The sequence below is a fragment of the Apostichopus japonicus genome, chromosome 20 (assembly GCF_037975245.1).
Source record: "Apostichopus japonicus isolate 1M-3 chromosome 20, ASM3797524v1, whole genome shotgun sequence".
NCBI lineage: Eukaryota > Metazoa > Echinodermata > Holothuroidea > Aspidochirotida > Stichopodidae > Apostichopus > Apostichopus japonicus.
The window spans coordinates 24493218-24637396 of NC_092580.1; the positions used below are offsets into that span (position 1 = coordinate 24493218).

At 41.3% G+C, this 144179-nt stretch overlaps 1 protein-coding gene and 1 long non-coding RNA gene across 58 annotated transcripts; one reads left to right on the plus strand and one right to left on the minus strand.

Moving 5' to 3' along the window:
• The first annotated feature begins 32142 nt into the window (after positions 1–32142).
• Positions 32143–72006, plus strand: LOC139961418 (uncharacterized). 38 transcript variants are annotated; one of them, XR_011790844.1, is made up of 23 exons: positions 32143–32330; positions 34928–35727; positions 36274–36471; positions 36586–36789; positions 38496–38572; positions 38827–38875; positions 39452–39478; positions 40106–40344; positions 40982–41174; positions 41861–42161; positions 42910–43027; positions 43164–44795; positions 46260–46410; positions 46712–46859; positions 52009–52089; positions 53247–53452; positions 53818–58505; positions 62017–62120; positions 62361–62529; positions 63604–63754; positions 64554–64768; positions 69389–69467; positions 71210–72006. It is a non-coding gene; the product is annotated as an uncharacterized lncRNA (long non-coding RNA). The 38 variants fall into 38 exon arrangements; XR_011790860.1 differs by lacking the exon at positions 38496–38572 and adding an exon at positions 60472–60532; XR_011790878.1 differs by lacking the exon at positions 38496–38572 and adding an exon at positions 69089–69180.
• A 10978-nt stretch (positions 72007–82984) lies between these two features.
• LOC139960844 (BRISC complex subunit Abraxas 2-like) lies at positions 82985–112774 on the minus strand. 20 transcript variants are annotated; one of them, XR_011790610.1, is made up of 15 exons: positions 112160–112774; positions 111063–111376; positions 107418–108752; positions 106729–106940; positions 105194–105275; positions 104414–104647; positions 98038–98132; positions 97509–97661; positions 96242–96297; positions 95538–95688; positions 90225–90356; positions 88558–88676; positions 87743–87863; positions 86178–86236; positions 83503–83634 (listed from the first exon to the last, which is right to left on the minus strand). XR_011790610.1 is itself a non-coding variant. In XM_071959456.1 (12 exons), exons 8-12 carry the CDS (start codon positions 95606–95608, stop codon positions 83441–83443), a joined length of 579 nt encoding a protein of 192 aa, XP_071815557.1. In that variant the 5' UTR covers positions 95609–95688; positions 97509–97661; positions 98038–98132; positions 104414–104647; positions 105194–105275; positions 106885–106940; positions 111063–111376; positions 112160–112535; the 3' UTR covers positions 82985–83440. The 20 variants fall into 20 exon arrangements, 18 of the variants coding, with proteins under 18 accessions (XP_071815557.1, XP_071815552.1, XP_071815546.1 ...); XR_011790611.1 differs by lacking the exon at positions 88558–88676; XM_071959456.1 differs by lacking the exons at positions 86178–86236; positions 88558–88676; positions 96242–96297; positions 107418–108752 and adding an exon at positions 88897–88981 and having other exon boundaries at positions 82985–83634; positions 95562–95688; positions 106885–106940; positions 112160–112535.
• Positions 112775–144179: the final 31405 nt, after the last annotated feature.

Below are 144179 nucleotides of genomic sequence, written 5' to 3' on the forward strand. Positions count from 1 at the left end.
ACGTCATCACCCGGGGTTCGAACCACGGATGCAAAAGAGAGTCTCGATCATCAGCTCGCACAGTGCGCCAAGCCATCGCGCCACTGTATGGACTGAAATATTAGGTGGATTAACTAATACTTACAGCTCCCCGTGTAGGCACTTGCTGTAAAAGATCGGCAAAAGACGTCATCACCCGGGGTTCGAACCACGGATGCAAAAGAGAGTCTCGATCATCAGCTCGCACAGTGCGCCAAGCCATCGCGCCACTGTACGGACTGAAATATTAGGTGGATTAACTAATACTTACAGCTCCCCGTGTAGGCACTTGCTGTAAAAGATCGGCAAAAGACGTCATCACCCGGGGTTCGAACCACGGATGCAAAAGAGAGTCTCGATCATCAGCTTGCACAGTGCGCCAAGCTATCGCGCCACTGTATGGACTGAAATATTATGTGGATTAACTAATACTTACAGCTCCCCGTGTAGGCACTTGCTGTAAAAGATCGGCAAAAGACGTCATCATCCGGGGTTCGAACCACGGATGCAAAAGAGAGTCTCGATCATCAGCTCGCACAGTGCGCCAAGCTATCGCGCCACTGTATGGACTGAAATATTAGCTGGATTAACTAATACTTACAGCTCCCCGTGTAGGCACTTGCTGTAAAAGATCGGCAAAAGACGTCATCACCCGGGGTTCGAACCACGGATGCAAAAGAGAGTCTCGATCATCAGCTCGCACAGTGCGCCAAGCCATCGCGCCCCTGTATGGACTGAAATATTAGGTGGATTAACTAATACTTACAGCTCCCCGTGTAGGCACTTGCTGTAAAAGATCGGCAAAAGACGTCATCACCCGGGGTTCGAACCACGGATGCAAAAGAGAGTCTCGATCATCAGCTCGCACAGTGCGCCAAGCCATCGCGCCACTGTACGGACTGAAATATTAGGTGGATTAACTAATACTTACAGCTCCCCGTGTAGGCACTTGCTGTAAAAGATCGGCAAAAGACGTCATCACCCGGGGTTCGAACCACGGATGCAAAAGAGAGTCTCGATCATCAGCTCGCACAGTGCGCCAAGCCATCGCGCCACTGTACGGACTGAAATATTAGGTGGATTAACTAATACTTACAGCTCCCCGTGTAGGCACTTGCTGTAAAAGATCGGCAAAAGACGTCATCATCCGGGGTTCGAACCACGGATGCAAAAGAGAGTCTCGATCATCAGCTCGCACAGTGCGCCAAGCTATCGCGCCACTGTACGGACTGAAATATTAGGTGGATTAACTAATTCTTACAGCTCCCCGTGTAGGCACTTGCTGTAAAAGATCGGCAAAAGACGTCATCACCCGGGGTTCGAACCACGGATGCAAAAGAGAGTCTCGATCATCAGCTTGCACAGTGCGCCAAGCTATCGCGCCACTGTATGGACTGAAATATTAGGTGGATTAACTAATACTTACAGCTCCCCGTGTAGGCACTTGCTGTAAAAGATCGGCAAAAGACGTCATCACCCGGGGTTCGAACCACGGATGCAAAAGAGAGTCTCGATCATCAGCTCGCACAGTGCGCCAAGCCATCGCGCCACTGTATGGACTGAGATATTAGGTGGATTAACTAATACTTACAGCTCCCCGTGTAGGCACTTGCTGTAAAAGATCGGCAAAAGACGTCATCACCCGGGGTTCGAACCACGGATGCAAAAGAGAGTCTCGATCATCAGCTCGCACAATGCGCCAAGCCATCGCGCCACTGTATGGACTGAGATATTAGGTGGATTAACTAATACTTACAGCTCCCCGTGTAGGCACTTGCTGTAAAAGATCGGCAAAAGACGTCATCACCCGGGGTTCGAACCACGGATGCAAAAGAGAGTCTCGATCATCAGCTTGCACAGTGCGCCAAGCTATCGCGCCACTGTATGGACTGAAATATTATGTGGATTAACTAATACTTACAGCTCCCCGTGTAGGCACTTGCTGTAAAAGATCGGCAAAAGACGTCATCACCCGGGGTTCGAACCACGGATGCAAAAGAGAGTCTCGATCATCAGCTCGCACAGTGCGCCAAGCCATCGCGCCACTGTATGGACTGAAATATTAGGTGGATTAACTAATACTTACAGCTCCCCGTGTAGGCACTTGCTGTAAAAGATCGGCAAAAGACGTCATCACCCGGGGTTCGAACCACGGATGCAAAAGAGAGTCTCGATCATCAGCTCGCACAGTGCGCCAAGCCATCGCGCCACTGTACGGACTGAAATATTAGGTGGATTAACTAATACTTACAGCTCCCCGTGTAGGCACTTGCTGTAAAAGATCGGCAAAAGACGTCATCACCCGGGGTTCGAACCACGGATGCAAAAGAGAGTCTCGATCATCAGCTCGCACAGTGCGCCAAGCCATCGCGCCACTGTACGGACTGAAATATTAGGTGGATTAACTAATACTTACAGCTCCCCGTGTAGGCACTTGCTGTAAAAGATCGGCAAAAGACGTCATCACCCGGGGTTCGAACCACGGATGCAAAAGAGAGTCTCGATCATCAGCTCGCACAGTGCGCCAAGCCATCGCGCCACTGTACGGACTGAAATATTAGGTGGATTAACTAATTCTTACAGCTCCCCGTGTAGGCACTTGCTGTAAAAGATCGGCAAAAGACGTCATCACCCGGGGTTCGAACCACGGATGCAAAAGAGAGTCTCGATCATCAGCTTGCACAGTGCGCCAAGCTATCGCGCCACTGTATGGACTGAAATATTAGGTGGATTAACTAATACTTACAGCTCCCCGTGTAGGCACTTGCTGTAAAAGATCGGCAAAAGACGTCATCACTCGGGGTTCGAACCACGGATGCAAAAGAGAGTCTCGATCATCAGCTCGCACAGTGCGCCAAGCCATCGCGCCACTGTATGGACTGAGATATTAGGTGGATTAACTAATACTTACAGCTCCCCGTGTAGGCACTTGCTGTAAAAGATCGGCAAAAGACGTCATCACCCGGGGTTCGAACCACGGATGCAAAAGAGAGTCTCGATCATCAGCTCGCACAGTGCGCCAAGCCATCGCGCCACTGTACGGACTGAAATATTAGGTGGATTAACTAATTCTTACAGCTCCCCGTGTAGGCACTTGCTGTAAAAGATCGGCAAAAGACGTCATCACCCGGGGTTCGAACCACGGATGCAAAAGAGAGTCTCGATCATCAGCTCGCACAGTGCGCCAAGCCATCGCGCCACTGTACGGACTGAAATATTAGGTGGATTAACTAATTCTTACAGCTCCCCGTGTAGGCACTTGCTGTAAAAGATCGGCAAAAGACGTCATCACCCGGGGTTCGAACCACGGATGCAAAAGAGAGTCTCGATCATCAGCTTGCACAGTGCGCCAAGCTATCGCGCCACTGTATGGACTGAAATATTAGCTGGATTAACTAATACTTACAGCTCCCCGTGTAGGCACTTGCTGTAAAAGATCGGCAAAAGACGTCATCACTCGGGGTTCGAACCACGGATGCAAAAGAGAGTCTCGATCATCAGCTCGCACAGTGCGCCAAGCCATCGCGCCACTGTATGGACTGAGATATTAGGTGGATTAACTAATACTTACAGCTCCCCGTGTAGGCACTTGCTGTAAAAGATCGGCAAAAGACGTCATCACCCGGGGTTCGAACCACGGATGCAAAAGAGAGTCTCGATCATCAGCTCGCACAGTGCGCCAAGCCATCGCGCCACTGTATGGACTGAGATATTAGCTGGATTAACTAATACTTACAGCTCCCCGTGTAGGCACTTGCTGTAAAAGATCGGCAAAAGACGTCATCACCCGGGGTTCGAACCACGGATGCAAAAGAGAGTCTCGATCATCAGCTCGCACAGTGCGCCAAGCCATCGCGCCACTGTATGGACTGAGATATTAGCTGGATTAACTAATACTTACAGCTCCCCGTGTAGGCACTTGCTGTAAAAGATCGGCAAAAGACGTCATCACCCGGGGTTCGAACCACGGATGCAAAAGAGAGTCTCGATCATCAGCTCGCACAATGCGCCAAGCCATCGCGCCACTGTATGGACTGAGATATTAGGTGGATTAACTAATACTTACAGCTCCCCGTGTAGGCACTTGCTGTAAAAGATCGGCAAAAGACGTCATCACCCGGGGTTCGAACCACGGATGCAAAAGAGAGTCTCGATCATCAGCTCGCACAGTGCGCCAAGCCATCGCGCCACTGTATGGACTGAGATATTAGGTGGATTAACTAATACTTACAGCTCCCCGTGTAGGCACTTGCTGTAAAAGATCGGCAAAAGACGTCATCACCCGGGGTTCGAACCACGGATGCAAAAGAGAGTCTCGATCATCAGCTCGCACAGTGCGCCAAGCTATCGCGCCACTGTATGGATTGAAATATTAGCTGGATTAACTAATACTTACAGCTCCCCGTGTAGGCACTTGCTGTAAAAGATCGGCAAAAGACGTCATCACCCGGGGTTCGAACCACGGATGCAAAAGAGAGTCTCGATCATCAGCTCGCACAGTGCGCCAAGCCATCGCGCCACTGTATGGACTGAGATATTAGCTGGATTAACTAATACTTACAGCTCCCCGTGTAGGCACTTGCTGTAAAAGATCGGCAAAAGACGTCATCACCCGGGGTTCGAACCACGGATGCAAAAGAAAGTCTCGATCATCAGCTCGCACAGTGCGCCAAGCTATCGCGCCACTGTATGGATTGAAATATTAGGTGGATTAACTAATACTTACAGCTCCCCGTGTAGGCACTTGCTGTAAAAGATCGGCAAAAGACGTCATAACTCGGGGTTCGAACCACGGATGCAAAAGAGAGTCTCGATCATCAGCTCGCACAGTGCGCCAAGCCATCGCGCCACTGTATGGACTGAGATATTAGGTGGATTAACTAATACTTACAGCTCCCCGTGTAGGCACTTGCTGTAAAAGATCGGCAAAAGACGTCATCACCCGGGGTTCGAACCACGGATGCAAAAGAGAGTCTCGATCATCAGCTCGCACAGTGCGCCAAGCCATCGCGCCACTGTATGGACTGAGATATTAGGTGGATTAACTAATACTTACAGCTCCCCGTGTAGGCACTTGCTGTAAAAGATCGGCAAAAGACGTCATCACCCGGGGTTCGAACCACGGATGCAAAAGAGAGTCTCGATCATCAGCTCGCACAGTGCGCCAAGCTATCGCGCCACTGTATGGATTGAAATATTAGGTGGATTAACTAATACTTACAGCTCCCCGTGTAGGCACTTGCTGTAAAAGATCGGCAAAAGACGTCATAACTCGGGGTTCGAACCACGGATGCAAAAGAGAGTCTCGATCATCAGCTCGCACAGTGCGCCAAGCCATCGCGCCACTGTATGGACTGAGATATTAGGTGGATTAACTAATACTTACAGCTCCCCGTGTAGGCACTTGCTGTAAAAGATCGGCAAAAGACGTCATCACCCGGGGTTCGAACCACGGATGCAAAAGAGAGTCTCGATCATCAGCTCGCACAGTGCGCCAAGCCATCGCGCCACTCTATGGACTGAGATATTAGGTGGATTAACTAATACTTACAGCTCCCCGTGTAGGCACTTGCTGTAAAAGATCGGCAAAAGACGTCATCACCCGGGTTCGAACCACGGATGCAAAAGAGAGTCTCGATCATCAGCTCGCACAGTGCGCCAAGCCATCGCGCCACTCTATGGACTGAGATATTAGGTGGATTAACTAATACTTACAGCTCCCCGTGTAGGCACTTGCTGTAAAAGATCGGCAAAAGACGTCATCACCCGGGGTTCGAACCACGGATGCAAAAGAGAGTCTCGATCATCAGCTTGCACAGTGCGCCAAGCTATCGCGCCACTGTATGGAATGAAATATTAGGTGGATTAACTAATACTTACAGCTCCCCGTGTAGGCACTTGCTGTAAAAGATCGGCAAAAGACGTCATCACTCGGGGTTCGAACCACGGATGCAAAAGAGAGTCTCGATCATCAGCTCGCACAGTGCGCCAAGCTATCGCGCCACTGTATGGACTGAAATATTAGGTGGATTAACTAATACTTACAGCTCCCCGTGTAGGCACTTGCTGTAAAAGATCGGCAAAAGACGTCATCACTCGGGGTTCGAACCACGGATGCAAAAGAGAGTCTCGATCATCAGCTCGCACAGTGCGCCAAGCCATCGCGCCACTGTATGGACTGAGATATTAGGTGGATTAACTAATACTTACAGCTCCCCGTGTAGGCACTTGCTGTAAAAGATCGGCAAAAGACGTCATCACCCGGGGTTCGAACCACGGATGCAAAAGAGAGTCTCGATCATCAGCTCGCACAGTGCGCCAAGCCATCGCGCCACTGTATGGACTGAGATATTAGGTGGATTAACTAATACTTACAGCTCCCCGTGTAGGCACTTGCTGTAAAAGATCGGCAAAAGACGTCATCACCCGGGGTTCGAACCACGGATTCAAAAGAGAGTCTCGATCATCAGCTCGCACAGTGCGCCAAGCCATCGCGCCACTGTATGGACTGAGATATTAGGTGGATTAACTAATACTTACAGCTCCCCATGTAGGCACTTGCTGTAAAAGATCGGCAAAAGACGTCATCACCCGGGGTTCGAACCACGGATGCAAAAGAGAGTCTCGATCATCAGCTCGCACAATGCGCCAAGCCATCGCGCCACTGTATGGACTGAGATATTAGGTGGATTAACTAATACTTACAGCTCCCCGTGTAGGCACTTGCTGTAAAAGATCGGAAAAAGACGTCATCACCCGGGGTTCGAACCACGGATGCAAAAGAGAGTCTCGATCATCAGCTCGCACAGTGCGCCAAGCTATCGCGCCACTGTATGGACTGAAATATTAGGTGGATTAACTAATACTTACAGCTCCCCGTGTAGGCACGTGCTGTAAAAGATCGGCAAAAGACGTCATCACCCGGGGTTCGAACCACGGATGCAAAAGAGAGTCTCGATCATCAGCTCGCACAGTGCGCCAAGCCATCGCGCCACTGTATGGACTGAGATATTAGGTGGATTAACTAATACTTACAGCTCCCCGTGTAGGCACTTGCTGTAAAAGATCGGCAAAAGACGTCATCACCCGGGGTTCGAACCACGGATGCAAAAGAGAGTCTCGATCATCAGCTTGCACAGTGCGCCAAGCTATCGCGCCACTGTATGGAATGAAATATTAGGTGGATTAACTAATACTTACAGCTCCCCGTGTAGGCACTTGCTGTAAAAGATCGGCAAAAGACGTCATCACTCGGGGTTCGAACCACGGATGCAAAAGAGAGTCTCGATCATCAGCTCGCACAGTGCGCCAAGCTATCGCGCCACTGTATGGACTGAAATATTAGGTGGATTAACTAATACTTACAGCTCCCCGTGTAGGCACTTGCTGTAAAAGATCGGCAAAAGACGTCATCACTCGGGGTTCGAACCACGGATGCAAAAGAGAGTCTCGATCATCAGCTCGCACAGTGCGCCAAGCCATCGCGCCACTGTATGGACTGAGATATTAGGTGGATTAACTAATACTTACAGCTCCCCGTGTAGGCACTTGCTGTAAAAGATCGGCAAAAGACGTCATCACCCGGGGTTCGAACCACGGATGCAAAAGAGAGTCTCGATCATCAGCTCGCACAGTGCGCCAAGCCATCGCGCCACTGTATGGACTGAGATATTAGGTGGATTAACTAATACTTACAGCTCCCCGTGTAGGCACTTGCTGTAAAAGATCGGCAAAAGACGTCATCACCCGGGGTTCGAACCACGGATGCAAAAGAGAGTCTCGATCATCAGCTCGCACAGTGCGCCAAGCCATCGCGCCACTGTATGGACTGAGATATTAGGTGGATTAACTAATACTTACAGCTCCCCGTGTAGGCACTTGCTGTAAAAGATCGGCAAAAGACGTCATCACCCGGGGTTCGAACCACGGATGCAAAAGAGAGTCTCGATCATCAGCTCGCACAGTGCGCCAAGCCATCGCGCCACTGTATGGACTGAGATATTAGGTGGATTAACTAATACTTACAGCTCCCCATGTAGGCACTTGCTGTAAAAGATCGGCAAAAGACGTCATCACCCGGGGTTCGAACCACGGATGCAAAAGAGAGTCTCGATCATCAGCTCGCACAATGCGCCAAGCCATCGTGCCACTGTATGGACTGAGATATTAGGTGGATTAACTAATACTTACAGCTCCCCGTGTAGGCACTTGCTGTAAAAGATCGGAAAAAGACGTCATCACCCGGGGTTCGAACCACGGATGCAAAAGAGAGTCTCGATCATCAGCTCGCACAGTGCGCCAAGCTATCGCGCCACTGTATGGACTGAAATATTAGGTGGATTAACTAATACTTACAGCTCCCCGTGTAGGCACGTGCTGTAAAAGATCGGCAAAAGACGTCATCACCCGGGGTTCGAACCACGGATGCAAAAGAGAGTCTCGATCATCAGCTCGCACAGTGCGCCAAGCCATCGCGCCACTGTATGGACTGAGATATTAGGTGGATTAACTAATACTTACAGCTCCCCGTGTAGGCACTTGCTGTAAAAGATCGGCAAAAGACGTCATCACCCGGGGTTCGAACCACGGATGCAAAAGAGAGTCTCGATCATTAGCTCGCACAATGCGCCAAGCCATCGCGCCACTGTATGGACTGAGATATTAGGTGGATTAACTAATACTTACAGCTCCCCGTGTAGGCACTTGCTGTAAAAGATCGGCAAAAGACGTCATCACCCGGGGTTCGAACCACGGATGCAAAAGAGAGTCTCGATCATCAGCTCGCACAGTGCGCCAAGCCATCGCGCCACTGTATGGACTGAGATATTAGGTGGATTAACTAATACTTACAGCTCCCCGTGTAGGCACTTGCTGTAAAAGATCGGCAAAAGACGTCATCACCCGGGGTTCGAACCACGGATGCAAAAGAGAGTCTCGATCATCAGCTCGCACAGTGCGCCAAGCTATCGCGCCACTGTATGGACTGAAATATTAGGTGGATTAACTAATACTTACAGCTCCCCGTGTAGGCACGTGCTGTAAAAGATCGGCAAAAGACGTCATCACCCGGGGTTCGAACCACGGATGCAAAAGAGAGTCTCGATCATCAGCTCGCACAGTGCGCCAAGCCATCGCGCCACTGTATGGACTGAGATATTAGGTGGATTAACTAATACTTACAGCTCCCCGTGTAGGCACTTGCTGTAAAAGATCGGCAAAAGACGTCATCACCCGGGGTTCGAACCACGGATGCAAAAGAGAGTCTCGATCATCAGCTCGCACAGTGCGCCAAGCCATCGCGCCACTGTATGGACTGAGATATTATGTGGATTAACTAATACTTACAGCTCCCCGTGTAGGGACTTGCTGTAAAAGATCGGCAAAAGACGTCATCACCCGGGGTTCGAACCACGGATGCAAAAGAGAGTCTCGATCATCAGCTCGCACAGTGCGCCAAGCCATCGCGCCACTGTATGGACTGAGATATTAGGTGGATTAACTAATACTTACCGCTCCCCGTGTAGGGACTTGCTGTAAAAGATCGGCAAAAGACGTCATCACCCGGGGTTCGAACCACGGATGCAAAAGAGAGTCTCGATCATCAGCTCGCACAGTGCGCCAAGCCATCGCGCCACTGTATGGACTGAGATATTAGGTGGATTAACTAATACTTACAGCTCCCCGTGTAGGCAGTTGCTGTAAAAGATCGGCAAAAGACGTCATCACCCGGGGTTCGAACCACGGATGCAAAAGAGAGTCTCGATCATCAGCTCGCACAGTGCGCCAAGCTATCGCGCCACTGTATGGATTGAAATATTAGGTGGATTAACTAATACTTACAGCTCCCCGTGTAGGCACTTGCTGTAAAAGATCGGCAAAAGACGTCATCACCCGGGGTTCGAACCACGGATGCAAAAGAGAGTCTCGATCATCAGCTCGCACAGTGCGCCAAGCCATCGCGCCACTGTATGGACTGAGATATTAGGTGGATTAACTAATACTTACAGCTCCCCGTGTAGGCACTTGCTGTAAAAGATCGGCAAAAGACGTCATCACCCGGGGTTCGAACCACGGATGCAAAAGATAGTCTCGATCATCAGCTCGCACAGTGCGCCAAGCTATCGCGCCACTGTATGGACTGAAATATTAGGTGGATTAACTAATACTTACAGCTCCCCGTGTAGGCACGTGCTGTAAAAGATCGGCAAAAGACGTCATCACCCGGGGTTCGAACCACGGATGCAAAAGAGAGTCTCGATCATCAGCTCGCACAGTGCGCCAAGCCATCGCGCCACTGTATGGACTGAGATATTAGGTGGATTAACTAATACTTACAGCTCCCCGTGTAGGGACTTGCTGTAAAAGATCGGCAAAAGACGTCATCACCCGGGGTTCGAACCACGGATGCAAAAGAGAGTCTCGATCATCAGCTCGCACAGTGCGCCAAGCTATCGCGCCACTGTATGGACTGAAATATTAGGTGGATTAACTAATACTTACAGCTCCCCGTGTAGGCACTTGCTGTAAAAGATCGGCAAAAGACGTCATCACCCGGGGTTCGAACCACGGATGCAAAAGAGAGTCTCGATCATCAGCTCGCACAGTGCGCCAAGCCATCGCGCCACTGTATGGACTGAGATATTAGGTGGATTAACTAATACTTACAGCTCCCCGTGTAGGCACTTGCTGTAAAAGATCGGCAAAAGACGTCATCACCCGGGGTTCGAACCACGGATGCAAAAGAGAGTCTCGATCATCAGCTCGCACAGTGCGCCAAGCTATCGCGCCACTGTATGGACTGAGATATTAGGTGGATTAACTAATACTTACAGCTCCCCGTGTAGGCACTTGCTGTAAAAGATCGGCAAAAGACGTCATCACCCGGGGTTCGAACCACGGATGCAAAAGAGAGTCTCGATTATCAGCTCGCACAGTGCGCCAAGCCATCGCGCCACTGTATGGACTGAAATATTAGGTGGATTAACTAATACTTACAGCTCCCCGTGTAGGCACTTGCTGTAAAAGATCGGCAAAAGACGTCATCACCCGGGGTTCGAACCACGGATGCAAAAGAGAGTCTCGATCATCAGCTCGCACAGTGCGCCAAGTTATCGCGCCACTGTATGGACTGAGATATTAGGTGGATTAACTAATACTTACAGCTCCCCGTGTAGGCACTTGCTGTAAAAGATCGGCAAAAGACGTCATCACCCGGGGTTCGAACCACGGATGCAAAAGAGAGTCTCGATCATCAGCTCGCACAGTGCGCCAAGCTATCGCGCCACTGTATGGACTGAAATATTAGGTGGATTAACTAATACTTACAGCTCCCCGTGTAGGCACGTGCTGTAAAAGATCGGCAAAAGACGTCATCACCCGGGGTTCGAACCACGGATGCAAAAGAGAGTCTCGATCATCAGCTCGCACAGTGCGCCAAGCCATCGCGCCACTGTATGGACTGAGATATTAGGTGGATTAACTAATACTTACAGCTCCCCGTGTAGGCACTTGCTGTAAAAGATCGGCAAAAGACGTCATCACCCGGGGTTCGAACCACGGATGCAAAAGAGAGTCTCGATCATCAGCTCGCACAGTGCGCCAAGCCATCGCGCCACTGTATGGACTGAGATATTAGGTGGATTAACTAATACTTACAGCTCCCCGTGTAGGGACTTGCTGTAAAAGATCGGCAAAAGACGTCATCACCCGGGGTTCGAACCACGGATGCAAAAGAGAGTCTCGATCATCAGCTCGCACAGTGCGCCAAGCCATCGCGCCACTGTATGGACTGAGATATTAGGTGGATTAACTAATACTTACCGCTCCCCGTGTAGGGACTTGCTGTAAAAGATCGGCAAAAGACGTCATCACCCGGGGTTCGAACCACGGATGCAAAAGAGAGTCTCGATCATCAGCTCGCACAGTGCGCCAAGCCATCGCGCCACTGTATGGACTGAGATATTAGGTGGATTAACTAATACTTACAGCTCCCCGTGTAGGCACTTGCTGTAAAAGATCGGCAAAAGACGTCATCACCCGGGGTTCGAACCACGGATGCAAAAGAGAGTCTCGATCATCAGCTCGCACAGTGCGCCAAGCTATCGCGCCACTGTATGGATTGAAATATTAGCTGGATTAACTAATACTTACAGCTCCCCGTGTAGGCACTTGCTGTAAAAGATCGGCAAAAGACGTCATCATCCGGGGTTCGAACCACGGATGCAAAAGAGAGTCTCGATCATCAGCTCGCACAGTGCGCCAAGCCATCGCGCCACTGTATGGACTGAGATATTAGGTGGATTAACTAATACTTACAGCTCCCCGTGTAGGCACTTGCTGTAAAAGATCGGCAAAAGACGTCATCACCCGGGGTTCGAACCACGGATGCAAAAGAGAGTCTCGATCATCAGCTCGCACAGTGCGCCAAGCTATCGCGCCACTGTATGGACTGAAATATTAGGTGGATTAACTAATACTTACAGCTCCCCGTGTAGGCACGTGCTGTAAAAGATCGGCAAAAGACGTCATCACCCGGGGTTCGAACCACGGATGCAAAAGAGAGTCTCGATCATCAGCTCGCACAGTGCGCCAAGCCATCGCGCCACTGTATGGACTGAGATATTAGGTGGATTAACTAATACTTACAGCTCCCCGTGTAGGCACTTGCTGTAAAAGATCGGCAAAAGACGTCATCACCCGGGGTTCGAACCACGGATGCAAAAGAGAGTCTCGATCATCAGCTCGCACAGTGCGCCAAGCTATCGCGCCACTGTATGGACTGAAATATTAGGTGGATTAACTAATACTTACAGCTCCCCGTGTAGGCACGTGCTGTAAAAGATCGGCAAAAGACGTCATCACCCGGGGTTCGAACCACGGATGCAAAAGAGAGTCTCGATCATCAGCTCGCACAATGCGCCAAGCCATCGCGCCACTGTATGGACTGAGATATTAGGTGGATTAACTAATACTTACAGCTCCCCGTGTAGGGACTTGCTGTAAAAGATCGGCAAGAGACGTCATCACCCGGGGTTCGAACCACGGATGCAAAAGAGAGTCTCGATCATCAGCTCGCACAGTGCGCCAAGCCATCGCGCCACTGTATGGACTGAGATATTAGCTGGATTAACTAATACTTACCGCTCCCCGTGTAGGGACTTGCTGTAAAAGATCGGCAAAAGACGTCATCACCCGGGGTTCGAACCACGGATGCAAAAGAGAGTCTCGATCATCAGCTCGCACAGTGCGCCAAGCCATCGCGCCACTGTATGGACTGAGATATTAGCTGGATTAACTAATACTTACAGCTCCCCGTGTAGGCACTTGCTGTAAAAGATCGGCAAAAGACGTCATCACCCGGGGTTCGAACCACGGATGCAAAAGAGAGTCTCGATCATCAGCTCGCACAGTGCGCCAAGCTATCGCGCCACTGTATGGATTGAAATATTAGCTGGATTAACTAATACTTACAGCTCCCCGTGTAGGCACTTGCTGTAAAAGATCGGCAAAAGACGTCATCATCCGGGGTTCGAACCACGGATGCAAAAGAGAGTCTCGATCATCAGCTCGCACAGTGCGCCAAGCCATCGCGCCACTGTATGGACTGAGATATTAGGTGGATTAACTAATACTTACAGCTCCCCGTGTAGGCACTTGCTATAAAAGATCGGCAAAAGACGTCATCACCCGGGGTTCGAACCACGGATGCAAAAGAGAGTCTCGATCATCAGCTCGCACAGTGCGCCAAGCTATCGCGCCACTGTATGGACTGAAATATTAGGTGGATTAACTAATACTTACAGCTCCCCGTGTAGGCACGTGCTGTAAAAGATCGGCAAAAGACGTCATCACCCGGGGTTCGAACCACGGATGCAAAAGAGAGTCTCGATCATCAGCTCGCACAGTGCGCCAAGCCATCGCGCCACTGTATGGACTGAGATATTAGGTGGATTAACTAATACTTACAGCTCCCCGTGTAGGCACTTGCTGTAAAAGATCGGCAAAAGACGTCATCACCCGGGGTTCGAACCACGGATGCAAAAGAGAGTCTCGATCATCAGCTCGCACAGTGCGCCAAGCTATCGCGCCACTGTATGGACTGAAATATTAGGTGGATTAACTAATACTTACAGCTCCCCGTGTAGGCACGTGCTGTAAAAGATCGGCAAAAGACGTCATCACCCGGGGTTTGAACCACGGATGCAAAAGAGAGTCTCGATCATCAGCTCGCACAGTGCGCCAAGCCATCGCGCCACTGTATGGACTGAGATATTAGGTGGATTAACTAATACTTACAGCTCCCCGTGTAGGCACTTGCTGTAAAAGATCGGCAAAAGACGTCATCATCCGGGGTTCGAACCACGGATGCAAAAGAGAGTTTTGATCATCAGCTCGCACAGTGCGCCAAGCTATCGCGCCACTGTATGGACTGAGATATTAGGTGGATTAACTAATACTTACAGCTCCCCGTGTAGGGACTTGCTGTAAAAGATCGGCAAAAGACGTCATCACCCGGGGTTCGAACCACGGATGCAAAAGAGAGTCTCGATCATCAGCTCGCACAGTGCGCCAAGTTATCGCGCCACTGTATGGACTGAGATATTAGGTGGATTAACTAATACTTACAGCTCCCCGTGTAGGCACTTGCTGTAAAAGATCGGCAAAAGACGTCATCACCCGGGGTTCGAACCACGGATGCAAAAGAGAGTCTCGATCATCAGCTCGCACAGTGCGCCAAGCCAACGCGCCACTGTATGGACTGAGACATTAAGTGGATTAACTAATGCTTACAGCTCCCCGTGTAGGCACTTGCTGTAAAAGATCGGCAAAAGACGTCATCACCCGGGGTTCGAACCACGGATGCAAAAGAGAGTCTCGATGATCAGCTCGCACAGTGCGCCAAGTCATCGCGCCACTGTATGGACTGAAATATTAGGTGGATTAACTAATACTTACAGCTCCCCGTGTAGGCACTTGCTGTAAAAGATCGGCAAAAGACGTCATCACCCGGGGTTCGAACCACGGATGCAAAAGAGAGTCTCGATCATCAGCTCGCACAGTGCGCAAAGCCATCGCGCCACTGTATGGACTGAGATATTAAGTGGATTAACTAATACTTACAGCTCCCCGTGTAGGCACTTGATTTGATTTGATTTGATTGTATGTATGAAGATATGTATATGTATGAAGATATGAGCCTTGGGCGTGTTATCTTTCAAATTACTCCTAACCGCAAGTCTGTTCATAAGCTAAGCCCGTATTACACATGTGAACTCATGTTAGCATGGGATCGGCTAATTCAATGCCGTTTCTGGCTACCAGAGACCAGAGAAGACATCTTCAATCAACCTATCTTTAGTAATACCCTGATTGTTGACAATGATAGTCAAACACTTTTTAATCGTCACTTCATTAAAGGTGGTATCGTTTCTGTAAGTGTTCTGATGTATGAGATGATACCCACTTCTCTGCCAGCCAAGGCCGTGCATGAGTGCATTGAGCTTGCTAATCCTGATAATCCCCTTACAGTAACCGATGTTCAGAATTATTTTGATTTGATTTGATTTATTTGTTTTTCACGTGTAAATTTACAGTGTGAAGGAAGTCTTCCAAAAAGCGTACAACAGCTTAACGAAATTATATCGATGTAATTCTCCACGCCTTCCCCTCTGACTGGTTAGGTGATATATTTTCTTCTGATGCAATTGTATCTACGCAAATTGACTATAATCCTACTGTGAAATTTCAAAATGGCAAAAACATTATAGATGCCTCCTCAGTTTCGTGCAGAATAGCTTCACGCCTTTTGCGTGACAATCTTAACACATCGCCCAAGGGCGAAGAATACTGGAAGCAGCATTTTCCCAGTCTTGATTTTTCTAATAGATGGAGTAACATATATCGTTCTCCAAAGTGTTTCTTTGACGCCGATATCGACTTCAAAGTATTACATAATATTCTTTACACTAACGACAAATTGTACAAGTTTGGATTAACCACGCACGAAAGTACTATTCATCTTTTTATTGAGTGTTCTGAAGTCGAAAATGTATGGCACTTTTTGGTTAATAAGTTGCATACTTTACAACCGGTAGTTAATTTTGATGAATGGAAGGGGTTGTCCCTTCTGGGTCTTGGCCGTAAAAACAACTGTATTGTAGGAATTTTGTGTGACTTCATCTTCAATATATATAAGTGTACAATTTGGAATTGCAGAATATCTCGCCTCAATAATAACTATCTTTGTAATATTGAAAAAGTTTTTCACAATGTACTCAAGAAGAAAATTCGGTTACTTTTTGATGTGTACTATCACAAAAACAATACCTCACGTTTTTTTCATATATTTACACAGAAGGATATTGTGCTCTCTAAGAAAGAATCGAACAGCTATACTTACTATCTGGATAAAGGTTAATTTGTATACAATACGTGTTGACGTAATCAGGGTCTGGTCTTTTGACTTTGCTTTAGACATTGTTGTCTTTTGTACATAATTTCTTATGTCTGTGGTGTTTAGTATTTTAGTTTTCTCTTAACCTAAACATGAGTAAATGTTAAGGTAATTATTAATTAATGTTCTAGTTGAAACAAATCATACTTAAGTTTTAATTCTGTAAAAAATACCCTTGAAAAAAATATTGTCAATGGGTGAGCCAGTGGGCTCATCTCCGAATAAAAGAGGCAAAAAATGGCGTGGCTCACTGTACGAGCTGATGATCGGGACTCTCTTTTGCATCCGTGGTTCGAACCCCGGGTGATGACGTCTTTTGCCGATCTTTTACAGCAAGTGCCTACACGGGGAGCTGTAAGTATTAGTTAATCCACCAAATATCTTAGTCCATACAGTGGCGCGATGGCTTGGCGCACTGTGCGAGCTGATGATCGAGACTCTCTTTTGCATCCGTGGTTCGAACCCCGGGTGATGACGTCTTTTGCCGATCTTTTACAGCAAGTGCCTACACGGGGAGCTGTAAGTATTAGTTAATCCACTTAATATCTCAGTCCATACAGTGGGGCGATGGCTTGGCGCACTGTGCGAGCTGATGATCGAGACTCTCTTTTGCATCCGTGGTTCGAACCCCGGGTGATGACGTCTTTTGCCGATCTTTTACAGCAAGTGCCTACACGGGGAGCTGTAAGCATTAGTTAATCCACCTAATATCTCAGTCCATACAGTGGCGCGATGGCTTGGCGCACTGTGCGAGCTGATTGATGATCGAGACTCTCTTTTGCATCCGTGGTTCGAACCCCGGGTGATGACGTCTTTTGCCGATCTTTTACAGCAAGTGCCTACACGGGGAGCTGTAAGTATTAGTTAATCCACCAAATATCTCAGTCCATACAGTGGCGCGATGGCTTGGCGCACTGTGCGAGCTGATGATCGAGACTCTCTTTTGCATCCGTGGTTCGAACCCCGGGTGATGACGTCTTTTGCCGATCTTTTACAGCAAGTGCCTACACGGGGAGCTGTAAGTATTAGTTAATCCACTTAATATCTCAGTCCATACAGTGGGGCGATGGCTTGGCGCACTGTGCGAGCTGATGATCGAGACTCTCTTTTGCATCCGTGGTTCGAACCCCGGGTGATGACGTCTTTTGCCGATCTTTTACAGCAAGTGCCTACACGGGGAGCTGTAAGCATTAGTTAATCCACCTAATATCTCAGTCCATACAGTGGCGCGATGGCTTGGCGCACTGTGCGAGCTGATGATCGAGACTCTCTTTTGCATCCGTGGTTCGAACCCCGGGTGATGACGTCTTTTGCCGATCTTTTACAGCAAGTGCCTACACGGGGAGCTGTAAGTATTAGTTAGTCCAGCTAATATCTCAGTCCATACAGTGGCGCGATGGCTTGGCGCACTGTGCGAGCTGATGATCGAGACTCTCTTTTGCATCCGTGGTTCGAACCCCGGGTGATGACGTCTTTTGCCGATCTTTTACAGCAAGTGCCTACACGGGGAGCTGTAAGTATTAGTTAATCCACCTAATGTCTCAGTCCATACAGTGGCGCGATAGCTTGGCGCACTGTGCGAGCTGATGATCGAGACTCTCTTTTGCATCCGTGGTTCGAACCCCGGGTGATGACGTCTTTTGCCGATCTTTTACAGCAAGTGCCTACACGGGGAGCTGCAAGTATTAGTTAATCCACCTAATATCTCAGTCCATACAGTGGCGCGATGGCTTGGCGCACTGTGCGAGCTGATGATCGAGACTCTCTTTTGCATCCGTGGTTCGAACCCCGGGTGATGACGTCTTTTGCCGATCTTTTACAGCAAGTGCCTACACGGGGAGCTGTAAGTATTAGTTAATCCACCTAATATTTCAGTCCATACAGTGGCGCGATAGCTTGGCGCACTGTGCGAGCTGATGATCGAGACTCTCTTTTGCATCCGTGGTTCGAACCCCGGGTGATGACGTCTTTTGCCGATCTTTTACAGCAAGTGCCTACACGGGGAGCTGTAAGTATTAGTTAATCCAGCTAATATCTCAGTCCATACAGTGGCGCGATGGCTTGGCGCACTGTGCGAGCTGATGATCGAGACTCTCTTTTGCATCCGTGGTTCGAACCCCGGGTGATGACGTCTTTTGCCGATCTTTTACAGCAAGTGCCTACACGGGGAGCTGCAAGTATTAGTTAATCCACCTAATATCTCAGTCCATACAGTGGCGCGATGGCTTGGCACACTGTGCGAGCTGATGATCGAGACTCTCTTTTGCATCCGTGGTTCGAACCCCAGGTGATGACGTCTTTTGCCGATCTTTTACAGCAAGTGCCTACACGTGGAGCTGTAAGTATTAGTTAATCCACCTAATATTTCAGTCCATACAGTGGCGCGATAGCTTGGCGCACTGTGCGAGCTGATGATCGAGACTCTCTTTTGCATCCGTGGTTCGAACCCCGGGTGATGACGTCTTTTGCCGATCTTTTACAGCAAGTGCCTACACGAGGAGCTGTAAGTATTAGTTAATCCACCTAATATCTCAGTCCATACAGTGGCGCGATGGCTTGGCGCACTGTGCGAGCTGATGATCGAGACTCTCTTTTGCATCCGTGGTTCGAACCCCGGGTGATGACGTCTTTTGCCGATCTTTTACAGCAAGTGCCTACACGGGGAGCTGTAAGTATTAGTTAATCCACCTAATATCTCAGTCCATACAGTGGCGCGATGGCTTGGCGCACTGTGCGAGCTGATGATCGAGACTCTCTTTTGCATCCGTGGTTCGAACCCCGGGTGATGACGTCTTTTGCCGATCTTTTACAGCAAGTGCCTACACGGGGAGCTGTAAGTATTAGTTAATCCAGCTAATATTTCAGTCCATACAGTGGCGCGATGGCTTGGCGCACTGTGCGAGCTGATGATCGAGACTCTCTTTTGCATCCGTGGTTCGAACCCCGGGTGATGACGTCTTTTGCCGATCTTTTACAGCAAGTGCCTACACGAGGAGCTGTAAGTATTAGTTAATCCACCTAATATTTCAGTCCATACAGTGGCGCGATAGCTTGGCGCACTGTGCGAGCTGATGATCGAGACTCTCTTTTGCATCCGTGGTTCGAACCCCGGGTGATGACGTCTTTTGCCGATCTTTTACAGCAAGTGCCTACACGGGGAGCTGTAAGTATTAGTTAATCCACCTAATATCTCAGTCCATACAGTGGCGCGATGGCTTGGCGCACTGTGCGAGCTGATGATCGAGACTCTCTTTTGCATCCGTGGTTCGAACCCCAGGTGATGACGTCTTTTGCCGATCTTTTACAGCAAGTGCCTACACGGGGAGCTGTAAGTATTAGTTAATCCACCTAATATTTCAGTCCATACAGTGGCGCGATAGCTTGGCGCACTGTGCGAGCTGATGATCGAGACTCTCTTTTGCATCCGTGGTTCGAACCCCGGGTGATGACGTCTTTTGCCGATCTTTTACAGCAAGTGCCTACACGGGGAGCTGTAAGTATTAGTTAATCCAGCTAATATCTCAGTCCATACAGTGGCGCGATGGCTTGGCGCACTGTGCGAGCTGATGATCGAGACTCTCTTTTGCATCCGTGGTTCGAACCCCGGGTGATGACGTCTTTTGCCGATCTTTTACAGCAAGTGCCTACACGAGGAGCTGTAAGTATTAGTTAATCCACCTAATATTTCAGTCCATACAGTGGCGCGATAGCTTGGCGCACTGTGCGAGCTGATGATCGAGACTCTCTTTTGCATCCGTGGTTCGAACCCCGGGTGATGACGACTTTTGCCGATCTTTTACAGCAAGTGCCTACACGAGGAGCTGTAAGTATTAGTTAATCCACCTAATATTTCAGTCCATACAGTGGCGCGATGGCTTGGCGCACTGTGCGAGCTGATGATCGAGACTCTCTTTTGCATCCGTGGTTCGAACCCCGGGTGATGACGACTTTTGCCGATCTTTTACAGCAAGTGCCTACACGGGGAGCTGTAAGTATTAGTTAATCCACCTAATATTTCAGTCCATACAGTGGCGCGATAGCTTGGCGCACTGTGCGAGCTGATGATCGAGACTCTCTTTTGCATCCGTGGTTCGAACCCCGGGTGATGACGTCTTTTGCCGATCTTTTACAGCAAGTGCCTACACGGGGAGCTGTAAGTATTAGTTAATCCACCTAATATCTCAGTCCATACAGTGGCGCGATGGCTTGGCGCACTGTGCGAGCTGATGATCGAGACTCTCTTTTGCATCCGTGGTTCGAACCCCAGGTGATGACGTCTTTTGCCGATCTTTTACAGCAAGTGCCTACACGGGGAGCTGTAAGTATTAGTTAATCCACCTAATATTTCAGTCCATACAGTGGCGCGATAGCTTGGCGCACTGTGCGAGCTGATGATCGAGACTCTCTTTTGCATCCGTGGTTCGAACCCCGGGTGATGACGTCTTTTGCCGATCTTTTACAGCAAGTGCCTACACGGGGAGCTGTAAGTATTAGTTAATCCAGCTAATATCTCAGTCATTACAGTGGCGCGATGGCTTGGCGCACTGTGCGAGCTGATGATCGAGACTCTCTTTTGCATCCGTGGTTCGAACCCCGGGTGATGACGTCTTTTGCCGATCTTTTACAGCAAGTGCCTACACGAGGAGCTGTAAGTATTAGTTAATCCACCTAATATTTCAGTCCATACAGTGGCGCGATAGCTTGGCGCACTGTGCGAGCTGATGATCGAGACTCTCTTTTGCATCCGTGGTTCGAACCCCGGGTGATGACGACTTTTGCCGATCTTTTACAGCAAGTGCCTACACGAGGAGCTGTAAGTATTAGTTAATCCACCTAATATTTCAGTCCATACAGTGGCGCGATGGCTTGGCGCACTGTGCGAGCTGATGATCGAGACTCTCTTTTGCATCCGTGGTTCGAACCCCGGGTGATGACGACTTTTGCCGATCTTTTACAGCAAGTGCCTACACGGGGAGCTGTAAGTATTAGTTAATCCAGCTAATATTTCAGTCCATACAGTGGCGCGATAGCTTGGCGCACTGTGCGAGCTGATGATCGAGACTCTCTTTTGCATCCGTGGTTCGAACCCCGGGTGATGACGTCTTTTGCCGATCTTTTACAGCAAGTGCCTACACGGGGAGCTGTAAGTATTAGTTAATCCAGCTAATATCTCAGTCCATACAGTGGCGCGATGGCTTGGCGCACTGTGCGAGCTGATGATCGAGACTCTCTTTTGCATCCGTGGTTCGAACCCCGGGTGATGACGTCTTTTGCCGATCTTTTACAGCAAGTGCCTACACGGGGAGCTGTAAGTATTAGTTAATCCAGCTAATATCTCAGTCCATACAGTGGCGCGATGGCTTGGCGCACTGTGCGAGCTGATGATCGAGACTCTCTTTTGCATCCGTGGTTCGAACCCCGGGTGATGACGTCTTTTGCCGATCTTTTACAGCAAGTGCCTACACGAGGAGCTGTAAGTATTAGTTAATCCAGCTAATATTTCAGTCCATACAGTGGCGCGATAGCTTGGCGCACTGTGCGAGCTGATGATCGAGACTCTCTTTTGCATCCGTGGTTCGAACCCCGGGTGATGACGACTTTTGCCGATCTTTTACAGCAAGTGCCTACACGAGGAGCTGTAAGTATTAGTTAATCCACCTAATATTTCAGTCCATACAGTGGCGCGATGGCTTGGCGCACTGTGCGAGCTGATGATCGAGACTCTCTTTTGCATCCGTGGTTCGAACCCCGGGTGATGACGACTTTTGCCGATCTTTTACAGCAAGTGCCTACACGAGGAGCTGTAAGTATTAGTTAATCCACCTAATATTTCAGTCCATACAGTGGCGCGATAGCTTGGCGCACTGTGCGAGCTGATGATCGAGACTCTCTTTTGCATCCGTGGTTCGAACCCCGGGTGATGACGTCTTTTGCCGATCTTTTACAGCAAGTGCCTACACGGGGAGCTGTAAGTATTAGTTAATCCAGCTAATATCTCAGTCCATACAGTGGCGCGATAGCTTGGCGCACTGTGCGAGCTGATGATCGAGACTCTCTTTTGCATCCGTGGTTCGAACCCCGGGTGATGACGTCTTTTGCCGATCTTTTACAGCAAGTGCCTACACGGGGAGCTGTAAGTATTAGTTATATATTTTATATTTTATAGAATAAGAATTTTTTAATTTTTTTCAGAATAATTTTTTTAGAATTTTTTTAGAATAATTTTAGAATTTTTTTAGAATTTTTTTTAGAATTTTTTTTAGAATTTTTTTAGAATAATTTTTTAGAATAAGAATAATAATTTTTTAAAATATTTTATAGAATAATAAGAATATATTTTAATAACAAGTTTTATGATGCCAGAAATAATTCGAAGAATACCTGGAATATCATTATTGAAATTCTTCATAATGACCGTAAAAAATCAACTTATCCTGCTTCTTTCAAAAATGGCGATCAAGAGATTACCCTTGAGATTACCCGATATTGCAAACGACTTCAATAACTTCTTTATCAATCTTGGTCCTTCATTGGCAGACAAGATTACGAGCAAAGGGACGCATAATGAGTTTATGCATAAAACTAGTCACAACAATTCGATTTTTACATTTCCTGTATGTGAGGAGGAACTCCTTAACGTTGCGACTGCTTGTCTAAAACCTAATAAAGCAGCAGGATATGATGATTTTAAGCCAGGTATCATTAAACACATTATTCCTTTAATTACTAAGCCTTTGACTCATATTTGTAACTTATCTTTTAATACTGGAACATTTCCAGATTCGTTGAAAATTGCAAAGGTTATTCCGATTTTTAAAAAGGGCGACGCAGATTTATACGAAAACTATAGACCCATTTCATTGCTTTCATGTTTCTCGAAAATCATTGAAAGACTTATGTTTAATCGAATTTTTAATTTTCTTAACAAATATGACATTCTATGCAACCAACAATATGGCTTTCGACCACATCATTCTACTGAACTTGCACTGGCAGATGCCGTTGACAAATTGTACAGCAGTCTTGATAATAATAGATCTTGCTTGGGAGTGTTCCTAGATCTTTCCAAAGCGTTCGACACTATTGATCACACCATTCTACTTAGTAAATTACAACATTATGGCATCAGAGGAACGACGCTGAACTGGATCGATAGTTATATATCTAATCGGCATCAATATATCTCTTACAAAAACACTCATTCTCATCTTGCAGAAATTCAATGTGGTGTTCCACAAGGCTCAATTCTAGGCCCTTTACTGTTTATTATATATGTCAATGACATCTGCCACGTATCAGAAATCGCAAACATTACGTTATTTGCCGACGACACAAATATTTTTTTCGAATCAAATGAAAATGAAAATTTATTTCATATTAAAGTGTCTTCTGAATTAAATAAATTTAACGTCTGGTTTGCCTCTAATAAGCTATCGCTTAACATTGGCAAAACGAATTATATTGTTTTTAATACATCCCGAAATTTCAGCTGGGATAAAGATATTTTTATGGGAGGTAAAATTCTCAAAGAAGTATTTTCTAATAAATTCTTAGGTGTACATATTGATCATAAACTTTCATGGGGTGATCATATTTCCATAGTGTGCAAGAAAGTTGCAAAGAATATAGGAATATTATCTAAATTGAAACACTACCTGCCACAACACATATTAAAGACCCTTTATCAAACTTTAGTGGTCCCACATTTTTCTTATTGCTCGATAATTTGGTCTGATACACGTGATACTAATCTTAAGCCACTTATTATATTACAAAAGAAAGCTGTCCGCCACATATCACATGCTGCACCACGTGATCACACCAACCTTCTATTCAAGGATCTGAATGTATTGAAAATTAATGACATAATACGTGTAAATCTTGCCACCTTCACTTATAAGGCTTGGAATGGACTCCTACCAAATGCATTTCATAATTATTTAATCAGTAATTCGGATATACATCACCACAACACAAGACACGCAAATCATGCGCATTATCACAACACGAATACCTCAACAGGAATGTTAAGCCTCAGAAATCGAGCAATAAAAGCCTGGAATTCTATTACTGACATTATTAAAAATAAATTATCGTGTAGAACATTTAGAAAATGTTATATTAAAGAGATAATTGCATCATATTAATTAAAATATCATATAATTGATTTATTGTCGAAACGTTTAATTTAATCTTTAATTTTTCTTCTCTTTTCTTTCTTCAGGGAGTCTTCTACATTGTTAAGCTATTGTATGCTTTATAGAAGACTTCTTTTCACCTTGTATATTTGCACGTGAAAAAACAAAATCAAATCAAATCAAATATTAAAAAAATACAACATTAATTTTTGTAATTTAACATTAATGTTATTGCTTAATATCTGACTACAAAATTTAATTCTAAGAGCATCGCTTGTTAATTCAATGTCGCTCAAACTGAATCCACCTCTGTCGATTGGTAAAAGCAAGTTAAGAAGGTTTTTTACCTCTCCAGATAAAATCGACTACACTCTGACGTAATGTGGTGATAAACCAATCAGGGACTGGTAAAACAGTAGTCAAATATACTAAGGGAGTTACGATGAGCGAATTTATTATGAGAGATTTACCCTTAAAAGATAATTTAAAAGGTATTTAAAAGGTAAAAAGGTATTTAGTAATTTACGGCAGGAGGTAACTTTTTTTCTCCCAATTTTTTTTCGATTGATTTTTTATCGTTACCAATAGCAACACCTAATACTGTAATGAAATCTTTCCTCACAGGGAAGTCGAAATTGCTGGGATTAACATGGCTGCACCCAATGCTAAGTAATTCAGTTTTATCAATATTACAACTAGAGCCAGAAGCACGTTCATACAATTTAATGATGTTAAAAATAGAATAAATACTTGTGATACTAGACACGAAAAAGGTAGTGTCGTCCGCGTGCTGAAAAATTTTGGCTTCGACTTCACAAAATTTAATACCATGAATATATGGACAATTAATTATAGTTCCAAGAAACGGTTCGGCACAGAGAACATAGAGCATGGCTGAGAGTGGGCAGCCCTGCCGAACTCCCCTTTTGACAGGGAAGGGATCAGATATATAACCATTGTGCTTGATTCGGCCCTCGATATTGGTAAAAAACAGTTTGATCCATTTTAGGAGCTTAGGGCCAAAACCCAATTTTTCAGCGACTTCGAAGAGGTAGTTATGGTCAACTCTGTCAAAGGCTTTATATTGGTCTATTTTAAGAATAAAACCTGGTTTATTATATGAATTTACATACTCAATTACATTTTGCATACTAAGCACGTTTTCAGAAATATCTCTTGATTGAATACAACACGTTTGATCTTCTGAAATAATATTCTTACTGATACTTGTGATTCGTTTGGCAGGCTTTTGCAATCATTTTGTAATCGACATTTGAGAGGCTTATTGGCCTCCAATTATTTAAACTACAAAGATCTCCTTTCTTGGGTATAAGGGTAAGTATACTTATTTTCATGGATTCACAGAGTTCGTTGTCATGGAATGATGTCTCAATGAGTCTAGTAAAAATGTCGATAAAATCCCGCCAAAACACTTTGTAAAATTCAGCAGTTAGTCCATCTAGTCCTGGACTTTTGTTCGGTTCCATTGCTAACAGAGCGGCTTTCAACTCATCTAATGAAATATTTGCTTCACATGCTTCATCGTCCATTGGCGAGAGAAATCTTCTGAGTTCACAAAGTATCTGATTCCGCGATTCGTTGTCGGTTTCTCCGGCTTGGTAGAGGTTTGTATAAAACTTTACTTGTTCTTTCATAATTTCGTGTTGATCGTGATGATTAAGCTCTGGTCAGTTAGTAGTTGTTTCATTACCTTCATTTTTTTCGTTGATTTTTCAAGATTAAAGAAAAACTTTGTTGATTTTTCACCCTCCTCGTGCCACTGAATTTTAGACCTGAGGAAGGTTCCTTGTAATTCTCTTAATGAAAGTTGGTTCGACTCATCTTCTAGGTTTTTAAAATGGGTACAGTCGTAATCGGAGAATTTTTGAGCTTTGTGTTTCTCGTAGTCAATTTGTTTTGTTGTATAATTGTATTGATTGTATAATTGAGGATTAGCTTTAGTTTTAAAGTTACCTTATGCGATTAAACACCACGAACTTCTGGGAGGGAAAATTATGTGATAATAATCCTGCATGAGAATGCATTACATGGGAGGGCAAGTGTTACAGGCCCCTAAGTAATCTCAATAATTTGTATGATTTTTGCAACAATTAGTTGTATTATAAATCAATATCATAGAATATTATATATTAATCTAAGAATCATAGTATAGAACTGCCTGGTGTGTGTGCATATCTGGTGTGTGCAGAATATTTGGAAAAGTTGAGAAGCTTCTAGAAGAGTTAGAACATTTGAGAACAATGTAGAACATCTCAACAGTACACATTGGAACAAGCTAGAACATTGGAGTGCCGCCAAGGGGACATCCCCTGTGCTATTTTCAGAACACTAGGTGAGGATTTCCTGGAAAGGTGAAGTGACCTTTTGGGTTGGTTGAACTGAGCTGGAGCTACTGTAAGATGCTTCTAGAATGGATGGACATTTCAAGATCTTTCTGGACTTGTGAAGAGGCTATAAAAGCACCTGATAATTTGAGATCAAGAGTTTTAACCATCTTGGCTCCAGGAGTTTAATAACCTCTCGCTCAAGTGAAACCTACAATTCCAGTGTGAGTAAATACTCACTTAGTTTGACAGTAAAGTTATAGCTGTCTTTTTATTTGTGGATTTGCTACAAGTTTACCGGCTTCGAAGTCGCCCATCGTTGTGTAGCCGTCTTCGGTTCTGTGCCAGTCAGCACTAATTATTGTGGCCTCTGAGTTACCCAAGGACAGGAATCCAAGGATAAACAAGCTGCAAGCACAACTTGGACATTCATTAGTAGTCGACCTCCGAAGTGGAAGTCATCAAGTTGGGAGCTGGATTTCTTCAATATTGGACATTCGTCCGTCTACAAGTTTCGCTGGAATATTCGTCAGGACCTTTTGTCACTGCGCTCGCGTCGCGGCACACACCAGGTCGTGAGTAAATTATAGTATAACTTATTAAATCTGTTTTAGTGTAAACTGCTTAGATATTGATAAATGATCTTTGTTTGATTTTAACTACCTTGAACACACAATTAAATAAATACTTATTGTTATATTTAAAGTTAAATTTTACAGTGTGCTGTTTAGTCATTTGAGTTGTGAACCCAAGGGGAGGTGTATTCTGGCCTTGATCGAGTTGATCGTAACAGCAAGTAATCCCTTCGTTCGTGTAATGTCTCAGTAGAATCTCAATCAAACTTCAACCTATGGTCTCGTTTAATTTAACGATTCTACTTCCCCATTACACTTCACTACGGAACTACTTGAGATTTCAAAGCAGTGTTCAAGCGCATACGAACAGAAAGATTACAAACGAACACAAATTCAAAGTTTGTATCTTTTTTAAATTGCTTGCTGAGCAACAGAAACATTTCTTTTCTTTTTAAACAAGAACTGAGGTAATTTCATAACCACTTGGTACAAAGGATAACATAACATTCTTACTTTCCATACTTTGAAAATAAAAAAAGCCTGGATATAAATATCATCAATGTAGCTCAGGTTAGAAATACCCAATTTCCTGAGCTCAGCCAGAATAGGTTTGAGTAGTTTAGTAAAAATGCGAGGTGCTGAGGCCATCCCATTTTGTAGGCAAGTATACTGATAAAGTTTGTCTTTGCACGCAAGTCTCAAAAATTTTCGACTTAAAGAACTAATAGGTACTGAATAATAGGCGTATGCACTGCAGAAACACATGCACTTTTGGTATTAGCCTGGATATAAATATCATCAATGTAGCTCAGGCAAGAAATACCCAATTTCCTGAGCTCAGCCAGAATAGGTTTGAGTAGTTTTCTGAAGCTAATCCTCAATTATACAATCTCTCTTTTTAAAGTTACCAATAATTCAAAATTTGGAATTCACTGTCAATAACTTTAAAAACTAAGAAAACAAGCTCCACATTTAGTAAATGGCTTAATCATATTAACTAAAATATCATATAATGGATTTATTGTCGAAATGTTTAATTCGATTTTTAATTTTTTCTTCGCTTTTCTTTCTTCAGGGAGTCTTCTATATTGTTAAGCTATTGTATGCTTTATAGAAGACTTCCTTTCACCTTGTATATTTGCACGTGAAAAAAAACAAAATCAACCAAATCAAATCAAACCAAATTCCTACCAAGAATAACAGACCAATGAACTTCATATACAGGCGAAATTATAAACCAGATAAAATCAGGCTTTTTAACTATGAAATCGAAAACAAAAACTGGAACGATGTTTTAAGCCAAACTGATGTTAATGCTGCTTAAAACACCTTTCTTTGAATCCTTTAATTATACCTATAATAATTGTTTTCCAATATGTTATGTAAGCAAAAGGAAACGACGTAAAAAGAAACATCCATGGATTACAACTGGAATGTTGACATCTATCAAAAGAAAGAACAAGCTCTTTAAAAGTTATTTAACAGCACCTACTGATGTTAACAAGGCTACGTATAAGCATTATCGCAATGAGCTTAACCATATTATTAGATTTTCTAACAGATTGTATTTCTATGATAAATTCAAAAATAATAGAAATAATATAAGTGTAATTTGGAATACAATTAACGAAGTTCTAAACACCAACCGAAAAAAGGTGGATATCCTGCTGCTTTTAAAACTGGTGATCAAGAAATAAGCAACGAGAATGACATTGCCAGCTACTTTAACAAATATTTTGTAAACATTGGACCCTCACTTGCAAGAAATATTACAAATAAAGGTAGAACAGAATATATTATTCATAATAATAACAGAAACAGTCAATCTATGTTCATTAATCCTGTCAGTGAGGAAGAACTTTCAATAGTTGCTATTTACAGCCTGAAACCCAAAAAAGCAGCGGGATATGACGATTTTAAACCAGATATAATAAGAAATGTTATTCACTTTATCGCCAAACCATTGACTTATATTTGTAATTTATCTTTTACTTCTGGTACATTTCCAGATAAACTCAAGATTGCTAAGGTTATACCAATTTTTAAAAAAGGTGACCAAGATGTATATAAAAATTACCGTCCTATTTCTTTTTATCATGTTTTTCAAACATTATCGAAAGGCTTATGTACAATCGTATCTTTAAGTTTCTAACCAAGTTTAATATCCTGTGCAATGATCAATATGGCCTCCGCCCAAAGCATTCTACAGAACTTGCTTTGGCAAATGCTATTGAAAGAAATATGTACTAGTCTTGATAATACCAAAATATGTATTGGAGTGTTCCTTGATCTCTCCAAGGCATTTGATACTATTGACCATACCATTTTGCTAAGTAAATTATCTTTGTATGGTGTAAGGGGAACAACCCTTGACCGGTTGAGCAGCTATTTATCCAATAGACATCAGTATACTTCATATAAAAACTCTAAATCCGAACACGCTTTAACCCGTTGTGGTGTTCCACAGGGCTCAATATTAGGACCACTGTTGTTCATAATATATGTCAATGACATTTGCCAGGTGTCAACAATTGCCAAGACTATTTTGTTTGCTGATGATACCAATATTTTCTTCGAGTTCGAAAACGTACATAGAATACATGATACTGTCTCTACTGAATTAACTAAATTCACTTACTGGTTTGCTGCTAATAAGTTATCACTTAATGCAGACAAAACTAACTATATAGTATTTAATGGAAGAAGAACGCTTAACTGGAATAATTACATAATAATGGACGGTAAAGTAATGAAACAAGTATCAACTACTAAATTCTAGGGGTTAATATTGATAGTAAACTTCCATGGAGTGACCATATTACAAAAGTTTGCAACAGCGTTGCAAGAGGTGCAGGAATTCTATTTTTTATTTATTTTTTTATTTTTTTGCCACAAAAGCCACAAAAGTTTTAGCAATGCTAAAACATTTCCTTCCCCAGAATATACTCATAATGCTTTATCAAACTTTAATAGCACCACTGACATCTGTAGTACTGCTTGATTATCTGGTCTGGTACAAGTGTTTCTCATTTAAGTCACCTTAAATTACTTCAAAAGAGTGCAATACGTCATATATCTCACGCAGCAACCCGTGAACATACAAGCCCCCTCTTTAAGAAACTCAATTTATTGAAATTAGATGACATTATAAAAGTTAATATTGCAACATTTACATACAAGGCTTGGAATGGATCATTGCCAATCAGTTTTCGAAATTTATTAAATAGCAACACAGATTTCCATAATCATAATACCAGAACGGCTAGCAACGCACATTATAAATCATATAAAACACGTACTGGTATGTTAAGCCTCAGAAACCGTGCAACCAAAATTTGGAATTCTCTGTCAATAACTTTAAAAACTAAGAAAACAAACTCCACATTTAGTAAATGTCTTACTAAAGAAATTATCATGTCTTATTAATTATGATTTAGCTGCATAGTCGCATAGCAGCATATTCACATATTGAAGCGTATACGTATTGTTATTAACATTATTTTCACTATTTTCTATCTTTTCTTCATGGGAGTCTTCTGTTTTGTTAAGCCAGCATAGGCTTTTCATAAGACTTCCATTCACATTGTAATATTTATGTGAAAAAAAAACAAATAAATGAATGAATGAATATATATATATATATATATATATAAACATTAGTGAGAGAGGAAAAATGTCCATATCTTATGGATGAAATAAATCTCTGTCTATCTAATATCCTCATCAATAAAAATACTGTTAAAAAGAGTTTCATCGTTCTCTTCGCGTAAGAGAGGGTTTTGTTAAATTGGTTGGATAAGCATCTCCTCTCTTGGCATAAAGGGGACTTATATAGGGCGCGAACACTCGCGCAAAAAGAAACGTATAATGCCGGTAATCTAACCTAGTTTCGAATGAGATGTAACAAAAGTGTTGGACACCACCGTCGATCCCAGAAAATACACACACACAGCTTGCTACCATCGGTAATTAGACACTAGTGTACAGTCAGTGCATACAGCTGCGGTCAATACCTACAACACAGTGTACAGACAATACAGCGATGGACATCTTAGGTCCAGCTAAAATATAACAAGGTATCACGTTTCATTGCCGTACTGTACTGTCTGCACTTTGTAGCGACACGAACAAATCGTCACTTGCAAGCCACGGAAAGTTAACTTTTTCAGCTCGCCGAACGTGGTTTTGGGCGACTCTCCAATGCCTTTAAATTGAACCAATTTTGGTTCAACTACAAAACTCCCCAGCCCCCTAGCTGCCATCCATGCACTTAAAAGCTTCTTGAAGGATCTTATTACTTAATTTCTGTTTTCATACGTTTTTAAAATAAACAATTAAGATGACAAGCAAGAAACATAACATATGTAAAGACATTCTAGTCATTCATGCTCTTCAACATGCAAGCCACAAAAAAAAAAAAAAAAAAAAAAAAAATCAAGATTGATAACGGGTCAAAAAAAGATGTTCTCCTGATGCTTTTTGGAACATTTCCCGAGATAGAATAACAATCGGGCGGATCGATATCGACTCTAATAGTAGTATGCCACCCTAAATCAAAAAACTTTATTGAAATGTGCAGACGACACTGCCATACAATTTTACAAACACATATTTTGTATAAAACGTGCGTAGGCCTAGGCTAACAATGGTTTTGTATTGTTTTAAAGAAAACATCTTGCCTTGCTGTGCGGCCTGATGTAGCCACCGAAATGGAGATGGAGTTCGTTTCTACAAAGACGAAAGATTTAGGAGACAAAATTTCAACTGCATGACGGTCTAGAGGCCTACCAAGCTGTTTGAGGTGGGGATAGGCATAGGGCCACAGGCACTACTACTAATCGGTACTAGGCTAGGCCTAGGCTTCAACAACTAGTATTACGGCAGTAAGAGTAGATCGGCATATTTTGGTCATAAAGTCCAGGATTTCCTGTTTAGTTCCATTTTAGGCTTGGCTTACTACTTATTTGAGATCAAAGCAAACAAGCATAGGCCTATGGCTTCCCATGTCTAGGCCTACGACTGAGTTATACGACTGAGTTATAACAAGCCTAGCCTAGACCTACAGTAGTTATACCAGTGCAACCAATGTAACCAAGATTCTAAAGTCTGACTGTAGCTGGGCTGAGTTAGGCCTAATGGATCTATATGCAGACAATTAGCTGTGTATCTCAGTCATAGGAATTGAAGTTGAATATGGCCATAAGAAGTAGCCTCCTACTAGTACTACTATGGGCATAGCAATACATATTCAAAGTGGCTATTCTTACGACTAGTCGTAAGAATAATTTCCGACTACGCATGCGCAGTTGCTATTTTCACGACCAGAAGTACTATTTTTACGACGAGGAGTAACAATAATTTCTGGTTAGGGTTAGAGTAAGCATTAGGATTGAGGTTTAGGGTTATGTTTAGGGTTAGGGTTACTGTACCCCTACTATATGCGCAGTTGCTTTATTTACTTTACTGCGCTTGAATTTGCCTTTGTCGTAAGAATAGTTTATAAATAATTGTTACGACTAGTCGTAAGAATAGCCACGGCCATACATATTACTAGGTCTAATGCTATGCATGAAGGCCGAGACTGTCTATAGATGAACAGTCCTTCTCAAATTCACTCGAGCATTAAGAATTTGTTACTTGATAAACTACCCCAAATACTGCCACTAGGATTCATCCTTGAGCGCACCTAATTAATTCACCAGTCAACATGTATGATTGTAAACATAAGTGCTCTAAATCTAATGGCCAGCACTACTTTCCTGTGCTTGAAGACATGTTTGGCTTGACCACTGAAATAATACTGTGTGTGTTTAATCATGAATTTGTGCAGAGGAGCATTAAGTCTGCCTAGCATTACCAAATGGGGTAGATATTCAATATCCCCTTTTCTGGCCAACAACAGGTCGAGTCAGTTGGTATTGCAATAAGTATATGGAAGATGGTAATGGCTTAGCCTAAGATACTCCTAGGGTAAGCACCTAGCATGTTATGCAACAACGCTTTGATTGAAGATTTGTTAACAGACTTATCAGCCATAAGGCTAGTTCTAAATTAGCTAGGCCTTACACAGTTACAGTTTCAGCCAAAAACTCCATTAGGCCTGTACAATTTGGCCTACTGCCACTGGCTGAAGTTTAAAACGATAGGGTTAAGACTTACTAGACTCAGTACATCAGCAGAAATCGTTTAAGTCAAAGACTATATTGCTAGTGTTTTGCAGGCCTGCCAACTCTCGCGGTTTACTGTACAACTCTCTCTGCAAGTCTTCAAAATTTTACGAAAGTTTGTTATACCTTTGAGTTTGACATCAGCGTCCTCGAAATTGGGTCTGTTCACGTTTCACGGTTGCCAAAGGTAGCAAATTTTCAAATTACAGTACAGAACTTCTATTCTAAATGAAAGAAATATAATTAATATCTGCAATTCATGAATTAGAATTGACCAGACCTTAAAACTATTCTGGAAATTATATTCAAGATGGTAGAAAAGTGTGACAATCTATAAATTTTCTAAAAGTTGTTCTTTTCTTAATGGTGGTGCCACTCCACCATTAATCAAACATATGTTGTTCATTTAAAGGCAATAATAATGAGTAGACAAACATGTTATTAATTCATAACCTTACTGAAAAAGATATATATAAACTCTTAATAGGTTCCAAGTTCGAAACAAAGAAAAGTGATCAACAAGACATAAATTTATTAAACACAAGCCATGCTTGTTATTATACTAAGCAATACATTTCAATTTGTAACGCGCAGGCACACAAAATTCTTAGTAGTTGCATATTTGCACGCACTGTTCTGGCCTTTGGTTAAGTATTAGGAGTTGAGACCGTTAACTTACTTACAGTAGCCCGATCTGATATTACAAGATGACTTCTCCTGAGCTGCATACCGATGAAGAGTACAGTATCATTGGAAAATATCGTTCGTCAGGACTGTGCCCTGAAAATTCAACATTAAATCTAAGAAGATCGATACGGAAAGATCAAAGAGTTTAGACTAACGGGAGCAATAAACAGCCACCGCGCTTTGTGCTGAAAAGTGTGAGCAGTAATACTTTTAAATCAAGAAAAGCCAAAATCATGCAATTTAAGTCATTGAAATTAAAAAAGCTTCACTGTCCAGTATCAAAAGTATTTGCAAACTTTGATTCAGCATTCTGTTCTGTACAAGAATTGTTGATTGTACGCACCTTATTAGCAGTGTAAGAATACCTGCTTTTAGCACATTCAGTCATCGAGTAATCTTTTGTTAACTTTCAATAAGTATTTTTCAGCATGATTGGAAATCCTTAATAGCAGTATATTGTCTACAAAACTCAGACATAAATCACTTGAACATCAGTTGGTATGATTGTGTATGGTTCTGAATGCTATTTTCCTCTTTTTTTTAGGTGGGTGTGGATATGATTGGACCCCTTGCAGAGACCATCAATGGAAATAAGTACATCATAACCCTATGTGACTATTTTTCAAAATGGCCAGAGGCTGTTGCTGTAAGAGACAAAACAGCATAAACTGTTGCAAACTTTCTGTTTGAAACCATGGCCAGGTATATATCCATCTACTTTGTTTTTACTTTACATAACATATTTTTGAAGTTAGTTATGCAGACCTGCATTTGTTCTCAGTTTTACCTGTGACCCAGAAAGTGGCCAAATGGTTACAGGAATTTCTTGAAGTTGTTTTATAAGTTAATGTTAATAAAATGTTAGTGGGATAACGGTCAGTGCATCCAAGACCATGTGTTATCTCAGTGCTTAACTTACTTGTTTTGAAAGAAGTGCTAAAAGAATCTCCTGATTAAACCACACGGCCACTCTGAAGATGCCAATAGTTTACTGCATTACTCATAACCAGTTCTTTAACAACTTGTTTAATTTTTCATTTATTTAAATTTGGGTGCATGAAAGTTGTCATCTCAGACCAAAGAGGAGAATTTGTTAATTCTCTGAACAAGTCCCTGTTTGACATGACAGGGGTGGGCCACAGAGTATCCTTCAGCTACCACCCACAGACCAATGGGCTGGATGAAAGATTCAACCAAACTCTGCAAAATGCAAATGTCACTCATCAAAGTTGTCAATCAAAACCAAGATGACTGGGATGAAACACTATCTTCCATTCTCATGGGGTACCGTACAGCAAAACATGGTTCTACAGGTCTTTCTCCTTTCGTTGTGATGTTTGGAAGGTTTGTAAAAATTCAAACCTACCATGCTGAATAGAGGTTTACATTTGTAAAGGTCATATATGGAGAAAAGCAATATAAAGGGACAAGAGAGTTTGGAAAAATCCTGCATAGCTACAGTACACTGATCATCTATAGGATAAAATCTCATTTGACACATCCCAGGTCCTGGGAAAAACTGCTAAATAGAGGACCACCAATAACCCTATTTAAGTTACAAATCCTAAGTAAGTACAGCAAGTACAAAAGATGAACATTCATTAAACTATAAAAGCTTGCCAATTAATTTAGATACATGCAATTAATGCCACTGATATTGGTTTTGTTTTTCAGTTATATATCATATTTTGGGCTGGTATGCAATTTGGACCTATAACAGCACAGAATATACTTTTGTTTTATATTTCTGCTGGTTTGAGTATGTGATGTGACTCAGATTTATGGTTCCAGGGTCTTAATAGTGAAAATAAAATATATAAAAAATTATTTATTCTTCAGTCAACAAAAGTGTTGTGAATAATTGATTGTTAATTATCTTCATATATCCAGAGAGCCATTGTTACCAGTCGACATTGAAGACTCCATTGTCCAACCAGAATCTCCTGCTGCAGCGATGCACAGTGGGAGAGGGTTTTTCAACTCATGTCACAGTCGCAGGACATAATCAAAGGTTTTGTAAAAGAAAATATTGGCAAAGCCCAAGAATGGCAAAAAAAGAATTTTGATTAAAGGCAGCAATCAAAACAGGTAATTACATAATGCTATGTTGTGCATTGAAAACTGCACTGTAGTTAAATGAATGGCAACATATACATTGTATTATGATGTTTACGTATATATGCTGGATTTTGTTTTATTCAGAGCTTCAGAGTTGGTTCTATAAGTGTTCTCGTCCGGAATGCTAGAAAGGATGCCCGAAGAGGAGGGAAGCTGGAAAACTCTTGGCTTGGGCCGTATGAAGTCAAGGCTGTGAATGAGAAAGGGCTGTACACACATATTAACAGTTCCACAGGCCTTCCTTTGAAGAAGAAATTCAATCCATTTTACTTAAAGAATTTTGCACAAGTAAGATTCCTTTACAGTCTTTTTGTTTGGGAGGGGGGGGGGGGGGTCGGGAGAGGGGGTTGATTGGCATGATTCCTCCATAATTTTCTTAACAATAATCAGTAACTTGATGAGTTCTGTGCTGGCTTATGTGAGGGTAAGGGCTGTAGCTGTCTTCACACAATAAATCAATTTTGACTCAATGGCTTTAAAAAATGAAACATAATTGCCAACAATAAAAGAGAGAAGAATAAGTTAATTAGAAAACTCCAGTTTCCAGACAAATGTTTTCAAATATTTGATTTTATTTGCTTAGTTTCGAGAGGAGAATTTTATGTGATGTCAGTTTGAAACTCAGCAATTAAATGTTCAACTTCTAATTAGCTTCTTGCCAGATCAACTTGGTAAAACCACATATAGTAACTATTTTCTTTGGTGTAGGTATCATGCATGGTAATGAGTGGGCAGGGTTAACATGAAACTAGTATCAACATGTTGCTTGACCATTACAACATTTTAATCTCTGGTTTATTCTGCTGATTGGATGTTTGTAACGGGCGGGACCAAAATAGATTTTAGCTGACGTTCTCTTGTTAGCTCCAATCTGAAGAATGGTAGGTTGGTTTGAGGTGATCCTTGCAGCAATGATGAGCTAAGGAGGGTCGTTATTGCTTTTGGTGCAGATATTGTGCAACAAAATGAGTGGGCAGGGCTTAACATTAATAACTGTTAGCTTCAATCTGAAGAATGGTAGGTTGGTTTGAGGTGATCCTTGCAGCAATGACGAGCTAAGGAGGGTCGTTATTGCTTTTGGTGCAGATATCGTGCAACGAAATGAGTGGGCAGGGCTTAACATTAAAACCTGATCTGCAATTGCTCACCAACCATATGTGGTATGACTAAATTTTATTGTGCTGAGCAGGTTGGTTACACAATGCAATGTTTTCAGTGCTATTATTTTGCTGCATATTGATGAGATGTGAGACAAAATAAGGTTCAGCTGAAATTTCCTTATAAACACAGAATTGGAAGAATTTTATTCCATTTGAGTTGATACTTAACATAATGATACCTCATAGCCTGCAGGAATGGTCCGCCTCGTTTTCTTGGCAGATATTTTCCACTTTCGCCCATGTTTGTTGCATCTCAATCATCATTTCCAGCTTTTTCTAATATTTGTAGAGCCTTAATTACTATTAAGTGTGTGCAAACCCCCTTCCCTCCCCCACACACAAACAAACGCATACATAAATTACTCATGTTACATCATGGAAACCATAATGCATTTTACCTTGGTTGATTTTTCATATATTGAACAAACTAAATATTAAGAAAATGTCCCTTAACATATTACTTAATTCAAAAGGGAATTGCGATATAGCATCATTACGGTAATGTTGCTTTACCATTCCAATGTTGTTGTTATAGGAGAAATGATATACTGCTTAAATCTTCATGGTGGTGGCAGCAACCCAATGAGATTCCTGGCTTGCAGCCGACAATATCAGGAACTTGACCAAAGTTGGTTGAGTTGATAATCTAACACACTGTCTAGACTGAGTTTGCAGCAAGAACAGCCATCAAATTACCATTTCCCCAAAGAGTGGTGTAGCTGGGAACCACATTGCACTTTGCATGTGTGGTTGGAGTATTAATTTTATACAGGTTGTAAAACACTGCATGAAGTCACATTTATTCTTTCATCAACATTGATTCTATCATCACAGAAATCCTCATAGAGGCATACATTTCCAGAATAAGGACTGATATTGACCGACTTAAATTTCATCTGATCTTGAATTTGGTATGACCTCTATGTATTAACATATTCCTTAATTAACAAAGAAAAAAAATGCAAATTTGTATTCAATATCCAATAAATGTCTCGGAGCGTTAGAATTTTTTATTGCAAGAAAGAATTTTTTAACAAAAGGAATCGATATACATATGAACTTATCCACAGTGTACTAACACAAATAATTGCTGACCTGTGCTGTGATAGGTTTTTGAATATAGCTGTTGCATGTAATCCATAAATTTAATTATTCTATATTTCAGGAACTTGCAGCCAGTATCATCAGTACGAACACACCAGATGAGTTAGCAGGTTAGCAGCCCAAGTTTGAATATGATTCAAATATCCAATAAAAGAAATTTGAATTAAAGGTAGTCTGTATAGGCAACAAATTATAGCATACTTTTCTGAAGATTTCAAAAATTACATTCCTTGAGATTCTTATTTCCAGATTGGTCTCAGACATTCGAATGAACACACAAGATGACTGAATGTCTCAGTGAGGTAAATTTCCTCCAGGGTGGTAATGACAACAGTTTAAAATGTTGACCAAATGTGACCGTATTGGAACTTATGGCATATTTGGGGCCAAACAAACCTCTGCCCCCCTGCACAATTTCCCACCCCAACCTATGTTCTATATTTCTCTTTCACAATATATGTTACCTTCTTACAGGGAGAAACATGATCAAGGTCAATACAGCCCCACATTTATTGCATATATATCCAACTCTTGCAAAGAATACTGGTTTTTCTATTTCAAATTGAGTTTTCCGTTTCATTATTTTATGGATATAGATCCATGTTATTGTGAATTTCTTGATCGTGGAAAATCACTGGCCATGCTCGAAAAGTCACATTAAATATTGTTAAATGTTTTTATTTCAGGAACAAAGCAATCCTGTTACTGTAAAGGTAAGTAACCTAAGACAACCCATGCAGCTTTAGAAATAAATTCATTAAGGCAGGGATTGCAAGCTACGGAGGTGCAAGACTTCATGTGACTTGATCCTCCCCACCTGGAAATGTTGAAAAATGGAAGACTTTTAGTGGTGCCAGGACCATATCCTTGACAAACTCCTATGCCTGGAGAAGGGAAAATCCCAACCTATATGGGCACAATTGCAAGGGGCATTTTGTGATGTTCCAACCCCATCCCAAGGATTGGCACTTATTGCAGAATATCATAATTTTCACTTCAACAATGAAGGTTTTAAGTTTTATTATCCCCCAAATATACTAGATTTGCAACATGGGCACTCTCTTTGTCAAGTTCATGATACCTCTACTCCTTTCTCCCAGTAGCATATTCCAACAAATGGTTATTAAGATATGATGTGTTTATCATTTTACTTGATGAGAGTAACTTTTCAGCTACAGAAGCTAGTAACAGACTTCCAAGAAAGTGCTTTGAAACATCAAGCAATCATAAAAAAATAGATACAAATGAATGCTGCAACCCTAAACTTTTCCACTAATATTGATGAGCCACCCATGTCAGATGTAGATTTCCTACAAATCTAAATTTTCCTTCTTTTATAGCTTCTTTGCAGCATCATTCAACTCTATGATGGACATAGCTCTGAATTAATGGAAGTAATCAAAGCTCTCTTCCACGCAATTTCAACCTGAACTTCATGGGCCTCCTGTCTCACAAGGTTGAAACAGATTCTTCCAGAGTTTGATTCAACTGCACAGGAGGATGCATTAGAATTCCTTGGTGCAGTTTACACATCATCATGCACTTCCTGTAACCAAAGCCAGTGCAAACTTTTAGATGAGTAAGAGATATAGATCGTTCTGTGAAAAGCATCAAAGCAACCCCCCCCAAAAATAAGTGAACTTTTCAATGTATTATTTAAATTTATGCCATGTTGGCCCAAATATTCAAATTTGGTCGCCTTTGGTCAAAATTCTATAAACTGTTTTTATTACAACTTTTGAGGAAATTTACATCACGGAGACATTCAGTCATCTTGGGTGTTCATTAAGAATGTCTGAGAACAATTTGGATTAAGGGCCTACATGAAAGTAACTTGTTAAAAACTTCTAGCAATTATAGCATCCTGTAATTTGGGGCATATACAGACTACCTTTAACATTGAAACTGATTGGGAATTTGCTCAGGTTTGCAGGGAATTAGTCATATTTAAAAGAGGTATCATGGCACAAGTTAGATCTGACTGATAAACTTGCATCAATACAATGAGGATGCACATTTTGTGAGGCTGGGTTTAGATGATAGTCTGTATCTGATTTATAAGTTTGTTGCTCTTAATAGTAATTCTGATAATTTTAAGTAAAAGCTGAATGAAAGTTTTCATTTATACCTGATAATCCAGAGGGTAAAGGAACAAATGGAAATTGCAATAGATATGCAACATTGTTGTAATGAGTAACCTATTTTTTCCTTTCCAGGTACTTCTTACATACAACAAATGAGATGAAGTGGACTTCCTGCAATGAGACTTGGCACTGTCTGACAAACTCATATCCAGTAATTCCAATATATCCTAGTAACAAGGGCTATATGTCATGCTTGAGTATGCAGGGGCACCTTGACTGAGGTGTCTCTAGATTGCAAAGATCTTGAAGGCTTTTGTGAGTCCTGGTGAGTTCCTGCAAACTCCCTGTTTTTGTCATATTGTTTTCATTCCATGCTGTTTTGTGTTATGTAAACTTGTTTCAATATGTAACACAATGCATTTTTGTGAAGTAGCAGTATGTGTGTTTATGAGTGTAATGCTAAGAGCCTGTCATTACGATAACTCAATAAACTGACAAATGAACAGTAGTCAAATTCTGAAACTATTAGTGATGTAAGTTAATGGCCAGAATTCATACGTTGGAAATTTTCAGGTTTAGAATCCAGCTTGAGTTGAAATGATCCCATTGAGCAGTTCTAAATACTGTATACAGGCATCTTTTCATATTGACTGTAGATCTCTGGTGTTATGTCTTTCACAATTTATTAATTTATTAAGTGTTGTGGAAAGAGTTAATTTCACATAGGGTGACATGTATATGTGAAATTAATTAACTAGTTAATTGTATTTAATCGTCCAGTGTGACAAAATTACACCAAATCACCATTGTCGCCCTAAGTGGTGAGTTTATGCTATGTCGTCCTAAGTGTTGTGAAAAGAGTTAAATTTACCTAGAGCAAAGATGTCGCCTTAGGAGCTTTATGTGCAATTCACTATTTTTTAATTAAATACTTTGATAATTGTATTAGGCAGAGGGATTATTATAAAAAGCACACCATGAGTCCGGTTCTCCTTCACTACTTCTCTCCAGAAAGGACACAATTTTCTGGCCAATGGTTCAAGAACGGGATTGATAAAGTGTACCTTTTGTATTAGAAACCATTACTTCATCTAGCCAAGGATGTGAAGAATTATTAGTCTCCAGTAGTTCTTGATTCAGTGGTTCATATTCAATTCATGTTGAGTTTTCAGGAACTATTACCAGTTATGCAACGAGTCAGGGCTAGAGTCACTAAATTTCAGAGAAATAAAGTAACTCAAACACAAGTTCATGGACAGTCTTCCCATAGATCTAGATTATGCAGTGACCAAGACCAAGATTCAACTCAAACGTAGGTTTCATAAAAGTGATATCTTTATTAAGTATCTTGATAGTCACTAACTTTTTCATGTTTGCTGATAGTGGTTGTACCAGATGTCATTGTCTTAAACTCCACAAGTCACAAAGTAGCATTAATATTCGGCATAATTTTTTTTCTACTAGGGTCGTGAATGAGTGGAATGGTTTGCCTGAGAAAATTGTACTTGCAAGTACTGTAGTGTGAATGGGTTTAAGAATGCTTTGCACAAGCACTTTAAGCATTGTAATCGGGTCTGATCGTTTGTGTCATCAGTTTTCTTCCATCTCCTAAAGGGTCTTTGATGGGGACTTGAGTGTCCCTCCTGATCCTTTTTCTTTACTATTTAACTAATCTAAACTAATAAGGTCAAGCATAAAGTATGTGTGCTGTAGGCCTACGCAATTGCAGAAGCCAACCTTCTTAACCTTTTTGAACTAGCACTTTTAAGGTTAACCTAACCTTTTAGAAGGTTAGCTTAACTTTTTCTTTGCAAATGTAACACAAACACTGTTGAGCAAGAGTCGTGCCAGCAATGCCACTGCATGAGGGAAATTCACAGTGACAGAGTAAATAATTGCTTTCCCACCCACGGATGAAAACATGTTAGGTATATTACTATCACTAATCTGGGGAAATTGCATTTAAAATATAAATATGTTTATCAGCTGGTCAACAGTTATTTAAGGTATCATTTAATTGTTTTCATTTACTCCATTAGTGGTCTTCCCTTTTCCAACAGCTTTACTGGAAAGACTCTTGCTCAGCCGCATTACACAAACACTTTACGAACAGAATACTGCAGATAGCTGATCGTTAACTATGTTAGGAATCCACATGCAGTTCTGGTTATAAAAATAGTAAGAGACAAGATCTGTATTTCAATCTATGTTTATGGTTAACTACGATTAAGAATAATGAATTGTAATTTTAATAAATGAGCTCTTCAGTACTGATAACCAGGATTTTAGTTATCTATTTTTTCTTTCTTTACAGTACAGAAATGCAGGGTTGCACTACACCATTTCCCACAGAGGAAGTATGGCAGAAAACAGGTGGAATTTTACATATAAATGCCAAAATGTGCTGGACAGAAAGGTTCAATAAACTTTTGGAACATTGACACCTCATTCACTTACATGAGGAAACCTTTTCTCATAGATGTTGAATAAACAGTTGTAAGAAGATTAACATGTAGAATTGGTTCTGAAACCAAATCAGTATTTATGAACTTCTCACATCTATGATCTCACCATAAAAGAAAAGAAGCAAGTTGTTGAGTTTGAAGAGTTAGCAACTTAAAATTAGGAAGAAGTTTCATATTCAAGAAGAAATCAAATTTCAACTTTATGATAAAGAATGGGATGATTGCATGGGTAGGTGTGAAAAACCTCTCAGCTACCTCAAAGGGGAAAAGTGAAAGTAATACCCATCACCTCAGAGCTTATACCATCACAGACATACACTCACTAAGTAGTACATGTAGCTTATTTGATAGGGAAGTTATAGATCTGGTGAGTAGCCTACTTCTGTGCAGTGTAGCAGAGCAAAAGTGACAGAAGTTTAAAAGCATATATTACTACTCAATGTGGTGTAAGAATCAGCTGAACTGAGCCCAAGCTGCATTTAGAACAAGCTTAGGCCTATATACATTTAGAAATATGTAACTGGAAAGCTCACACCTTGCAATTTCAGACCAAGATTGGATGGCATGGGCTGATGACATAAATGAAAAGTTGGCAAAACATACATCAGCCCCAGCAAGTTACACAGAGGGATGCAGAATGTGGACAGGTGCCTACACCATCAGTAAGCCAGGGGCACCAGCATATGGCATTATTTTCACAATGCTAACCCTGGCAGCTAAGAGAAGAGGCAGCAGAGTCCACATTCTGACATATATGCTCTTCAAAGTATTGTGCAAAGTAAAGAAATCTTAAGGACCAAACCATTTGACATCTCCTACATATGCCACCACAGCCTACATGTGGAGAGAGGTGTCACATCTCTCAACAGTATCTTGCAGTGCAACACAGCAGAAAGCCTTGAAAGTTTGATGGCACTTGCCAAGTTTATGGTCATCAGCTTGATTGCCTACTTCCCTGACTGAGTGATACTGTTTTAACTCATAACAGTGAGTGTGGATAGACTCAGTTTACAAATTACTGGCATCACTGATAAATATTGTCATCTTCATCATCAGTGCAGTTTTTCATCCTAGAGTAACTGGTCATGAATCAGTTGATCTTTCTTATAGATACTGGACTGGTTTATGTTTTTAGTTCTACCATGTAGCTTGTACTTTCTCTCTCTGAGTTGTGCTCTCCTCCATCTGTATGCTCTGCCTCTCTTACGTAATTTATCACATTGCTGTTTTCTTTGCATCTATTTCAGAGTCTGGATAAATGGACTATTTGAGCTCACCTTTAATACTGCAGCTTCCATCTTCCTGGCTATGGACTCTTCAGGCACATTATATGTTATGTGTATGGAACTGTAGTCCCTGTACTGACCAATGCACGAAAGTGTGGTACTATGTTTTGGATTGGTCACAGTGAAAGCCTTATTGATGACATCTGCTTTTGAGTGGAAGTCTCAAAACGAGTGGACCATAATCATTTGCTGCAGGTGGGTGTCTCAGATATTTTGTTTAGCTTCCTGCTGTCAGTGTGGGATATTAGCAGAGAACCCTTTGCAGCATTTGGCATACATGGAAATGTGTACTTCCTGCCCCTCTTGCATACAAATGAATGCTTTTGGCAATATAAATGATTTCCACTGTAGTACTTTGCAAGGCATTCTAAACATGTTGATAAAGTGCTTTTGATATTTCGGATATAAGAAATTTATTGACCATAAAAATTGGCATTCAGTCCATCACAGTAAAACAGACAATAAAACAATCATAAATACATCGAAAATACATAAAAATCTGATTCCTAAAACGAAAAATTAAGACTACTATGTCCATGTTCTGACACATATATTTGGCCTATTTCCTACATAATTCATTGGCAAGATTGAGAATAGCACTTTCCAAGAAAGAACGCCTGTATCTCTCGGTTCAGCATCTCATAACAATTAGTCTGCCTGTTTGATTGCTGTAATCTACCCGATGCCCCAGAGGATGTTGGGATGACATGATTGACTTCATAGTACTCTGTGATACTCTGACAAGCAACTCATCTACTGAACTGAGGTCATGTGACCGACAAACTTTCCTTGCTTTAGAAACTAGTCTACTTAACTTGGTCATGTCTCTAGCAGTAGTATTTTCACCCCACGCGGCTAAACAGAATGTAATGGTGGTCTTGATTGCCGATTTTAATATAGAACAGAGAAATAAGAGTTGGTCTAGTCCGAATAAATTAAGCTTCTGTAATAGGAACATACGCTGATTAGTTTTTGCTAGAATACATTTTAAATGTTCATCCCACTCCAATTTATCAGTGATGGTTTCTCCCAGGTATTTATGAGATTGTCAAGCGCTTCTTAGTCACAGTTTTTGCAGGAACATATCAGAGGAGAATACTGCTTTAATATAGTCAGTGCTCTGCGGAGTGACTTGAGTAGGTGAACTTGATCTAACAGGTTAAGTTCACTTTCAGAATGAGTAGTTACAGCCATTGTACTACTGAACCTTTTACATGCCTTGCCATCAGCATCAGTTGTGAGACACTTGACCATTAGTGGATTCTTACCTGTAAGTAATTTGGATTCACAAATCTTTCCACCATTTTGTTCATCTGAGAAATAGGGCATCTTTGCTGAACAGCCCTCATTGCCTGGACTTTGTACCTTGTGATCCCTTCTTCTTTTCATTTCACCCATTAAGCACAACTTGTTACTGTGATGGTAACCAATAACAAATGTATCCATGGTGACATTCGCAACTATTACATATCTGCATTGGCTTGCAGGAGCAAATGGAGTCTTACTTCTTGCATTATACTTAGAGGGTTGTGATATTGATGATCATATTCTGCCTGAATTGGAAAGTCTTTGGAGAGGCCATGCAGTTGCAGTGTCTTCTTAATAAGAACCCTCTTTTGTGCCATATTCTTTTTGATTAATTTCTTTCATTACATGTAGGTACAAACTGGTTGTAGTGTACTGACCACAGGACTGGGAAGAGACATGCTGTTGAGCAATCTACGAGATGCACTTGAACTGCCCACTACTCAGAGGCAGCGGGGACTACCCTTTCCTGGGAAAGGCATCCATACCTGGCGCTCATCCTGTAGTAAGTAATGTTTATATGTACATGCTATTGTGTCTGGGCTGGGTAAAATATAATTCCTTATCCTAGGTTGCCAGGGTCAGCTCTGTGCATCGTTGTCTTTGTAGAGAGTTTCAGAGTATGTTTGGTAGACCAAACCAACTGTGAATATGAAATAACGGCTTTCAAACAGCATGTGTGTGTATTTGATTAGATGTGTGTGTGCGTGAAGCTATGGGGTTGGAATGGGATTTATTGTGATTGGTGATTACCCAGTATGTGAACATAGAGCATTCGATATTATTTATAATTCCTTTTGAAACAGGATTACTGGAGCATGAAGTTGATGGACAAATTTAGGAATGAGAGGAACACATGCAAGCAGTAAAGAGGAGAAGAAACAGTTAAGTGACACCTGTTCCACTGAAAAATAACCAAGTAGATGACCCAGCTAGCAAACAAAGGCATAAAATGTAAGTACAGGTATAACTTTTGAGAATGAAGCTCATCTTGAGGAAAATAGACATCATTAAATAATTAACATACTAGACTAAAATTGCATTATGCAGTCCTATTCACAAATTTGATTTGATTTGTTTATCACGTGAATATATTCAGTGTGATAGGAAGTCCTCTAAAAAACCTTCAGATGGCTTAACAAAGTAGAGGACTCCCTGTAAAGAAAAGGAAAAAGAAAACAAAATATATAAGAAAAAATGAACATGTTCAATTAATAAGATGCAATAATTTTTTGAATAAAGTTTCTTCTGAATGATTTTGCAGAAGGTTTATTTGTAATATTGTCTGATAGAGAATTCCATGTTTTGATTGTACGTGCCCTTAGTGATAACATCCCCATTGTAGAATTATACCTGTTATAATGTGCATTGCCTGAAGATCTGGTATTGTAATGATGAATATCACTGTTACATATTAAGTAGTCATTAAAAGCATTTGGTAACAGTCCATTCCATGCCTTATAAGCAAATGTAGCAAGGTTAACCCTAATGTCATCAGCTTTTAACAACTTAGAACGCTTAAAAAGAGGATTTGTGTGGTCCCGTGGTTTGGCATGTGTGAGATGGCGGACTGCTCTCTTCTGTGTAATACAAATGGGATTCAGATTGGTATATCTAGTACCAGACCATATGTTACAACAATACGTAATATGTGGCTGGACTAATGTCTGATCGAGAATCTTTAATATGTGTTGTGGCAGATAATGCTTAGGCTTAGCTAAAACACCGGTGTTTTTTGCAACTTTTTTACAGACAGTTGTAATGTGGTCATACCATTTAAGTTAATGATCTATATATACGCCTAAAAATCTAGTACTATTGACTTGTTGTAGTCGATACTTCAATATGAAATAAAGTTCTCGATTGTGATACGAAGAAAATATTTGTGTCGTCAGCAAACAAAACAACTTTAACTTTATCAGAAACATTGGTAATGTCATTAACATATAGGATAAAAAGCAATGGACCAAGTATAGAGCCTTGTGGCACACCACATTGAATTCTCTCCAGTTGGGAATGAGCATTTTTGTAGGATGTATCGTGGTTTGCTAAGTAACTGTCGATCCAATTAAGAGAGGTTCCTCTTATGCCGTAACGGTGTAATTTATTAAGCAGAATTGTGTGGTCTATTGTGTCAAAGGCCTTTGAGAGGTCCAGGAAAACCCCGACACAGGTACTATTCTTGTCAAGATTACTATACAAATTGTCAATGGCATCAGCTAATGCTAGCTCAGTGGAGTGTTCAGGACAGAATCCATACTGTTCCTGGCATAAAATGTTATATTTTGAAATAAAGTTAAAAATACGATTATACATAAGCCTTTCAACTATTTTGGAAAACATGATAATAGTGATATAGGTGGATAATTTTCAAAGTTTTCTGAATCCCCTTTCTTAAAGACAGGGATGACCTTGGCAATTTTTAGCATATCAGGAAAAATACTGGTATTGAACGACAAATTACAAATGTGGGTTAATGGTTTGGTAATAAATAGGATAACTTGTCTTACAATACCAGGCTTAAAATCATCGTATCCAGCTGCTTTATCGGGTTTCATGCAAGAGGCTGCTGTTTTTAACAACTCCTCCTCACTGACAGGATGAGAAAACATGGAATGAGTGTTAACATCAATGTTCACAGATTCCTGTGATTTACGTTTGTGGTTGATTTTACTTGCGAGTGATGGCCCCAGATTGACAAAAAAGTCATTAAATTTATTAGCAATGTCATGGTCGGTGTTAATCTCTTTGTCACCATCCTTGAAAAAGAGGGATACGATGATTGTTTACGACCTTTATGGAGTAGTTGGTTAATGGTATCCCATGTGCCTTTTGGGTTACTCCTTGCATTATCAAATTTATTGTTGAAATATAATTTTCTAGAAAATTTGATAACATGATTGAGCTTATTGCGATATTGAGAATAAATAGTTTTATTTACACCAGACGGGTTCTTAATATGTCTTTTAAATAGCTTATCTTTTCTTTTGATAGAAACTAGAATACCTGCAGTAATCCACAGGTGTCTCTTTCGACGTCTCTTAGATTTGGTGACGCATTGCTCAGGAAAGCATTGATTATATATGGCATTGAAATTGTTATAAAACATAGAATAGGCAATGTTTGCATCAGTTTGGGATGAAACATTTTCCCACGAAGCATCTCGGATTGTTGAGAAGAAATTCTGTACATTTGTTTTGCAGTAGTTCCTCACATACATACTGTAGGGCCCCTTTGCCTACTTTTGTGTATGGCAGTTTGGAGAAATAATGGATAATGATCACTGAGATCGGTTACAAAGATACCAGTTATTAGTTTGCAGTCATCATTGGTTATAACATTATCTAAAAGAGTTGCAGAAGTGCAACCCACACGGGTAGGTTTGGTAATAGTAGGAAAAAATCCACTGGCATATAGTAAGTTTAAAAAGTCAGCAGATTTAATATTGTCAGCAAGATTAATATTATAATCACCCATAATGTACACACTATGTCGTTCATTCGGGAGTTGGGTTAAAATTTTGTTTACGTGTGTCAGAAAAATATGCAGTGAACTTTTTGGAGGCCTATAAATTATGCCTATGGTATAATTTTTCATTGCTGATGTTATGTCAACCTCTATGAACATTGACAGAATCATTGAAAATGCTTATATCGTTTCTGAGTTTGACATTTAAATCGTTGTTATCAAATAAACAAACACCGCCACCTCTCCTTTCGGGACGATGCCTTTCAACAAGCGTATAGTTATTGATATGGATTAGGGGGGATATATCTGCAGTAAGCCAGGTTTCGGTAAATCCAATGACAGAGAAATCCTCCTTCAATAGAGACGTAAATGTAGTTATGTCGTCTAAGTTTTTGTTAAGGCTTCGGTGGAATTTTCAAACTGTTTCCAAGCAATATAATCAATTTGGAATAAAGACAATATGTGTTCGCTAGACATCTTGTTGTATGAGACAGTATCGTAGTAATTGCATGCGATAGCTTCCTCCCCTGTTTCAAGGTATTTTGCAGCTTGCATCGCTATAAATAAATAAATGTATAACATGAACGCCATCATCTTTGCATAGGTTCTGCTGAAGAATCCTTTGTTCTGACATTTCTCGCTCTGCTGAGATTAGGAATAAATGTTTTCTTCTTTAGTCTGATAGTTTGAAAGCCGTCTTCGTCTAGGGATATTTGCCTTTTGTGGGGTTGGATGTTTCCCCTTTTTGTGCTTGCCCCCTCCATACGCTGAGATCCAGTCTCCGGTTGTGTTCTCCGTTGTTCTACTACTTTTTGTGTTGGCAATGTCTTCTTTTGTTCAGTTCGCTGTTGTTGGTGGGTTTTCTTTGACTCCTGGTTAGGATTCCTCGGGTGTCTGGAGTTCGCGTTATTGTTCTTCTTTGCTGTTGAATCTGTGTTTTACGTGTTTTGTGACCTCGTTAGCTTCTTGAAAAGCGTGAACGTCCTGTTCAACTGACCCAGTGACTAATCCCTCAGACTGATATTGTGTTTCGTTTTCATGTGTATCTAGGGTCGAGCCAGCGTCTGTGTTGTCATGGCGATACTCTTCAAACGTCTCAGGACAATTAAAGCTTTTATGTCCAAGTTCTTGGCATTTAAAGCATCTGACCTTGGGGCAATTAGCTCCCCGGTGCCCTTGGACATCGCAAACTTTACATTTGTAGTTAGGACAGTTTCTCCTGATGTGATCGCTTTCCAAACACAGATTGCATACTTTAGTTTGACCATTGTGCTTTAAGTTCATATTAATCCCGTTAATTCTAATTGCGTAAGGCAAGCTCTTGTGTTCTTCAGGTAGTTCTAACTGTACATATCGTATTCCGTTCTCGATATTTGGGAATCTGGGTAAGGTCTTTCGTTTCCTTTCGCCTCTTATTTTACACCCATACTCACAAAGTTTTCCTGTTAGATCTTTGTCCTGTATGAATGAAGGTACTCCGAAAACACTAACAGTTAGGAACGTTCTGTTGACAACAGTAGAAACTGATTCCCATTCACAAGGAGTCCACTGTCCAAAATAAGATCAGCTTGTTCCTTTGCTTTTAATGTGATAATCCAGCATCCCAAAGATTTCACACAACTTGCAATTCCATCTCTACCAACATCATTCATGATAGCATACAAAATTTCAGTATCTTTATATGAACTGTCGGCAACTCTGATGCTACACTCCTTTAATTTCTCCACTGTCGCAGAATCCGTACTAACAATCTTGTAGGCTAACGAACGTCGCAAGACGTCATTGCCGAGATCTCCAGCGGAAAAAGTATTCCAAACTTGGAATAAAATAAAATTTTCTGCTAAATATTGTCTCAATTAGTGTCTCAAATAATACAATTTGCAATGATGTAGTGAAAACCACACTCTATTTAACCTGGGAGATCATTAGAAAGTAGAAAATATAAGAGCTCCTCAAGGAACAGTGTTAACAGGTTGACGGTTGGTTATCCAATAACGGTTGGTTATCCAATTTTTTGACTTGATGAAGTCAGACCAACTTAAAATTGATCTCAAGGATTGGGCTTTTTGATAGGTCTATTTATATGTAGAGATATGCACTAGTTAATTGCAATTTCAGCCCTCCAAACTAGTGTAGGGATATGCACTAGTTAATTGCAATTTCAGCCCTCCAAACTAGTGTAGGGATATGCACTAGTTAATTGCAATTTCAGCCCTCCAAACTAGTGTAGGGATATGCAATAGTTTATTTGCAATTTCAGCCCTCCAAACTAGTGTAGGGATATGCACTAGTTTATTTGCAATTTCAGCCCTCCAAACTAGTGTAAGGATATGCATTAATTTATTTGCAATGTGACCCTTCAAACTGGTGTAGGGATATGCACTAGTTTATTTGCAATTTCAGCCTTCAAAACTCCAGGAAGTTGCGGGTAAGGAACCTGAAAAAGTTTGTGGTCAGGACCATTGACAACATGGTTTATACACGAAATCTAAGATTTATGTATATATCCAAAAATATCAGTTATTTTTAATTAACTTTCCCTGCGTCAGTTTATCATCAAAAGCTCTATGAGGTAATAACATGTTTCATTTGTAACTTTTCTAAGATTTTGACTGATATGATGCTTTTTTTGTAGTTTGACGTGAAGTTAGCTGTTGCAGAAAATGTACGTTTGCAGTGTATGCTGAGGGCAGCTATGGAGACCAGGTACAATCAGGTAAGTTCGTTCCTTACTTTTTAAACATCTTAGGTCCAAGCATGTGTTATATTATGTGATATGCCTGCTACTACTGTACTAGATGGAATAATTATTTCAGTAAGTGAACGAAGACATTACAAGTATTCATATTTGCTTGCATTTCATTTTTATATTGTAGGTGATTTCTGTTGGTAGACAGCATAGGGCTAGATAGGTTGTACATATTCTGCGGTATTTGTCAGTAGCACCCTCAGTTTTATCACAAGTTTTTGTAGTATAAGATGGCCGTGTCCATGTGTTCGATAAAGGTAACTGTTGTGTACATATTGTTGTTGGCGTTGGTACATAATAGTATTCCATGGCATTGGGATTAGTTGGTCATATGTACACTTAGAGTTGTAATAAATAAGCTGTATTGATTCCCTTCAGCTATCATCTATTGACAAAGCAAATATTTTTTTAGATGGTTATGGATTTTGGACAAATTTAAGATTTTATATCTTATTTTTTTTTTTATCATATGTCGGTTATAGCCATGATTTTTAGAATAGAAGGTTAATTTTTGACATGAGATGCATTGTGGGTTGCATGGCATAAGCATTTAAAAGAGCCTTCTACTCCCTACTATTAAAGGAGCCATTCACTCTTTAATATTTTCTGAGCATTAAAGGAGTGTTCCAACATTTAAAAGCTAGTTTATGATTTTATCAAGCATTGTTTATTACACATTTGTTTTCCTTTTCCTCCTATTTTTTGATGTAGAGCTTGCTAGTGGGGAACAAAATACCAGCGCTTAAAGAGAAAAACTGAGTTCTGCCTTCCCTTGCCATACTATATCTCCCCCCCCCACCCCCCCCCCCCCCCCCCCTTTGGATGTCGCAACCAGACTTCTAACCACCCAATCCTTTACATATAAACAATGTCCAATCAATTGCCAGGTAGTGTTTATAGAGTTATAGAACAACAGTGTTTGTTTCAATTATCAAGGAGACTTCTCTGCATATGCTGGTATTCTCTACTGCTTTCAAATGCTAGCTAATGGCTAACTTCATCAATTGTCTTGCATTCTTTTCTTGATATAGTTTTGCCTTCTTTTGTGTAATCTAAATAATTAAGTCACTCACTGTTTTATTTAAAGGCAACAATGAATTAAGGCATTTTTTTTGGATCAACAGATAACTTCTGGAGATGAGTGGAATAACCCCAATGTTGGATGCTTCTCGGCCAAAAGATGTTTTTCTCATCAACTTCAAAGCAGTTGCTACATATTGATAGATAGTGTTCAAAGTTAAAAGTCTGCCAAAGCAATAGTAATAAGAATACTAAATCCAGACCAGGTACTAAATGCATTTAACATGTGCACACTTCGGCAGCCGCTGCTGTGAGTATCCACCTTTATAATTACTTTCATGATTCTTAGAGCAGGTTCCTTTTTTCTTTACTTGGATTTTGATCACTTTTTTTTAAGATCTTTAGCTTGACTTGTCACATTTCGATTTGTTTTGACTAATACCTGGTTGACTTTATAAATTTGCTGACCACATAAAAGAAAAGAAAAAGAAGAAAAAAAACTACCTTAAAAGCAATGGTGTCATAGATTATGGAGGATTTTAAATGTTCTTTGAATATTCAATATGCTTGCCTAGCATTACCCTTCCTGCAAGTTGTTGACCAAAGCAAATCGTTAAAAGCAAAGATGTCATAGAATATGGAGGATTTTGAATTTTTTGCTTTGAATCTTGACAGGTCTCAACTATGAAGTGTGGCCTATTGCCGATCAGTCAAGATGCCTTGATTTGTGGTGAGATCTCTATACTATGACTACACGGAGATCGTGGTCAAGGAGGAACAGAAGGATCAAATCATCAGGGCCCCTGGACCCAAAAACAAGATCAAAATTCTTGCATAACCATGTATCGTCTGCTGTGGTGGGTCCATAGAGGAGGCGTACTTCCTAGCCCTCAACTGTGTAGCAGCATGTGAGATACAGGTAAAGAATTAGCTGGACTTGGTCCAACTTGGTCGGATTGCTTGTAAAACTTAGCAGTGTGAGGCCAAATGTTTTCTGGTTATGTTACAGTTTGTTCATTCTCCTCTATTTCAGAATATTTTGGAGACCTGTGAAAGTTACAGAGTTTTCCTTTTTTAAGCTGTTTTTTAAAGAGCCGGGAATGGGTAAGGGGGGGGGGGAGGGGGTTAGGGTTGAAAATGGACAAGATTAGTCAACTCGAAACACAAAGTAAATGGTATGGATTGAGTTAATCTTTGTTATGACCCTCTCCTCTGAGAAAAGTTATCTGAAATTTTCAAACTGTTTCCAAGCAATATAATCAATTTGGAATTTTTATTGTCTTGGGAATGATTGTATCTCCTAGCCTACACGGAACTTGATTTTGCCATTAGCATAGTCTACTTCTGTATCAATATGTAGTCATTACACTCTCCTCAACTCTCTCCACCCCCCAAGATTCCGCTTCTGTACAAACTTTTGTTTGCTATTTCCTGAGTCAAACTAGGCTCTGAGTAACAGCAGAAAGCCACCTGCAATAGCAAAGCCTGCTCCATGAAATGAAAAGAAAATAACAGCGGTTGAAAAAGTATGTTTGACTGGAATAATTGCTAGTCTTGATGCGACTTGCAGACTCCAAATTGGATTTATGGATTTGGATTAAGGCATAGTAGGGGATGTTTGCTTTCTAACATGTATGTGCACTAATAATGTTGACATTCAGCGATAAAGTTCCCATAATATTCTTTTTGATGTCTGACCTCAAGGGCAAGGTTACCCACCTGGGAGATGTGTATATCCTGAAGGTTCAGCAACACACTTTACTAGTGGGTTAGGATTTCAAGTGGTGGGGGAAGTGGGGGGTGTTGATGGGCAGGAATGGGAGTACTTGGTTCTCTCTTCTCCATGTAGCATCAAGAGTTGGTTGTCTGGGTTTTATCAACCTACAATTTTCTCAATCGGTGTGTGTGTGTGGTTTTTTTTGTCGAGTCTTGGTAACAAACAATGGTCGTTACAAAGCGGATTATCTGCTTTCTAATAAAGTTACCCTTACCTAACACGAATATAGTCGATAAGTATTCAAAAAGTATTCAAAGATTTCCTTAGTATTCAGAAAATTTACCATATAATACACAGTACAAAATAAGTATTCCAAAACTAATACGAATAACTATAAGCCTTCGTCAGAGCCAAAATATGTAAATGAGTGAAGTATTCGAATACCTGTTAGGTATTCAAATAGGTATTCGAATAGGTATTCGAGTAGATTTGGAATAGCTATTTGAATACTTAGCTCATTTACATATGGGTGTGGGGAAGTAGGGGGGGTTAAATGCCACCCTGAATATTTAAAATATGCAAAATTCTTAAAACCACAGAAAGATCAAATGTAAGAGAGGATTAAGATGTCTTACTTTACTTTTCATATAGCAGAAGGGACAGAGGTGATCAGGCTAATTAGCCATGTGAAGTTGCACCTCTTTGGGCATGGGTTGGAGGGGGAGAAATACACCAAGGGTTTCGTACAGAAATATTGCATAATATTGCCTTCACCTGGTGGTAATTAGAATTGAATGAAAAGTGTAGTACGTTAAATGCTACTTCACAAAATTGATTGATCTTTTAGCTTTTAGTTCAGGCTTCGTCTCTGAAATGCTCTCTCAACCGATTCTCCATTCAGTGATAAAAGGACATCTGGATTCAACTTTAAGTCTCTGCTTGTTTGTTTGTTTCTGTCCTCTCTAAATATGAAAGTCTCAATATCTGTCCCATCGATGTTTTGCCATGCCAAGCATCATATATTTAAGGACTAATTGCACCCATTTTGACGGTGCTGAAGTAAAACTCATTAAAGTGTTTTTAGGGAACTATCCAGTAGCTACTTGACCCGACTGTCAACTTATTTTCTATGGTTTCAATTTTTTCTTTAAATCCATTGGGATATGGGTATTTTGAGTTTTTCATATGACGTAAACACAAACAAAAATGTTGGTCATGAATAGCACACAGCCTCTGTTTTTACTTACATTTCAAAACTGAGTAAATTGGTTGGTTTTATAACTTGCCTCGTAGTTGTGTTCTGATGAATATCCTTCATTGTTTGTACTTTCTTTCATGTGATATTTAGGTATAAAGCCCCATTATGCCTTCCATTATAAACACGAACAAACTGTTCCCTAACCCTATTTTGGTACCATTGTGTAGTTAATAAGCAGACAATCTTGTAGGTGCATTGTTTGCCAAATATTTTTGGCCGAATCTCAGAGAACGAGCGAGAATAGAAACCTCCAAAACATTATTATTCAGACCGTCCAGATGGAATGCATAGTGGGACTTAAACATCAAAGGACAAGATGTACAGTGACCTTTGAGTTAATGTTATATATTCTTTGATGGTATGATATTCCTTTTATTACCCTTATATTTCTTACATCATGGTGAAGCATGTAAAACCTACCTTTATAATCCCCCACCGATTTCATACACAGTGTATCAAAGACTGGAACAGTATGATCTATCTCTTTTAACTGTTTCCATTCATTTAGAAGATAGTACAGTATTCAAATGGTGGCCTTTACTGTAGAGTTGTTTACTCTGTTGTTCACTCTGATAGTTGAGTATAATTAAGTGACATAATATATGCTGCAAGACACTTGGGGCGATATTTTATGAAGGAAGTACGTTCCTTTGTAGCTACTTGTTCTGTTTGCTATATGATCTAACTGTTAACAATGAATTATTTGACAACCTGTAGGCTTTATTTTCACACTCAAATGAGTACTTATTAATGATTACCCACATTGTTGATTATTATAGATGTGATTGAACACACAATATCACAACCTAATTAAAAGGCTTGTATTAGTATACATCTCTCTCCAGAGGCTCCAGTTCACTGTACTTTCATCAAGGGATGTCATTTTCTTATCATGTTTTCAGTTTTAGTACTCTTATCTTTTATGTTACTGTTTAATTATCATTCAATTATGGTGTGTATGTATGCTGTTGATAAATAAAAAGGATTCCAGCTTCCACGGAGTGGTAAAATAAATGGCTGTCCTTTGAGTTTCTTATAAAGCTAAGATTTATATCAAAGCTGTAACATTATGTAAATGTGGTTTTCTGTTTCTTAATCTTGGCGTCCAATTGCACTACACATCCAACAAGTGCAGATACCCCCCCCCCCCACTCCAAAGATAAGAATGGGGTTACACGGCCCTTGTAATAATAATAATGAGCAGTTATTTTTACAAAGCTTAACCAAACACAAATGTGGGAGACGCCCGCACAGGCGTATGGATCACAACTTACACTACGAGTGGCTTCCAATTCAATATTTTATATAAAATTTAGAAACTCATTTCAGATGGGAAAACTGTAGACTGCTCTTGGATGATAAACCCACCTTACATAGAACCTCCTGATTGCCAAACCTCATTGCTTCAAATGTCATTGCCTTTATCCACTCGATCACAGCAGAGGGAGGAGGGGGGGCACCTAAGATACAGTTACAGCAACTTAAGTAGATATAACTATTGATTCTATTAAAATTTAGCAAACCTCTACTTTACCCAACCTCTACTTCAAAACATGCATAAGGAACAGATGCTCTAGAACTCTGCACAAAAAGGTAAGACTGTACTTTAAGAACAAAACCTCTACATGGATCACAGAAACAGTGAATTTCATTTAATACCTTCATTTATATTGGAGAATGTGTTAAAAATTCAGACAATTTATCTAAAAAATCTCAAATGTGACATTTTATCACAAAATTCAAGCAGTTTTTGCCAAAATTTGTATATGAAAATGTTAATGCAGCTAGCTAAACAATTTTAGGCTGACATTTTTATGTCTAGATTCGCCCCAAGAATCCCCCTCAAAAAGTGTAAATTATTATCTTTAGAATGTCTGTCCCATGGATACGCCAGACCTACACCCTCGCGCCCCCCCCCCCCCCGGGTGATCATGACAGTAGGCCTACTGTCCCGCCTAGGTCTAATGCCAGACCAACTCAATCTTGACCAACATGTTTAATGACCTTAGGCCTATGTTATGAGACCATTTGAATTGTTTCGTTGTAAATGTAATGATTTCAAATGGATATGCATCTAGCATGTCATTGCTAGTTTTTTTTTTTTTTTTCAATTAATACGTTGATATATTATGCGGTGTTTGTCCCACATGGCTTGCCATAGACGCACACGGTCGTGGTCAAAGGGCAACGGAGCGCGAATTATGATCTGTATATAAAGCTCACGAAAGGTTACACGAGCAGTGCAGTTCGCTTCCTGGCAGCCGTTGGCTAACAATTCATACGTAATTGTAATTTGTAGCCTATTCTGTATGGGGGGTAACTGCCAAAGAATGTGAATGGCAGATATATTCGCCAGCTCGAAGGTTGTGTATTAGTTTTGTGGAGCAAGTTAGTACTTGACATTGTTTGAGTCAGCGAGCGTGAGAAATTACGCTAGCCTATCATATAATAGTATCGCTTAGGCCTAACGATAGGCTAGCTCACGTAGGCACTGGCGTCTATACTAGTTGGAATGCTAATCTAGGCCTAATATGATATTCACTAGACAATTAACGTAAGTAAAGTAGGTCACTTTATATCTTCCGACAAAATACTAGACCTAGCTGGTTGGGCCTAATTACTTTTCTGGTTAAGGCTAGTAGTTAGGCTAGGCCTAACTTAATTAGCCTAGGCCTAGATGTCTTTAAATTCCTACCAGAGTAGCCTACCATAGCCTAGGCTATGCCATCTAGCACTTAACACTAACAGTAACACATCCTCAAGAAACTAACTCGCAGCCGGACAAATAAGCTTAGGATGAAAGCTCTCTCTCTTTCCTTTTTTTTCCATCATGACAGGCAAGGCCGTTGGTTTCTTCTCCAACTTTCAAGAATGAAAACAATAGTTTCCTCCCTGAAATTATTTTTAGGGGTTGAAACCAACGTTTTTCAGGCAGGCATGGGGTAATCAGTAATCATAATCGATTACAATCGATTACCATTTTTGAAGTAATCGTAATCGATTACTTTTGTGAAAATTACAAAGTAATCTTAATCGTAATCAATTACAAGGGCAAAGTATATAATCGTATTACATTTAAAATTACAGTGAAATTTGAATGAGAAGGGCAAAATTAGTAGAAATGATTAAAACTAATTCTTACGATTGGCTTTTAATGTGACCAAAGAAGTGTTCCTGCATCTAGAATTCTCTAGCACAATAAACATAAATTACTGGGGATTTGATCGCCATATTCAAGGATTTTTATCACCTGAATTATTCTGTTCAATAAGAAATCACTGCAAATTAGGTATTTTGGTGGATCAGAATTTGCTTTACCAGAGTTGACCACTTTTTGATGGAAATAATTTACTTTTACTTTGGCCTTCCATGTCCCATGTACTGTGGAATGCCCCATTTCAAAGCTGTTTAGTTTTATTTTGGTGTTATAATGTAAAAGAGTTTTTAGTTTTGCTGCTATGCAGAAATTATTAGTTTACAAAATATAGTGTTGCATGAAAATCTTCATTTGTTTTACTTTAGTATTTGTCTGTTTACTCTTTGTCTGTTTAAATTGTATTTTTTACTGGACTTATGGGTTACACATCTGAAACGTGTTAAGGCATAAATGTGTAATGCCTGGTAGGAATTGTAGATATATTTCCACAATTTTGTCCGTATGTACTGTAAATGCCCTTCCTTTCCCCTATTTCATTGCCCTATTTCATTGCCCTATTTCCCGGCAGAGAGTTATATTAAACAGATATGCAGAGGATTGTGCAAGTAACCACAATGTAATCAGTATTGTAATCACGAATACATTACAATGTAATCATATCGATTACTTCAACTTTAGGCTGTAATCGTAATCATAATCATACATTCTCAAGTAATCGTAATCGTAATCGATTCAGATGTAATCGCCCCAAGCCTGTTTTCAGGGGAGGAAAGAAAGACGGCTTGGCTGTGGAAAGAATTAATTTAGGTAGTGAAGCAACTGTACGTAGTAAATGTGTCTTGTGATTTAGGACAGTTTGGTGAAAGAAAGGAACATATTTCAAAGAGACACTTGTACTTGTAGTAATTGAAGAAACTGGTAAATAGGAGAACAAGGAGAGGAACCAAGGAGGGCATACCTACTGTATAGGCTAAATTGTCTATGTTATTTCATTCTCACAATGAATGCCATACAAGCAAACAACCCATTACCACTATGAATTCCACGCATGTAAATTACCCCATGTTGGCATACAATCCTATGCAAACAATCCGGCCTATTCACAAACATTTTTTATCTTCCAATCACTGAACAGTTACACAAGGAAGATATACCTGGTCACATTTTCTATTTTCATACTATCACAACTTTCTTTAGCTTACTCTACAAGAATATGCAGTCAGAGCCTACAGAACAACAGTCTCCTCCCTTGAAAATCGTATGTTAGTTTCCTTAAACATGTTATTTTTCACCCTTAACTTTACCTTTCTCCCTTTAAATCTTTTCTTACAGTTATTCCACTTACAACATCTATTCTTTCCATATAGCCTAGCCAATATGCCTCCCATGTAAAACCTTAGTTAACTCCCCTGGAAATGTTAGTTTCCAGTGAAATCTCCCCTATGATGTAGGGGAGGTAAGTTACTCAACTTTTAAGTGGGAGGAAAATAACGTTGTTAGGGAAGGGAACAAATGGCCCCAGGCTAGGCCTATCACCAAATGAAAATGGGAAACCTAGGCTAGCCTACCAAAGCGAAGGCTAGATAGAAATGAGGACGAACTAGCCTACTGTATCCTAGGCTTCTTATACAAGCAACGGTACTTTGTAAAATGAAATTCTCAAGCAATTAGGCCTAGCTCTGTGGTCTAATTGATGTTAGTGATGGTTCAAGTATGGAGAAAACTCCATGAAAGCTGATGTTACCTAGCATAGGCAACTAAATTGATATACAGTACATGTATTAATTTGATCAACTAGCATAATTTTGACCTGAAGCTAGGCTTAACAGTATTGGTCCAACTCTCGGCATATCAGATCATAGCCTTCTTTTGATGCCTAAGGCATGATTTTATGGTCTGCAGAACTGTTTCACTGAAACTTTGATTATTATTAAACCGAATTCAAACTTTGCTAAGTCAACCTCTCATTGTTGAGTAATTGTCTTTAATTTGGTTTTTAATTTGAAAACATTGATTGAAAGTTGTGAGGAACACAACTCATGGTAAACACATATTAAGAGTATTGAGAGATAAGTACAAGATATAGTATCTCTGTCCTTGTTGATATAGAATATTATTACACAGGTGCTGGAAGTCATGGAAGCACATGAGGGTTTACCATGAACATACTAATATGTTGTTGGTACTTGTGTATTGGCTTAAAAGCCAGTTTTCATCTTTGCTAAGTGTACATGTTGTAGCTTAAGTGTCGGTCCTTATTTCACTTGTCAAGTTTCTCGTTTCAAGAATGATGCTTATTTCAGACATTTTTCAATTTTCCAGTTCCTCATGAATGTGCTTGCTAGGTTTGTTTAAACTAGTACATGCTCTCCAAATTGTTTGGCTGATGAAATGTTCTCAAATTGTGTTGAATTCATTCCTTTCAATCAGCTTGACCATTATAGTGAACAATATACATCAAAGGAAGTTTTGGCATTTTACGAAGTACTCCATAGGTTTGATAGCAATGTCTAGTAAGGTTCATTAAAGAGTCATATTGCAAGTATTAAAAATAAACAGGCACTTAGTAACAAAAAGAGGTACAGTTTATTCATGTTTGTAAACATTCATCAAAAAGGTATCTGCATACGCAAACTGGAAGATATCTTATGTAAAACTACTTTAAAAAAAAAAAACTAAAATTTATTTCACACCAAAGGTATATATATACTGTACATATTGCTTTGATATTTGTCTTTACAGCATTGCATTGGCCACACTGATTCACAAGGAGACTCCATGAACTGTGACTGTAACATCCTGCTGGAGGTCTGAGACATTGAAGATTCTGTAATGCTTCCGTTTGGGTATGCAGTTTATATAAATATTTAAGCTCTGGTATTTGTTACGTTTATTTCTGCCATTAAACCACAATCATATACATTTGTTTATACATAGTTATATCAATGAGGCAGCAGTCAGGGTTGTTTAGGTAGTCAGGGGGAGGGAGGGGAGGAAGGGAGGAGTGTATAAAAATGAGTCTAGTTGCAATGTCTATCTGCTTTCCAATATATTAAATCTTCTTATCTTTTACAATACTGTCTCAGGTGAAAGAAGAAGATGAAGAAAATTGAAGGAAAATTGTGAGTCTTGGATGTCTGTAATGAAGCTGGATCAGGTTTAGAACAAGTGGTTGAAAGATCATAAACTCCACCAAATACAAGAAGATCCTTCAAGCCTGTCCTCTACAGAGAGATCTGGAAGTATTATCTGGAGGTGATTTAACAGAAATTGGAGAAAAATTAAGATTCAAGGAAAACATCAGTGTGAGCCAGTATCATGAACATCAGTCTTGTCCTCTCAACAGTTGATTGTTGTCAAGATCATTTCTAAATGTATGAGACACAGTGCCTTAGCCTGCTGGAACCAGTCGGTATTTGGTGTGGTCTGTTTTTGTGCTAACTGTACGAGACACAGTGCCTTAGCCTATTGAAAAAGGTAATTGTTGTGGTGTGTTTTTGTGCTAATTGTATGAGACACGGTGCCTTAGCCTGTTGGAACCAGTTGGTATTTGGTGTTGTCTGTTTTTGTGCTAAGTGTACAAGACACAGTGCCTTCGCCTGTTGGAACCAGTCGGTATTTGATGTTGTTTTTTTGTGCTATTCTTACAGAAAGGCTGAACATGTTCCATGATATAGTTTGTACAGAGTGACACATTCCACTCATTCCAAGCAACCATGACAACATCAAAATGAAGCTAATTGGTTTCTTAGTTTATTGGCATGAGATGCTAATTAATGTAGTCTGTTTTTGTGCTAAATTATTGAGACAAGGTGCCTTAGTTGATTGGTATTAGTTTTTAATTAGAAATGTAGGAGACATTTTTGTGCTAAATGTATAAGACCTCAGCCTTAGCCTATTGGAACCAGTCGGTAATTGGTGTGGTGTGTTTGTATTAAATTGATAAGTTCTGCCTTAGTTTATTGATATGAGTTGCTAATTAGTGTGGTCTGTTTTGTGCTAAATTAATGAAACCTGTTGCCTTAGTTTGTTGGAATGAATTTGTAATAAGTATTTTGGTTGTCTAAAATTAATAAGACATTGTACCTTGTTTGATGGAACGAGTTGGTATTTAGTGAGGTCTTTTTTGAGAGTTGTTCAAACCAGTGTCCAATAACTTTGATCTGACCATAAAATTTCATTTCTTTCACAAATTGCCCCTCTAGAAGAGTATACATGTTTTGTCTCACGGCTGACAGTTTGGTTTTTAACAGGGTTTGACTTCTTTACTTTTGCTGTTACTTTGAAGAAAAGTGACTAATTTGTTTTGTATTCCTCTCCTTTCATCAGAGATCTGTGGCCTATATTGCTCAACAAGCTTGGATCCAAAATGATACTGTGAGAGAAAACGTTCTGTTTGGTAAAGATCTCAACTCCACCAAATACGAGAAGATCCTTCAAGCTTGTCCTCTACAGAGATATCTGGAAGTGTTATCTGGAGGTGATTTAACAGAAATTGGAGAAAAATTAAGTTTCAAGGGAAACATCAGTGTAAGCCAGTATCATGAACATCAGTCTTGTCCTCTCAACAGTTGCTTGTCAAGATCAGTGCTAAATGTACGAGACACGGTGCCTTAGCCTGTTGGAACCAGTCGGTACTTTGGTGTGGTCTGTTTCGTGATAAATTAAAGAGACATTGTGCCTTAGTTTGGTGGAATGAGTAGCTAATTAGTGTGGTCTGTTTGTGCTAAATTGAAGAGGAGTACTGTGATAATTTGTTGGTAGTTAGTGTGGTGTGTTTGTATTAAATTTATAAGTTTTGCCTTAGTTTATTGAAATGATTTGCTAACTAGTGTGGTCTGTTTTGTGCTAAATTAATGAGACCTGGTGCCTTAGTTTGTTGGAATCATTTTGTAATTAGTAATTTGGTTGTCTTAAATTGATGGTTGTTGCCATAGATTGTTGGAAAGAGTTGCCAATTAGTGTGGTTTGGGTTGTGGTAAATTAAAAAGACAGTTGATTGTTGTCAAGATCAGAGAACTCAAAGATGAGCTGATTTGATGGAAAAACACCAGCTAAGCTGGAAAGCTGCAATATACAGTCAAGGTTAGTCATAAGAAAGAAAGGTTCATAAATATGTAATATATACTTAATTATGTTTCCACCAGTAAAGTTTCAATCACAGCCTAATATTTGTTGAAATTAGTTGCTAATTAGTGTTTAATGTTTTGTGCTAAATGTACGAGACTTACTTTGAAGAAACCTGGCTAATTTCTTTTGCATTCCTCTCCTTTCCTTAGGGTTCTGTGGATTATGTTGGTCAACAGTTAGCTTTTTGACATAGCGCCACCCCATCATCCTTCACTCTATGACTTACTCGCCATTTACAAAACGTATGCGTCCTTGGATACCAACACAACGCTGCCGAGTACACTTTCGATTCATAGTGTGTCTCTTCAAAAGGAGTTCCTATTCTTTCCGTCCGCCGTCTTAGGCTGGAGACTATTTCTTTCTGGTAAGTGAAGTTTATGATCAATTTCATTGTATAGAAGCCATTTAAAACCCATAAGGAGGGGCTGTTTTGCCAATATGACAACCCCTTACCCACCTATAACCGCCCCCCTAGTCAAAAACCTAAACCTCTCTGATTTTGACATAGACATTAATGACTGGATCCCTGTACAAAAATAGCAGAAAAAGACAACGTCCAATCTACGTTGAAATAAACCCATCTCCTAACTCCAAACCAACCACCAAAAAGTCCGCTCAAACAATCATTGTATCAGGAATCTTACCAGAACTATCAAAAAACCCAATAAACACTTGCTAAACTAATCAATGAAGAAAAACCAAATGCCATGATCTCAAATATAAACCGTCTTCGTAGTAATGACATCCTAATCACCCCCATGACCCTAAATCTGCAAATATCCTCCTGAAACCATGGACTCAAAAGACTAAAGTAGGCAACCCCAAACCAAGAATCCCCAAAAAAGTATGACAAAGAAACTTCTCCGTAGTAGCCTTTGGCATAAACCCTGAAATTCAAATCAAAGATATTGAACAAGAACTCAAAGACCAAGAATACACCCCAATACAAACCTAAAAGACTCATTAGTCATGCCACAAACAATACAACTTGGAAAGTAAAAATGACGTTTGAAGAACAAGAGCCTCAATAATCCCTAATCAAACAAGGTTTCTACTTAGGATACTCTAAACACAAAACAGAAGAATACCACGAACCCCCCCCAAATCACTCAATGTTTCAAATGTCAACTTTTTGGACACACCCACCATTCTTGCAAAAATCAAGCCAGATGTCTCAGATGTGGCAAAAACCACAGAGTTAAAGACTGTCCCAAACCAAAAGAAAACCCAAAATGTGCCAATTGCTCAGGGACTCATGTCGCCCTTTACAAAGGATGCCCAAAATTTAAAGAAGCTAAAACTGAAAATAATAACAAACAACAAGAACAAAGAACCTATGCGAATGTAACCAATTTTACCCCTAAAATTGAAATAACAAATAAAATCGTCACTGAAAAAAAACTTAATATCGCAACCTTTGTAATTGAATTAGTACAATACACCTTCCAAAAAGCCAACATTAATATTAAATCTGACGACCTTGCCAGTTACGCCACCGTGTTAGCACTAAAACACCTTAACTTAACTAAACTTAAATATCCCAGAAACTGTAATTATGGAACGTCTCCACCATCCTTCAATATTTAGCCCTCCTCAATCACCTACATGACAAGCACACTCCCTCCTTCGGTCAAGTTCCTCCACCTAAACATCAACAGTATCCTTCCAAAATTAAGCCTCCTACTTACTATATTCGCCAACCACTCCCAGATATCATTTCGTTAAACGAAACTAAACTAAATAAAAATTCCCACCTTAGCATCCCTGGTTACCAAACTTTCAGACATGATATCTCTCCCTCTATGGGAGGAGTACTTATTGCTGACAAAAACAACCTCAAAGCCACCCTCCTCCCAAACAAACCCAAGCAATTGAAATTGTTCTCGAAAGAGACAAACCTCTCCACATTATTAGCTATTATAGTCCCCAAATGAGCCCATATCCACAATCAAAAAAAGTTCTAATAAAAATACAATACTACTAGGAGATTTAAATGCCCACCACATCATTTTTGGTAGCACCAAAATATCTGAAAAAGGCATATCCCTCTTAGAAATATGTGATAAACACAACTTAACAATAATTAACCAAAATACCAAAACTAGGATAAACCCAATAAACAATAATACTGAACTACTTGACTACGCCATAACCTCAAACCACCTTGCAACTAAAACTCATTCGATTCAAATCCTAGAAGATGACCTAATCAGTGACCATTTTCCACTCCTTCTTGAGCTAGACATAAACCTCAGTCGCATCCAAAATAACGAATTAACGTATAATTACAATAAAACAGACTGGACATCATTTAAAAAGGGATCATAACAAACAACACTATTGCCAATTACCACAACAACAAGCTAAATTACATCGGCATATATTGTGACAGCATTGCCCAACATATCTTTAATACCTTCAAACAACACTGCCCATTAAAAACAGAACAGAAATCCCAAACTAAATAGGAATATTCTAACACTAAATAACTCAGACGTTGCCTACATAGAACCTATGTGATCTCCCCAGATCCAACTCTAAAAACCTAAATTAACCAACCTAAAAAACAAATAAATAGACAAATATCGGCGGTCGACCAAAACCGAATCCAAAACAAATGCGATTCAATCATTAATGACAAAAACCCAAAACACTTTTGGAAAAATTAAAAAAATATCATAAACCCATTACAACCCAAACACAGGTAATACAGACCAATGCCTTAGAGATAAAGTAGGTAACCTCATCACAAAATTTTAAGACCAAATAAAGCTTAGTGAATCATACTTGAAAACTATATTCAATATCTTAGATGGCCCTCCATACGATAACAGATTCCAACACAAAATAGACCGTACAATTATCTGTAATGCAACCAGCTTTATCCCCAACTTCTAAGGATGTCTCAACAAAAACATCCATCTACTCAAAGAAATAGATATAAATGATTGGTATAGTGCCACTGAATATGCAAAAATTCCTCCTCCTCTGGTCTTGACAACATAAATGACCTAATGCTAAAAGATTCCCCTCAGTCGGCCTCCGATATTCATTAACTCTCATATTTTCCCATTATTTAACAAACTCCTTAGACTGGGTCATTTCCCAACCCTGTGGAAATCCGCCAACATGATTTTAATACCGAAACTAAGTAAAGACACAACAAAATTCAAAACTATCAACCAATTAGTCTCCTACCAGCCTTAGGTAAGATTTTCGAAAGAATTATAGATAACAGCACCAGAAACCACCTTGAGCAAATTAATCACTTTTCCCGTATCAATCAGGCTAATTCCGCGCACACAAATCTACAATAAACCAACTTTCCACCTTTCCAAAGAAATTCGCATCGGCTTCATAAAAAAACATGATACCACTGCCCTCTTCCTTGATGCCGAAAAGGCGTTCGACAAAACTTGGCACAACGGCATAAGAATTTAACTACTTAACTTTAATCTCCCCTCCAATTACACCAGACTTCTTTCCTCTTTCTTTAGTGAGCGCAATGCCAAAATATGCTACAAAAACCAACAATCAAAACCAATTCCACTTGGTGCAGGTACTCCACAGGGCGCTGTTCTCAGCCCCCTCCCCTGCACCCTATTTGTTAATGATTTGAACATCCCCCGTCTATCTGAATGCAACTATAGTCAGTACACTGACGACATAGCCATTTGGAGCACCAGTAAAAATATCTATATGACGGAACTAAATATTAAAAGAGCAATTTCACATCTCAAAAATTGGTGCTCGATGTGGAGAACAAAAATATATCCCTCAAAATCTAACCTAGCCAATTTCTCCATAATAAACTCAAAATACCATAACCATATTTCCAAAATTAATCTTTTCAACACCTCAATCACTGCTACTCCTAATGCAACCATCCTTGGTACCACTTTCGATAGCAAATTATGGTTTAATCTACTTTGTAACAGAACTGCAGGACGCTGCTGGTTCCAACTTAAATCCATTCAAATCCTCTCACACAAATATAACTTCCCTCCGAAAACAATTATCCAAATCTATAAATCCAAAGTAAAACCGATTCTCAGTTACGGGAGAATCTCCCTGCTTACCATCTCTAATCCCAATAAACAAATTTTAAACAGAATCCACACCACAGCTTATCGACTCGCACTCAAAATCCCTACCTATATTGCTACTTTGTACGTTCTCCGTGCAGGAAACACAAAATCTACTTTTACCCGACTTGAAGAATTCAACACCAAGTTATACAAAAACAACCTCGAGAACGACCCTTTGATTGAAGACCTCCCCCTGAAATACAAAGTCGCAACAACTCACTACCCAAAAACCAAACCCTTTCTGTATTCACAATTGTTACTACTTAAAGTCTCATTCCATTAAAAAAATCCTTTCCTAAATGGGTCTAGGCCCAAGTATACTTATAAATACAGATTATATTGTTACCAAACAATAGAAACCACACAATAGAAACCACTCCGTCTCCACAATTCTCAGTACTTAAAAAATTCCTCTCCTTTAGAAATCCCTCCCTAATTGACTCTTCGACTCTGACCTCGGGTATGATTATGGCTATCCTGTCCTATGTGAATATATAAGACTTTATTTACCAGCAATTCCCTGACTGAACATAGACAACCTCTCCAAGAAAAAAAAAATGTCTATTCTATAAAAACAAACTTATTATCCTCCGTAGGACCTCTCGCCAGGTCGACCAGGGGTTAAACTCCTTTTGTTTTGATATCAACAACAACAAAAACAAAACTTTTACTCGAATTAAAAAAAAAGGTAACTAATTTCATTTATTTCATTTCATTTATTGGTTTTTGTTCTATTTTAACATAAGTATGACATATGACATAGAAAGAGATAAGAAACAAAACTTGTGAAAGGAAGTGTACTAGAAAACCCTATAGGGCTTGTCGGGTAGTGACACTCCCTAAAAACTTAATGTGGATGACATCATGATTAGATTTTGGTTTCATTTAATCAATAGGTGGAGGTAGAGGAATTGGAGACTCTTGCACAAGATATCAACGGCTTGAAGTACTCTGCTCAGGTGGCCTCCATTCTAGGTATGTACTTAATATAATAATAATCATAATAATATTCAATTTACTGTGTTTGGAAAGAAACTTTTTGCTGCTTTGGATGAAGATTAAGGATTCTTGTTTTTCAACAGGCAAAATGCAAGATGGACTATATATGAAAGGATGAATACCAAAAATTAAGAAAAGAAATTGGGTGGGGGGAGGGGAATCAGGCAGAGACCATCATGTTACTACCCTGTTAATTTTGTGTAGGACCCTGGCTAATTTAAAAGGAAGAAATCCCTTTAGTACCCTTGAGTTTCTGAAAGGGTTCTTCTTTGGGATAACGGTGGAGAGACATATCGATGTTCTCTTTTGGGTCTGATCGTCAGGAAAATGCAGATTAAACTGCCGTGTCCATTTGGAACCTGGGAATTGAACCCTGCTACTGGAACAAATGTATTCCATCAGAGCATAGACAATGATTCAGAGAAATATGGCCTTTATATTAATAATCTGTTGTTTTCTTTCCCAAATTTTTCTCTTTGGTTAAACAATGAGTGAAAAGATTCATTCGGTTGGAAGCAGCACCGTCCCTTTTCACACCTTTTTTTTTTGGGGGGGGGGAGGAAGAGACCTATTAGCCCTTAGGGCCGTGGTTTTCAACCTTGGGCTCGCGGGCCCAAATGGGCCCGCGAAGCCGATTTTGTGGGCTCGCGAGCATTGCCCCAGTAATGATTAAAAATTGTGGCATTTTTGGGGGCTGGTGGCGAAGGCACATGATGATGTTTCTTAGGAAGCCTCTTCGATGAAACCTTGTACAACGGGTAAAATTTACTCAACCCTAACCCTATAAGACTAGTATAAGAGAATTCGGTGACTCCCACCAACCACTGCACACTACGTATTTACCAAGGTTATGATGTGTGGAAGCCTTGCTTTGTACCATTGCCTTGTACCATTGAGGGTTGCAAGAAATCTTTGAGATAGGCTCTAATTGGGAAGTACCTGTCATCTGATCACGGAGGAACATACATAGCTCTGATTGAGTCCCCGGGTCACTTGTGTCAAGAATACACTAATAAACGCTGTGAAATTGATTTTATGAAGTTGATAACTTTGCAGGGTAGGGTATGGGCTCGCGAGGACGGCTCGGAAGACGAATTGGGCTCGTGATCGAAAAAAGGTTGAAAACCAAGGCCTTAGGGTCTGAAAATATTACAATAGGATTATTGTGGTGGACAGGACAGACAACAGTTATTTTTGCTTGTAGCTGAATGTATGATGTCCAGGGATCACAAGGAAGTATCAAAAGCCCGATCAAAACTGCCGTTTTTTGTACTATCGAAATTTGTCAGAATAAAGAAATTGAAAGCCAAAATATAAAGAGTTTATATGGCCTTGTAGACTGCGATTGAACCAGTCTCTGTCATCTACAAATAATAAAAAGTGGGTATCCATTTCTGTTTGTGACAGCAATAACAAAAAAATAACTGCACATTAACAAGTTTTTGTAAACTTTCTCTATTCAGGGATTCGAATCCCAAATTCCACTCGAATATACCCCCCCTACTTATGAACTGTCACGTAGCTCAAGGTGACAAACTTACTACAAAGATGAGAATAGGCCTTAGGTGGTTCCTAATTCAATGACGTTTCTCACAGTTAATTGAACTGACTTCCCCCACCCTCCAGATTATCCTCACCCATAGAAAATACCCTCCACCCAAGAATACTTTAAAAAAAAACCATGGCTTACCAAGAACCTCTCTGCGTTTATTGTTCAGATTCCAATGAACCTTCCATCAGCAAAGGAATGGCGCAACTCGGTCTGAAGGACAATCGACCGCTGACGCAATGGCATGACTGGTACGACGCCAACTAGCCGGACCTGGCCGCCAAGCCCAACTTCACCACATTTCCACTGGACTTTAAGCCGTCACCGTGCAAACCGCTCTTCTTTGACATAGCTCTGAACCATATAGAGTTACCCTCCTTGGACAAGAAACTGGAACAGAATAAATCGTCCCCGCAGTGGGGTCTGGGTGGGTTCCTGCGTGGATGGTGGAGCGGGGGTGAAAAGTAACTCTCGATTTGCCACGGTGTCGGAAAAAGGATTTCGGAAAAAAGGTCTTTTGTATACATAAGCCGGTAGTATTTGGGAGGGCTCTCACTCTTCTCCTGTATGATGTAATCATCTTTTATTTAAGTTTTTATTTGCACCTTGTTGCGATGCAAACACAAAGATGGGGGAAGGCCAAAAAGAATAACACTCACTTTTCTAACGTGGCTTGGCAAACAAAATTTGAAGAATATTCAAAATGGGAATTGGAAGTTTATATATTTTGGATTTGGTGTTTGTGTGTTTATCTTGTTTATAGAAAAAGAAGAAAAAAACAGCATCTTTATTTGATGGGGCTATAAAGTTTTAAAAATGGGTTTCAGGTGTTGATTTCTTGGTCTACAAACATTGTGGTGCTTGACTGACTGACACTTTATGGGGGGATGTTAAGGTGACTGAATTTGATATTGGCAGGAGTTATGGATGATAGTTGGAAGGACCAGGGGTGGGGGGGGGGGGGTGGTGAGGCGAAGGATAGAGAAGGAGAAATGAAAGTATTGAAAGTGAAGAGGGAGAATCTTTGAATTGAATTTTCAGTTTGCAGCAGCACAGGTTTACTGCATGAAAAGGCTATATTTAAAGAAACTTTCAATAATGCACTCTTCGTGTATATAATTTGGGGTGTGGTAGTCGGAGCGGGGGGGGGGGGGTGTGATTGAGACAGCAATGAAAGGGAGCAACCTTTCCACATATATGTTCTTTGTGCTATGGTAGTATCGTTTCCTTTTTCAAACTGGAGGGCAAAAAATGTAAAAATTAAGTTATCTAAAATTAATTCAAAATCAGGTTTAGTTAATAAATGAAAGTTAAAGAAAATTTTATTGATGGTAGCGGGGGTGCCATGGTATTGTAAACTGAATAATCAATCAGCCATGGAAGGCCAACTCCTTTTTGTTGGGAACTTGTCGTCAAGCAAACCTATGGATTCAAGCCCTGTCTGGCTAAAGTAAGATGGGGATATTATTTTTAGCTAGGAGAAATCAATTCTTTTTCCCCTCATGTTGAAATGGTCTACCAAATGTTTAAAAAAAAAGTGTCCAAAAAGAATGTACTGGTGTGAATTGGATAGCCACCTGGTGTGAAGTAAAAAGGCCATAGGCTTATCCCATATGTACATGTGACTGCTTAGTATCATTAAATAACTGCCCTCCAGGCTGATATTATAAATAATAGAAACATTATAGAAAATAACTGTCTGTTGTCACCCAACCATCTCAATAGTAGATGCAGGTATCACTAAGAATGTTTATGAAATATGTATTGCATGTTTTGATTAGTATTTGCATAATAATTTGATGAGGGATAACCTGTTTCTGGAGAGGTAGTTGAAGGGTATTTACTGTGGTGGGAGGGATGAAGGTATATCCTGTCCATGAACTGATTTTATCATTAAAAAAAAGAAGTTATTTCAAAGTAGCACTCTCTTTTTTTTTTCTTTTCTTTTCTTTTCTTTTCTTTGACATGAGTATTGTAAAAGGAAAAGCAGAGGTTGAGTTTGAGCCAGGGACCTTGAGATGCAAAAGCAAAAGCCTTTACCAGTAGACCATTAGGTGGGTCTCTGGTTTCTAAAGCTTTACAAATATTTAAAGATCCTGCTGTTTGGACTTTTTTGACGTTTTAATAAAACATTTTACAAAACAGTTTCTCCACTACTCCTCCCCTCGACTACCGATTAGCTAGTCAGGGGGGAGGGGTGGCGGCTGACTCCACTTGTCTGCGCGTGAACCTTGTCAGGGTGGGGGGGGGCGGCGAGCTCCACTTGTCCGCGCCTTTACCTTGTCAGGGAGGGGGGTGGCGACATCAACTTGTCCACACCTTCACCCCCTCTCACCTTCTCACCTCGGTACTCACCTTACCCACCTGTCAGGGGGAGGGGGCCGCCCACCTTCGGGATTCACCTTACCCACCTGTCAGAACTCCTTTTGCAAATTCTCACCTGGGACTTGAACCGATGCAATCCAAACCAATCGCTTACTGAAAGATGGAATAACCAATTACACCATTTCGGTTCCCGATGGAGAAACTTCGTTTCTTATATTTATACTTCCACTCCCTCCAGAGGGTAGAAAAGTAAAAGGCTCTGTCTGGACATGAACCGCAGACATGATGCTCTGTCTGGGAATCGAACCGGAGACATGGAGTTTGTCTGTCTCTCCGGTCCAGAGCACTACCAACTGCGCCACTAGAACTGTTGAGAATTAAGGCTCGTTTCTAATATTTAAACTTCAGAGTCCAGAATGGAATCAGTAAAAGAGCAAAAATATAAAATGCTCTGTCTGGGGTTCGAACCAGAGACATGGAGTTTGTCTGTCTCTCCAGTCCAGAGCACTACCAACTGCGCCACTAGAACTGTTGAGAATTAAGGCTCGTTTCTAATATTTAAACTTCAAAGTCCAGAATGGAATCGGTAAAAGAGCAAAAATATAAAATGCTCTGTCTGGGGTTCGAACCAGAGACATGGAGTTAGTCTGTCTCTCCAGTCCAGAGCACTACCAACTGCGCCACTAGAACTGTTGAGAATTAATACTCGTTTCTAATATTTAGACTTCAAAGTCCAGAATGGAATCAGTAAAAGAGCAAAACTATATAATGCTCTGTCTGGGCTTCGAACCGGAGACATGGAGTTAGTCTGTCTCTCCAGTCCAGAGCACTACCAACTGCGCCACTAGAACTGTTGAGAATTAATGCTCGTTTCTAATATTTAAACTTCATAGTCCAGAATGAAATCAGTAAAAGAGCAAAATATAAAATGCTCTGTCTTGGGTTCGAACCAGAGACATGGAGTTTGTCTGTCTCTCCAGTCCAGAGCACTACCAACTGCGCCACGCGAACTGTTGAGAATTAATGATCGTTTCTAATATTTAAACTTCAAAGTCCAGAATGGAATCAGTAAAAGAGCAAAAAATATAAAATGCTCTGTCTGGGATTCGAACCGGAGACATGGAGTTTGTCTGTCTCTCCAGTCCAGAGCACTACCAACTGCGCCACTAGAACTGTTGAGAATTAATGCTCGTTTCTAATATTTAAACTTCAAAGTCCAGAATGGAATCAGTAAAAGAGCAAAAATATAAAATGCTCTGTCTGGGATTCGAACCGGAGACATGGAGTTTGTCTGTCTCTCCAGTCCAGAGCACTACCAACTGCGCCACGAGAACTGTTGAGAATTAATACTCGTTTCTAATATTTAATCTTCACAACATTAGAAGGCAAATAAATAGAAAATCAAATGCATCCTCTGGTGTTTGAATTCAAGACAAGGAGTATGTCTCATTTTTTTCAGTTTATTGACAATTTCATTGTACAAAACAATAATAAATATGCAAATTTATACAACATAACAACTTCGCCACAGTAACTGTTAATTGAGAAATGATAGACTTTTCTAATATTTTAACTTCAAAATGAGGAAAAGAAATACCAAAACAATACATCCTCTGGGAGTTGAATTCTAGACAGAGAGTTTGTCTTACTTTCTAAGTACATAACACTAACCACAGTAACTGTTTAGAAATAATTATTAGTTATTTGATTTGATTTATTTTGTTTTTTTTTCACGTGCAAATATACAATGTGAAAGGAAATCTTCTATAAAGCATACAATAGCTTAACAATGTAGAAGACTGGTCAGAAAAGCATTATTTGGACAATTGCTTCCCATCTAGCAAAAACATATCCCTAACAAACAGTAAACCGGCGTCGTAAAAGCTTTTTGTCATAAACAATGGTATTATCAATTCTAATAAAATTATTAGGGATTTGTACACCCAATTTCCGATGGTTTCTTAAAGGTAGCTAAGCTTACTCAAAACCAAACAAATTTGTCCAATGAAGGTATTTTTAAATTCAGGAAATATCCTGGTCATGAAAATTATAATTAAAAATCAACTCTTTACCGGACGGCGACAGAGAGGAATGAAATAAAAGAGCTTCCAATACCCCTTGTTGGCATTATTACAATAACGCTTGACCCAAGAGGTTTTGAGAGCACCAACAAAGCTGTGAACATATATTTTTTTAAACCCCCCTTTTCAATGGGGTTATACATAGTAATTTTCCTTACTTTATCAGTTTTCCCGTTCGAAATAAATCAAAAATAGTACTTTGGATCTTATCACTAAAATCTTTTGGAGGGCTATGCAGATTCCTTTGAGACCACGTATCTCCCGCACGGAAGCAGATATGGACCTGGGAGTTGCAAATTTGGGCTCCTGAGCATCGGTTACCCCCTGCTACGTCATTTGGGCGAAATCGATTTTGGATCGATTTTTGGTCAGTTTTGGCAAAACTGCAAATCAGGTTTTTTTGCCCCACGCCCCAATGCAGCACCTAATTCCAAAATAAACTTCAGATTCGTAATCAGCGTGTCACGAACTACCAGAAAAGATACACATTTATCGCTTTTGCGACAATTTTTTTTTTTTCACCTCAAGGAAAAGACCGAAAAACTTTTACGACGAACAAAGGTTATAAAACCTTTTGTTGTCCCTAAAAGTTTTTCGGTTTTCTATTGTTCCTCTGAAGTTGCAAACTGAGCGAAATAAGTGTCATAAGAGGGTGTTCGACGCAAGTTGCCAGTGATACGTGATTTCAAAGCAGTCAAATCAAACCTTTGTTTGTCATCTTGAGTTTCATCTTGACATTTATGAATAAATGGGTCAATTTTGGCAAAAAACTGCAAGAGGTACGTACCCCTTACGGTTTTTTAGGTGAAAAAAAAACTTTTTGTCGCAAAGGCGATAAATGTGTATCTTTTCTGGTAGTTCGCGACACGCTGATTACGAATCTGAAGTTTATTTTGGAATTGGGTGTTGTGTGGGGGCGTGCGGGAGGGGGGGCAAAAAAACCTGATATATGATTTATGAAAAACTGTAGAAATCATAGGCCTATAAACAACAAGACTTTCCCGGTCAGATAATTACACGAAATTTGTGTATAACAAAGACAAGGGTGTCTTCTACTCCACGTCTTATTTCAATGTTGATGGGTGTTTCAGAGAGGACAAGAGAGGGGGCTGAAAAGAGGGGTTTTTCAAAATTGTGCACTTATAAAGAATACGTATTTCTATCGGGTCTTTTGCAGTGTCTGAGCTAGGGGTATTGGTCGAGGGGGGCGAGGATGGTCTGTAGGGGCGCTTTCGACACTATCTAAGCGGAGCGCCACCACGGGTTGGCGCGGAGCGTAGAGAAATTTTTGAATAAAGATGCTCCTAGATCGCCGGAAATGACCCTTTCCGGGCCTTGCTAATATGCAGATAAATGAAGAATAAATAGGTGTCATCGCCAAAACAAATGTCAATAGGTAGATGAGAGCGCATTAAAAACGTCAATAATCGCATATAAATAAAAAGTGGTAAAAAGCTGAAAAGGGCGCAGCAGTCCATTTGAGTCCGTCAGGGGGCATCCGCCCCCTGACTGTACGGACGCTCCGCCACTGCCAGATAGACCACCCAACCCCCCTCCCCCTTCCATGGTACGCCATTTGACGCAAGAATAACACACCCCCAATGCAACCTATAGCTAATGGACACTTTCGTGGTATGATTATAGTCCCCCAAATGAGCCCATATCCACCGATATAATAAAAAAAAAATGTTCTAATAAAAAAAAAAAAAAAAACTCCTAGTAAATGCCCACCACATTATTTTTTCTGAAAAAGGCAAGTCTCTCTTAGAAATATGTGATAAATACAACTTAACGATAATTAACCAAAATACCAAACCTAGGATGAACCCAATAAACAATATTACAGAACTACTTGACTACCCATATAACCTCAAATCACCTCGCAACTAAAACACATTCGATACAAATCTTAGCAGATGACTAAATCAGTGACCATTTTCCACACGTTTTTGAGCTAGACATAAACCTCAACTGCATACCAAATAACGAATTGACGTATAATTACAATAAAACAGACTCCCAAAATACAACAACCAAAACAACGAGCTTAATTACATCGCCAATTACTGTGACAGCGTTGCACATCATATCTTCTATACTTTCAAAAGACACTGTCCCTTAAAAACAAAACAGAAAACGAAAATTAAATAAGAATATTCTTACACTTATGAAACTCAGACGTCGCCTACGTAGAACTTATATCATCTCCCGAGACCCAACTCTAAAAACCCAAATTAACCAACTTAAATAGCAATAAACAGACAAATATTGGCGGATGAACAAAACCGCGTCCAGAACAACTGCGATTTAATCATTAATGATAAAAACCCGTAACACTTTTGGAAAATTAAAAAAAAAAATCATTAACCCCATTACAACACCAAACAGAGGTAAAACAGACCAAGGCCTTAGAGATAACGTAGCTAACCTCATCACAAAAACTCAAGACCAAATAAAGCTAAATTGAATCGTACTTTAAAAGTATATTCAATATCTACGATGGCCCCCCATACGATATCAGGTGTAAACACGAAATAGACCGTACAATTATCAGTAATGCAACCAGCTTTAACACCAACCCATTAGGATGTCTCAACAAAAACATCCCTCTGCTCAATAAAATAGATATAAACAATTGGTATAGTGCCACTAAAGCATGCATCCTCCACTGGTCCTGACAACATAAATGACCAAATGCCTAAAAACTCCTCCGATATTCATTAACTCTCATATTTTCCAACTATTTAACGAACTCCTTACACTGGGTTATTTCCCAACCCCATGGAAATCCGCCAAAAAGATTTTAATACCGAAACTAAGTAAAGACCGCACCAAAATTCAAAACTATCGACCAGTTACTCTCCTCCCAGCCTTAGGTAAGATTTTCGAAAGAATTATAGATAACCGCACCATAACCCACCTAGAGCAAATTAATCACCTTTCCCCGTATCAATCGGGCTAATTCCGCGCACACAAATCTACAATAAACCAAACTTTCTGCTCATCTTATATTTTTAGCCTCTGAAGATCCTGCTAGGATCGAAACTTTTACACATTCTATTAGATAGGCTCTTTATTGGATAAGCAGTTTGCTAACAGTTTTATTTTATTTTCATTCTGCTTATCTTTTAGGCAGAACAAAGGTTTGTAAATCCTTTGTTCGTTTTAAAATTTTTTCGGGTTTCTATTGTTCCTCTGAAGTTGCAAACTGACCAAAAAAAGAGGCCGATAGAGAGCGCTCGACGCATCTTGCCAGTCATACGTTATTTCAAAGCAGTCAAATCAAACCTTTCTTATTCATAAATGTTCTCCAGTTTCACGGTGTTGTTTCCTCGGACATTGTATGCTAAGCGATAGAAGTGTTCAATGTTTTAATCGTAATTTTTTCTTCAAAAATGTAACGGAGGGTGATAAAATACTGCCTGATACTGTTGTTTTAATTGGTTGTTGTATATTAATAGTTTTCAACCGCTCCGCGACATGAGCTATGCAGATTCAGGAAACGTTGCCTTGACCATTACTTTAGCAACAAGGCAATCAAAAGAATTAAGATCTTTTTAAGGACTCAAAAATGTAGAATTTATATATTCCAAAATGTTTCAATACCCAGAGAGAACAGTCTTCCTATGTGAAATAAAGACATACAGATGCTCTATGTATGAGCACATGGACATATTCTTTGATCAATTTGAGCAAGAAAAGCAGCTCTGCCACCCCTTTAATAATTAATGAGTTACATGACATTGTTTTATTTTCACTATGAAACATTTTCACAAGTTACTGCCAAACCTAGAGCCATGTAGTATGAATCACTGAAAATAATGCCAATTTTAAGACCATTTGAAATATGAAGTTCAATAAAGGTGCACGTGTCGAGTTATCCTGTTTACAAGTACAGCATTTTGAACATCTCCCTCCGTTCCATTTTGAAGAAAAAATTAGCATTATTTCTCAACAGTTGCTGTGACGCAGTGGTTAGCAAGTGCGTAGGAACCGGGGGGCTGGGCTGGTCTAACTGTGCCAAAGTTCAATACAGGAGAACTTGAAATGCAGCTATTGGTCAAGACAAATTGGTGGGGACACGGTATATCATGTCCCCACTACTGAAAAGTTGATGGGGACGCGTCCCGCTGTCCGCACCAGGATCTGCGCCCATGGTTTGAAGGCTGTTCATCCTGGAACGCCATTTTCATGCTCACTTATGTGATGTGATGTCTGCTTAACAAATTCGAATAATTGAAATGAGACTGAAATAAATAACTCTGATTTGTTTATTGTGCAATTCCCCACATTCTTTTCATTTCGAAAGACGCACAGTTTCAAGTTCTAACACTGAAGGTTTCGATTCTCTATCTGCCTTCAGTTTAGGTAAGATCTTGGGATATTCATCCCTAGATATCGCTGGATATTGCTAGAAATCCATACAGCACAGTGTTCTTGGTATTTCTTGGGATTTTTCGGGCCTGATCTTGGGAAATTGCAAAATCGGGAGTGGCTACACTCCATTTAGGTCAGTGCACGTATGGCAAGCCGTTTTAACATTTACCTCGCAATTCGTTATGCTCCATGAATATATAGGATCCTCGTCGGGATTACCGGGGGTTATGCGGTTGTTGGTGTATTGTTCTGCCTGAGTATTCTCTTTCGCGTCCGTTCTGTTTGTGGGTTTGTAAGACTTTCTTCGGTGTTCGGCTGTTGGTGTATTCTCTTTTGCGTCCGATCTGTTGTTGGGGTTTTTTGCCTTCCTTCGGTGCTCGCTCCTTAGTTGTGTGTGGTTCTCATGACGGTGTTTGGTGGTTGGGCTGGAGTTGTTTATGTAGAACTTGTTTTCGTGGCGACACTTCGATATGAGCTCTGGGCGTTTGTTCAGGAGGGTCCGTTTGTCTGTGTTGATAATGATGAGTTTTTCAGTGAGACAGAGGTTGCACCGCTTCGACTCGTTGCTGTAGGCTTTGGCTCTGCTGGCGATCGACCAATTGATAGTGAATGGCTGGTTGTTCTGTTTCAGCTGCCAGATGTGCTTCGAAAGTTCCGTTGCGTTTTGGTGTTTTTCGTGGTTGAGCGACATCTTGTGGTTACCGTATCTGAGCTTGAAGGGGGGTTCTGTTAGGCCGATGTATGTTTTGCAGTTGTCGATGGTTTTCACTTCGGCCTTGTATATGATGTTAGATGCCTGGCAGTTTCCATTTAGTGGACATGTGTCCTTTTTTCGGCAGTTGCAGGCTTCCTTTTCTTTCGATGTGTGGGTGGCTGCTATACGTTTGTTGTGTCCTTTGATGATGCTGGCGATGTTGGGCATGCAACTGTAACTGACTTTCACGGTGTTTCTGTTGAAAATCTTGTGTAGTTTCGATGTCTTCGGGAAGTGTTTGTTGATAAGTTTCAGGAATGAGCCTCCTATGTTCGTGGCTACGTTGCTGCTAAAAGGTGGGTTGAACCAGATGATGTTGCGCTTTCTGTTTCGGTTGTTCTTTGTAGGTTGGTGGGCAATGTATGAGAGACCCTCGGTGTAATTACTTGACTTGAGTGCTTCCTCGTAGGCTGGTGCGGCTTTCTTAAAGATCACCTCGTCGTGGGAGATGGCGGAGATACATCTGCTGATTGAGGCTGGCAGGGACCTGATGATGTTTGGTGGGTGGTTGGAATTCCTGTGGATGTACACTGGGTGGTCGTTGGGCTTCCTGTAAGGGTAGTGTTTTCCGGTGTTGAGGTTGAATGTTACGTCGAGGAAGTTGGTGATCTTCAGGTTGCAATCGATGGTGATGTGGAGCCCCAGTTCTTTGAATAAGCTGATCATGTGTTTTCTTATCCGGTCTGCTTTACTTCCGTTGGTGTTTTTGAAGGCTGCTAGGCCGTCGTCCCTGTATAGCCCGATGTATTCCTTCCCATATTCTCTTGCTAGTGTGTTTAGGATGTAGAGTCCTACAAGCTCGCAAACCTCGGCCCCATCGTAGCTGCCCATTGTGACGTCAAAGAGGTCGTTGTGTCCTTTCTTCATCCAGGGTGTGCCGTTGTCGAAAAGGAGTGACTTCCTGGAGTGCATTATGATTTGTACGTCTTGGTTGGAGATGTGGGTGTGATCCTTAGCCATGGTTAAGGCCTTTTCCAGTAGGCTTCTTGTTATGGAGGGGTAGAATTCAATATATATATATATATATATTCATGGAGCATAACTTGAAGCTACCAGTTGTCTGAAGATCGCTACAAAGCGTGAAACTCCGAGTTACAACTACTAGTGTTCCACTAGTCTCATCTAGTATCAACATATATATATATATATATATATATATATTAGTGAGAGAGGAAATATGAAAACGTCAAAATGGAGTTGTCGGTGTAAGGGGTAGGGTGAGGCACACACCCCTTCCAAATCATCGATCCGTCACTGGCTACCCTATGTGTATAATAGGGATCAGCCCTGTAATTACGTCACTGTTCTTTTTTCTCTCCCCAGTTGCTTGCCCTTTTTTCTACTCCCTCCTTTTCTTCATTTCCTCTATTTCTTCTTTTTCTTTTCCCTTCCTTCCTCCCCTTCTTTCCCCTCTTTTTCCCTTTTTTCTTCTCTCTTTTTTTCTCGCCTCTATTTCTTACCTGGGGGGGCGCACGCCCCCAACGCCCCCCTGGATACGCACGCCCCCAACGCCCCCCTGGATACGCGCCTGATCAAGGTGGTCAGAATTTGACCCTAAGTGACCTTTGACCTCTTCATAGAACATTCAGTTCTTGTACATTTCTGAGCATGAGGATAATCGCAGCTTTGATTTTGATGTCGACAATGATTTCAGGCTTTTGGCAGCTGATGACTCCAATTTACATTTGACCTCTTAACAGAACTGCTCAAAGTGAAATGCTCAGTGAGGGGGACCTACCACCTAATTATGACATTTTACCGATGCTACAGATATTCACTAAACTAGACTAGGAGGTTTTTGTATTTTGGCCGCTGATGACCTCAATTGACATAACTTCATAATTTCCATCTGTAAATATGAGAAAATTTTCAACACGATACCCTTGAGAAGGGCACTTTTGAAAACATGCAAGAGAGAATAAAAAACCCCAGTATTTTTAGGTGCAGGGCAGAGATGGTCTTATGGTATTGCAGAAGTAATCAAGACTATGCATGAAATAAAGATAGATTTCCACAGAAAAAAATTCTGCCAAACTATTCCTTAAATTTTAGGAGAGCAGTTTTTTCAAGAGTTTTAAGTACAGCTTCCATAACAGTGTTCTCTATTATATCTCTTGCTATTTCAAGGAAAATATACTGCATATCTTAGTGCTTCAATATTTACACACATGGTGATACAAAAAAAAAAGAAGTAGAAAAGCTTACATATATATACAGTTTATATATATATACATATATATATATATACAGTATATATATATATATACAGTATATATATATATACAGTTTATATATATATATATATATATATATATATATATATATATATTTATATATATATATATATATATATATATATTTATATATATATATATATATATATATATATATATATATATATATATATATAAATATTTACATATATATATGTACATATAGATAGGGAGTACTCTATTCGATTAAGCCCAAAAGGGTTTCTTAGTTGACTTCCTTTTACATTTTTTACTTATTTGTACTTTTATTGTCTTGTTCACCTTGTAATACTATGTGATGAAACAAATAATAATAATAAATATATCTTTTAAGAAGCTGCAACATCGGTGGCTCAAAAAGTTTGTGATCCTGAAAGTTTGAGACCGGCAGGTCTTTTTGGTAGCTGGATCGAATCACTTTCCGATTCTTCTTTAACTTTAGTCCTATTTCTAATCCCTTCGGGGGAAACTTCCATTAGCTTGTCATTTTGGATTGATGAAGCGTTCGGCACGTCGCTACCAGAATTGGAACAAACTTTTCTGTCTTCTTCTGCCTTCAGGAGGTTATTGTCTGGTAAGCCTTTCCTGATCTGGTAAGAGTTAGACTGTACTTAACTCATAGGTGAGATGGAGGCTTTCATGTCCATAATGAGACTAGAGTAGGGATCTGAATCGGCTACAGGGGCTTGGGATTCCAATTTATTGTCTCTGTCTGATGTTTCGTCATCTTCCCAAGTCTCTTCCAAATTTAAGTCTTCTGGAGGTCTCTCTGGGAGCTGTTCCATGGTGGACACCATAGGTGGTTCTGTCCATAAAAGAGTATGAAAGAAAATTACTAGGAAGGAATACACAAGCCATGTAGACGTAAGAACTCTGCATAAAGTGTAGATCATGCATGTTACATTTGAAGACTCGAATGAGTCAACGATAGCCAATAATTTTAAGGGCAAAAACGGATTGCTTTGGGTGATAGGAGGGGGTGGGGGATTAACGCTTTCTTGGTGGGAGGGAGTCAGAGCCACAGACAGAGATCTAAGAACATTTAATGATTTCCCTAACTTATGTAATGTCAGAAATGTCAATTATTTTTTTCATTAATAACCCATCTACTAGTGAAATGTCTAGTATTGTTGTATCAACTACAGTAGTTACAGAATATTATTATAAAATGTAAAAAAAAAATGTAAAAGTTTTTGATTGCAATAGATTTACAAGCTATATTACAATGGAAAGACATGAAGGAAAAATTCATAAAAAAGATGACTTTAGAAACAAAGTTTAACAAACCTCAGTTAATTTGTTGTGAACGGTTGAAAAACAGCGCTATCAGACCAGGCTGGATTTTTTATGCCACTTTTAATTTGTAAGGAAACGACCCATTAATTTGCCGAGGTTCATCTGTTTAGAGTGACAAGACTATTTAGTCTAATACTTTAACCATTTAGCTGAGTTCCTCAGATCCAGCACAAAATCACAAAAAGATATTTACCTGTCTCAAACGATATGTTTACAGTGGTAGTACAAATTTGTCAACTTTTGGATAGATGGTGTTTAATTTTCTTTCAATGGGTGCAAGGGTGTTGTTGTTTTAATATCAAGTTAAAGGAACATGCTTTGGTTGAGTGAGAATTTATGTAAAGCAATGGGTTAACAAAACTTAACATTAACATTAAAGCCTGTTCTAGAAGAGATGATAACATCATCAAGTTAGCCTTTAAAGGAACATATCGGAGGTTTAGCATATTTTAACAGTGAATAGCTTGGAACTGGATCAGCAGTGTGTGAGTGTAAAATCTCAAATTAACCTTGTTCTGGTGGACTACCACATTATTGTGTCTAAAATTCAGCCTACATTTTTCATTTAGTTAGATACTGAAGAAGTGACGGATATGAAGTCATGCTGTCGAGGAAGGAAACATTTCTTTTACAATTTTATTAATTCTCATTCTCATTTCATTATCTGACAATAACACGGATGGAGAAATGTACTACATCTCAAATCTGCACATAATAAGAAAGCAAAGCCAGAATATTAAACTGGAGGGTGGAGTGGAGGCAATAAGTAAGTGTTTACTATTTTGAATACATGTGCTGAAAGTTTCTCCATTTTGTTTATCATTATATTGATGATAACACTAGAGTTTCTGTTAATGGAAAAAAAATGCCCAGTATCTTTGCACTTGTGTAGCAAGTCAGTCAATTTCATAGCAAGATTCGCTCGGGTAAATGGAGCAACAGAGTTCGGAGTGGGTTTAGTGGTACTGGATATGTGTTTTGGTGGGGTTACAGACAAAATCTAAGAGATGGGGAATCTAGGTCCCACCCCTGGCTGCATCCAAACAGCAAAATACTAAGTAACTAGGTGTTAATTACACATAAATAACAGGTCTTTAATTGAGATGGAGAACAACACACAATAACTGCAATGTTCCTAAATATTCCACTAAAACCCGCCCCCCCCCTCTCCCATCCTCCCAGACCAATTCTCTCCTAGTCTAATTACGTGTAGGGTTTCCAGAAAGATCTGGCCTGACCCAGCGTTAAGTTTGTTACAACCTTTTTCAAGATTTTCCTCTAAATATATTTATATCTCTGGGATTATAGGAAAAGATTATCACTGCACAGAACAAAGCCTTATTTGTCAAAACAAACGTGACACAATGCACATACAATTTAAGGGAACCCCCCCACTCCCCCAAAAAATAATGCACAGTAGCATATGGCAAAACTTATGGCAGGTATAATATTGTTTCCAATACACTAGTAACTGCACAGCTTCTTTGATGATGGGTAAAAAGAGCAATTTGCTTTGCGTGAATACTTATTCAGTTCTAGGAAAAAAGGAACAAGCTTGTTATCCTTACAATATTCACCCAAAAAAAATACTTTAAACTAAATCTGAGGACGAAGTAAATAAACTTGATGTATTCTTTATGTCACAGCAGATACTAGTCCCTATTGTATTGCCTTATGTATCACTTGAGTGACTCTGAATGGCACAAGCTAGATTGAACCTGCCTTGAAGGTAGTAGCTTTATCCCTTTGTGTCCTGTATATTTGTCTTGTTTGTGTCTTGTTTTGTGTTATGTATTGTTTTGAGCAGTACATGGTATGCATTCATTTCAGAGTTTGAGAATATTCCTCACTTGACTCCCAGGGTTTGAAAGGTACAGTTGTACAAGACTGGCTGTGTCTCCTCTGTGGGCGTGGTGTGTGGTTATTATTGCTGTTGTGGGAAGACCCTGTGAGGGCACTAAGTTGTATTCAGGCTTGTTGAGATGCTTGAAGCTTAGCCTGCGAGGCCAACATTTTATATGCAAAAAAACATATATTATTTATTGTCACCACCTGAGTTAATTTGACCAGTAACCGGTTCTGTGTGGATGTATCGTGGCGCCAGTCTGTACCTGGAGAGCAAGTCAAAGCCCAGTGAAGTAAGTCACATTATTTATCCTTGTTATGTGGGGAATGATGTTTCAAGGTATTAGAATTATTTATTCTATTCATTGCTTATTGAAGTGTCACTGTTATTGTGGGGGTTTGTATCCTGACCTAGGTAACTTTGGCTCTAGCCTAGGGGATATGTCAATAATACTTAGTTATATGTGTTACAAGATAATGCAATCAGGGATCACTTTAGAGAGGAGACTTGTGTCTTGGGGTATGGCATGATATTTTAGATACATAGATTATGTTCTAGAATAATCCTGGCCATTGAAGCTGCCCTAGGGGTAGAGATAGTATGCATATAGTAAGTGTTGTATTGGAGCAGTTAGTGGGGGCGTTATAGAATTGGGAGCCTTTTGATTATTTAGGACTTGGTGGTGGGTTTATGTAATTATTTATGTTATTATGTGTTATGCGTTTTCAATATCCCAAAGGGAAATTCACATCTGCAGGCAAATTCACTGTGGTTAGGGTTCGTCTTACAAATACCCTCGGGATAATTCCAGAGCATGTATTTAGACAAAATACTAGTTAACGTATTTTGTACCCTGCAGTTCTCAACAATCATCAGCGGAGCAAGAGAGACAAGGGGTACGTGCTGGCCTAAAGAGAAAGTGGCCCAAAAGACAGGAGATGGAGAAACAGTGACAGCGACCTGAAGCTTACCGAACTTTTGGATTGAAATTGTCATTTGAAGACGTGAAAAGAGATTTCTAAAATTAATTTCTAGAATTTCCTAATGCTGTAATTCTAGTATTCCCGAATTTGTGATTTATATGAAGGGTGTAATTTCATGAAGGGGTGTTTCAGTCGGTAATTGTATCACTATATTTTTCTGTTCTGTACACCCACATGTCCGAGTTCTTTATGGAGTCAAGTACCTAGCTGTTATCCTCGCCTTAATTAACAAAGTTAGCATCATTCCTGGAACAGTGACACTTTAACCTTCGGAAAATTCCACTCTCCTCAACTCTGTTGTACTCCATCGCCTTCGGTAAGACTGAATATTACTAAGTGATATTCCATCACGGTTAGGGATACTTCTTTCTGGGGGTGGGGTGGGGATGGCGGGGACAAAACATTTAACAACTGCACTCATTCAATACAAAAACTTGGCATCAATTCCATACAAGTTAGGTAACATTCTCGCTTGTGAACTACCATAAATAGAACATTTTAACCAAATTTAAACGTCCCTGATTTATGCTTGACACTCCTGCTAAACGCGCTGGATTTATTTAGCAGCGATGTAAATCTTTGTACACAAGACAGACTCATTGGTTAGTTTTGAAATTCATTCCAACTTTCTTCGCACATGACCATATCTGTGACCCGCTCGCAAACAATAGTCCTACAACCCATTGTCTCCAGCATACTGCTACCAATAATTTTATACAATGCAAGCATCATATCCATCTTGTACTCTCAACGTACCAAACCCAAAAGGAAGAAACTTGAAAATGTACCTGGCTCTTCCTCCTTCTGTACGGCTTTATGAGATTGAACGACCCTTTGACCTAGCATCTTGATCTCTGCTAACAGTCTCTTCACGGAATCCTCTGATTTTACTACGCTGTCCTTCAACTTCTACGCAGAAAGAAGATGGATTAATAATCAATCATGCAAATATGGATTATTATACAACACCTAATTGTAGTCTGGTCATTTGATTGGTCAATTGCTTGTTGATTGCATGCAAAATCCGCTCTATTCCACTTCATGAAATAGAACCATGAGTTATACTTTTTTGGTAGCACTTTTTCAATGGTAAGAGAGCAGAGAAACCTGTCTGTTCAAAACAATCGGTTGCATGAGTGCATTTTACCCATCTTAATATAATATGTTGTATAAAACAAATAATGAATGGTTTCCATTCGTGCAATAGTGCAAATATTTCATTCGTTGAAAGATGTAATTTGTTCCATTCAACTCTGCTGCGCCCTGTTGAATGGAACATTCCATCTTTCAACTCATGAAATATTTGCACTATTGCACTCATAACCATTCAATATTTGTATAATAATCAATCATGCAAATATGGATTAATAATCAATCACACAAAGATGGATTAGTAATCAATCACGCAAAGATGCATTAATAATCATCGTTGCTTACAGATTTCTCTTTTGTTATACAACCCACAGGGGAAATGAATTCCACCCCACCAAGATGGGGAATATTTTCACTTTCATTAAATGACGTGTTAACTTTTTCCCCATAAGGTCTGTTCATACCACCGTCTCTTATGCTATTGTCGCATTACAGAGCAGACGTCACTTACTCTCTTCGTTGGGATCTTGGTAGGAGTTGAAATTTAAGCCCCAATGAATGAGCTGGAGCTTGTGGATTAAACACCAAATGTTTCATCCCCTACAGCAGTGGGTAGTTTCACTCAACATTCTATTAAAACGAAATGTAGTGTAAGCAATGAAACTTGAAATTTTCAACATGTTACATGATGTTGCATGTTAGTCGCAATTTAACCTTGCATCTCATGATATTAAACACTAACATGTTAGGACAGCCCTTGAACAAAGTACTTAAACGTACATTAAACTAATGAAACAATACTCAAATTGACAGTTGAATGATCCGTTAATTAATAGTTTTGTCATCTCACCTTCATTCTGCCATGGATTGCTTCATTAGTCATCTTAATTCCTTGCATACCTTGAAGGTAGCCATCTTTATCAATCATATCTCTCCTGAAACTTGCCTAATAAACTCCCTTGTTATGGGATCTTAGCATCTATTATGATTAAAACATAAGACAAGATGGCAATCTATGGTTCTCATCTCTTTTATGATGGAATGGATCTACAATGAACTTTGACCTTGACCCTAAATAACTGCATAAGTTCTAATTTAAAATTTGTCTCATTATAGTCAACATATTTGTGGTTTAATGACTTTTTCCAACATGCTGACAAGCAGAAAATGGCTACACTTTCTGGGTATTTGACCTTTCACCTATGACATTTAGACAATCACCAAAGATCAAGTTTACAGTACATGGTCAGGCACCTACCCACCAAGTTTGAACCTGATCGGACTAACAGTCTAGGGCACACTCTTTTGCACAATTTAGACCAATTTTAACTTTAACTCAATTGATCTGTTAACTACAAGCCTTAACAGCTAAATCTGTCTTGTTTTAAACCTTGTCTCTTCATTCTCTACATATAATGTGGTTTAATGCCTTTGTCCAACAAAGTTGGCATGCAGAAAATGGCTAAAAACTAATTTTTAGATTTCTTGACCTTCGACCTCTTTGACGTCATCAATCACGCAGGCATGAGTTAACATGGTCAGGCACCCACCCACCAAGCTTGAACTCGACAGGACTTGGGGTCTAGGAGGAGTTTGCGACATACTTAGTTTTGCTCACTCAATCACGCACGCAGACATACACATACACACTCACATTTTTGATGTGGGGTGAAGTACAATATCTCATCTCCCTATTCATTACATGAAGGGAGATGAGATCAAAACAAACTCAACACAAGGTCACAAACAGTTTTGCTTTACAGCAAGAAATAGATAGTGGTCTACTTTAAAATGCTCTGTGCAGTTTTCAGTACAGTCAACTGTTTGTATTGTAAATTTAAAAATCATATTGTTTAAGCAGCTTATTTTAGCCGCCCACCCCTCCTCCACTCACCCCCACCCCAAATCGAGTTCTATTAACCTTCCCAATCCTTTACAACTTGAGATAGTATAAAATGTCGTTACCAAGACACAGCGTTACTTTTCAACAAGTTACATTTATGGTAAGTAAACATTCAGTTTGGGATTATCCAATAACTTGTCTCAATACATTGCATTTACTTTCCCAGTCAGTTTCTTATTTTTGAATTGTTTTACAAAAGAATAAAACATAGATAATATGTTGCCAGCTGACAAAACCTTGCTTAAAATAAAACATGTTTAGAGGGTGAAACTTACTTATGACTGGTTAAAATGTCCCTGTAACTATCGCTACCACTGGATTCCGTGTTCAGAGATGAGCCATGCTTGTACTCGGACTGAGCTGTATCTCCTAAATTTTCTATAGCCACTTTTTGTGGGGAGTATAAACTGCAGCGGAAGATGAAAGAAAAGAGGACCAACAATGTAGACAGACAGAGGGTGAAAGAAGAACAAACAAAACTCACTCAATGAACGTAAAAATATGTACGTCAGGAAGCAGGTGGATGGCAAAATACCTCTTGCGGTAATGAGCTTAAAAATCATCCATCACTGATACCAACAACTGCGGTATGCCTTTTAACCCTTTCAATGCCTTAGGTGCCCTCTTGATCATCCTACAGCTTTATCATCTAAGTCAGGGCTCTAAGATTGTCCAAAACTCCAGCAAAATTTGTGCCAAGAGCCAGTAAATATTGAGCAGCTGCAGGAAATGTTAAGGTTTTGATGTACATTTTCAAAAAACCACTGAAAAAAAAGTTGCTCTTAAAATTCTGTCTATTCTACATGTTTTTTCTCACTCTGAAAACCATGCCCCTTGGTGCCTTTTCACAAGTGTATGTAAATAGCCTTGTTTTCCTACTAAAAAAAAAAAGTTGCCGTAGTGCCCCTGCTATCTCAATGAAAATCAAAGACAATTTCTAATTCTCTCCCTCGAAATAGTGGCTGTACCCCTCCGGATTCTTCATGAGAGTACATTAATAAACTGGGTACTTAGGTTAAAAACTGCAATTGCTGATTCAAGGCACCAAACTGCATTAAATAAAAGCTTTCAATATATAAATATCTCTGCATCCTACCCTGTTGGTTTCTGTTACAGCTTATTGTTGCTCCATTTACTGATACTGTTTATATAATAAACTACTTATTATCGACTTTTGTTTTCCAAAATATTCTGTTTTGATTATGCTTGTGTGCAATTACTCCACCGTAATGTTCAACTACAGTAGTAGCAGTGTGGTCTAACAGTTGAATGTTAAATGGATTCCAGAGGGGTGAGAAAGGTAGGGATTTGGGATGGGTACAGTGACAGGACTCACAGGAGTAAGGATTGGGGAGTACAACAATTACAGCCCATCATATATGGAGGGACTACGCCTACCTGCGTAAAGAAATATGATGTTTGTCCAGACGAAGAACAGATTTATCCTCTAAACTTGAGAAATATATATATATATATATATATATATATATATATACATATATATATACATATATATATATGTATATATATATATATATATATATATATATATATAAATATATATATATATATGTATATGTATATATATATATATATATATATATATATATATATATATATATATATATATATAAATATATATATATATATATATATATATATATATAAATATATATATATATATATATATATATATATATATATGTATGGTAGTTCGTGGAATAGCTTTCTTTCCTTTTTTTCTTTCCTCTTTCCTTTCCTTTCCTTTTCTTTTCCTTTCCTTTCCTTTCCTTTCCTTTCCTTTCCTCTTTCCTTTCCTTTTCCATACTTTATTACAGATCAGTACGCCTGACGATTGCTGTACAACTACTTGCACAAGAGTGAAACTCTGATTAGCAATGGACTCTTAATAATTTAATGTTTATTACAATATATATATATCAATATATATATATCATGCTCTACTTCGGTATTAAGCCCTCTCACAGTTGATAGTATTTTAGCTATATTTTATAGTTTGGCTCATGAACCTCGGTTGAGCACTCTACTTACTAACAGCAGTACATGCTTTTACAGCTTAGTATGGAACGATACAACATGAACTACTTGGGCAAGAACATTCCTTTGCCATCAACTAGAGAATACTTGAAAAGACTGCTAGAGATGACAGAGAAGCTGATAAAGGGATGCGATGAAGAGCATTATTTATCCTGGCCGACACTGACACCGATGCGGAAACGAGTGACACCAGCCGTGACAAGGACAACACCGCCACCACCGATGCATACAGTACGGGCTAAAATCGAGATGCGTCCCACCACAAATCCCGGAGTTGGTCTCATTCGAGTCCGATATGCTGGAAATGGTCAAGAATATTAAGTTCAAGGAAGTGACGGAGAAGTTCCTGTCCAACCTCAAGAAGGAAATAGAAAACATCACATCCTCTAAAGAAATCTTCGTAGAGGCGGACAAAACCAGGAACATGTACAAGATGGACCCTGCCAAATATGGTGGGTTGCTAACTGTAAACATATCTCAGAAATAAAAATATGCGGACCGCAACACCGCCACCGAAATAGACAATGAATACACAAGTCTAACTGACAAATTAAAAATAGGTAACCGAATAAATAAAACTGGACCCAAAACGGCTTTCGTGACAATCAAGGACCACAAAGAAATTTTTCACGATAACACGAAATGCAGGCTAATAAAACACAAAAAAACCCTGAAATGGGACGAGTGAGAAAGGCCATGCTTGACCACATAAATGCAAACATACCACAAGCGTACTGGAATGGATTAAAAATATACAGGAAAAGAGCAGTCTCACCTTTCTGGTCTTCGATATTGTTGATTTTTACCCTTCAATAAGCAAGGATCTCATACACAAATGTCTAGCATGGGCCAAAGCATACACCAGAATCAGTGATACTGAATACAAGACTATCATGCACGCAAGGCGATCTCTCCTTCACGATCACAAGGGCAAAAGAGAAGAGAGACACGGGTAACCAATTCCACGTCTCAATGGGTGCATTTGACAAAGCGGAAGTTTGTAAATTGGTGGGACTATTCATTTTGAACCAACTGGAGAAAATCCCTGATATCACTGGTTTGGGACTATACAGGGACGATGGGCTACCAGTAATGAGGTCATGCTCAGGCAGCAAAGCAGACTGAATAGGAAAAGCCCTAATCAAGATCGTTCATACATGTGGACTAAAAAACACTGTCCAAACGAACTTGAAAACAGTCAACTTCCTTGACGTCACTTTGAACAAGAATACCAGCGAGTAACAGCCCTACAGAAAACCAAACAACGAACCAATCTACATAAGCCAACAATCGAACCACCCGCCCGCAATAATAAAGAACATACCACCAGCCATCGAAAGAACAGTCTCTGGTCTATCATCTAACCAGGACACATTCAAGAAAGCAGCACCCAATTACAATCATGTCCTCTGGTCAGCTGGATACAACTATACTATCAAATACCAAAACAAGGAAAACAAAAACACCAAACAGAACAAGAAACGCAGGTCAAGAAAAATCACATGGTACAACCCCACATACAGCAAAAACGTAAAGACCAACTTTGCGGCAGACTTCCTAAAACTCATCGACAAGCAATTCCCACAGACCAACAAGCTACACAAAATCTTCAACAGATCAACAGTCACACAACTCAAAGGTCATGAAAGAAACGAGCCAATCCCCCCCAGGAAAAGAAATGCAACTGCCGAGAAGTAGACAGTTGCCCACTTCGCGGCAACTGCTTGATTAATGACGTCATTTACAAAGCCACCGTCACGTCAGGAACCGACAACTCGTCATACGTAGGCCTCGCAAGCGGAGAATTTAAGAAGAGATACAACAACCACACCAAATCATTCCAACATGACCGATAAAAGAAAGAAACGGAACTCTCTAAACACATCTGGCAACTCAAGGAGAAAAAAGCTGAATATTCAATACACTGGGAAATTGTGTCACAGTCCAAACGCACAAGCGGCAGTCTGGTCTATGCAATCTTTGCAAAGAAAAGCTCCAAATTACCACCCTCAAGGCAACACGCTCAACTAGAGAAGCGAGCTCATCTCTACCTGTAGACATGGCAACAGGCACAAAAGGAAACCACCCAGCCGTGTTAAACCCAAATGGTAGTTTGTGGAATAGCAACCCATACTTTATTACGGATCAGTAGGCCTGACGATCACTGAACTCCGAGCAGCAATGGACTTGAAATAGTTAACGTTTATTACAATATATATCTATAATATATATATATATATATAAAACATTAGTGAGAGAGGAAAAATGTCCATATCTTATAGATGAAATAAATCTCTATCTATCTAATATCCTCATCAATAAAAATACTGTTAAAAAAAGTTTCATCGTTCTCTTCGCGTAAGAGAGGGTTATGTTAAATTGGTTGGATAAGCATCTCCTCTCTTGGCCTAAAGGGGAATTATAGGGTGCGAAGACTCGCGCAAAAAGAAACGTATAATGCCGGTAATCTGACCTAGTTTCGAATGAAATGTAACAAAAGTGTTAGACACCACCATCGATCCCAGAAAATACACACACACAGACACATCCCACACACAACACACACACACATATATATATATATACATATATATATATATATATATACAGATATATGTATGTATATATATATATATACACAGTATATACAGTATATATATACTGTATATATATACTGTATATATATATATATATATATATATATATATATGTACAAGTAATGCCGTATTTTATTCAGATTACTGATACACCTCGTGTATATAGGTTATGCATGACATATTTGCATATCATATATTTAAAAATAGTAACTAATGTATATGTTACTATATTCATTAAATATAATATATATATATACAAGTAATGCCGTATTATATTCAGATTACTCATACACCTTGTGTATATAGGTTATGCATGACATATTTGTATATCATATATTTATAAATAGTAACTAATGTATATGTTACTATAATCATTAAATATAATTTTGTCCGGCATGGCTTTCTGTATGATGTTGTAACGTTCGGCAAGCTCATAAACATATATATATTATATTAGACACTGGTTTTCGTAGGTGGGAGTGTACAAATGTATGAACCGGGCGGCTGTCAGCAGTGCACGAGGAAGCACATACAAATCACTTTCACCCACATAGGGCCCAGCTAGTAACACAGTAAATACACATGATGTTGAGGAATCTGCGCGCAAGTATTAAATCAGCATCATTTCGAGCGTGAGCAAATATGATTTTTTTGTCTCTGGTTGAAAGGTTAGCAGAGCTTGTCACAAAACAAGTTTTGAAGGTCATCGGGAAAAATTAGTTTCAAGGTTGAGCCTGAACTTAAGAAGTGTTTCAAAGTTACTTGTTAGGCTCACTTTATTGTAAGTTGGGCCCACTATTAGTATCTGTCGAATACAAGTCGGGTCTTGAGATAGTTAATCCAGCGTAACGTTGCAGCATTAGATCGCTACTCGTGATTATTAGAGCTGTTTGGCAATGATATAGTGTGAGTTTACAGTATTAAACTATTTACCTATTTTAGCCATGTATATCCTACCATGTAGTCACACAGTGTCTGTATAATATGTCTTCTTTCTCTGTCATTAGGCATTCTTTCTGCTTTTAGTCTTCCCTCAAGCACTAGTAGTAGCCTTGGAATTTTGAACTTCTTTGGCCATTAATTCCTATTTTGATAGAAAACAAACAAAACACACTGTTGATTGTTCATAGTTTCAACTTATCAAATATAGTTTCTGTGATTCAACTAATGGCATTCTATGCTGACCAAATGATGGTAAAATAAAAGTACTAACAAGTTATTAAATTGTTTGTTAACAGGTGTTGGACTTCTGAAAATGTTTATGATTCTTATGCGGTCAAATAAAATGTCCTACACATAGACACACAATTATGCTCAACCAATTGCTGAATACTAGTCCGCATGATAAAAGGGTCTGTGGTAGTATACACCTATTAAATGCCCCAATACACACTAAATCAAAAAGTAATGTGATCCCTTAATCTATTTAGCTCTCACAAGCTTAATGCAACCAATAACTGGATAGCTGATAAGTTGGCCATTCATAGCACCCTCAATTTTCTATATCTTAACCATGCAGATTGCTTGTTTACTATGAGAGACTCAAGTTTTCCTCACTTGTAAACAAACCTCTCTACTCAGCAGAAATCAATTTTTGTATGCTGTTCCAGGGAGGCCTAAATTTTCTCTAAACTTACCTCAACTGACCAAATTTTTGTATCACTTGTACTCTCTTTCATGCTCCTTAACATCCCTGCCAAGAAAACACCAGACCCTAATTGATAACATATCAAGAAAGTTGTTCTCCTGTTGCTTTTTCTGAATGAAAACACTTGTGGTGGATTGATGTAAATGCTAATAGGATTATGCCATCTTAACTAACAATTGAAATTTTTTAGACTCCACATTAAACCTCTTTTAATGATTGTTTGAGAAGTTGTGACTTACACCCAGGGACGTGGCTAGAAGGGGGGGGTGGGTGTGGGGGTGTCTCACCCCCAAACTTGATAAAACTGACAACAGTTGGAAAATTGGAGTGCGACAGTGGGAATTTCCGACTGTCGCACTACAGTTTATCTAGGCCTATTCATATATTCCTGTGATTGTGAATGACCTAAAAATTGATAAATTTCGGTCAAAATTGGCCTTTAATCAGTCATATTTACCACGTTTGTCTTGCCACTTTCATAAATTGTATCTCGCGATTCTTATACTCCACCACACAAAACTTGGTATGATTTTGAATACTCCAAAAAAATGCCAAATAGAACTACCTTCATAGGCGTAGGGGCCCAATATGATTTGGGGGGGGGCTGATTTGGGAAAAATATAACCAAAATTGTTCACATTTCGCGTGTTACACATGTCAATGTGCATATCATATAGTCATGCACCGGTTTTTACATCGCATGCCAATAACATACAATCATATGCTGTGTTATTACCCTTCCATATTGGTTAGAATTATTGGGGAAGTCAATACAATATTTACAGTAATAATAATATCAGTTTAACCATTGATAAACACATTGCAAATTATCTTTCTTTCAGTAGGTAAAAAACATTTGGTTGGGGAGGCTAATAACTTTGTGAAGAGAGCAACAGTGGAGACAAATGTATCGAAAAAAAGTTCAGAACAAAAGTGCAGTCAGTCGCGAAAGATGCCACTGAATAGGTCACTAGGAAATTGTTATATTTTAACGGGTAAAAGGAAAGACATGTTTGGTAGGCGTGCAACAACATTGAAGCCAGGTAACAGGTTCGGTTTTACAGCTCGTACAGCTGATGCCAACCGCACTGGAGACATGCCTACCCCTTCTGATGTGGCACCTATTCCTCTTGCAAACTTAGATATGAAGAATTTGTGGGACTTGGCTCAAAGGTTGTGTTTGGATGCATTCTCTGAAGATACAAAGGTACTGTAAGCTCTTGCCCATCTACAAAGGTTTAAACCAAGAAGCAAACCTGGCAAGAATCCCACAGAACTAAACATTGCACGGCAGTTAGGCTTGCATCAGATGTAGATCAGTTCAAGTGCAGCTCATAGATTGCTCAGCAGCATCTCTCTTCCCAGTCCCGCTGTCAGAACACTACAAAAGTCAGCCAACCAGTTTGGACCTGCAATAGAAGAAATGAATGAAAATGATATGTCAGAAAAGGGGTGTAAAAAGAAGACACTGCAACTGCATGGCCTCTCAAAAGACTCTCCAATTTTTGCAGAATATGATCGTCAATATCATACCTGTCTGCGTAATGCAAAAAGTAACTCCATTTGTTCGTGCAAGCCAATACAGAGATGTAATTGTTGAGAATGTCACCATGGATAAATTTAATTTTGATTACAATCACAGTAACAACTGTAACTTAATTGGTGAAATGAATAGAAGAAGGGGTCACAAGTTGCAATTTCCAGGCAATGAGGGCTGTTCAGTAAAGATGCCAATGTCAAAGATGAACAGAATGGTGGAAAGATTTGTGCATCCATATTACTTACTGGTAAGAACCCACTAAAGGAGAAGTGCCTAACAACTGATGCTGATGGCAAGGCATGTAAAGGGTTCACTGGTACAATGGCTGCAGCTACTCATTCTGAAACAGAGAACCATATGCTGTTAGACCAAGTTCACCTACTCAAGTCACTCCGCAGAGCACTGGCTAAAGCAGTACTCTCCTCTGATATGTTACCTGCACAAACTGTGACTAGGAAGCACTTGATACAAAAGTGCATTGCAGAGGACTTGACCTGCCTTGTACTGGCAGAGGTGACTACTTGCAGGAATTAAAGCCCTAAATACGACCACTGCAAAGTTGTGAAGGCTTTATCAACATGTTAAGACTGCCTTGCAAAGTGCTACATTGGAAATCATTCACATTGCCCAAAGCATTCATTTGTATGCAAGAGGGGCAGGAAGTACACATTTCCATTCATGCCAAATGCTACAGAGAGATCTCTGCTAATATCCCACACTGACAGCACACAACTACAGTACTGATTTCGCTTAGATCCCCTTGAAAAAAAATCAACGATCGATAAAAAAAGTTGAAAATCGATAAAAAAAGTTGACAATCGATAAAAAACAAATAATTTCATTAAGATTTAGACTACTGCGGGCATGGTTGTCAACGTAGTTTCAACGAAATTTCCACGAAAGGTATCGCGATCAACAACGGCAAAGGCAATTCTAGACATATCAAGGTTGTGACCTACGTTGAATCCTTAGTGTAACTACAGCCGTTTTCAGACTATACCAGAAGTGGCCAAGGAATATTACAAACTTTGCAAAAGTTTGATTGTACATAAGACAGAGTAAGTTCTGTACTAGGTGTTTAAAAAATGATTTGGCTAGGATAATAAAAACTGGTCTTGGTCGATAGTAACAAGTACTTAAGTTATAGGCTAGTATTAAACTAAGATAAGTTTAAGTAACTCACCAATGAACGCAGCGTCAGAAAAACAAGAAATAAAAAAAAAATTTACACAATGAAACAGTCGTAGCTGGATATCAAAGAGATCTTTTTTTCCAATAAATTCCTGTGTTACTTGATGTACTACAGTACCGTTTACTGCACTCACTTTCAAACCAAAAAATCTCCCCCCGGCTTCAATGCACGCAAAATAAAAAACATCCTGTTACTTTCCCCCTAACCCAGCTCCTGTAAGTTGCCCACAAATGCAGATGGACTGCCCTGGTAAGTAAGGTCGCAGCCTGGGTCTAGGCCACCTACAGTATGCTGCTTACATGTGCATTCCCTACCCTGGATATCCCCAGCGACCAAACTTTTTTGAGAGGCCTAGTCCAATCATAAACCTGGCTTTGTCAAATTCACGCCTACCATCTGTTAATTAGCATAGTATTTATCTTCGTGGGGGGGGGGGGGGGTTTAGCACTGCAGAACCTTTGGCTGGCTTACTCTAGAAGCAAACATTATTTTGCCCCTACTGTTCATAATGGAATGGATGTTACCTGTAACTAAGTTAATTGAAAACCAAATATTCATTCATATATATAAGTAGAACAATCCAGCAGGGATAGAAAGTTTATCTTGAATAAACCAATCAGAAGTTGTGCTATTAATAAAACTTGAAAACACCTGGCCAGCAAAAGAGTTGCAAACAATTGTTTCCATGACTACTAAGAAAATAAAGCAGTGGCTTGGGCCCAAGTTGGGGAGAAACCTGTGGAAAATGAATATATTTTCATTGCTTATTTGAGTATTGTATATTGGGAAGAGCTGATCAAACATTACTGGGGAGGGCTTTCAACTGGCCTGACGGCATGTAAATTTAATTTAATGAGAAGGGGGTTTTTATGAGTCTCTTGGTATGCGTCACATGAGAAGTAAATGTTTTGTTTTTCGATTTTATCATCATTTTTCAACAGCTCATAAAATCATATCAATCAAATATCCTTCCTTAGTTTTACTAATCAGGAATGTTTGACAGGCATGCAATGCATCGTTCGAAAATGTAATTTTAAACTAGAATTGAAAATGAACGACATAAAACAATATCTGTGAAGCGTGTGGAGCACAACTTTGAATATTCGTTGTGAAAGAAAACATAATGAACAATGTTTACTGCGTAAATAAATGTTGCGGAACTGGTATAGAGAAATTACGTACTGCAGCTTACATCAGAGAAGCTCATAAATGACACAGGTGGATAGAGCGCATCAAAATTCGGTTTAGGAAATCCATAAGCAGCTGACAAAAGTCGATATCTCCTTCCGTTTTCGAGTTATAGGCGATTTTGTGTTTTTGCGATATGGTTTTCAGTATATTTTCATTCAATAAAGTCGTTTTTTTGGGGGTTTTATAAGGGTGTGACCTAATGGATATTTCACTAACCATTTAACCGTATAACCTGCCGGTAGGTTAAACTTTTAAACGCTGTTTCCCGATTGCGACATTTTTGATATCACTCAACTTTTAATGAAAATTGGACATTATGAGGACAATAATTAAGGGTTTTTTATTTCAAAACAGTAGCAATTCAGGCAGCAAGACAACGATCAATGTATGTTAATTACTAATTAGGCCCAATAATATTGCGAACATTACGTGTAATAATTGATGAAAAGAATAACACACCCGATCAGTATATCGTGGTCTTCAGAAGTTCAGATCACTGAATTTATATAACTCGGCCTTCGGCAACATTGTAACTTTTGAAGAAAAAAACAATATATTTGTCTATCTATCACAAGATTTTAACGATGTTGCCGAAGGCCGAGTTATATAAATTCAGTGATATGAACTTCTGAAGACCACGAATACTGATCATGTGTGTTAGGCAATTATTATTACACGAAAGGTTCGCAATATTATTGGGCCTAATTAGTAATTAACATACATTGATCGTTGTCTTGCTGCCTGAATTGCTACCTGCTGGAAAAGAAAACCTTAATTATTGTACTCATAATGTCCTATCTTCATTAAAAGTCCAGTAACGGTGCGTTGAAAAAGCCGCGATCGGGAAACGGCGCTTAAACGTTTAACCGACCGGCAGGCGATACGGTGAAACGGTTAGCGAAATATCTGTTAGGTCACACCCTTATTTAAACACACACAACAAAACGCCCTTATTCAATGAAAATATACTGAAAACCATATCGCAAAAACACAAAATCGCTCATAACTCGAAAACGGAAGGAGACATCGACTTTTGTCTGCTGTATAGGGATTTCCTCAACCGAATTTTGATGCGCTCTATCCACTTGTATCATTTATGAGCTTCTCTGACGTAAGCTGCAGTACGTAATTTCTCTATACCAGTTCCGCGAAATTTATTTACTGTACGCAATAAGCATCGTTCATTATGTTTTCTTTCACAACGAATATTCAAAGTTGTGCTCCACACGCTTCACAGATATTGTTTTATGTCGTTCATTTTCAATTCTACTTTAACATTACATTTTCGAACGATGCATTGCATGCCCTATCAAGCATTCCTGATTAGTAAAACTAAGGAAGGATATTCAAATATATATTATTTTCATTTGATATGATTTTATGAGTTGTTCCACTTGAAAAACGATGATAAAACAAAAAAACAAAACATTTACTTCTCATGTGACGCATACCGGGAGACTCATAAAAACTCCCCCTACTCATTAAAATAAATATACATGCCGTCAGGCCAGTTGAAAGCCGTCAGGCCAGTTGAAAGCCCCCCCCAGTAATGTTTGATCAGCTCTTCCCAATATACAATACTCAAATAAGCAATGAAAATATATTCATTTTCCACAGAAATCTACCCAACGTGGGCCCCAAGTCACTGCTTTATTTTCTTAGTAGTCATGGAAACAATTGTTTGCAACTCTCTTGCTGGCCAGGTGTTTTCAAGTTTTATTAATAGCACGACTTTTGATTGGTTCATTCAAGAAAAACTTTCTATCCCTGCTGGATTGTTCTACTTATATATATATGAATGAATATTTGGTTTTCAATTAACTACAGTAAGTAACAGATAACATCCATTCCATTACGAACAGTAGGGGTAAAATAATGTTTGCTTCTAGAGGCAGCCAGCCATTAAGGTTCTGCAGTGCTAAACCCCCCACGAAGATAAATACTATGCTAATTAACATATGGTAGGCGTGAATTTGACAAAGCCAAGTTTATGATTGGACTAAGCCTTTCAAAAAAGTTTGGTGGTGGGGATATCCAGGGTAGGGAATGCACATGTAAGCAGCATACTACAGGTATAGGTGGCCCAGACCCAGGCTGCGACCTTAATTACCAGGGCAGTCCATCTGCTTTCGCGGGCAACTTACAGTAACGGGTTAGGGGGAAAATATATTTTTTTTTTGCATGCATTGAAGTTGGGGAGATTTTTTGGACGGAATGCGCTCTCAGAAAAGTTTGAAAGTGAGTGCGGTTCTGTAGTAAACGGTACTGTAGTACGTCAAGTAACACAGGAATTTATTGGGAATAAAGATCTCTTTGATATCCAGCTATGACTGTTTCATTGTTGATATTTTTTTCTTGTTTTTGTGACACTGCATTCCTTGGTGAGTTAACTTAAACTTATCCTAGTTTAATAATAGCCTATAACTTAAGAGTCATAGAATGTGCTAGTTACGATCGACCAAGACTAGTTTTTATTATCCTAGCCAAATCATTTTTCAAACACCTAGTACAGAACTTACTCCGTCTTATATACAATCAAACTTTTGCAGCGTTTGTAATATTCCTCGGCAACTTCTGGTAGAGTCTGAAAACGGCTGTAGTTACACTAAGGATTCAACGTAGGTCACAACCTTGATATGTCTAGAATTGCCTTTGCGGTTTTTGATCGCGATAACTTTCGTGGAAATTTCGTTGAAACTTCGTTGACAACCGTGCCCGCAGTAGTCTAAATCTTGTCAACGAAATTATTCGTTTTTAACCGATTTTCAACTCTTTTTATCGATTTTTGACTTTTGTTATCGATCGTTGATTTTTTTTCAACGGGAGTTAAGCGAAATCAGTAATGTATCATTTTCATTCATATTCTTTTATGTTTGCCGCAATCCCGCCCGCAATGCATGCACAGAATAATACCATGTGTGGAAAAAATGGCTGTTTACGTGCGGACCTGAGAGAGCCAACTGGCCTTGTGTTGTTAATGTTATTACGATACTTTCTAGAACGACCATTTGCGTCTTTTGGCATTGACCTATTTTCACACAGGATTTCACCATGCCATTGATCGGTGTACACGGGTGATATATGTCGCAAATATAAACTGAGAAAACGAATTGATGACACTATCATGAGCTTGTGACTATTGGCCTACTACTATAGTTATATTGAACACATTATTCATGCCTAAAACATCGTTTTTCTGTTTTTTATTGATAGTTTGCAGTACATTACTCAGTTCTTTACATATTTTTATATCATTTTCATGTTTAAAATGTATTTGATTTTTTTTTTTTAATTTTCCGTTTATACGGTTTGTGATTTTCTAAACGGAAAGTGCATTTGCGGCCGGTTAAACAGTTAATCGTTTAAACGGTCACACCCTTAGTGTGTTATCTTGTTCGGAAATGATCCGAAATGAAAGTAATAACTGTTAAGTTTTTCCACTTCTGGTATAAAATTATTCCATCAAAGTTAACCTGATTAACATGTCTCATGCCAAATCTATATTAAACAAAATAGAAAAAAATAAAAAGAGAAAACGCATTTTTGAAAAATGGAAGTGTCCTAGCAGAATGGGCGGGGCATCTTTATTTTGCTTCAATTAACATGTTTTCGCTCGGAAACAAAGTTTCATACTTCAACTCTAATAAAAAACCAAATTTACATCTCTTAAGAATAACTATTTTTTGCAATCTGCAAGTAAACCAAGTTTATTTATGTCCATTCATTGTTATTTTAATGGTTAAACAGCACTCCAACTTATCTGGAAGGGTGCCTCGTGGTACATAGCTTGTATTGCAACCTCCAAGATAGCCTGGCAAAGTTAAGACTTATGTCACTGTGTTTGGGTTTCAGTCAGAAAACGTCCCCCGTCAGTTTAACTACATGTTTCTTTGAGTGTTACTACTCATGCAAGCCTGAAGATGCTTTTGTAAATATTCTTGCTTTCAAATGACTGTACCAAAGTCTAACTGACATTAATAAACGAAGTTACGCGTTTTCCGACATTTCGCGTAACCACATATTGACCTTCTATTTCCTTTAAAAAAGAATTTCAACGCATCTTTGAAAATTCCACGTAGGAAATGACTGAGATCACCAATCGTTAAAATTCGTGGAATTTCGATAAAAATCGGCAAATTTCGATAAAAAACGAAGAAATTTGTTTATTTTCCTTTTAACAAATTTCAACGGGAGTTAAGCGCAATCAGTACTGTAAATGAAATACCTGAGACACCCACCTGCAGCAAACGTTTATAATCCACTCAGTTTCAGACTTCCACTCAAAAAGCAGAGGTAGTCAATAATGCTTTCGAATTTCCAATCCAAAACAGAGCACAAACATTTCATGCAACAGTCAGTACAGGGACCACAGTGCCACAAACATTACAAATAAAGGGCATGAAGAGTCCATAGCCAGGAAGATGGAAGCTGCAGGATTAGAGGTGAGCTCAAATAGTCCATGTATCCAGACTCTGAAACAAATGCAAAGGAAACAACAGTATGATAGACTATATAAGAGAGACAGAGCATACAGGAGGAGAGCACAACTCAGAGAGAGAGTACAAGCTACATGGTAGAACTAAAAACATAAACCAGTCCAGTGATTGATGACATATCAAAAAAGATGTCTTCTGTTGCTTTTTGGCACTTTTTCTGAAGAAGCACACTTGGTGCTGATTGATATAGAAGCTAATAGGAGTATGCCAGCTTAAGTAACAGTTGACATTTCTAAAATCCACTTTAAACCTCTTTTTATGATAGTTTCAGAAGTAATGACTTATATCATTTTTGTTTATCTCTGTCTATTGTGTGAATCTTCATATGGTGTCTCACACATGTTGTACAGTCTATATGAATAATACAGTACTGAACTTAAACAAGTGAGAGCCCAATGATTGACATATTCCCAAGTGTGATAAGTCATTCCATCAGCATGACAGGCATCTACTGAATGTCTAAATTGTTCTTGGGTCCACACAATGTGTTTTAAGCACAGTCCCTCAGTTGGTGCTACTTACCCCCTCTGGTGGAAACTTGACGCAAGTTGGCCTTCTTCCCTCTGAAAATGTGATCACTCCCTGTATCGAGTAAACTCGGGCCCTAAAATGAAAGAGAAAAGTTACTTGTTACTTTGGCACTGCTTTTCAAAGGTATTTTGTCAGATTTTGGTGCAAAAAATACTCAGGAGAGCTATGTACTAGCTGTGACCAGATCTAGAATGAGGGCGCTGTTCAAACAACATTCCAAACTAGTTGTAGTCCATCATATTGACTAGTTTCTCAGTGTAAGTCTTGTCTTGTATCATTCTATGTGCAGCTATTCAACTGCTTAGACTTCCAATAAATGCTTACAAACAAAACTAGTGAATAGGTCACTGGAAAATTGGTATATTTTAAGGATAAAAACTGATTAGTATTTAGAAGAAGGAAAGGCATGTTTGATAGGCATGCAACAACCTTCAAGCCAGGTAACAGGTTTGGCTTTACTGCTTGAACAGCTGCTGAAGCTGATGCCAATTGCACTGTTGATATTCCTAGCTCTTCTGATACAGATATGGCAACTAATTCCTCTTGCAAACCTGATTATAGAAGGCTCGACAAGGAAGAGTATGAGAGAGAAATTAACCCAGCAGATAAAGGACATGAGATATTTTCAACTCAGTCACAACAAACCATGTTTGCAGAATCTACAGGAAACAGGTTAGTTAATTTGCAAGCCCTATTAAGGGCCTATCACAGTGCTATTATGGCTCACAGAGAGACAAGCAATGGATGTGGGGACGACCCTATAGGTCTTTCTGATATGGAAGAATTGTAGGACTTGAATCAAAGGTTGTGTTTGGAATCACTATGTGGCTACAAGAGTGAACTCTTGTCCATCTAAAAAGCTTAATAAAACAGTAACAAACCTGGCAAGAATCCTTCAGGTAGCATACGCCCATTAAAAGCGCCATTGACTTACACACTAAATCACAAAAGTAATGTGGTCTCTAAGCCTAGATAGAAGTTTTCACTAGCTAAACGCTACCCATCACCGGATAGCTGTCAAGTTGGCCTTTTATGGCACCATCAATTTTCCGTATCATGACTATGTAGATTTTTTGCTATCTGAGCCGGGAGTTTTTGTCACTTGTAAACAAACCTCTTCACTCAGTGGTAAACAATTTTCCTACGCTGCTCCTGGGAGGCCTTAAAGGGGTCTGAAATGGCCTCAATTGACACAATTTTCTCACTACATGTACTTCCATTCATGCTCTTCAACATGCAAGCCACAAAAAAATAGATCATGATTGATAACAGGTCACAAAAGATGTTCCCCTGCTGCTTTTTGGCACTTTTCTTGAAGGAGAACAATAAAGCGGACTGATATAGACTCTAATAGGAGTATGCCACCTTAAGTGAGAGATGAATGTTTTTTTTTAATACCAATATGATACATTTTATAGTCGTCACAATAAAAACCACAACAAAATTCTATGCAATTATCATTTTAGGTCCATAAAGATGTATTTTCAGAGATTTCAGTATGTAAGGTGCAGTGTTAAAATACACACATGAGCAATACTGTGTAAGCAGTAACCAGGTCTACGTCTGCAACAACATTTCCAGTCACCAATTTTGATAACCTTGACCAATTTGGGGGCATCTATGATTCCTGCAGGTTGTATTGGTATCCCTGATCACAGTCCACTTGGTCTGGCTTGCCCTACCTGCAGAAACGTCATCCAGAGAAGGGTCAGCGGGGAGGGTTTTTTCATCTCTGGCTCTGAAAAGTGATGAAAACTACTTTTGTATAGCTCAGCTGATTCCTCCCAAACTGACCTACAGGACATATCCCAATGTATTCCTGAACTGTTTGGAACATGTTAAACTGATATTGCATGTCACTCCAGTGCAACTGTTAAGTTACTAAGAATAAGAGAAGAGAATTGAAGGTGTTCTTTGCCAAAACTGGATCATCGGGATTTGTAAACCACAGCCTCACTGTGTGACAAGTACATTTATGTAGCTGATCAATTTGAGCTACCGTACTTGCTCTTCATATTACACACTACGAGTCTGTGCACTCCATTGAATATGGCTACTGAAGTACAATAATAAACCAAGTCTGTTACTAAATAAATGATCGCCTCCTATATTCTTTATACGACAGGCTCGACGGCCACAAACTGAAACATGGTGTCAAAAGTAAACTTAAGATAATTTAGAGGAACATTCTTGCGAGATTCGAAGGACTGATCACCTGAAAATCACCATGAATTAGTCAGCAATTTGGTAAGATTCCGCTATGCGAATGCACCGTTAGAATAGCATACACAGTATCGTATGTATAGGACTATGCGATAAAACAGTACAGTAATCCGAGACGCAACGTAGAATGCAGTGTGATGTGGTAAGCAAAGAAAGGAACTGCAGATTGTACGCTAACCTATAACAGTAAGATATAACTGTGTTCGACTAGTTCATAATGCAACGAAGGGGACACACTGCAGCACGGTGATAATACAGTAGTAAAGCCTTGTGAAACAACAGTCTGGTGAGGTGAAAATAAGAAAAGAAAACAATCGCATTACTGTACGTACCGGTACAATACAAAACCGTGTACACGTTGGAAAATTATAATTAACATTCAGACCATTCCTGAAATAAATTCTGCCAGAATTCTGCGAGTTACAATAACAGTATGGATAAAGTTCCCCCACCAGAGAAGATTGATTTTGCTTCTCCCAAACTGGCAAGCAGATGGCAACACTGGAAAGAAGAATTCAAGCTATATGCAGTACTGGCAATGTCTGACAAAGATGATAAGTTAAAGGAAAAATGTGCCTCTATCTTATGGGCACTACCGGACGTGAGATATATGAGACTATAAAACCGGTACCAGCTGCAGGCACTGCCGATGTTTCCCCGAAAATTGGAGAGCTCCTCACACTCTTTGATGCCTACTGCAACCCAAAGCAAAATGAAACTGTAGAAAGATACAAATTCTTCACGAGATTTCAGGAGCCAGGGGAGCAGTTGGACAGATACATCACTGAACTCAAAGTCCTGGCACAAACATATAACTTTGAATCATTGCATGACCCGCTTGTCCGGGATAGGATCGTGTGTGGTATCACAAATTCGGCACTCAGAGAGCGATTACTACGGGCACAGAAACTTACCCTGAAATCGTGCGAGGATATGTGCCAGTCGGCGGAACTATCCAGAGAAAGGCTAAGGACCATCGAGACGAAAACAGAGGTGCAAGCACTCCGACAAAGCGGGCAAGACAACAGACATCAGAAATGCAAGTACTGTGGGAACAGACACGTCTTTGGGAAGTACCAGTGTCCTGCATATGGAAAGACCTGTTCCAAATGGGACAGGAAGAACCATTTTGCAGCTCAATGCAGAACAGCTACACGCAAAGCGTCAGCGAGCGGATCCCAACGGAGTGGACCCAAAAGGGGCAAAATGAAACGGAAACCGTGGGTAAATGCTGTAGCGGAAGGTGCGTCCAACGTTGGCGACAGTTCCTCCGAGTCCCTCTCAGATGACGACTTCGAGGACGTCAACACGGTGAACCTGCTCACTCCTACAAAGACAGAGAACAATATAAACTATATTAACTATAAGCAACAAAGTCACATTTACGCTGACATGAGTATAGATGAAGTAAGAGTCACTTTTCAAATTGATAGCGGGGCAACCTGCAACATCTTACCAAGCTCAGTTATGAAGAAACTAGGTAAGCATAACATTAAGCAAACTAGCCAGGTATTATCAATGTACAATGGGAGTACCTCAAAGCCAAATGGTAAATGCAAACTAAAATTGGTGAACCCCAAAAATGGAAAGAAATACCGGGCTGAGTTTGTGATTGTTGACAATGATATTGCAATCCCTCTGCTGGGCAGCAAAGCGGTCCAGCAGATGGGTCTCATAGAAGTTAGACATGAAAACATTGCCAAACCACTAGGCGTCAATGTGATCACGAATGCAAATGATGGTAAAAACGTCAAAGTTGTGAAGGAGGGGCAAATTACTGTACTAATGTTGAAAACCTGTACCAGGAGTACAATGATGTTTTTGAGGGCATAGGTCAACTAGAAGGGGAATATAAACTACAGCTAGATCCCAATGCAGTACCTGTAGTTCATCCACCCTGTAGGTTCCCTGTGGCAATCCGAGACAACCTCAAAGCAGAATTAGATAGGCTTTGGAAACAAAACATCATAAAGCCAGTTTCAGAGCCAACCCCCTAGGTCTCCAGTCTAGTGACTGTGGTAAAGCCGGGGAAAATGAGAATATGTATCGACCCCAGAGACCTAAACAAGAGTCTCATGCGCAGCCACTATCCGATGCCTACCTTAGAGGATATGTATATATATATTGAATTGTAGAAAATAAGACTTCAACAAGCACAGTAAGAAAGTATACAAAGCTGTATGTTCCAATATTTCGCCGGTTAAGGCTTTATCAAGGAATGAGGTGCAAACTACCGACTCTGTGTATACAAGTAAAAACTTTAAAACCAATTCCCCTGAGCTGAAACGCACCAGCGAACAAACTGTATTCGGAACGCACAGACGGACCAGCAAGATGTGAAAAGCTTAAATATCCAATTGACGTCCAGCACAGCCATTCATTAAGTTATTACTGGCTTGAATGGTAAGGGCTTCGATTATTTTTCTTTCACTGGTATTCGGTAAGTTGTGATGTAGGATTTGCAATTGATATTTTCTCCAGATTTTGGATTTATATTGTGAGTTTGTAAATGAGTGTATATGGTCTGTTTAGTCATACGTAGATGTTCTTTTATTCTCGTTCCAATGGTACATCCCGTTTCGCCGATGTATGTAGACGAGCAAAGATTGCATTTAATCTTGTAGACACAGTTTTTGCCTAAACAGATATTCTTCTTTACAGCGATTTTGCAGGTGTCGCAGTTGGGTCGGCAACCCTGTTTGTCACGTGGCGCGGAAAACAAACTCGCTGATGGATTACCTGTCATGAAGTGTTTTCTCAGATTTGTAATGCCCAATCTGCTGATTGTTGCCAGGGTCTACCGTTTTATGTTCTCGTTCACAAATGGTACTTTTAGGTAAATTTTTTGATCTTCCGATGGTCTAGTAGGGGTGATTATTATGTGTTTCATGGTTTTTGCTTTTGTTCCAGCAGTTTGAAAGACTTTGGGAAACATCTTTTATATACATGTCATTACTGACATTCTCTTGTTTGTGATTTGCTTTCTCCATTTCTTTGCCCGTCAAAATTCCAGCCTTGTGGCGCAGATGTAAGGCATTCCATATTTTAGAATGAAAGCTTGAAAGCTTTGAAACCTATATATTTTATTGATCAAGTGATGGCTAGTTCTGTAAAATATATACAACAGGCATCCATGCAAGTGCATGTTTCCACCTGATATGCTACCACAAGCTATATTCACTTGTGATTGGGCCATGGTCTACATACATGCACATCAGGCAAAGAATTTCACAATTTTAGCTGCTTGCTAAAACTTGTCAGTGCATGATAAATTTACAGGCTAAAAACAAAATTCAACTTCCATTTGTCTTGAATTGTTGCAAGAGGGAAAGGATAATTTGAAATTTTTGAAGAAAAATGACAGGGCATCATTTCTCTTCTGGCAAACAGCAAAATCAATTTTGTATTTAGCCAGTAAATATCCCAGATTGTGAAGCCTGCATGTACTGCACTCTAGTCCTGAAATAACATTGTTGGCTTTTAATATGTTATAATCAAATGTGATGTCAGATTTTAAAGTTGCTACTCATTAGGGACAGTGTGGCAGAAAAGAACTGTCTAGACGGTTACAGAATTTTTAACAAACATAAAGGAAAGAGGGCAAAAGAAAGAAATATTTGTACACTATAATACTTACCACAGGTTTATGTATTGCTTCAATATTATTGGGAGTTAGCTGGTAACATGTAGTGGATTCTTCAGCATCATAATGCTGTTCATTCACTCTAGGAATCTGGTCAGCATTCTTCTGGAAAAGATCCCGCCATTGAGACTCACTTTTAACCTTTCTGGCTGCTGATAATAGTGACTGCAACATGTCTTACTTTGTTCTCAGTTGATTCATAAACATCTTCTGAAAGCTATTTGATCAATTTTTTTTTTTTTCCTCAAACACCTTTTTACAGCAGGGTAGGAATTCAGATTCTCATGTAAATACTAAATATTCATGTCCTGAAAGAAAAAAGAAAAATGGATAAAAGTTGATCAATATTAATATATAACTTGAAGCAATGTACTGTATACAAATAGTACTAATAGGCTATGGTACCGGGTCAAATAATTTTGACTCAACCATAATTGTTACCGTCCACCCTGTGATGTTTATTGATCTGTGCACTTCCACGAATGAATTGATTTTAGAAAAATCTTGTAACCTACTGAATAATCTAAGAGATACTTCTTTCCCCTTCAAATTCATGCTCAAATTTGATGGCCACAATAAAAGACACATCTCTGACCATTCTGTATCTGGTACGGATAGCCTGTATGACGCTATGAGTATACCAGTATGACTTAATGTTAAAATGTTGAGTAAGCCTGGACTTAACTAATGTAATCGGGTCTGAGTGTTTGTGTCTTCAGTTTTTTTTCCTCTCTCTATAGGGTCCTTGATGGGGACTTAAGTGTCCCTCCTGATCCTTTTTTTCTACTTAACTAAACTAAACTAATAAAACTGTATAATATAAGGATGGGTTTTGCAAAACATCCCTTTCACAACTTAACAGTTGGGTGACAAAAGCATTGAGGCTAATTATTTTTGCGTGGACCAGTTCCGCGAACAACATGTATTTGTAGTCTTTCTCACTTCTCAAGTGTGTTTACATCCAATACCCTATATCGTGTTTACAAATTTATGCTTTTATATGCTATGAAATTGGACCATTGAAGCTCATAAAACTTCCAACGAACCCCTATTGGTAATAACACAATATGAATAATAAAAATTATACTTACCAGTTACAGGGTCACAGGGGAGCGATAGCTCCCACTAGTCTATGGAACGCGAATAAGGAAAACTTATTTCGTTGCTAAGTTTAACGGAATTTTAGACATCAACGTGAGTTTGAGCAACAGCATGGTAAAACAGCAGCAACAACTTTAGTTTAGGCAAAAACAAACTTAGATTAGACAACGAAATCAGTTTGCCCTTTTCGCGCGTGGACGCGCGAATAGGGCAAACTGATTTCGTTGTCTAAACTTACGTTGTTGCCATCGGCGCTGTTCAACAATTGCTTTACCACGTGGGCTTCATATGATTACTATACGCAGGGGGTTGGTTCTTACGAAGATCTAGAGAGGACATGGTAAAAAAAATTATTACGTACGTGCGTAATATTTATAACGTACGTACGTAATAAATATGACGTATGTACATACGAACAAGTTCATCCCTCTCCATCTTTGATATGAAGATGTATCACCCGCAGTATATAACGTAGGCTCGCTTACGTTAGACAAGTGTTAACATAGGCTATATCACTAAACACGTACGTATACGTAGGCCTACATTCGTTATAATTATTAAATACGTACGTGATAATCCCTACATAGGTACGTAGTAATTATTATGTGCGTACGTACAAGGGCGACGGAAGCACTTTTAATCGGGGGGGGGGGGGGGGCACCGACATCAAAGGGCACTTTGCAGAAATTCGATTGGACTGATGCAGCCTTATATAGTACCCTTTATAACTCTTATTGTATTATCTTATTTGCGTATACACATAACTCCATCAAGGCCCCCCCCCCCTCAAGGAAAATATGCATACAGCACTGCAATATCCAATGAACAAATTGGGAAACAAGGAACAAGTTTTCTTTTGAGACAAAATGAGGTGAAATCATGCTAGTTGCTAATGTAGAGTTTATTTCTTGTTAATATATCTTAACAAATTCTTTCCATTCGAAATAGCTTGAGTTTGACCAACAGAAATTCATGAAAAGTCAGGGGCGTAGCCAGGATTTGCAAAGTTGTATACACGACTATCTGAGCGGAGCGCCACCATCTGTTGGCGCGGAGCGTAGAAGAATTTTTTTGTTTTACAAACCCCTCAGATGGCCGGAAACGGCCCTTCCCGAGTGTTCATTCTGGTTCCCTGGCCTCTAATTGCTAACTTGAGACACCTCAATTTTTATGTAGAAAAAGGGCACATTTTTAACCTGAGGAAAAGTGGGGGGGGGGGCACGTACCCCCTGTGCCCCCCGGTTCCGCCGCCCTTGCGTACGTAGTGATTATCACGTACGTACGTAGTAATTATGGCGTACGTACGTAGTAATATCACGTACGTACGTGATATTATTACGTACGTACGTAGTATTATCACGTTCGTACGTGATAATTATGACGTACGTACGTAACAATTTTTTTTAACCATGTCCTCTCTAGATCTTCGTACGTTCTTGCTGCCTGGGTTTAGGAAAACAGTCCTGTGGACAAGGCCGCCTTTGTTCTTCGACATATACGGGAAGTTACTGGAGGAGCAAAGTGGGCGGGGTCAGCTCATGTATGTAGCATGGTGGAGAGCGTTGACCGGCTTGTAATTGGGTCGGGATATGTGTCAATCTTACTGACTATTTCGTAATTGGTCAGTAAATTAACGACGCGTATGTGTATACAGCGCAAATGGGCATTTCGCGCGAAATGCCCATATTTTTTATATCACGTGATTGGGCAATAACGTTAGTTTAGACAAGTTTAGACAAAAACGTAGGTTTAGACAACAACGTAAGCTTAGACAACAATGTAAGTTTGAGCAACAACATGATAAAACAGCAGCAACAACTTTAGTTTAGACAGCGAAATATGGTTGCCCTTTTCGCGTTCCATATTCGCGTTCCATAGACTAGTGGGAGCTATCGCTCCCCTGTGCAAAAATCCACAGGTAGCCTATACTCGTTAAATTAAACGAGACCATAGGTTGAAGTTTGATTGAGATTCTACTGAGACATTACACGAACGAAGGGATTACTTGAGATTGTATAATTGAGGATTAGCTTCAGTTTTTAAAGTTACCATATGCGATTGAACACCACGAACTTCTGGGAGGGAAAATTATGTGATAATAATCCTGCATGAGAATGCATTACATGGGAGGGCAAGTAATCCCTTCGTTCGTGTAATGTCTCAGTAGAATCTCAATCAAACTTCAACCTATGGTCTCGTTTAATTTAACGATTCTACTTCCCCATTACTCTTCACTACTGAACTACTTGAGATTTCAAAGCAGTGTTCAAGCGCATACGAACAGAAAGATTACAAACGAACACAAATTCAAAGTTTGTATCTTTTTTAATTTGCTTGCTGAGCAACAGAAACATTTCTTTTCTTTTTAAACAAGAACTGAGGTAATTTCATTACCACTTGGTACAAAGGATAACATAACATTCTTACTTTCCATACTTTGGAAATAAAAAAAAATCTCATTCATGTGAATAAAATCTATCATAGCATCCTCTTGGAGGAATATTCAAAGCATTGTTACATCACTTCTACATCTTGAAGTATGTATATCAACTCATACCTATACATAACCCATCTGTAAAATTATACCACACTTTTTATGTAATGCACATAGTAAAACTCCTTTTACACTTATGCATCCAAAACTGCCATTGCAAAAGTTTTGTTACTGACAATAGGTTTTTTGTAATACTGAGCAAAGGTTCTTTCCGAGGCCCACGCTACTGTGCGTAAAATATCTTCTACAGGCAGATTTCTTGAATCTGCAGCGGAGGTAGAGGCTGCCCTGGTACTATGGGCCGCATATTGAACTACATCAACCCCAGCCTCCTCCAAAACATGTTTAATCCATCGTGATAAAGTATTTCTCGTTACTGGTTTATGTGGTGGAACATAACTAATGAAAAGTTGCGATTCCGCTCCTCTTAATGAGGATGTGACGTTAATATAATGCTGAAGTACATGATAAACATCAAGATTCATATCAGCCTGGTATGATGCCAACACAACTCTTAATGTACTGGAACCAGGCCGTGACTGCTTTAATTTATTAGGTACGAAGAAGACAGCTTCCTTCCCATCCAAATGAAGATTATTGACATCTAATAATTGCAGAGTTTGTAGTCTCTGAGCAGATAACAAAGCAATAAGCATGACTAACGTATGGGTTAATTGCTTTAAAGTCAATGATGATGTAGAATGAAGAGACCGGAGATAGTTCAACACAATATAGACACGTCCCAAATTGTCGTGTATCTGGGGGATGGGGTTCTCAATTCGAAAATTCCTTTGAGAAAATGGCTGATGAGAGGATGTGAGCCAATAGTATTTCTTTGTTCATGATCCAATCAGAAAGCGATGACCGTGCAGTGTTAATGGTACTATAACTAAGGCCAGCATTGTAAAGACTCGTTAGAAAGTCAAGCACCTGATTTACAGAGGGATGAAGTGAATCAATTTGTTTCCTTGAACAGAACTTAAACCACCTGTCTTGATAAGTGCTGTACTGTTTTTGAGTGGATACCCTCCAGGATGCCATGAGGATTCTGGAAGTTTCTTCTGGAATGTCAAGGTTTCGGAAGCGTTGCCAGACACCAGGCATGCAACCAACTGAAGGTTGTGATGAAGGGGGTGTAGTTTGCATCTGTCTTCGGATAGAAGTAAGACTTCTTTCCCCAGCGGTAAATACCTTGGAATAGCTATGGTCATGTGTAACAGTTTTGTGTACCAGTTCTGAGTTGGCCATAAAGGCACCACAATTACTCCTCTTGCCTGGTCCCTTTGTATTTTTTGCAGTTCTCTGGCAATTAGGCTAAAGGGGGGGGGGGGGGGGGCGAGAAGCATACAAGATGTACTTATGCCAATTAAAAGAGAATGCATCAATGCATAATGCATCTGGGTCTGGTCGCCATGAAACAAAGGGAGCGAGTTGTTTATTTGTATGAGATGCAAATAAATCAATATCAAAGTTCCCCATGAAATATTTCTGGATTTAGCATCCATTCTGTGTTACTCTTAAATGTACGGGACAACATGTCAGCCTGGACATTAAGCTTGCCCGGCAAGTAACAACAAGACAACCACACTTTGTTTGATGCAGACCATTCCCATATAGCTTTTGCTATTTTGTTACATTGTGACGAATGAGTACCTCCCAAGGGCGTAGGAACCGGGGGGGGGGGGGGGGGCTGGGGGGCTCCAGCCCCCCCAGTGAAAAATATGGGGGCGGAAGTATCGTTCCGCCCCCCCGCTCCGCAAGTCAGAAAACCCCTTTTTCATTTCCAAATGAGAAAAAAATCTCATTTGAAGCACCAAATTGCATCTAAGGCCAGGTGAAAATGCCAAATTCTTTACAAAATGGAGTGGGTGTTGAAGTGTGCTATATTGCACCAAATTGCATCTGAGGCCACCTGGAAATGCAAAAAAAATCCAAAGGGGAGGGGGACACCCCCTCCCCTTAGACCCCTCCCCCAGGCCGGCCATCAGTCTTCAGCCCCCACTCAAAAGTACCTTCCTACGCCACTGGTACCTCCTATAGCCTTAATGTATGCAACAGCTGTCGAGCTGTCAGATAAAATTCTTATATGCGTATGATCACCCTTTAGGCATAACGTTTTTAGAGCAAAATAGATAGCAAGGAGTTCAAGCACATTTATGTGATATGTTTTCTCAACGGTATTCCACTTTCCTTGTGACCGTGTAGAGAGAGTCGTGCAAAAAGCACCCCATCCTACCAGAGAAGCATCAGTTTCTAGTACAATATCTGGGTTAGGCTCTAAGATATGCATGCATGCAAGCGGAAGGGACTCTAACCACCATTCCAGCTCTGTATAGTCCCCCTCAGCCAATTCTATTTCTGTATCAAAATTTCCCTTGTATTTTTTCAACAGAGAAATCTTAAGTTTTTCCATATCCCTGTAATGAAGGGGTCCATATTTAACTCCTGGGAAAAGAGAGTCAAGGATACCAATGATATGTGCCAAGTCCCTGATAGTCTTTTTGTGTTTGCCCTTAAATTTTTGTATCTCATTTAAGGCAGATTCTATCCTTTTGGGTTTTGGCCGAACAGTCATATGTTGGGAATCAAGCACAAATCCAAAGAAAGATAGCTTAGTACTTGGTTCTAGTACTGATTTTTCGGGATGAATGATGAAGCCTAATTTCTGAAAAAAATGTACAGCTGTATGCACTGCAGAAACACATGCACCTTTGGTATTAGCCTGGATATAAATATCATCAATGTAGCTCAGGCAAGAAATACCCAATTTCCTAAGCTCAGCCAGAATAGGTTTGAGTAGTTTAGTAACAATGCGAGGTGCTGAGGCCAACCCATTTGGTAGGCAAGTATACTGATAAAGTTTGTCTTTAAACGCAAGTCTCAAAAATTTTCGACTTGAAGAACTAATACGTACTAAATAATAGGCGTCTTTCAGGTCAATTGAAGCCATGAAACACTGCGGCTCTACTAGCCGTAATGCAGCCTGCAAAGTATCCATTTTAAAATGGTATTATTTGACACTTTCATTTAGGTACTTTAAATTCAATATCATTCTGAAAGAACCATCTGGCTTAGGCCTGAGAAACACTGATGAATTAAATTCCCCGTGGGAATGGGACGTTTCTTCCAAAACATTCTTTTCCCAAAGCTTAGATATTTCATTACCTAAAAGAAGCTCTTCAGTTGAATTAGAGCATATATATTTTGTTTTGGATCTACTATACTGAATTGGCTTTTCTTCATCAAATTCGATGTCATAGCCATGAACACAACTTAGTATAACCGAGTCAGTTGTGATTTCTTGCCAGTGCTGTAGAAAATGTTTCAAACGGCCGCCAATGGGTAATTGCTTTGTTTTACAAGGCTGTAAAGAATGTACACTAACAGAATTGACACATACCTTACCTCTTGTTAATTCCTCATGCTTTTCTGAGGATTTCTCGGCAGTTGATTTGTGTACTGCCGGTGACGCTGGCCTAAAAAAGGCTGGTAGCGTCTGTTGCCTCCTCTGTATGGGCCTCGATAATTGATTTTACCTCTAAAACCTCCACCTCTAGCTCCCCCCCCTAGTGGGAGTTAAGCAACACTTGCTCATTTTATTTGCATCGGTTATGTCACGCACTTGCTGCGATATGTCATCCCCAAATAACAGAGTAGACATAGGCACTGAGTTTGAACAAAGATTTTTATACTCTGCCTTAAGTTCCGGCTTGAAAAGATCACGCCGAAAATGGTTCAAGTCTATGTTAGATGAACCAAGAAAGGCCAAGGCATCTGTCAACTTCAACAGGACATTCTCCTTATCCTGACCAGCCTTGCCAGTCAATATATCATTAATTAGATAAGTCAGAGCAATCATAGACTTAACGTTCCCTGACTGTATCTTTTGTAACCTCAAATCTTTGGTTCTAGCTTACAGCTGAATATTGTCCCAGATCAATTTGTTGACATGAGATGTCTGCAATAGTTCCATATTGCTTGGATGTTGATATTTTTCCATCTTTTCTTTCAGTTTTTGTGGTGCCAATTTTTTGAAACAAATATTTTTGACCAAATTTGCAACCTTTTCTAGTACCGCAGTACCGACTTTATTGCCCAAATCAAGGCTAGAAACAATGTTACTAAAAGCAGTTTGTTCCTCCGTAGAGATATTTACAGTTTGCTTTTCAGGTTCTGAAGAACTTTCAAGAAGAGAGATGAGATCATCATTCTCATTAGCAGTATCATCTGGTGAGTTCAATAAGTCTAGAAGCTCCTCATCATAGTCCAAAGATATCCCCTCCTGATTGTGAGGGGGAAGAGAACAAGCCTCAGAAAGAGGTCGATCTTCAGCAGAGGTTGCTACCTCATTTTTAGCTTTTTCTTCATTGCCGGGAATAACTTTCTAGCACAAAAATTTAATCTGTGCCTGCATTTGAGCAAGCATATCTTTTACATCGCTTTGGGCGATTTGTGTACCAGAACTTCCTTCTCCCGAAGGCGAAGGTAAGTCAGGTCCTGCCTGGAACTCTAAGTCCATCACAGTCAAAAATTAAACCCGAAGCAAAATGCCAATTGGGTAGTTATAACGTAATTAGCAACTACTGCTAATATTAAGTTAAGCAGAACGCAGATAGACAGCAAAATACTGCTACTGCAAAGCTTAAACAAGTTAAAGCATAAAGCCAGCAAAATACTGCTCATGCAACATGTGCGCCGCCAGTAAGTGTAACGTATGCCTACAACAATAATGTAGGTTATAAAGGCTAGTATTATTATTAAGCCATGTATCGTACAGCAACTCTCAAGTGCTCGCAACAACACCTGAAAAAACCAACTTACGTGCTAGAGGCTTCGTTTGAAAGTGACAAGAAATTGAAATGACCCGACAGCATTGTTTAAATGCTGTGCGAATTTTTTGTTACGTAATTGAACACAAGCTTGTTAAAGAGCAAGACAAAAGGTGGCAGGCACAACACTATCTGAAGCACATAGTTCAAGCGCGACGGTTTTGTTAACAAAACCCTCAACGCTAAACCATGCAAAGGAGAGAGAGAGCCGCAAAATACGTCTACTCTCTCCAAATCCAATCACACACTGAAGCTAATCCTCAATTATACAATCTCAAGTAGTTCCGTAGTGAAGTGTAATGGGGAAGTAGAATGTACTCTGTAGCTTCACTTAACCTTCAGGTGGCATACTCTTATTAGATTCTATATCCATCCGCGCGATTGTTCTCCTTCAGGAAAAGTGCCAAAAAGCAGCAAGAGAACATTTTTTTGACCTGTTATCAATCATAGTCTAGTTTTTTGTGGCTTGCATGTTGAAGAACATGAATAGAAGTACATGTGGTGAGAAAATTGGGTCGATTAAGGCAATTTTAGACCCCTTTAAGCCTCCCAGGAGCAGCGTAGGAAATTTGTTTACCAATGAGTGAAGAGGTTTGTTTACAAGTGACGAAAAGTTCCGGCTCGGAAAGCAAAAAATGTACAGGGTCATGATACGGAAAATTGATAGTGCCATGAAAGGCCAACTTGTCAGCTATGCGGTGATGGGTAGCGTTTAGCTAGTGAAAACTTCTATCTAAACTTAGAGACCACCTTACTGGGCGTATACTACCATAGGAACATAGGCTTGTCAAATCATTCACTATGGAACGCCTAAAGGACTGTATTTTTTTGAAAATTCACTACGTCGTCGATTATAATTTGACTGAAACTGAGATATTAGGCCGATTAAGCTCCCAGTGTAGGCACGTGCTGTAAAAGATCGGCAAAAGACGTCATCACCGGGGTTCGAACCACGGATGCAAAAGAGAGTCTCGATCATCAGCTCGTACAGTGCGCCAAGCCATCCCGCCACTGTATGGACTGAGAAATTAGGTGGATTAACTAATACTTACAGCTCCCAGATTAGGCACGTGCTGTAAAAGATCGGCAAAAGACGTCATCACCGGGGTTCGAACCACGGATGCAAAAGAGAGTCTCGATCATCAGCTCGTACAGTGCGCCAAGCCATCCCGCCACTGTATGGACTGAGAAATTAGGTGGATTAACTAATACTTACAGCTCCCAGATTAGGCACGTGCTGTAAAAGATCGGCAAAAGACGTCATCACCGGGGTTCGAACCACGGATGCAAAAGAGAGTCTCGATCATCAGCTCGTACAGTGCGCCAAGCCATCCCGCCACTGTATGGACTGAGAAATTAGGTGGATTAACTAATACTTACAGCTCCCAGATTAGGCACGTGCTGTAAAAGATCGGCAAAAGACGTCATCACCGGGGTTCGAACCACGGATGCAAAAGAGAGTCTCGATCATCAGCTCGTACAGTGCGCCAAGCCATCCCGCCACTGTATGGACTGAGAAATTAGGTGGATTAACTAATACTTACAGCTCCCAGATTAGGCACGTGCTGTAAAAGATCGGCAAAAGACGTCATCACCGGGGTTCGAATCACGGATGCAAAAGAGAGTCTCGATCATCAGCTCGTACAGTGCGCCAAGCCATCCCGCCACTGTATGGACTGAGAAATTAGGTGGATTAACTAATACTTACAGCTCCCAGATTAGGCACGTGCTGTAAAAGATCGGCAAAAGACGTCATCACCGGGGTTCGAACCACGGATGCAAAAGAGAGTCTCGATCATCAGCTCGTACAGTGCGCCAAGCCATCCCGCCACTGTATGGACTGAGAAATTAGGTGGATTAACTAATACTTACAGCTCCCAGATTAGGCACGTGCTGTAAAAGATCGGCAAAAGACGTCATCACCGGGGTTCGAACCACGGATGCAAAAGAGAGTCTCGATCATCAGCTCGTACAGTGCGCCAAGCCATCCCGCCACTGTATGGACTGAGAAATTAGGTGGATTAACTAATACTTACAGCTCCCAGATTAGGCACGTGCTGTAAAAGATCGGCAAAAGACGTCATCACCGGGGTTCGAACCACGGATGCAAAAGAGAGTCTCGATCATCAGCTCGTACAGTGCGCCAAGCCATCCCGCCACTGTATGGACTGAGAAATTAGGTGGATTAACTAATACTTACAGCTCCCAGATTAGGCACGTGCTGTAAAAGATCGGCAAAAGACGTCATCACCGGGGTTCGAACCACGGATGCAAAAGAGAGTCTCGATCATCAGCTCGTACAGTGCGCCAAGCCATCCCGCCACTGTATGGACTGAGAAATTAGGTGGATTAACTAATACTTACAGCTCCCAGATTAGGCACGTGCTGTAAAAGATCGGCAAAAGACGTCATCACCGGGGTTCGAACCACGGATGCAAAAGAGAGTCTCGATCATCAGCTCGTACAGTGCGCCAAGCCATCCCGCCACTGTATGGACTGAGAAATTAGGTGGATTAACTAATACTTACAGCTCCCAGATTAGGCACGTGCTGTAAAAGATCGGCAAAAGACGTCATCACCGGGGTTCGAACCACGGATGCAAAAGAGAGTCTCGATCATCAGCTCGTACAGTGCGCCAGGCCATCCCGCCACTGTATGGACTGAGAAATTAGGTGGATTAACTAATACTTACAGCTCCCAGATTAGGCACGTGCTGTAAAAGATCGGCAAAAGACGTCATCACCGGGGTTCGAACCACGGATGCAAAAGAGAGTCTCGATCATCAGCTCGTACAGTGCGCCAGGCCATCCCGCCACTGTATGGACTGAGAAATTAGGTGGATTAACTAATACTTACAGCTCCCAGATTAGGCACGTGCTGTAAAAGATCGGCAAAAGACGTCATCACCGGGGTTCGAACCACGGATGCAAAAGAGAGTCTCGATCATCAGCTCGTACAGTGCGCCAAGCCATCCCGCCACTGTATGGACTGAGAAATTAGGTGGATTAACTAATACTTACAGCTCCCAGATTAGGCACGTGCTGTAAAAGATCGGCAAAAGACGTCATCACCGGGGTTCGAACCACGGATGCAAAAGAGAGTCTCGATCATCAGCTCGTACAGTGCGCCAAGCCATCCCGCCACTGTATGGACTGAGAAATTAGGTGGATTAACTAATACTTACAGCTCCCAGATTAGGCACGTGCTGTAAAAGATCGGCAAAAGACGTCATCACCGGGGTTCGAACCACGGATGCAAAAGAGAGTCTCGATCATCAGCTCGTACAGTGCGCCAAGCCATCCCGCCACTGTATGGACTGAGAAATTAGGTGGATTAACTAATACTTACAGCTCCCAGATTAGGCACGTGCTGTAAAAGATCGGCAAAAGACGTCATCACCGGGGTTCGAACCACGGATGCAAAAGAGAGTCTCGATCATCAGCTCGTACAGTGCGCCAAGCCATCCCGCCACTGTATGGACTGAGAAATTAGGTGGATTAACTAATACTTACAGCTCCCAGATTAGGCACGTGCTGTAAAAGATCGGCAAAAGACGTCATCACCGGGGTTCGAACCACGGATGCAAAAGAGAGTCTCGATCATCAGCTCGTACAGTGCGCCAAGCCATCCCGCCACTGTATGGACTGAGAAATTAGGTGGATTAACTAATACTTACAGCTCCCAGATTAGGCACGTGCTGTAAAAGATCGGCAAAAGACGTCATCACCGGGGTTCGAACCACGGATGCAAAAGAGAGTCTCGATCATCAGCTCGTACAGTGCGCCAAGCCATCCCGCCACTGTATGGACTGAGAAATTAGGTGGATTAACTAATACTTACAGCTCCCAGATTAGGCACGTGCTGTAAAAGATCGGCAAAAGACGTCATCACCGGGGTTCGAACCACGGATGCAAAAGAGAGTCTCGATCATCAGCTCGTACAGTGCGCCAAGCCATCCCGCCACTGTATGGACTGAGAAATTAGGTGGATTAACTAATACTTACAGCTCCCAGATTAGGCACGTGCTGTAAAAGATCGGCAAAAGACGTCATCACCGGGGTTCGAACCACGGATGCAAAAGAGAGTCTCGATCATCAGCTCGTACAGTGCGCCAAGCCATCCCGCCACTGTATGGACTGAGAAATTAGGTGGATTAACTAATACTTACAGCTCCCAGATTAGGCACGTGCTGTAAAAGATCGGCAAAAGACGTCATCACCGGGGTTCGAACCACGGATGCAAAAGAGAGTCTCGATCATCAGCTCGTACAGTGCGCCAAGCCATCCCGCCACTGTATGGACTGAGAAATTAGGTGGATTAACTAATACTTACAGCTCCCAGATTAGGCACGTGCTGTAAAAGATCGGCAAAAGACGTCATCACCGGGGTTCGAACCACGGATGCAAAAGAGAGTCTCGATCATCAGCTCGTACAGTGCGCCAAGCCATCCCGCCACTGTATGGACTGAGAAATTAGGTGGATTAACTAATACTTACAGCTCCCAGATTAGGCACGTGCTGTAAAAGATCGGCAAAAGACGTCATCACCGGGGTTCGAACCACGGATGCAAAAGAGAGTCTCGATCATCAGCTCGTACAGTGCGCCAAGCCATCCCGCCACTGTATGGACTGAGAAATTAGGTGGATTAACTAATACTTACAGCTCCCAGATTAGGCACGTGCTGTAAAAGATCGGCAAAAGACGTCATCACCGGGGTTCGAACCACGGATGCAAAAGAGAGTCTCGATCATCAGCTCGTACAGTGCGCCAAGCCATCCCGCCACTGTATGGACTGAGAAATTAGGTGGATTAACTAATACTTACAGCTCCCAGATTAGGCACGTGCTGTAAAAGATCGGCAAAAGACGTCATCACCGGGGTTCGAACCACGGATGCAAAAGAGAGTCTCGATCATCAGCTCGTACAGTGCGCCAAGCCATCCCGCCACTGTATGGACTGAGAAATTAGGTGGATTAACTAATACTTACAGCTCCCAGATTAGGCACGTGCTGTAAAAGATCGGCAAAAGACGTCATCACCGGGGTTCGAACCACGGATGCAAAAGAGAGTCTCGATCATCAGCTCGTACAGTGCGCCAAGCCATCCCGCCACTGTATGGACTGAGAAATTAGGTGGATTAACTAATACTTACAGCTCCCAGATTAGGCACGTGCTGTAAAAGATCGGCAAAAGACGTCATCACCGGGGTTCGAACCACGGATGCAAAAGAGAGTCTCGATCATCAGCTCGTACAGTGCGCCAAGCCATCCCGCCACTGTATGGACTGAGAAATTAGGTGGATTAACTAATACTTACAGCTCCCAGATTAGGCACGTGCTGTAAAAGATCGGCAAAAGACGTCATCACCGGGGTTCGAACCACGGATGCAAAAGAGAGTCTCGATCATCAGCTCGTACAGTGCGCCAAGCCATCCCGCCACTGTATGGACTGAGAAATTAGGTGGATTAACTAATACTTACAGCTCCCAGATTAGGCACGTGCTGTAAAAGATCGGCAAAAGACGTCATCACCGGGGTTCGAACCACGGATGCAAAAGAGAGTCTCGATCATCAGCTCGTACAGTGCGCCAAGCCATCCCGCCACTGTATGGACTGAGAAATTAGGTGGATTAACTAATACTTACAGCTCCCAGATTAGGCACGTGCTGTAAAAGATCGGCAAAAGACGTCATCACCGGGGTTCGAACCACGGATGCAAAAGAGAGTCTCGATCATCAGCTCGTACAGTGCGCCAAGCCATCCCGCCACTGTATGGACTGAGAAATTAGGTGGATTAACTAATACTTACAGCTCCCAGATTAGGCACGTGCTGTAAAAGATCGGCAAAAGACGTCATCACCGGGGTTCGAACCACGGATGCAAAAGAGAGTCTCGATCATCAGCTCGTACAGTGCGCCAAGCCATCCCGCCACTGTATGGACTGAGAAATTAGGTGGATTAACTAATACTTACAGCTCCCAGATTAGGCACGTGCTGTAAAAGATCGGCAAAAGACGTCATCACCGGGGTTCGAACCACGGATGCAAAAGAGAGTCTCGATCATCAGCTCGTACAGTGCGCCAAGCCATCCCGCCACTGTATGGACTGAGAAATTAGGTGGATTAACTAATACTTACAGCTCCCAGATTAGGCACGTGCTGTAAAAGATCGGCAAAAGACGTCATCACCGGGGTTCGAACCACGGATGCAAAAGAGAGTCTCGATCATCAGCCCGTACAGTGCGCCAAGCCATCCCGCCACTGTATGGACTGAGAAATTAGGTGGATTAACTAATACTTACAGCTCCCAGATTAGGCACGTGCTGTAAAAGATCGGCAAAAGACGTCATCACCGGGGTTCGAACCACGGATGCAAAAGAGGGTCTCGATCATCAGCCCGTACAGTGCGCCAAGCCATCCCGCCACTGTATGGACTGAGAAATTAGGTGGATTAACTAATACTTACAGCTCCCAGATTAGGCACGTGCTGTAAAAGATCGGCAAAAGACGTCATCACCGGGGTTCGAACCACGGATGCAAAAGAGAGTCTCGATCATCAGCCCGTACAGTGCGCCAAGCCATCCCGCCACTGTATGGACTGAGAAATTAGGTGGATTAACTAATACTTACAGCTCCCAGATTAGGCACGTGCTGTAAAAGATCGGCAAAAGACGTCATCACCGGGGTTCGAACCACGGATGCAAAAGAGAGTCTCGATCATCAGCCCGTACAGTGCGCAAAGCCATCCCGCCACTGTATGGACTGAGAAATTAGGTGGATTAACTAATACTTACAGCTCCCAGATTAGGCACGTGCTGTAAAAGATCGGCAAAAGACGTCATCACCGGGGTTCGAACCACGGATGCAAAAGAGAGTCTCGATCATCAGCTCGTACAGTGCGCCAAGCCATCCCGCCACTGTATGGACTGAGAAATTAGGTGGATTAACTAATACTTACAGCTCCCAGATTAGGCACGTGCTGTAAAAGATCGGCAAAAGACGTCATCACCGGGGTTCGAACCACGGATGCAAAAGAGAGTCTCGATCATCAGCTCGTACAGTGCGCCAAGCCATCCCGCCACTGTATGGACTGAGAAATTAGGTGGATTAACTAATACTTACAGCTCCCAGATTAGGCACGTGCTGTAAAAGATCGGCAAAAGACGTCATCACCGGGGTTCGAACCACGGATGCAAAAGAGAGTCTCGATCATCAGCTCGTACAGTGCGCCAAGCCATCCCGCCACTGTATGGACTGAGAAATTAGGTGGATTAACTAATACTTACAGCTCCCAGATTAGGCACGTGCTGTAAAAGATCGGCAAAAGACGTCATCACCGGGGTTCGAACCACGGATGCAAAAGAGAGTCTCGATCATCAGCTCGTACAGTGCGCCAAGCCATCCCGCCACTGTATGGACTGAGAAATTAGGTGGATTAACTAATACTTACAGCTCCCAGATTAGGCACGTGCTGTAAAAGATCGGCAAAAGACGTCATCACCGGGGTTCGAACCACGGATGCAAAAGAGAGTCTCGATCATCAGCTCGTACAGTGCGCCAAGCCATCCCGCCACTGTATGGACTGAGAAATTAGGTGGATTAACTAATACTTACAGCTCCCAGATTAGGCACGTGCTGTAAAAGATCGGCAAAAGACGTCATCACCGGGGTTCGAACCACGGATGCAAAAGAGAGTCTCGATCATCAGCTCGTACAGTGCGCCAAGCCATCCCGCCACTGTATGGACTGAGAAATTAGGTGGATTAACTAATACTTACAGCTCCCAGATTAGGCACGTGCTGTAAAAGATCGGCAAAAGACGTCATCACCGGGGTTCGAACCACGGATGCAAAAGAGAGTCTCGATCATCAGCTCGTACAGTGCGCCAAGCCATCCCGCCACTGTATGGACTGAGAAATTAGGTGGATTAACTAATACTTACAGCTCCCAGATTAGGCACGTGCTGTAAAAGATCGGCAAAAGACGTCATCACCGGGGTTCGAACCACGGATGCAAAAGAGAGTCTCGATCATCAGCTCGTACAGTGCGCCAAGCCATCCCGCCACTGTATGGACTGAGAAATTAGGTGGATTAACTAATACTTACAGCTCCCAGATTAGGCACGTGCTGTAAAAGATCGGCAAAAGACGTCATCACCGGGGTTCGAACCACGGATGCAAAAGAGAGTCTCGATCATCAGCTCGTACAGTGCGCCAAGCCATCCCGCCACTGTATGGACTGAGAAATTAGGTGGATTAACTAATACTTACAGCTCCCAGATTAGGCACGTGCTGTAAAAGATCGGCAAAAGACGTCATCACCGGGGTTCGAACCACGGATGCAAAAGAGAGTCTCGATCATCAGCTCGTACAGTGCGCCAAGCCATCCCGCCACTGTATGGACTGAGAAATTAGGTGGATTAACTAATACTTACAGCTCCCAGATTAGGCACGTGCTGTAAAAGATCGGCAAAAGACGTCATCACCGGGGTTCGAACCACGGATGCAAAAGAGAGTCTCGATCATCAGCTCGTACAGTGCGCCAAGCCATCCCGCCACTGTATGGACTGAGAAATTAGGTGGATTAACTAATACTTACAGCTCCCAGATTAGGCACGTGCTGTAAAAGATCGGCAAAAGACGTCATCACCGGGGTTCGAACCACGGATGCAAAAGAGAGTCTCGATCATCAGCTCGTACAGTGCGCCAAGCCATCCCGCCACTGTATGGACTGAGAAATTAGGTGGATTAACTAATACTTACAGCTCCCAGATTAGGCACGTGCTGTAAAAGATCGGCAAAAGACGTCATCACCGGGGTTCGAACCACGGATGCAAAAGAGAGTCTCGATCATCAGCCCGTACAGTGCGCCAAGCCATCCCGCCACTGTATGGACTGAGAAATTAGGTGGATTAACTAATACTTACAGCTCCCAGATTAGGCACGTGCTGTAAAAGATCGGCAAAAGACGTCATCACCGGGGTTCGAACCACGGATGCAAAAGAGAGTCTCGATCATCAGCCCGTACAGTGCGCCAAGCCATCCCGCCACTGTATGGACTGAGAAATTAGGTGGATTAACTAATACTTACAGCTCCCAGATTAGGCACGTGCTGTAAAAGATCGGCAAAAGACGTCATCACCGGGGTTCGAACCACGGATGCAAAAGAGAGTCTCGATCATCAGCCCGTACAGTGCGCCAAGCCATCCCGCCACTGTATGGACTGAGAAATTAGGTGGATTAACTAATACTTACAGCTCCCAGATTAGGCACGTGCTGTAAAAGATCGGCAAAAGACGTCATCACCGGGGTTCGAACCACGGATGCAAAAGAGAGTCTCGATCATCAGCCCGTACAGTGCGCAAAGCCATCCCGCCACTGTATGGACTGAGAAATTAGGTGGATTAACTAATACTTACAGCTCCCAGATTAGGCACGTGCTGTAAAAGATCGGCAAAAGACGTCATCACCGGGGTTCGAACCACGGATGCAAAAGAGAGTCTCGATCATCAGCTCGTACAGTGCGCCAAGCCATCCCGCCACTGTATGGACTGAGAAATTAGGTGGATTAACTAATACTTACAGCTCCCAGATTAGGCACGTGCTGTAAAAGATCGGCAAAAGACGTCATCACCGGGGTTCGAACCACGGATGCAAAAGAGAGTCTCGATCATCAGCTCGTACAGTGCGCCAAGCCATCCCGCCACTGTATGGACTGAGAAATTAGGTGGATTAACTAATACTTACAGCTCCCAGATTAGGCACGTGCTGTAAAAGATCGGCAAAAGACGTCATCACCGGGGTTCGAACCACGGATGCAAAAGAGAGTCTCGATCATCAGCTCGTACAGTGCGCCAAGCCATCCCGCCACTGTATGGACTGAGAAATTAGGTGGATTAACTAATACTTACAGCTCCCAGATTAGGCACGTGCTGTAAAAGATCGGCAAAAGACGTCATCACCGGGGTTCGAACCACGGATGCAAAAGAGAGTCTCGATCATCAGCTCGTACAGTGCGCCAAGCCATCCCGCCACTGTATGGACTGAGAAATTAGGTGGATTAACTAATACTTACAGCTCCCAGATTAGGCACGTGCTGTAAAAGATCGGCAAAAGACGTCATCACCGGGGTTCGAACCACGGATGCAAAAGAGAGTCTCGATCATCAGCTCGTACAGTGCGCCAAGCCATCCCGCCACTGTATGGACTGAGAAATTAGGTGGATTAACTAATACTTACAGCTCCCAGATTAGGCACGTGCTGTAAAAGATCGGCAAAAGACGTCATCACCGGGGTTCGAACCACGGATGCAAAAGAGAGTCTCGATCATCAGCTCGTACAGTGCGCCAAGCCATCCCGCCACTGTATGGACTGAGAAATTAGGTGGATTAACTAATACTTACAGCTCCCAGATTAGGCACGTGCTGTAAAAGATCGGCAAAAGACGTCATCACCGGGGTTCGAACCACGGATGCAAAAGAGAGTCTCGATCATCAGCTCGTACAGTGCGCCAAGCCATCCCGCCACTGTATGGACTGAGAAATTAGGTGGATTAACTAATACTTACAGCTCCCAGATTAGGCACGTGCTGTAAAAGATCGGCAAAAGACGTCATCACCGGGGTTCGAACCACGGATGCAAAAGAGAGTCTCGATCATCAGCTCGTACAGTGCGCCAAGCCATCCCGCCACTGTATGGACTGAGAAATTAGGTGGATTAACTAATACTTACAGCTCCCAGATTAGGCACGTGCTGTAAAAGATCGGCAAAAGACGTCATCACCGGGGTTCGAACCACGGATGCAAAAGAGAGTCTCGATCATCAGCTCGTACAGTGCGCCAAGCCATCCCGCCACTGTATGGACTGAGAAATTAGGTGGATTAACTAATACTTACAGCTCCCAGATTAGGCACGTGCTGTAAAAGATCGGCAAAAGACGTCATCACCGGGGTTCGAACCACGGATGCAAAAGAGAGTCTCGATCATCAGCTCGTACAGTGCGCCAAGCCATCCCGCCACTGTATGGACTGAGAAATTAGGTGGATTAACTAATACTTACAGCTCCCAGATTAGGCACGTGCTGTAAAAGATCGGCAAAAGACGTCATCACCGGGGTTCGAACCACGGATGCAAAAGAGAGTCTCGATCATCAGCTCGTACAGTGCGCCAAGCCATCCCGCCACTGTATGGACTGAGAAATTAGGTGGATTAACTAATACTTACAGCTCCCAGATTAGGCACGTGCTGTAAAAGATCGGCAAAAGACGTCATCACCGGGGTTCGAACCACGGATGCAAAAGAGAGTCTCGATCATCAGCTCGTACAGTGCGCCAAGCCATCCCGCCACTGTATGGACTGAGAAATTAGGTGGATTAACTAATACTTACAGCTCCCAGATTAGGCACGTGCTGTAAAAGATCGGCAAAAGACGTCATCACCGGGGTTCGAACCACGGATGCAAAAGAGAGTCTCGATCATCAGCTCGTACAGTGCGCCAAGCCATCCCGCCACTGTATGGACTGAGAAATTAGGTGGATTAACTAATACTTACAGCTCCCAGATTAGGCACGTGCTGTAAAAGATCGGCAAAAGACGTCATCACCGGGGTTCGAACCACGGATGCAAAAGAGAGTCTCGATCATCAGCTCGTACAGTGCGCCATGCCATCCCGCCACTGTATGGACTGAGAAATTAGGTGGATTAACTAATACTTACAGCTCCCAGATTAGGCACGTGCTGTAAAAGATCGGCAAAAGACGTCATCACCGGGGTTCGAACCACGGATGCAAAAGAGAGTCTCGATCATCAGCTCGTACAGTGCGCCAAGCCATCCCGCCACTGTATGGACTGAGAAATTAGGTGGATTAACTAATACTTACAGCTCCCAGATTAGGCACGTGCTGTAAAAGATCGGCAAAAGACGTCATCACCGGGGTTCGAACCACGGATGCAAAAGAGAGTCTCGATCATCAGCTCGTACAGTGCGCCAAGCCATCCCGCCACTGTATGGACTGAGAAATTAGGTGGATTAACTAATACTTACAGCTCCCAGATTAGGCACGTGCTGTAAAAGATCGGCAAAAGACGTCATCACCGGGGTTCGAACCACGGATGCAAAAGAGAGTCTCGATCATCAGCTCGTACAGTGCGCCAAGCCATCCCGCCACTGTATGGACTGAGAAATTAGGTGGATTAACTAATACTTACAGCTCCCAGATTAGGCACGTGCTGTAAAAGATCGGCAAAAGACGTCATCACCGGGGTTCGAACCACGGATGCAAAAGAGAGTCTCGATCATCAGCTCGTACAGTGCGCCAAGCCATCCCGCCACTGTATGGACTGAGAAATTAGGTGGATTAACTAATACTTACAGCTCCCAGATTAGGCACGTGCTGTAAAAGATCGGCAAAAGACGTCATCACCGGGGTTCGAACCACGGATGCAAAAGAGAGTCTCGATCATCAGCTCGTACAGTGCGCCAAGCCATCCCGCCACTGTATGGACTGAGAAAGTAGGTGGATTAACTAATACTTACAGCTCCCAGATTAGGCACGTGCTGTAAAAGATCGGCAAAAGACGTCATCACCGGGGTTCGAACCACGGATGCAAAAGAGAGTCTCGATCATCAGCTCGTACAGTGCGCCAAGCCATCCCGCCACTGTATGGACTGAGAAATTAGGTGGATTAACTAATACTTACAGCTCCCAGATTAGGCACGTGCTGTAAAAGATCGGCAAAAGACGTCATCACCGGGGTTCGAACCACGGATGCAAAAGAGAGTCTCGATCATCAGCTCGTACAGTGCGCCAAGCCATCCCGCCACTGTATGGACTGAGAAATTAGGTGGATTAACTAATACTTACAGCTCCCAGATTAGGCACGTGCTGTAAAAGATCGGCAAAAGACGTCATCACCGGGGTTCGAACCACGGATGCAAAAGAGAGTCTCGATCATCAGCTCGTACAGTGCGCCAAGCCATCCCGCCACTGTATGGACTGAGAAATTAGGTGGATTAACTAATACTTACAGCTCCCAGATTAGGCACGTGCTGTAAAAGATCGGCAAAAGACGTCATCACCGGGGTTCGAACCACGGATGCAAAAGAGAGTCTCGATCATCAGCTCGTACAGTGCGCCAAGCCATCCCGCCACTGTATGGACTGAGAAATTAGGTGGATTAACTAATACTTACAGCTCCCAGATTAGGCACGTGCTGTAAAAGATCGGCAAAAGACGTCATCACCGGGGTTCGAACCACGGATGCAAAAGAGAGTCTCGATCATCAGCTCGTACAGTGCGCCAAGCCATCCCGCCACTGTATGGACTGAGAAATTAGGTGGATTAACTAATACTTACAGCTCCCAGATTAGGCACGTGCTGTAAAAGATCGGCAAAAGACGTCATCACCGGGGTTCGAACCACGGATGCAAAAGAGAGTCTCGATCATCAGCTCGTACAGTGCGCCAAGCCATCCCGCCACTGTATGGACTGAGAAATTAGGTGGATTAACTAATACTTACAGCTCCCAGATTAGGCACGTGCTGTAAAAGATCGGCAAAAGACGTCATCACCGGGGTTCGAACCACGGATGCAAAAGAGAGTCTCGATCATCAGCTCGTACAGTGCGCCAAGCCATCCCGCCACTGTATGGACTGAGAAATTAGGTGGATTAACTAATACTTACAGCTCCCAGATTAGGCACGTGCTGTAAAAGATCGGCAAAAGACGTCATCACCGGGGTTCGAACCACGGATGCAAAAGAGAGTCTCGATCATCAGCTCGTACAGTGCGCCAAGCCATCCCGCCACTGTATGGACTGAGAAATTAGGTGGATTAACTAATACTTACAGCTCCCAGATTAGGCACGTGCTGTAAAAGATCGGCAAAAGACGTCATCACCGGGGTTCGAACCACGGATGCAAAAGAGAGTCTCGATCATCAGCTCGTACAGTGCGCCAAGCCATCCCGCCACTGTATGGACTGAGAAATTAGGTGGATTAACTAATACTTACAGCTCCCAGATTAGGCACGTGCTGTAAAAGATCGGCAAAAGACGTCATCACCGGGGTTCGAACCACGGATGCAAAAGAGAGTCTCGATCATCAGCTCGTACAGTGCGCCAAGCCATCCCGCCACTGTATGGACTGAGAAATTAGGTGGATTAACTAATACTTACAGCTCCCAGATTAGGCACGTGCTGTAAAAGATCGGCAAAAGACGTCATCACCGGGGTTCGAACCACGGATGCAAAAGAGAGTCTCGATCATCAGCTCGTACAGTGCGCCAAGCCATCCCGCCACTGTATGGACTGAGAAATTAGGTGGATTAACTAATACTTACAGCTCCCAGATTAGGCACGTGCTGTAAAAGATCGGCAAAAGACGTCATCACCGGGGTTCGAACCACGGATGCAAAAGAGAGTCTCGATCATCAGCTCGTACAGTGCGCCAAGCCATCCCGCCACTGTATGGACTGAGAAATTAGGTGGATTAACTAATACTTACAGCTCCCAGATTAGGCACGTGCTGTAAAAGATCGGCAAAAGACGTCATCACCGGGGTTCGAACCACGGATGCAAAAGAGAGTCTCGATCATCAGCTCGTACAGTGCGCCAAGCCATCCCGCCACTGTATGGACTGAGAAATTAGGTGGATTAACTAATACTTACAGCTCCCAGATTAGGCACGTGCTGTAAAAGATCGGCAAAAGACGTCATCACCGGGGTTCGAACCACGGATGCAAAAGAGAGTCTCGATCATCAGCTCGTACAGTGCGCCAAGCCATCCCGCCACTGTATGGACTGAGAAATTAGGTGGATTAACTAATACTTACAGCTCCCAGATTAGGCACGTGCTGTAAAAGATCGGCAAAAGACGTCATCACCGGGGTTCGAACCACGGATGCAAAAGAGAGTCTCGATCATCAGCTCGTACAGTGCGCCAAGCCATCCCGCCACTGTATGGACTGAGAAATTAGGTGGATTAACTAATACTTACAGCTCCCAGATTAGGCACGTGCTGTAAAAGATCGGCAAAAGACGTCATCACCGGGGTTCGAACCACGGATGCAAAAGAGAGTCTCGATCATCAGCTCGTACAGTGCGCCAAGCCATCCCGCCACTGTATGGACTGAGAAATTAGGTGGATTAACTAATACTTACAGCTCCCAGATTAGGCACGTGCTGTAAAAGATCGGCAAAAGACGTCATCACCGGGGTTCGAACCACGGATGCAAAAGAGAGTCTCGATCATCAGCTCGTACAGTGCGCCAAGCCATCCCGCCACTGTATGGACTGAGAAATTAGGTGGATTAACTAATACTTACAGCTCCCAGATTAGGCACGTGCTGTAAAAGATCGGTAAAAGACGTCATCACCGGGGTTCGAACCACGGATGCAAAAGAGAGTCTCGATCATCAGCTCGTACAGTGCGCCAAGCCATCCCGCCACTGTATGGACTGAGAAATTAGGTGGATTAACTAATACTTACAGCTCCCAGATTAGGCACGTGCTGTAAAAGATCGGCAAAAGACGTCATCACCGGGGTTCGAACCACGGATGCAAAAGAGAGTCTCGATCATCAGCTCGTACAGTGCGCCAAGCCATCCCGCCACTGTATGGACTGAGAAATTAGGTGGATTAACTAATACTTACAGCTCCCAGATTAGGCACGTGCTGTAAAAGATCGGCAAAAGACGTCATCACCGGGGTTCGAACCACGGATGCAAAAGAGAGTCTCGATCATCAGCTCGTACAGTGCGCCAAGCCATCCCGCCACTGTATGGACTGAGAAATTAGGTGGATTAACTAATACTTACAGCTCCCAGATTAGGCACGTGCTGTAAAAGATCGGCAAAAGACGTCATCACCGGGGTTCGAACCACGGATGCAAAAGAGAGTCTCGATCATCAGCTCGTACAGTGCGCCAAGCCATCCCGCCACTGTATGGACTGAGAAATTAGGTGGATTAACTAATACTTACAGCTCCCAGATTAGGCACGTGCTGTAAAAGATCGGCAAAAGACGTCATCACCGGGGTTCGAACCACGGATGCAAAAGAGAGTCTCGATCATCAGCTCGTACAGTGCGCCAAGCCATCCCGCCACTGTATGGACTGAGAAATTAGGTGGATTAACTAATACTTACAGCTCCCAGATTAGGCACGTGCTGTAAAAGATCGGCAAAAGACGTCATCACCGGGGTTCGAACCACGGATGCAAAAGAGAGTCTCGATCATCAGCTCGTACAGTGCGCCAAGCCATCCCGCCACTGTATGGACTGAGAAATTAGGTGGATTAACTAATACTTACAGCTCCCAGATTAGGCACGTGCTGTAAAAGATCGGCAAAAGACGTCATCACCGGGGTTCGAACCACGGATGCAAAAGAGAGTCTCGATCATCAGCTCGTACAGTGCGCCAAGCCATCCCGCCACTGTATGGACTGAGAAATTAGGTGGATTAACTAATACTTACAGCTCCCAGATTAGGCACGTGCTGTAAAAGATCGGCAAAAGACGTCATCACCGGGGTTCGAACCACGGATGCAAAAGAGAGTCTCGATCATCAGCTCGTACAGTGCGCCAAGCCATCCCGCCACTGTATGGACTGAGAAATTAGGTGGATTAACTAATACTTACAGCTCCCAGATTAGGCACGTGCTGTAAAAGATCGGCAAAAGACGTCATCACCGGGGTTCGAACCACGGATGCAAAAGAGAGTCTCGATCATCAGCTCGTACAGTGCGCCAAGCCATCCCGCCACTGTATGGACTGAGAAATTAGGTGGATTAACTAATACTTACAGCTCCCAGATTAGGCACGTGCTGTAAAAGATCGGCAAAAGACGTCATCACCGGGGTTCGAACCACGGATGCAAAAGAGAGTCTCGATCATCAGCTCGTACAGTGCGCCAAGCCATCCCGCCACTGTATGGACTGAGAAATTAGGTGGATTAACTAATACTTACAGCTCCCAGATTAGGCACGTGCTGTAAAAGATCGGCAAAAGACGTCATCACCGGGGTTCGAACCACGGATGCAAAAGAGAGTCTCGATCATCAGCTCGTACAGTGCGCCAAGCCATCCCGCCACTGTATGGACTGAGAAATTAGGTGGATTAACTAATACTTACAGCTCCCAGATTAGGCACGTGCTGTAAAAGATCGGCAAAAGACGTCATCACCGGGGTTCGAACCACGGATGCAAAAGAGAGTCTCGATCATCAGCTCGTACAGTGCGCCAAGCCATCCCGCCACTGTATGGACTGAGAAATTAGGTGGATTAACTAATACTTACAGCTCCCAGATTAGGCACGTGCTGTAAAAGATCGGCAAAAGACGTCATCACCGGGGTTCGAACCACGGATGCAAAAGAGAGTCTCGATCATCAGCTCGTACAGTGCGCCAAGCCATCCCGCCACTGTATGGACTGAGAAATTAGGTGGATTAACTAATACTTACAGCTCCCAGATTAGGCACGTGCTGTAAAAGATCGGCAAAAGACGTCATCACCGGGGTTCGAACCACGGATGCAAAAGAGAGTCTCGATCATCAGCTCGTACAGTGCGCCAAGCCATCCCGCCACTGTATGGACTGAGAAATTAGGTGGATTAACTAATACTTACAGCTCCCAGATTAGGCACGTGCTGTAAAAGATCGGCAAAAGACGTCATCACCGGGGTTCGAACCACGGATGCAAAAGAGAGTCTCGATCATCAGCTCGTACAGGGCGCCAAGCCATCCCGCCACTGTATGGACTGAGAAATTAGGTGGATTAACTAATACTTACAGCTCCCAGATTAGGCACGTGCTGTAAAAGATCGGCAAAAGACGTCATCACCGGGGTTCGAACCACGGATGCAAAAGAGAGTCTCGATCATCAGCTCGTACAGTGCGCCAAGCCATCCCGCCACTGTATGGACTGAGAAATTAGGTGGATTAACTAATACTTACAGCTCCCAGATTAGGCACGTGCTGTAAAAGATCGGCAAAAGACGTCATCACCGGGGTTCGAACCACGGATGCAAAAGAGAGTCTCGATCATCAGCTCGTACAGTGCGCCAAGCCATCCCGCCACTGTATGGACTGAGAAATTAGGTGGATTAACTAATACTTACAGCTCCCAGATTAGGCACGTGCTGTAAAAGATCGGCAAAAGACGTCATCACCGGGGTTCGAACCACGGATGCAAAAGAGAGTCTCGATCATCAGCTCGTACAGTGCGCCAAGCCATCCCGCCACTGTATGGACTGAGAAATTAGGTGGATTAACTAATACTTACAGCTCCCAGATTAGGCACGTGCTGTAAAAGATCGGCAAAAGACGTCATCACCGGGGTTCGAACCACGGATGCAAAAGAGAGTCTCGATCATCAGCTCGTACAGTGCGCCAAGCCATCCCGCCACTGTATGGACTGAGAAATTAGGTGGATTAACTAATACTTACAGCTCCCAGATTAGGCACGTGCTGTAAAAGATCGGCAAAAGACGTCATCACCGGGGTTCGAACCACGGATGCAAAAGAGAGTCTCGATCATCAGCTCGTACAGTGCGCCAAGCCATCCCGCCACTGTATGGACTGAGAAATTGGGTGGATTAACTAATACTTACAGCTCCCAGATTAGGCACGTGCTGTAAAAGATCGGCAAAAGACGTCATCACCGGGGTTCGAACCACGGATGCAAAAGAGAGTCTCGATCATCAGCCCGTACAGTGCGCCAAGCCATCCCGCCACTGTATGGACTGAGAAATTAGGTGGATTAACTAATACTTACAGCTCCCAGATTAGGCACGTGCTGTAAAAGATCGGCAAAAGACGTCATCACCGGGGTTCGAACCACGGATGCAAAAGAGAGTCTCGATCATCAGCCCGTACAGTGCGCCAAGCCATCCCGCCACTGTATGGACTGAGAAATTAGGTGGATTAACTAATACTTACAGCTCCCAGATTAGGCACGTGCTGTAAAAGATCGGCAAAAGACGTCATCACCGGGGTTCGAACCACGGATGCAAAAGAGAGTCTCGATCATCAGCCCGTACAGTGCGCCAAGCCATCCCGCCACTGTATGGACTGAGAAATTAGGTGGATTAACTAATACTTACAGCTCCCAGATTAGGCACGTGCTGTAAAAGATCGGCAAAAGACGTCATCACCGGGGTTCGAACCACGGATGCAAAAGAGAGTCTCGATCATCAGCCCGTACAGTGCGCCAAGCCATCCCGCCACTGTATGGACTGAGAAATTAGGTGGATTAACTAATACTTACAGCTCCCAGATTAGGCACGTGCTGTAAAAGATCGGCAAAAGACGTCATCACCGGGGTTCGAACCACGGATGCAAAAGAGAGTCTCGATCATCAGCCCGTACAGTGCGCCAAGCCATCCCGCCACTGTATGGACTGAGAAATTAGGTGGATTAACTAATACTTACAGCTCCCAGATTAGGCACGTGCTGTAAAAGATCGGCAAAAGACGTCATCACCGGGGTTCGAACCACGGATGCAAAAGAGAGTCTCGATCATCAGCCCGTACAGTGCGCCAAGCCATCCCGCCACTGTATGGACTGAGAAATTAGGTGGATTAACTAATACTTACAGCTCCCAGATTAGGCACGTGCTGTAAAAGATCGGCAAAAGACGTCATCACCGGGGTTCGAACCACGGATGCAAAAGAGAGTCTCGATCATCAGCCCGTACAGTGCGCCAAGCCATCCCGCCACTGTATGGACTGAGAAATTAGGTGGATTAACTAATACTTACAGCTCCCAGATTAGGCACGTGCTGTAAAAGATCGGCAAAAGACGTCATCACCGGGGTTCGAACCACGGATGCAAAAGAGAGTCTCGATCATCAGCCCGTACAGTGCGCCAAGCCATCCCGCCACTGTATGGACTGAGAAATTAGGTGGATTAACTAATACTTACAGCTCCCAGATTAGGCACGTGCTGTAAAAGATCGGCAAAAGACGTCATCACCGGGGTTCGAACCACGGATGCAAAAGAGAGTCTCGATCATCAGCCCGTACAGTGCGCCAAGCCATCCCGCCACTGTATGGACTGAGAAATTAGGTGGATTAACTAATACTTACAGCTCCCAGATTAGGCACGTGCTGTAAAAGATCGGCAAAAGACGTCATCACCGGGGTTCGAACCACGGATGCAAAAGAGAGTCTCGATCATCAGCCCGTACAGTGCGCCAAGCCATCCCGCCACTGTATGGACTGAGAAATTAGGTGGATTAACTAATACTTACAGCTCCCAGATTAGGCACGTGCTGTAAAAGATCGGCAAAAGACGTCATCACCGGGGTTCGAACCACGGATGCAAAAGAGAGTCTCGATCATCAGCCCGTACAGTGCGCCAAGCCATCCCGCCACTGTATGGACTGAGAAATTAGGTGGATTAACTAATACTTACAGCTCCCAGATTAGGCACGTGCTGTAAAAGATCGGCAAAAGACGTCATCACCGGGGTTCGAACCACGGATGCAAAAGAGAGTCTCGATCATCAGCTCGTACAGTGCGCCAAGCCATCCCGCCACTGTATGGACTGAGAAATTAGGTGGATTAACTAATACTTACAGCTCCCAGATTAGGCACGTGCTGTAAAAGATCGGCAAAAGACGTCATCACCGGGGTTCGAACCACGGATGCAAAAGAGAGTCTCGATCATCAGCTCGTACAGTGCGCCAAGCCATCCCGCCACTGTATGGACTGAGAAATTAGGTGGATTAACTAATACTTACAGCTCCCAGATTAGGCACGTGCTGTAAAAGATCGGCAAAAGACGTCATCACCGGGGTTCGAACCACGGATGCAAAAGAGAGTCTCGATCATCAGCTCGTACAGTGCGCCAAGCCATCCCGCCACTGTATGGACTGAGAAATTAGGTGGATTAACTAATACTTACAGCTCCCAGATTAGGCACGTGCTGTAAAAGATCGGCAAAAGACGTCATCACCGGGGTTCGAACCACGGATGCAAAAGAGAGTCTCGATCATCAGCTCGTACAGTGCGCCAAGCCATCCCGCCACTGTATGGACTGAGAAATTAGGTGGATTAACTAATACTTACAGCTCCCAGATTAGGCACGTGCTGTAAAAGATCGGCAAAAGACGTCATCACCGGGGTTCGAACCACGGATGCAAAAGAGAGTCTCGATCATCAGCTCGTACAGTGCGCCAAGCCATCCCGCCACTGTATGGACTGAGAAATTAGGTGGATTAACTAATACTTACAGCTCCCAGATTAGGCACGTGCTGTAAAAGATCGGCAAAAGACGTCATCACCGGGGTTCGAACCACGGATGCAAAAGAGAGTCTCGATCATCAGCTCGTACAGTGCGCCAAGCCATCCCGCCACTGTATGGACTGAGAAATTAGGTGGATTAACTAATACTTACAGCTCCCAGATTAGGCACGTGCTGTAAAAGATCGGCAAAAGACGTCATCACCGGGGTTCGAACCACGGATGCAAAAGAGAGTCTCGATCATCAGCTCGTACAGTGCGCCAAGCCATCCCGCCACTGTATGGACTGAGAAATTAGGTGGATTAACTAATACTTACAGCTCCCAGATTAGGCACGTGCTGTAAAAGATCGGCAAAAGACGTCATCACCGGGGTTCGAACCACGGATGCAAAAGAGAGTCTCGATCATCAGCTCGTACAGTGCGCCAAGCCATCCCGCCACTGTATGGACTGAGAAATTAGGTGGATTAACTAATACTTACAGCTCCCAGATTAGGCACGTGCTGTAAAAGATCGGCAAAAGACGTCATCACCGGGGTTCGAACCACGGATGCAAAAGAGAGTCTCGATCATCAGCTCGTACAGTGCGCCAAGCCATCCCGCCACTGTATGGACTGAGAAATTAGGTGGATTAACTAATACTTACAGCTCCCAGATTAGGCACGTGCTGTAAAAGATCGGCAAAAGACGTCATCACCGGGGTTCGAACCACGGATGCAAAAGAGAGTCTCGATCATCAGCTCGTACAGTGCGCCAAGCCATCCCGCCACTGTATGGACTGAGAAATTAGGTGGATTAACTAATACTTACAGCTCCCAGTGTAGGCACGTGCTGTAAAAGATCGGCAAAAGACGTCATCACCGGGGTTCGAACCACGGATGCAAAAGAGAGTCTCGATCATCAGCTCGTACAGTGCGCCAAGCCATCCCGCCACTGTATGGACTGAGAAATTAGGTGGATTAACTAATACTTACAGCTCCCAGTGTAGGCACGTGCTGTAAAAGATCGGCAAAAGACGTCATCACCGGGGTTCGAACCACGGATGCAAAAGAGAGTCTCGATCATCAGCTCGTACAGTGCGCCAAGCCATCCCGCCACTGTATGGACTGAAAAAATTAGGTGGATTAACTAATACTTACAGCTCCCAGTGAAGGCACGTGCTGTAAAAGATCGGCAAAAGACGTCATCACCGGGGTTCGAACCACGGATGCAAAAGAGAGTCTCGATCATCAGCTCGTACAGTGCGCCAAGCCATCCCGCCACTGTATGGACTGAAAAAATTAGGTGGATTAACTAATACTTACAGCTCCCAGTGTAGGCACGTGCTGTAAAAGATCGGCAAAAGACGTCATCACCGGGGTTCGAACCACGGATGCAAAAGAGAGTCTCGATCATCAGCTCGTACAGTGCGCCAAGCCATCCCGCCACTGTATGGACTGAGAAATTAGGTGGATTAACTAATACTTACAGCTCCCAGATTAGGCACGTGCTGTAAAAGATCGGCAAAAGACGTCGTCACCGGGGTTCGAACCACGGATGCAAAAGAGAGTCTCGACCATCAGCTCGTACAGTGCGCCAAGCCATCCCGCCACTGTATGGACTGAGAAATTAGGTGGATTAACTAATACTTACAGCTCCCAGATTAGGCACGTTCTGTAAAAGATCGGCAAAAGACGTCATCACCGGGGTTCGAACCACGGATGCAAAAGAGAGTCTCGACCATCAGCTCGTACAGTGCGCCAAGCCATCCCGCCACTGTATGGACTGAAAAAATTAGGTGGATTAACTAATACTTACAGCTCCCAGATTAGGCACGTGCTGTAAAAGATCGGCAAAAGACGTCATCACCGGGGTTCGAACCACGGATGCAAAAGAGAGTCTCGATCATCAGCTCGTACAGTGCGCCAAGCCATCCCGCCACTGTATGGACTGAGAAATTAGGTGGATTAACTAATACTTACAGCTCCCAGTGTAGGCACGTGCTGTAAAAGATCGGCAAAAGACGTCATCACCGGGGTTCGAACCACGGATGCAAAAGAGAGTCTCGATCATCAGCTCGTACAGTGCGCCAAGCCATCCCGCCACTGTATGGACTGAGAAATTAGGTGGATTAACTAATACTTACAGCTCCCAGTGTAGGCACGTGCTGTAAAAGATCGGCAAAAGACGTCATCACCGGGGTTCGAACCACGGATGCAAAAGAGAGTCTCGATCATCAGCTCGTACAGTGCGCCAAGCCATCCCGCCACTGTATGGACTGAGAAATTAGGTGGATTAACTAATACTTACAGCTCCCAGATTAGGCACTTGCTGTAAAAGATCGGCAAAAGACGTCATCACCGGGGTTCGAACCTCGGATGCAAAAGAGAGTCTCGATCATCAGCTCGTACAGTGCGCCAAGCCATCCCGCCACTGTATGGACTGAGAAATTAGGTGGATTAACTAATACTTACAGCTCCCAGATTAGGCACGTGCTGTAAAAGATCGGCAAAAGACGTCATCACCGGGGTTCGAACCACGGATGCAAAAGAGAGTCTCGACCATCAGCTCGTACAGTGCGCCAAGCCATCCCGCCACTGTATGGACTGAGAAATTAGGTGGATTAACTAATACTTACAGCTCCCAGATTAGGCACGTTCTGTAAAAGATCGGCAAAAGACGTCATCACCGGGGTTCGAACCACGGATGCAAAAGAGAGTCTCGATCATCAGCTCGTACAGTGCGCCAAGCCATCCCGCCACTGTATGGACTGAAAAATTAGGTGGATTAACTAATACTTACAGCTCCCAGATTAGGCACGTTCTGTAAAAGATCGGCAAAAGACGTCATCACCGGGGTTCGAACCACGGATGCAAAAGAGAGTCTCGACCATCAGCTCGTACAGTGCGCCAAGCCATCCCGCCACTGTATGGACTGAGAAATTAGGTGGATTAACTAATACTTACAGCTCCCAGTGTAGGCACGTGCTGTAAAAGATCGGCAAAAGACGTCATCACCGGGGTTCGAACCACGGATGCAAAAGAGAGTCTCGATCATCAGCTCGTACAGTGCGCCAAGCCATCCCGCCACTGTATGGACTGAGAAATTAGGTGGATTAACTAATACTTACAGCTCCCAGATTAGGCACGTTCTGTAAAAGATCGGCAAAAGACGTCATCACCGGGGTTCGAACCACGGATGCAAAAGAGAGTCTCGACCATCAGCTCGTACAGTGCGCCAAGCCATTAACCCACTGTATGGACTGAGAAATTAGGTGGATTAACTAATACTTACAGCTCCCAGTGTAGGCACGTGCTGTAAAAGATCGGCAAAAGACGTCATCACCGGGGTTCGAACCACGGATGCAAAAGAGAGTCTCGACCATCAGCTCGTACAGTGCGCCAAGCCATCCCGCCACTGTATGGACTGAGAAATTAGGTGGATTAACTAATACTTACAGCTCCCAGATTAGGC

Excerpts from the sequence above, each read along its gene's own strand:
- LOC139960844 (XM_071959458.1), bottom strand. The coding sequence starts at position 95,608 with ATGACAGAGAAAGAAGACATATTATACAGACACTGTGTGACTACATG. Across the intron at positions 90,357-95,561 it reads AGACACTGTGTGACTACATG|TTTATACTCCCCACAAAAAG; the intron begins GTAGGATATACA and ends CTTCCGCTGCAG. Across the intron at positions 88,982-90,224 it reads GACATTTTAACCAGTCATAA|GAGAGATATGATTGATAAAG; the intron begins GTAAGTTTCACC and ends GGCAAGTTTCAG.